At 44.2% G+C, this 144,179-nt stretch overlaps 1 protein-coding gene across 2 annotated transcripts; it reads left to right on the top strand.

The window, feature by feature from the left end:
* The first annotated feature begins 46,683 nt into the window (after positions 1–46,683).
* Positions 46,684–114,872, top strand: LOC139415635 (transmembrane protein 121Ab). Of its 2 annotated transcripts, none has more exons than XM_071163749.1 (2): positions 46,684–46,754; positions 111,968–114,069. In XM_071163749.1, the coding sequence occupies exon 2, from the start codon at positions 112,744–112,746 to the stop codon at positions 113,707–113,709; it is 966 nt and encodes a 321-aa protein (XP_071019850.1). In that variant the 5' UTR covers positions 46,684–46,754; positions 111,968–112,743; the 3' UTR covers positions 113,710–114,069. The 2 variants fall into 2 exon arrangements, with proteins under 2 accessions (XP_071019850.1, XP_071019849.1); XM_071163748.1 differs by lacking the exon at positions 46,684–46,754 and adding an exon at positions 105,739–105,843 and having other exon boundaries at positions 111,968–114,872.
* Positions 114,873–144,179: the final 29,307 nt, after the last annotated feature.

Here is a 144,179-nt window from a genome sequence, read left to right on the forward strand (position 1 = left end):
GCAAGCTCTAATGTCAACCCCCTGTTTTGGTTTGCCTGATGACACCAGACCATTCCATCTTTTTGTCTCTGAGAATCATGGGTTTACGTCTGCTGTGTTGACACAGTACCACAGAGTTGGCTATAGGCCTATTGGGTACAACTCCAAGCATTTAGACACTTATTCAAGGCATGTTTTTTTGCCTCCGCTCTGTTGCTGCGGCAACTGAGGCGGTTTTTGCATGTTCTGATATTGCAACAATGAATGAGCTGACGGTGCATGTTCCCCATGTGGTTCATGCCATTATTACACAGGCTAAAACTGTCCATCTTACACCTGCCAGATTGTTAGATTATGAGAACATTATTTTGAAGATGTCTTATGTTACACCGAGGAGATGTACTGTACTTAACTTCTTAAGGTAATGGGGGCAGCATTTTCACTTTTGGATAAATAGCGTGCCCAATTTCAACTTCCTGCTACTCATGCCAGGAATATAAGATATGCATATTATTAGTAGATTTGGATAGAAAACACTCTGAAGTTTCTAAAACTGTGAATCATGTCTGTGAGTATAACATAACTTATGTAGCAGGCAAAACCCAGAGGACTAACCGTTTTTGGTCTCTGTCTGTTCACTGAGATCTCATTGGCAAATGATATTTCTTAGAAACCTGTTTTCAGTTCCTACCGCTTCCACTGGATGCCACCAGTCTTTGGAATTTGGTTGAGGTTATTAATTTGTGCAATGAAGAAGTAGGCCATCTAGGAACTGGGTAACACTGTTGAGATTTGCGCAAGACGTGAAAAGTAGCATGGTTTGTTATCTTCCTGTATTGAACACAGATAGACCCGTCTTCAATTTGATCGATTATTAACGTTTAAAAATACCTAAAGTTGTATTACAAAAGTAGTTTGAAATATTTTGGCAAAGTTTATAGGCAACTTTTGAAGTATTTGTAGTGACGTTGCGTTTTTTGGAAGCTGTTTTTTTCTGGATCAAACGCATCAAATAAATGGACATTTGGATATATATGGACGGAATTAATCAAACAAAAGGACCAATTGTGATGTTTATGGGACATATTGGAGTGCCAACAAAAGAAGCTCGTCAAAGGTAATGCATGTTTCATATTTTATTTCTGCGTTAATAGATTCTTATGCTTTCGCCGAAAAGCTTTTTTAAATCTGACATGTTGGCTGGATTCACAACGAGTGTAGCTTTAATTGAGTATCTTACATGTGTGATTTAATGAAAGTTTGATTTTTATAGCGTTTTTATTTTTATTTGCCGTGAGGCATTTTCCCTATTTATTTGCCCAAGTGGGAAGCAACCGTCCCCTGTACCATAAGAAGTTAACCTCCTACCTACAACTGATGCCGGTGAAGAACATGACTGTGAATTGACCACTAAGATTGACTGTAGCCCTAGGATTTACCTAAAAGACGTTCCTCTTTTGAATTCGGATGTTGAGTTTTTTGTGGATGACTCTGCCCAGCGAAACGACAGTAGGCTATGCTGATGTCACCACTGTTCAAACTTTGGAAAGTGTAAGACCTCCCCGCCACTGAGCATGTATATTGACTAAGGATTGCTCTGTTAATATCTACACTGATAGTAGATTTGCATTTGGTGTTGTGCACGATTTTGGCACATTGTGGAAGAAGATAATTTTTTACTTTTTCTGGAAAAACTGTTGCTCACAGCGATCTTGTCTCCTCTTTGCTGACGGCCGTTCAGCTCCCCTCATCTATTGCAGTGGTTAAGTGCCAAGCACACTCTTCTGCAAAGGACAGTGTTTCTCAAGGGAATGCTAAAGCTGATTGTTCGGCCAAGCTGGCTGCTTCCTTTTCTGTTTCCCCCCTTCTACAGATGGCAGCAGTTCCTGTTCCCATTAACCCCTTCTCTCCTAATGATGTTGTTGTTTTGCAGGCAGCAGCTGATGCGACTGAGAAATGGCAGTGGGTTGAACACTGTCAAAGGACACATGATTCTGATAGACCTGCCATGCCCTGTTGTACTTTCCAATACCTTGCTAAATTGTCACAGGGTCAAGACCATGTGTCAAAAAGAGGGATGGTGGATCTTGTAAATACATATTGGAGTATTTACTGTGTTTGCCGAATTCTTTTGTAAAAAACGTGTGAACGGTTTAACTAATAATGTTGGACGTAGTTTATGTTGAGGGACTGGAAGAAGACATGGTAGCATACTGTGTCTCACTTAGCAATGTTCTTAAGACTCTCTTCCCACAGATGAAGGCTTCTCTGCCCGACCTGTCAGTAAGAACTGAGGATTGTTTGTGCCCTGGAGACTTTATTGTGGTGAAAGACTACAGAAGGAAGAGCTGGAAGGATCCTCATTGGAGAGGACCATATCAGGTGTTGCTAGTTGGTCTGTCTGGATCTGCACCATTGTATTGATTGGAACAGTGGGTGGCCGTTTAGGTGAAGATGAAAGTCCCGAGCTAAAGGAAACACCGCAGACCCGAAGTAGTGGTCCAGAAGGAGAAGTCAGCCCAAGGAAAAGAGAAGTTAAAAAGTCAAGATGAGGGAGGGAATCTGTTCCACTCTCCAGCTGAAATGGTGGCAAATGGCACCTCATATAAGACTTATTATTGGTATGTGTGTTGGTTCCTGTGGGAGTAGGTTAGGGTCTCCCATATGTAGGGGTTCCCTTGGGGGTGAACTTAACTATTTCACTGTCCCCAATACTGTCATTGGCTACTACCCCCCAAGGAATCCCAACCCTATGACTTATTTAGCAACCTACAATGCTTATTTTAGCCTTGCAAGTCCTAAGCCAGACAATTGCAGTGTCCCACCCATCCCTATAGTAGGATCCCTGGTAGCCCCCTGGTGTATTAGAGGAAATGGGAGTAACCATTTGGGTGAACATTTTTGTAACTTTACTATGTTGGTTAATGGTAGCAATAACTGCTCTCTTGTAATATATGATTCTGTTACAGGAGCACCAGGATATATGAGTTATACAATTTCTGTCTTTAATAAGTCTCTATCACTGAAAGGAGACCCAAATGGTACCTATTGGTTGTGTGATCGATTTGTTTATTAAAAGTTAACCACCTATTTGGGGAGGGACGTGTACTCTTGGGTTTGGGGTGCCGGCCACGAGAGTTCTTGGAAACACTGAAACAGAATTGAGGGTTCTGTTCACTGACTATCATCAGCCGACTCCTATTTTAATAAGCGATCCCTTGCAGATGTCGCTTAGGTGCAGACCTTCTCCCGATTCGCTGGTGTTTTGCTGTCCCAATATGGAGTTGCATATGCCTTTAATGAAATTTGAGATTTGGCTATTAATGTTGAGGAAATGGGATATACTACTAGAGACACCTTGGTTGCTCTGAATGAGAAAGTAAAAGCACTCTGCAAGGTGGCCCTGCAAAACAGGGAGGCACTTGACTACTTATTGGCTAGTCAAGGGGGTACCTTTGCACTCATTGATGACGAATGCTACACGTTTGTCCCAGATGTGTTATCAAATGTGACTGATCTTGCCAACTATATTGCCTATGATGCAAAGTCTCATTCTGGGGAATCAGAGTGGGTGTTTACTGGTTGGCAGAAAGGCCTCTTTGGAGCTTGGGGCTCCCAGATAGCTCATTGGGTGATAGTTGGAATCTTTTGTTTAATGTGTTTGATCATTTTGCTTTCTTGTTTGTACTTCCCTGGCAACTCAAGTCTCAGCAACTATCATGTTCAAGGCTACTAAAGAAGGTGATACTGATAACTTGCTGTCTCTCCAGGAACTCCCCTTTCCCCCTATAATATGCCAGAATGAGTTCGTATCCATGTTTGATTAAGTACCTGAAAGTTTGAAGTTATGTCATTAAACGACAGCAACCGTATAATGGAAAGAGTAATGGAAAAAAAGGTAAAGATGGACTTTTGCCTATTGTTATGCCTCTTGTATGTAACAATCAGTATTTACTAAATGCACTCCTGTTGGTAGACTGAATGTATGTTAAGAAGTCAAATACATCTCTGTTATCACATATGATGATAAAAGGAGGGAGTGTAGTGGACATTTTTTGTCTCCTCTGTGTCTCTGCAAATTAGTGACTACATGTACTGTATTGTTTCTTGTTACTGTGTTAGGATGTCCTGGGGCTTTGCTCTCAGGAAGGGGACTGATAGAAGAAGAAAAGAAAGAAGGGAACACATTGTTACTTTGGCCCAACACCTATAAACTATGTGTGCAAGGTCATGATCAGCCTATTGCACCCTGAGAGCAGAGGTGCCTAGTTTGTGCATGAGTATAAAGAGTGCTGACAGCTTCTGACAGACTTGTACTTTGAGTATGAAGTTTGTTGTAACCTCTCCGGCCGGGATAATAAAGATCTGTTCATTTAACTTGGAGTCCATAGTGGTATTTTCCACGACAATTTGGCGTCAGGAAACAGGATGATAGATTATACCTGTGGGGCTCAGCAGTGAGTGTCTGTGAAGGAACACCGGTGTTGCATTCCATGTGGAGGCATGCAAGGGAAATTCCCGTCTGACCAAAGATGACGAGGACCCGCCCAGATCAGACACTCACTGTGGGCTGCCCGGGAGTCCTTCGTGGTCACTTCCACGACAGTCCTTTAACAGGCAAGAACACCCAGAATACTCTAGAACAGTCAACCTTGTAACTAACTAACTGTTGGTCAGTGGCACAGAGTGAGGAAAGGAAATACGATGGAGGAAAGACAATTGTATTAAAAGGAGATAGTTTAGACTATGATACATCTTGGAAATGAGCACTGTTTTTCTGGACTTTTGCTATATACATTTAAACTAAACAGGTAACAACTAACACACACAGAAATATGCAAACACACAGAAACACACACACATACACACAGAGAAATTGTTTAATTAGGTCTAGATGAAGCCTTTTCAGCTATTTAATCAAAAATCTGTACCAAATAAACAACCATAAAAGGTGGACAGGAGAACACTTGTCCAGAGTAAATCCCCTAGCTATGATTGAGTGTGAAAGGTCGTGTTCAGAACAAAAGGCAGGCTGGCAGAAACCGGTCCTGTTTCTGGGAATGAATCTCTAAAGCTAATGCCAAACAGAGTAAGAGACCAGAGAGAAAGAGTGCCAAAGGAACGAGCAAACGAGTGTGCCCCTCCTTTCTCTACGTTTCTCTCTCTTTTCCCAACACCTGTGCCAGCTCAACAGAATCACAGCAACAGAAAAGCAACATCTGGGCTCTAAAAGGAGCCATCCGTCTACCCCAGTGGCCCAGTATAGAGTGGCTCTACAGAAAACTGTCATTCCCTTCTGATAAAGACAGCTGAGCGACCGTTTGACTTCCTCATTCTACGTTACCCAGCTGGTCGTGCAAAATGGATGGGCCATATCTGGAACTGTTGAGGGAAAATTGGATCAGATAACATGCAACACCAAGAGGCAGAACTGGTTGTCGTTTATGCATATCTGTCTCTCTCTCTCTCGCTCTCTTTCTCTCTCTCTCTCTGTCTCTCTTTCTCCTGTTTTTCTCTTGTTCTGTCCCTTTCTGTCTCTTGTTCTCTCTCACTCTTGTTTGCATTCTCTCTCTCTCGTTCTCTTTCTTGTTCACTCTCTCTCTGTGTCTGTACAAACAGGTAACAACGCACCCATAAATATGTACACACAAACACACAGACACATGCAGACACACAACAACGGGTAAAACAGAAAGAAGTGGAAGTGGTCCATGACCCAGTTAATTTAAACACTGGTGGGGCGGTGCATTATCACTTTGAAGTCACAACAGCCTATACATTCTCTCGTTTTAACACCCTTCTCTTTGCTTTTAAGTAGGCTTAAGTAAGCCACACAGTTAATTGTACACATCATACAGCACAGAGGCAGTATCATATAGCAGCAACAACAATAGTACACAGTATGTCTATTGTCTACTATAGCGTGTGAACCTCAAGTCATAGGGCAGAATAGACATACCCTAGAAAGCTTCATGCCCTTTGGATTACTCAAATGGAAAGGTGGTGATGGTACAAGGTCCTCACTCTCCATCTCCATCTGTAGGTAAGCAGTATCATTCAGTATCGAGTGTGGAAAGGTATAATAATGTGTGAATTGTAAGGACCTCAAGTCATATGCCAGAATTGTCAAAGGCTACCCTAGGAAGTGTTTCTCCTCTGGATAGAAATGGGTGATACAAAGCTCTTTCTGTGACTCTAACTGTTGGTGAGCAATGTCATTCCAAGTCAGTAAAGGTATGCTATGGGAATTGTAAGAAACTCAATTCATAAAGGCAGGATAGTGGTACTATAGGTAGCTCTATTCACCTCTGGAAATAATTGGGCAATGCTGGCACAAGACTCTGTATCTGGAGCAGTATTACCAAGCCAGAAAAGGTATATTATGTGAATTGTAAGGACCTCAAGTCACGGGGCAGGAAAGTGGTACCCCGGAAGGCATTATTCGCCTGTGGAAATAATTGGATGTGGGTAGACTACAAAGCTCCGTATCTCTATCCATCTGTTTTTGAGCAGTATCATTCCAAGTGAGTAAATTAGCAGAGGGGAGAAAGTATCTGCACAGTTTCTGTCTCCCTCTCCGACAGGACTGAGGCTTCTTACTGCAGACAGATTGCAGCCTGACAGACAGAGCCCCACCCAGGCGCTCCAGGCTGCAGCTAGGCTCCTAGCTCACTAATAAATAATAGGAGGGCGCAATGAGCACAGACAGGCAGGCAGGAGGGATTGAGGCTCTCTGCGCCGCTCCTCAAAGAGCCACAGACATTTATCAGTGTCAGAGCAGATGGCCAGCACTACACACATACACAACACACACACACAGGAGCAGGAATAGTACAAGCATGGATGCAGGCACAAACATACACAGGGGTAGTGCAGAAACACACACACACACACACCCACACACACACACACACACACACACACACACACACACACACACACACACACACACGCACACACACACACACACACACACACACGCACACACACATATTAAAACTCACACACACATTCACATAGCAAGTACACCAACAGGTATAAAACATAGAAGCATTTGAATGAATCCATACACCCACATACATTGCCTTCAGAAAATATTCATACTTATTACGACTTATTACACATTTTGTTGTGTTACAGCCAGTGGAGGCTGCTGAGGGGAAGGCGGCTCATAATAACGGCTGGAACGACGCAAATAGAATGGCATCAAAAACATGGAAACCATATGTTTAATGTTGTTGATACTTTCCCACCTATTCCGCTCCAGCCATTACCACCTGCCTGTCCTCCCCAATTAAGGCGCCACCAGCCTCCTGTGGTTACAGCTGAATTCAAAATGGCTTTTCAACATCAACATCTACACACACTACCCAAAGATAACAAAATGATACCAAAGATTAAAAAAAAAAAAATTTTTGCAAATGTATTGAAAATGAAATGCAGATACACACAAACACAGAGACAGATACTGTAAACATTGTCTCATTTTCTCTCAAGATTATGTTCTCTCTATCCAGCCAGGTCGTTCAAGATCCACTGCGAAATTCGACTCCGTCCAGGTAAGCATGACTTGGGAGTTGACTTCAAAACCAGCCTCTAGGGGCAACGGTGAGGCCATCAAGCGGGCCTGGGTTTTGCTCAGGCGTTGTGGACAGATGGACGTAAGCAGCAAGTTTCAGCTCTGAGGGTCGCGTGTTCCATCTCAGGGCTTGGCACTCGTTTATTTTTTCAAATTCATTTTTACTGTATCCCAAAACTTAGCCCTTATCGTAACCATTCGGAATTAATGCCTAAACTTAACCTTTAACATTTGACATTGGATTCTGTAGTGAGACTGTGAGAGCTTGTTGCTCTATCACATCTCTGTCTCTCTCTCTCACACATTCAGGCACACAAGCGCGCGCACACACACGTCATGGAAAGCCTATAGTACACACAGAAATACTCCCCGCACCCTCTATTTCTCCGTCTCGCTGACCTGCTCTGAGCAGCAGCAGTGTGATGACCGAGCAGTTTGCTGTGAATCAGTGACAGCTCAATCCTCTCTGACGCACTCCTGTCCTCCTGTCTCTGTGTCTTCATACGTCTTCCTCCCGCCGTGGGGCTGACAGCTACACAACGCCACAACAAGCCCAATGACTCTCCATTCTGTCACGCCAACACGCACTCCTGAGGAGAGACAACACACACACACATGCAGGAGGAAAGCAACACACACTCCTGTGACACACACACACACAGGAGGAGATAGCAACAGCACACAGTCTTGTCACACACACACATAGGAAAAGAGGAGGAGAAAGAGAGGAAGAGTAATGATGGAGGAAGAGAGAGATAGACAGATACAAGCTGAGAGAAAGAAGTTCTGATTGATTTAAATGTTTGAGAGAGGGACTATGAATGTTGCTGTGGTGCTGGGAGGAGTAATTTGGTTTGGCGGAGTGATTTGGAAGATTTGGTCTGGTGGTGGAAGGATATTATAGGTTCACTGACACCACTAGAAGAGAAAAAGACTAATGATGAGGTGAGGAAAAGAGAGAACTAACAAGGAGGTAACTGTGAAGTCATAGTCCTTGCATTCGTTCTTCTAATTAGGGAGCTGGGACACCTGGGACCATGTTCATAAAGCGTCTCAGAATAGGAGAGCTGATCTTAGATCAGATCCCCTTTGTCGATAAAATCATATTCATTATGATCTGAAAGGAGAGAGAGAGAGAGAGAGAGAGAGAGAGAGAGGTGGAGAGAGAGAGAGAGAGAGAGAGAGATGGAGAGAGAGGGAGGGAGAGAGAGAGAGAGAGGGGTCACCACACATGGACTCAAAGAGAGAGGGAAATCATTGAGAAGGGGATGGAAAGGGGATACCGAGAATGGAAGGGAGCAAAGGTGCAAGGGGTGTCAATAGGATTGATAATACAAGGTTTGAATGGGGTCGGTTCCATTTCCATTAAAGGAAAGGTTCACCCATTTTGAATGTTATATTGTTTTTGTGCATCTCTGAATGGTCTTCTATCGATTCCCTGCGTCATTTCATGTTTTCAGGTGTATTGAGTTATTGGCATTAAAGCAGACAGAAATCCGGCGGGTATGACGTAGTACTGTGATTAAGTCGCTCTCACTACACTGGAAGTTAACCTATTTAATCCCATCAGTCACAATAGTGACCGTAAAAAAAGCGTTTCAAGTTATAATGCTCTTAAAGTTTTACTGAACGATAAATCTATGCATTTCCATCAAATATTGAAATAATAAAGGGTGTCAAGGAAATATGTGCAGTGTCACATGTTTAGTGTAAATTGTCACCTGACCAGAGCTGTTTACTTCCTGGTTGCGCCATGAGAAGACGATGGCTGCATCAAAGCCCCCAAACAAAAGGTTAGTAGGGTATGTTAACATTAAGATAGGACAAAGATTTTTGGTACACATCATTTTTAAGGTGTCTAGTATTGATATATGCATTTGCAATTACTCAACTTTGTTCGGTGTGGCCATAGAATGAGTAAACTCTTGTTGACGGCAACAGGATAATAGGATAACAGTGCATCCAGGTATTCACATACTTATACACATACATAGTTCTTGTTCTACCTAACTTTCTACTCTGTTCTTTCTTTTAGTTTCACTTTGAGTCGAGTTCTGGATATGTTGGATCTCGGTGACTGCCCAGACAAGGCGTGCAACGTTGCAGTTATCCCTCAGAGATTGTGATAGCGATGGGTCAGATATGGACTATGAGGGCGAGACAGGCCATTTGCCAGCCAGGCTCTTGAATGTATATGCTGAACCTATGAAAACTGATCATGACAGGAACAACGTTATCAGTGATGACCTACCCCTCACCACCCCACACTCTCCTCCCTGAGACTGGTTTGGGTCAGGGACCCGGTGTTGTTCTTGGTGTTGCAGAGCAATCTCAGGTGCCTCAAGGTTGCAAGTTCCTTCATGACAACCTCTTCACTGCGTTTGTCGATGAAATTACAAAAAGAGGATATGGGAGTTCTGGAACGATGAGGCAAAATCGTCTGTTTGATGTATCATTCAAGCCACAAAAGGACTTCATGTAGTTACCCCAGGGAACCTCTGAGGTTCTGACCAAAGGAGACAAGTTGCTGGTCCGTTAGAAAGAGAATAACATCGTCACAGTGGCAACAAACATAGAGGAGAAATACAGTGAGACCTCTGTCAAGAGATGGAACAAGGTGCGACGTGCCTTTGGCAAAGTTCCACAACCAAAATGCATCAACCGATACAATGAGTACATGGGTGGTGTTGAACTTCACAACCTACAGGTTTCAAGATTCCATATCTCTAAGAAGTGGTGGTGGCCCATCTTTGCATGGTCTCTCAACAGTGCACTTGTAAACAGACATTTATTTGACAGAGATGTTATGGGAGGGACCATCAACCTGCTCACCTTCTCATGGATAGTGGCACAGTCTCTTATGCAAAAGTTTGGCACAAAACCACTGAGCCACAGTAGGAGATCTCTACTCGCTGCTACTGTTGAAGATCAGGCAAGATATGACAAAGCTTCTCACTGGCCAATCAACACGATGCACCGGTTCCAGAGAAGTCGTCATTGTCACAAACACACTACCTATGCATGTGAGAAATGCAAAGCGCCACTGCACATTGAGTGCTTCAAGATATACCATGGACAGTAGAAAAGGAGATGAGAGCGAATGAAAAGGGGCTGAAAAAGTAGAAAAATAGAAAAGTCAATAAAGGGTGAGGAGAAGCAGTACCACGGCCTCTAGGAAGAAAAGAAAAGTCAAAGGGTGAGGAGAAGCAGTACAACGGACTCTAGGAAGAAAATAAAAGTTAAAGGGTGAGGAGAAGCAGTACAACGGACTCTAGGAAGAAAAGAAAAGTCAAAGGGTGAGGAGAAGCAGTACCACGGCCTCTAGGAAGAAAATAAAAGTTAAAGGGTGAGGAGAATCAGTACAACGGACTCTAGGAAGAAAAGAAAAGTCAAAGGGTGAGGAGAAGCAGTACAACGGACTCTAGGAAGAAAAGAAAAGTCAAAGGGTGAGGAGAAGCAGTACAACGGACTCTAGGAAGAAAAGAAAAGTCAAAGGGTGAGGAGAAGCAGTACAACGGACTCTAGGAAGAAAAGAAAAGTCAAAGGGTGAGGAGAAGCAGTACCACGGCCTCTAGGAAGAAAAGAAAAGTCAAAGGGTGAGGAGAAGCAGTACCACGGACTCTAGGAAGAAAAGAAAAGTCAAAGGGTGAGGAGAAGCAGTACAACGGACTCTAGGAAGAAAAGAAAAGTCAAAGGGTGAGGAGAAGCAGTACCACGGCCTCTAGGAAGAAAAGAAAAGTCAAAGGGTGAGGAGAAGCAGTACCACGGACTCTAGGAAGAAAAGAAAAGTCAAAGGGTGAGGAGAAGCAGTACCACGGACTGAAAAGTTGACGTAAAAGGGAGAGAATCAAAATGACTGAAATGTTTTTGCAAAAGAGGATCACTTGATTCAAGACATACTGTTATGCCAGTAGGTCTGACTGATATTAGTTCAAAATAATGATGCACAAAATAATCGTGCACTTGGTTCTGAAGCCTACCTCTATAATACATATATTTTTGTGTATAATATATATATATTTATTTATTTTGTTCAGTGTAGGCCTCTACTTGAATGCATGTTCTACAGGCTACCTCTATCCTAAATGTTACCTTTATGTTCAGTGTGAATGAATGACACGACTGCTATCCAGTTGTTAGTGAATATTGCACGAAAATGTCACAATGACTATTGCACTAAAATACAGGTTCAAATGTTACAATAAAGTTACAATATCAATGTTTCAATCCATGTTGCACTAAAGTAAAGATATATGTTAATAAAATAAAGTAACAATGTTGAAATACGATGATGGGTGTTTTTTTGTTTTTGCTCTCAGTATTCATATCGATGTTGTATAAGGGTTTTTGCTATGTAAAAAAGTCACACAAGAATGTGATGGGGCATTCTAGTAGCAATGCTGGGGACTGCCAGTGACAGAGTTTTAAATGTGTTAATAACTGGGCTGGGATATAGAAGAATTTTCATGACTGCATAGGAGAAATATGTTAATTCAGTATCCATCACATTATCCCACCGGTCACAATTGTGACCGACCATAAAACACACTTTTTCACTTACTTTTCCATGAAAATGTAAAAAAATAAAAATACGATTGATTATTTCAAAGGCTTACTAATGACACAAGATTTTGAAATGTTCATGTCTGGGAAAAATTTGGGATTAAATGGGTTAATAGGAATACGACTTTTCCATCGCTAAAACGAATATCATACATGTCAGATTTCAATACTGGCCAATGTCATAACTTGGAAGGATGTCTTCTCTCCAATGACACCATTGATCATAGTTTTGCAATATTCCTACCTCAAGAAATTAGTAATTTAACAGAGGGTCTTGCAGATTTTCCCTATTTCTTTTCTCCTTTTAGTCCATGGTTCATTGCATACCTATTTTCCTTGAAGTACAGTACCAGTCAAAGCTGACACACCTAGTCATTCAAGGGTTTTTCTTCCTTTTTACTATTTTCTACATTGTAGAATAATAGTGAATAAATCAAACTATGAAATAACACATTTGGAATCACGTAGTAACCAAAAACAGTGTTAAAGAAATCAAAACATATTTTAGATTTGAGATTCTTCAATGTACCACCCTTTGCTTTGAAGACAGTTTTGTATACTCTTGGGATTCTCTCAACCAGATTCCTGAGGTAGTCACACGTTTAATTTCTTTCCTTTTAAATGTGTTTGAGCAAATCAGTTGTGCCGTGACAAGGTTTTTAATTTAACCAGGCAAGTCAGTGCAGAACAAATTCTTATTTACAATGACGGCCTACCGGGGAACAGTGGGTTAACTACGTGAACTGTTCAGAGGAGACTGCGTGAATCAGGCCTTCATGGTCAAATTGCTGCAAAGAAACCACTACTAAAGGACACCAATAAGAAAAAAGGACTTGCTTGGCCCAAGAAACACGAGCGAAGGACATTAGACTGGTGGAAATCTGTCCTTTGGTCTGATGAGTCCAAATCTGAGATTTTTGGTTCCAACCGCCGTGTCTTTGTGAGATGCAGAGTAGGTGAGCGGATGATCTCCGCATGTGTGGTCTCCACAATGAGGCATGGAGGAGGTGCAATGGTGTGGGGGTGCTTTGCTGGTGACACTGTCAGTGATTTATTTAGAATTCAAGGCACACTTAACCAGCATGGCTACCACAGATTTCTGCAGCGATACGCCATCCCATCTGGTTTGCACTTAGTGGGACTATCAATGACCCAAACAACACCTCCAGGCTGTGTAAGGGCTATTTCACCAAGAAGTAGAGGGATGGAGTGCTGCATCAGATGACCTGGCCTCTACATTCGCCCGACCTCAATCCAATTGTGGTGGTTTGGGATGAGTCGGACCGCAGAGTGAAGGAAAAGCAGCCAACAGGTGCTCAGCATATGTGGGAACTCCTTTGAGACTGTTGGAAAAGCATCCCAGGTGAAGCTGGTTGAGAGAATGCCAAGAATATGCAAATTTGTCATTATGGCAATGGGTGGCTACTTTGAAGAATCTAAAATATTTTTGGGGTTACGAAATGATTCCATATGTTTTATTTCATAGTGTTGATGTCTTCGATATTATTCTACAACAAAGAAAATAGAAAACATAACTTTCACTGGTACTGTATGTAATGTCACGATTCCAAAGCTATACGATATTACAGATAGCAAGTTAATTATCTCACATGTCAGAAAAGATTTGTAAAGTTGTGACAAAATTCGTGCTAATTTTGGGTTTTTGAGCTAGTGCCCAATTCCTTGAAGGAGAGCGCTCTTTGTCCCAGAATTTCCCAGAATCCATCACGCGTGTCATTGATGTAGCATAGGCAACATTTCCCATCTCCTCAATAGTATACCTGTCGCTGCGAATGTCAGACGCCACTCTGTGAGACACACCGATCTGCAGATTGAACATGGTGAGATTGTAGGCCCTTAAATATATAGTGTAGTTTGTGTAGGCGATATTACAGCCAACTAGCTAATTTACATGCTGATATTGTCTTTGTTATTATTGTGTGTAGCTACATTTGCTAGCTAGTCATCTAGGGTTGCATTTAGGATTTTGTGGTCAACTTGAGCTGCAAGAGATTTCCACAATGATTTTCCCTGTTACTACCAACCTTGTTATTATGCCAAAATGAAACGTTTGATCACAAAACATATTGTTCTCACATGTTAGTGTTATTTAACACTGTAAATTAAAAGAATGAGTTGTTTTGGGAGGATTTTTCCAATACAGTCGAGTCAATACAGAAGATTGTCAATTATTTTCGCATTCTCGACTGGGATTTCAAATCCTTTCCCTGAACGGATTGAATTGAAATGGAATGGAGTCAGACTGTATGGAGAGAATTGTCAAGGGGCTGTCAGAAGAGGGAGGGAGGTATGGAGAGAAAGAGGGAGCGTGAGGGAGGGAAGTAGGAAGCGTGATGGTGGCACCCTACCCCCATAACTGCTGGTCAAGCATCTATAGTGCCCCTCCCAAGAGAGGAATATAGTCTGCACTGTTATTAGCCCCGTGTCACTCCTTAGCCTACCATAATGTAGCACTGAGCATCTCCTATCTTTTCAGTCCTTCTTCTACAGTGAATGGCTCTCAGGTCTAGGTGTGTGTGTGTGTGTGTGTGTGTGTGTGTGTGTGTGTGTGTGTGCGTGCGTGCGTGCGTGCGTGCGTGCGTGTGTGTGTGTGTGTGTGTTGCTGTACTCCTCCTCTCTCCTACTGTAGCTCTCCAGTCCTTCTACAGTGAGTGTCTCTCCTGACTCTCAGGTTGTGGTGAGAGGCTGCAGTGTCAGGCTCAAGCACAACGCAGCACTCGGGAAGTGGCTCTCTGCTGTTTAATTTTGGGAACACTTGAGCTTTCGCTCCCACTAATTACAGACTTGTAATTAGCTTTCGGGGAGAATCACGTAAATGTCTAATTGTCTATTGACATCGTGCATTGAACTGAAAATAAAGCCCCTCTACCCCTGTTGCTGTATGGAGTTAAAGAACATAGACTGCAGAGAATTATGCTTGAGTTGTAGGGTGTGCATTTGGGAGTGTGTGTAGACGCACAGACTTGCTCACACACACAAATACACGCACACAAACACACACACTTTCGATATTCCCCCTCACAACTGCTCAAAGTCTGACGGGGATGACAGGCTGAGACTGTGAGAGTGAAATCCTCAACATAACTGTGATATGCCTGGCTCTTCTCTGGAGAAAACTTTTAGTCTTGAAAATTCGATGAGTCGACAAAAACAGTTTGAGTTCTCTCTGTGAGACATGCTTCATAGAGGGTGTTTGTTGGCATTCATCCAAAGCCTCTCCTGTGGTAGGTATAGGTTTTGTATGTGTGGTAGTGCTTACCTGTGTCTTATATTGTACACTGCCATGAGGGGGTGCATACACCTCTAGGGAGGAGGAGGAGGAGGAGGAGGAGGAGGAGGAGGAGGAGAGGGATGAAGGATGGAGGGAGTGAAGGAAGGGAGCATTTTAAGAATCAGCTGCTTGTTAAGTAGATGGCAGAGGTCATAATACGCTTGGGGACATTTGCTTTTCTGGAACGTACACAGATACAGACAGACAGGCACGTGTGTGTGAGTAAACACCTCATACCTCCGAGCAGGGAGTGAGTGACAGGCGGCGTGGCATGAGGAGCACAGTAGCTTCGGTGTGGGTGGAGGCGTGTGAATATGACAGTGTCATTATTTATTCATCTTGGTATTTATGATTCCTATTGAGGCCGGTCACTGATCGCTGTGTGTGTGTGTGTGCATACGTGTGCGTGAGTACCTGCGTACTAGTTTACTGTTCAAAGGCTTTACAGGCAGTACAGGCACTGCAAACTGAAAGGGGCAGAAAACACCACTCCTATTCACTCTGCCCTGCAGGATCCTGAGGAGAATCACTTTGCTGCGGGTGGTGGAGTGCTGCTACGGGAGTCTTGGGGGGTGTGTGTGTGTGTGTGTGTGTGTGTGTGTGTGTGTGTGTGTGTGTGTGTGTGTGTGTGTGTGTGTGTGTGTGTGTGTGTATTATGTATACGTATGTTGTTGTGGTGTGTATATGGTGTGTACATTGATCCGTTTATGTGTCTCTACAAGTGTTTTGTGTGTCTCCACAAGTGTTTTGTGTGTCACAGCGTGGTAGTATCAGTATTATTATTATAGGGTGGCAGGTAGTCAAGCGGTTAGAACTTAGGGCCAGTAACCAAAAGGTAGCTGGTTTGAATACTCAAGCCGATAAGGTGAATAACCTGTCAATGTTCCCTTGAGCAAGGCACTTAACCCTAATTTGCTCCAAGGGCGCCGTACTACTATGGCTGAACCTGTAAAACAACACATTCCACTGCACATATCTGGTGTATGTGACAAACAAAACAAGTTCTCTGCATGTCTGGCTTTGTCTGCTGGCTGTTGATGTTTCTTAAGACTGTGAGTGTTTTGTTCTGTGTTGTAGGCCTGTATTGTCTTAGCCTAGTCTAAGGCAGTACCTGCTGCTCAGGCTCTGTTCCTAATGACAATCTATTCCCTACATAATGCACTATGGGCCCTGGTCAAAAATAGTGCACTATATAGCAGCGTTGTGTTTGAGACCCCCTAAAGCGAGACCGATTCAAGACCAAGACCAGAGCAAATTGAGTCCGAGTCAAGACCAAGTCCGGAGGGAGGTAAGGGGTCCGAGACTGAGTCAAGACTGAGACCAGAAAAATGAGAGTCCAATTCAAGACCACGATTGTAATTGTGTAAAATCGGCACCATAATAAGAGTAAAGAAATGTCCAGTATTTCTGCTTCCTATTTCAGAAGAACATATGGATTCTTCATACATTCACCATGGTGAAAATAAAGAGCCACTCAACAAATGATCACTAACCCAAACAGGTCTATAATAGACTAAAATACAAAATACGTTATAACTTCCCCCGGTCTCCTGACAAGTGCAACAAAAAGAGAGAGAAAGAGAGAGAGATTAAAATCAACATACTTGAAATCAACTCATTTTGGCATGAGGGTCTGCTGTACAAATGTATGGAAAGTGGTGTTGGGGGGGAATATACACCACCATAAAAATGCATGTACACAAACAACAAGTGTGCAGTTAAAATTGGCAATAAACACACATACTGAATATCTTTCCACAGAGCCGTGGGGTGAGGCAGGGATGCAGCTTGAACCCCACCCTCTTCAACATATACTGTGTATCAATGATGGGCGAGGGCACTAGAATAGTCTGCAGCACCCAGCCTGCACTTAGCCTCTGAAGTCAAATGGGTACTGTTTGCAGATGATCTGGTGCTTCTGTCCCCAACCAAAAAGGCCTACAGCATCACCTAGAACTTCTGCACAGATTCTGTCAGACTTGGGTCATGACTGTAAATCTCAGTAAGACAAACATAATGGTGTTCAAAAAAAGGTCCAGTTGCCAGGACAACAAATACTAATTCTATCTAGACACCGTTTGCCCTAGAGCACACAAAGATTTCTACCTACCTCAGCCTAAACATCAACGCCACAGGTAACTTCCACAAGGCTGTGAATGATCTAAGAGACAAGGCAAGAAGGGCCTGCTATGCCATCAAAAGGAACGTAAAACTTGACATCCCAATCACGATCTGGCTAAAAATGCTTTGCTCTGAATGGTTGAAAGTCTGGGGTCCACTCACCAACCAAGAATTCAGAAAATGGGAAAAACACCAAATTGAGAATGCATACAGATTTCTGCAAAAATGTACTTCATGTCCAACGCAAAACATTGCATGCAGAGCAGAATTATGTACTATATGCGCAAATGTTTTAATCCAGAAAAATATAGCTATTTAACGCACTAGAAAGAATCAACCAAGAAACAGAGAAAATTGGAAATGCTATCTGGCACTAAACAGAGTACACAGTAGCAGAATACCTGACCACTGTGACAGACCCAAAACTATGTACAGACTAACCTTGCAATTTAAAAAAGGCCGCCATAGGCAGGCCTGGCTCTCCCGAGAGGGAAGGCTGTGTGCACACTGCCCATAAAATAAGGTGGAAACTGAGAAGCACTTCCTTACCTCCAAAGGTATGGCCATATTAGAAACACATTATTTCCCACAGATCACACAGACCCACAAAGAATTTGAAAACAAATCAAAGATTGACAAACTCCCATGTCTGTTAGTCAAAATACTGCCATGTGAAATCACAGCAGCAAGATTTGTGACCCATTGTCATGAAAACAGGGCAACCAGTGGAACACAAACGACATTGTAAATACAACCAATATTCATCTGTTTACTTGTCTTCCCCTACTATTCATACTACAACTATTTGCACATTGTTAAAACACTGTAGCTGGTAATATAACATTTGAAACCTTAATGAGTGCAATGTTTACGATACTTTTTTTTTTGTATTTTTGTTTACTTCATTTGCTTTGGCAATGTAAACATACACACATACACACCAGTTTATTAGGTACACCCAGGTCGGACCCCCCTTTGCCTTCAGAATATGCTGAATTCTTCAGGGCATGGAAACGTTACTCAATTGGTATCAAGGGACCTAACGTGTGCCAGGAAAACATTCCCCACACCTTCACACCACCACCACCAGCCTGTACCATTGACACCAGGCAGGATGGGGTCATTGACTCATGCTGCTTATGCCAAATCCTGACTCTGTCATCAGCATGACGCAACAGGAACCGGGATTAGTCGGCCCAGGCAATGTTTTTCCACTCTCCTCAGTTCCCCAGTATTGGTGATCGCGTGCCCACTGAAGTCGCTCAAGTCACTCGTTTTGCCCATTCTAACGTTCAATCGAACAGTAACTGAATTCCTCGATGCCTGTCTGCCTTCTTTACATAGCAAGCCACATGTTTGGAGCGAACCACTTTTGTGAACAGGGTGGTGTATACAAAATAAATGTATCCCTGAGTGTATATTTTCCATGCCAATAAAGCCCCTTTAAATTGAATTGGATTCAAGAGAGAGAGAGAGAGAGAGAGAATGAGAGAGAGAGAGCGAGTGAGGATATGGGCAAGGATGTACAGGGATCAGCCAATAAGCTTCAAGCTCTGTCTGTCTTTCCTGCACACCCGATAGAATGACGCAGACAGAAAACACATCGAAATATACCCACGCAGATCATTCTGTACATGCAGAACAATAAAAGCGGCAATCAACACTCACACAACTTAGATAAACGGAAACATACTTTACACAAACTCCCCTATTGGCAGCAGGTATGGTACCTACACTTCAAAGCGTTGCCATGGTGACTGAGTATCAGCTTGTTTGCTAATTTGCATCCACTCTCTCTCTCTCTTTCTCTCTCTCTCTGTCTCTCTCTCTCTCTCTCTCTCTCTCTTTCTCTCTCCCTGGCACTTGCTCTTTTTCTTTCATCTCTTTCCATCTCTCTTGCTCCTTCTCCCCCTTTCCATCACGCCATCTCTCTCACACTTTTCTCTTGCTCAGTCTTTCTTCGCTCTCTCTCTCTCCCTTTCTCTCTCTCTCTCTCTCTCTCTCTCTCTCTCTCTCTCTCTCTCTCTCACACACACACACACACACACACACACACACACACACACACACACATGCACGAACACAACCACACACAAACACGCACACACACACTCATTCAGTGTTTTGGTAATTATCTCTTTATTTCAGCCAGCTGGTTTAAACATGATGAAAACCAGACTGCATCTCCACCCATAATGAGAGGGGGTTACGCAAGAGGCCACCATAATGATGACCTACTGCATGTTCACACTGACGGCACACCGTATGTTTTATACTTACAGTACTGAAACGTTGCACATGTAGTGAAAGTTGTACTTGCATTTGAAAGCATTCACTTTATCCCAAAAAACGATGCATGGGATGATATACTACTGAAAAGCTTACCAGAAATAATCACATTTTGGGATAAACCACCAACCCTGACTTGGTACGTTCACACTGTATCCTTAATGTAGTTTTACATAGTCTTTATCCCACTTGTTAACTCAGTCAATTAACACAGGTTAGATAGGAAGTAGGGTAGAGGATAATGGTTCATGGCTAAATGTCAGCCATATTGCCTCCGCTGTGGCGTAGGCTGGTAATGAGAGCATGGGAGCATGACTGAGAATAGGAGCTCTCTCTTCTAATGGGCACCTAGCAGAATGCTAGAGAGCGCAATGGTTCAATGGGCGCTTTGTCTCGTAAGCAGCTCCCAACTCCAATATGGGGGGAGCACAGCGGGACACACAAACACCATCAGATACGCACACACACGCAGACATTTTCAGATGTGCACATGCCAGCACCTTAAACACACACACACACACACAAATAGACACAGCCACACACACACAAGCACACACTCAGCCATCTCTTCCTCACAACATCAAATTAACCACTCTCTGCATAATCTCTCAATTTCTCTTGTCTCTCTAACAGAAGAAGGGAACAATATGCCAAGAAGGTCTTTCTTCATGTACAAATCAGATTCCCGCTTATGGAAAAGAAGAGAGGAGAAAACAATCCACCAGTCAAACCCCGATTCTCCCTATTTCCATCGTGAATATGTCCTTCCTCTCAGTCGTATTTCCTCCTTTGTGTCGGGTGCCTGTAGTCCACCTCAGTCTTTGATTGGCAGATGGACGGATAACCTCTGGGCCCTATCTGGCTTTATAGACGGATGTCAGGACTGTGGTGGGAAGCCGTGAGGGGCATGAGGAGTAGCTGTGTGAGCCTTCTAAGTCCAGAGGGCTTTAGACTGGTACAGAAACATAGCAGTGGTATATAGGGAGAAAGATGGTCTCGCAAGGTAGAGGAGCAGTATGAGGAGTGGCTGAAGAAGTCCAGAGGGCTTTAGAGTGGTGTTCAACAAGGACAGAAAGGCGGTATACAGGGACAGAAAGGCGATACGCAGGGACAGAAAGGTGGTATACAGGGACAGAAAGAGCTAAATGTGGGCAAAAAAATGGTACACAGGGACAGAGAGACGATATGCAGGGACAGAAAGGTGGCACACAGGGACAGAAAGGTGGTATACAGGGACATAAAGGTGGTACACAGGGACAGAAAGGCAGTATACAGGGACAGAAAGGTGGTATACAGGGACAGAAAGGCGATATGCAGGGACATAAATGCGTTATACAGGGACAGAAAGGCAGTATACAGGGACAGAAAGGTGGTATACAGGGACATAAAGGTGGTATACAGGGACAGAAAGGCGGTATACAGGGACAGAAAGGCGGTATACAGGGACAGAAAGGTGGTATACAGGGACAGAAAGGCGATATACAGAGACAGAAAGATGGTATACAGGGACAGAAAGGCAGTATACAGGGACAGAAAGGCAGTATACAGGGACAGAAAGGTGATATACAGGGACAGAAAGGTGGTATACAGGGACAGAAAGGCGATATGCAGGGACAGAAAGGTGGTATACAGGGACAGAAAGGTGGTATACAGGGACAGAAAGGCAGTATACAGGGACAGAAAGGCGGCATACAGGGACAGAAAGGTGGTACACAGGGACAGAAAGGCAGTATACAGGGACAGAAAGGTGGTATACAGGGGCAGAAAGGTGGTATACAGGGACAGAAAGGTGGTATACAGGGGCAGAAAGGTGGTATACAGGGGCAGAAAGGTGGTATACAGGGACAGAAAGGTGGTATACAGGGGCAGAAAGGTGGTATACAAGGGCAGAAAGGTGGTATACAGGGGCGGAAAGGTGGTATACAGGGGTAGAAAGGTGGTATACCTTTACCCTGAATCTTATTCTAAACCTAACCCTAACCATATCAAGCAATTGCTTATCAGCAGATAGTTTGTTTGATGGCATAACCATCTGTAGAGCATCTACAGATAGAAAATCCACACTATCCAAATAAAGTGTGACCAAAAGGGAATTTTATCACATGACATTAAGTGTCATTGTTGGGTACTTCAGATGATCACAGATCATCGTCTATAATTATCTCTGGCCCTCTGTGTGGCCAGTTGTCTTAATATATAAAACAATCAAATAAGATTTTTATTTTATTTTATTTTTATGACAAAGCTGTAAAACAAAAGTAAAAAAAACATCAACTTTGTAAATACCATTGGTGTTTAATATGAGAGCTTCAGCAAGAAATATCCTTAATAATTTTTTTTGCACAGTTTATTTATTTTATTATGTTAGCATGTCATTGTTGTAAATGTGTTGGTTGCCAAACTGGTGTCAGTTGAGAAAAAAGTCAATAGTTGGAAGAGTTTCACAGTTAATGGAAAAAATGATACCAGAAATTAATACATTTTTTTGGTTTGTTATTCAAGTATAAAATTATCAAAAGTTACCATAGATTTCCATATATTACCTGTTAATTTCCAGAATTACAGAAAGTTTGGATAACTTTGGTAAATGACCAGTAGTTTTGAGACCCTAATTCTTACCCGTAAGACATTATCTCCACAGACAAAGAATGGATAATTCTTCGCTTGTTTCAGCATTTCTCCCCATTAAACTAATGAGCATGATTAGACCCACAATTACATTTACTGACATCTCCCATTTATCAATTAGTGTTTATTGACTCGTCTCGCGGCTGGAAGATCATCATGTTCCCCCATTTCTCCCCATTTGCTAGGCTTCCTCCACTGATCTGACAGATAGGAAAGATATGCTCAGGTTGAGAACGGCTGACGTCACGTCATCACATTGTTATTTTCATGCTCTGTGTGTGTGTGCTCTAAGTGTGTGTGTGTGTGTGTGTGTGTGTGTGTGTGTGTGCGTGCGTGCGTGTGTGTGTGCGTGTGTGTGTGTGTGAGTGTGTGCGTGCGTGCGTACGTACGTGTCTCTGCCTGTCAGTTGTCTATGCATCTCAGCACGGGTGAAATTCAATCTAAGACAGTCTTAGATAAACATTACAAAATTGGTTGCGTGCGTGCGTGTGTGTGCGTGGGTGTGTGTGCGTGTGTGCGTGTGTGTGCGTGAGTGCGTGCGTGCGTGCGTGCGTGCGTGTGTGCATGCGTGGGTGTGTGTGTGTGTGTGTGCGCGCGTGCGTTCGTACGTACGTGTCTCTGCCTGTCGGTTGTCTATGCATCTCAGCACGGGTGAAATTCAATCTAAGACAGTCTTAGATAAACATTACAAAATTGGTTGACATCAAGCACTCTCAATTTGTCACGTTAAATAGATATGCCCTCTGGTAATGAACCTTGTATCACTATGAGAATCTCATTCCTAACCATTAGCACCTATTTTCAGCAGCCACCACTTTTATTACTTTTACAGCAAAACGTAATCTCTGCAAATTAATAGTTACCCACTTGCTGCTATATCAACCTCCTTCATCAAATTATAATGACAAGGTTGTACAACGCAGACAAGATTATGCAAACAAAGACAGGAGGTGTGATGAGATGCCAGCGCTCAGGAAGTAATTGTCTACACGTCAGACTCCACACAACCTGATATCAGGAAAGAGAGGGAGTGTGTGTGTGTGTGTGTGTGTGTGTGTGTGTGTGTGTGTGTGTGTGTGTGTGTGTGTGTGTGCGTGCGTGCGTGCGTGTGTGTGTGTGTCAATGTGACACAGTAATAAAGGGAGGAAGTATGAGGTGTCTGGCCGAGAGAGTGGGCAGAGTGATGGAAAGCTTCTCCGTGGCAGATTTGATCCCCAGGGACAGAGACATCCTACAGGGGTGGGACAACTCTTAGAGTAATTGGGTCACTGCTATTGGGTCTAGATATTTTACCCTACCATGCTTTTGAAAGTAGGAGAGAAAGAAAAAGAGCCTGAGAGGGAGAGAGAAGAAGAGAGAAAGAGAGGGAGAGAGAGAGAGAGCGAGAGAGAGAGAGAAAGTGACATGAGAAAGGGGATAGCGAAAGGGACAGAGAAAGAGAGAGAAAGATGGACAGAGGAGGAGAGCAAAAGAGACAGCAAGCAAAAGCAAGAGTTTGGAAGAAAAGAAAAGAGAGGGAGAGAAGGACAGAGAAAGAGAATGACAAGCACACACTAAGCTGTTATTATGATATACAGTATCTCTGTAAAACGCCATCGTGATTACACAACTGTAGTGTGATTCTGATTCCGTTTCAGAGAAATGAACGGATCCTCGGCCCTCAGTTCCATTCTTTATCTACAATCTCTAAAGAACTGGCATGAATAACCCACACATCCTTTCTCTTTCTCTGTTCTCCTTTCAGCTCTGCTCAGCAGTCAAACCCTGCCCGACTCTCCAATCATCAGCACAAAGAGATGTGGAAAGCGGGTGGGAATTTGGAAGCGGCGGGGATCTCCGGGCTACGGTAGGCCCAAGAAGGGATGCTCAGTCTGGGGAGGATAGTAGAGGGAAAGTGGGCGTCTGGTGGAGCTGCTGAGAGAAAGAGACTGAAAGGTCAGCGTTTGAGGGTTGTATAAATCTATCATTACGCTGCCCCGGAGCTAACACAAATAAGAGCTGAATGGTGCCTACCGCGTGTACTAGTCTAAAGCCAATCCTCTTCCTCTTTGTCTCCTGCTCTCCTATCCTCTTCCACATGTTTACAATCCAGCTCTCCCCTTCCTCCTCTTCTTCTATTGGCCTCTCTCTAATCCTCTTCTCCATTCTCCTCCATGTGTTTCCTCCCCACCCTACCTTTCTCTCTGGAAAACCTTTCATAACATAATGAGACAGGTAGCATCTGGGGATTTGTTAAGGTTCTGCCTGTAAATTAATATTTGAAATAGAACACACGTAGCGTCAGACAATGGAGAGATGAGAATAATGTAACCTGAGTAGAGATCCCAAACAACCTGAGAGGAACACAGTCTTTCTTATGATGTATTTAATCGTGATACATTTCATCATAGTGTGTTATTTCTAGCCAGACGCTACATCTGTATGGGAGGTATTTCACTATGGTTCTCTAGTTACAAACCTATCCTTGATGTTAGTGTCTGATTAGACACAGCCCTCCCTCATTCCTTCCTTGCTCTTCTTCCATCCCTCCCTCATCCTCTCTTCGTGGTTCCTTCCCCTCTCCTGGCGCACAGTGTCGGAACTTGCTGAGCCCAGGGGCTGCTGGGTAATGAGGCAGAAACCTTGATGATGGGGTCACTATGGTGATTGTGGTGTGGGAGACAAATTGACCCCCTTGTGACCAGCTTTGACTCTTGACCCATCAACTTCAGCGCTCAACCTGGCAACACAATTCGGTTCACCTCTCTCTCCCCCTCCCTCGCTCCAATTTGCTTTATTGGCATAACGTAGCAATGTGCATATTGCCAAAGCTTACTTTTGAGATTTACAATATTAAGACAATTAAAATAATCAATATTGTCAACGGGACAATAGTAACAACAATAATTAAGTGTCAAAATAACCATATGTTTAACAACAACAATAAGCATAGAGGACATGTGCAGATTGGTTGGTCAGTCAGACACTGTCCCTCATCTTACGGCAGGCAGCAATGTAGTGTGCTGCCAACCGACAGCTCTCAGCGTTCTCCCCTGTCACGAGAGCGCTGAGAGTCGGGAAGCAAGTTCAGGGAGTGAGTGTTTTAATAAATTAAACAAACAATGACCACAAAACACAAACAACACACAGACATGAAAACAGTCAATAACACCTGAGGAAAGAACCAAGGGGAGTGACAGATATAGGGAAGATAATCAAGGAGGTGATGGAGTCCAGGTTAGTATCATGAGGCACAGGTGCACGAGACAATCATGACAGGTGTGTGGGGTAATCAGCAGCCTGATGATCTAGAGGCCGGAGAGGGACTATACGTGACATCCCCCAACAGGAAGGGTAGCCTCTTCTCATCAGAGAGGTCGTTGAAACCTTGAAAAGTGGTTTCAAATTTGGGGGAATTACACTCTCTAATTGTTTTATATTTTTGACATTTTGTCAGGAAATGCATGTTGTGGTGCAGTGTTTGCTCAGCCTTTACTTGTTTAACCATGGTTCAAATACTTAGCCACAGTGTTCTATCAATTTAAGGCAAGATAGCACTGCATTTTACTTTGTGTTTGTGCTTCCCAATAAACAATGTAGTTTTATTTTGACTGTGTTCTAATTTGGTTTACTCTGAGTGATTGGACGTTCTGAACCTGAGGCTTCATTGTATTAGTAGAACAGGTTTTGTGAACTCAGCCCCAGGACCAGCTGGATTAGAGTACTATTTTCTTTGCTCAGCTCTTGGCATTGCAGGGCTTGGTAATGATATGAGAGGGGGTCACTGCATTTTAGATGTTTCCAAAACTGAATTGCTCATTTTTTTGTTTTTATTATTAGTGGATATTGGCCTAATTCTGCCCTGCATGCATTGTTTGTAGTTTTTCTCAGGACATGAAGGATAATCTTACAGAAATCTGCATACAGGGTTTCAATGTAGTGTTTGTACCATTGGGGGAAATCTTGTTTTGTACACCTCGCTGCCATAAAGTACAATTGGTTCAAAGACACAATGAATTCGTTTTAGCCAAATTTTAATAGGTATTTCAATTTGTTTTTAATGGCGTAGAATGCCCTGCGTTCTATCTCAGTTCATTCACTGCCTCATTAAGGTGTCCAGTTAAGATTATATTTAAACCAAAGCAATAGAAGTGTGTGCAGTACTCTATATATTTTATACCATTTGAGAACTTTGGTCTAATTCCCTGAGATCTGGATCTTCTCTGGAAAATCATTATTTTAGTCTTTTTGGAGTTTACTGACAGGGCCCAGGTCTGGCGGTACTGCTCTAGCAAGTCTACGCTCTGCTGTGGGCCATGTGCAGTTGGTGACAACAGGCACAGGTCATCTGTGAAGAGTAGGCATTTAACCTCTAAATTGTGGAGACTAACACCAGGGGCTGTGTTTTTTTCTAGAATAGTGGCCAATTCGTTGATGTAAATATTGAAGAGTGCAGGGCTATGATTGCAACCCTGGCGAAGGCCCCACCCCTGGATAAAAATATAATTTCAATAACTTTGTAGAGCAGTCCTGTATGCCAAATAGAATCAAATGCTTTTTGGAAGTTGACAAAGCAAGCGTATATTTTGGAATTATTTTGGTGGACATCAGGCATGGTGTGTAGGGTATAAATATGATCGGTCGTGCAATGTTTTGGTATAAATCCAATTTGGCTTTTACTCAAGACATTGTGCTTATTAAGGAAGTTTAGAACTCTTACATTTATAATAATACAGAAAACCTCCCCCAGGGTACTGTTCACACAAATGCCTGTAATTGTTACAGTCAAATTTGTCTCCATTCCTAAAGATTGGGGTTATGAGTCCTGATTCCAGATGTCAGGGAAATAACCTACACTCGGGATCAAATTAAAACGTTTTAATATAGGCAATAGAAATGTTGCACTAGTGAATTAGAGCATCGCATTTAGGATCTCCCTCACTCGTAAATTTCTCATGAATTTGGCATTGTTCTGTGTTTGCATCAATTTGAAAGGAGTTGTAGAGTGTTTTAAAATGGGTTGTCCATATGTCACAATTTTGTAGGTTTTTCCAATTTTGCCAGAAGTTGTTTGTGTTAATGGACTCCTCAATTAATGTCAGCTGCTTGCTGTGCTTTTGTTGATTCTGAGTGCATGTTTACAGTTTTTTTCGATTGCTAAACGACAGTGGGCACAACTGGAGTCACATGTGCAAAACTCTAACTACAGTCTGCACTACCAACAGTCACCTGAGCTAAACAGTTCACATCACCTGCAAAACTCATTCCAAGCAACACAACTCTTAACACATGGCTCAAAACACGCTCAGTGCAGCCAAACACTATGCACAACCCTCACTGAGATAACACACACTGTCACTCAGAACACACTGAGAGTAAAAACACTAGCATCAAACACCAATACAGAAAATACAAACGTTTCATCTTTACAGTTTGAACAATTTCAGTGACTTCATACAAAGTAATATTTTCTTCAAAGAAAAGAGTGACATTCTTTCACATGATTTATTAAAATTTTTAGAACATAACAATTCTTTAAGGTAAATGAAAATTAGCAGTTTGCTTCAATAGTCTGTAGTAATTTACGGAATTAAAGTAATGAGAAAAAAAAGGTAGAAACTAAAAGTACATACTGTAATTCGAACAAATAATTGAGGGCCTAATCCTGGCTCTCTCTAGCATCAGGCCACAGGTTTTCTTCAACATCACATCTAATGTTTTCTCTTGCCATGCACCTGGGGAAGAACCTTCTGGAGTGCCTTATCCATCCCTGGCAGTCCTCTGGACTCGTGTCCTCACATCCGGCACGCATGGCTTCCAAAAGAGACATTTGGTCATGTGGGTGGTGACCAAACACTTTCCACCTCCAGGCAGATAAAAACTCCTCTATTGGGTTGAGGAAGGGTGAATATGCAGGCAGGTACAAAACCATAAATCTGTGATGTGCTGCAAACCAATCTGTGACAGCTGCAGAGTGGTGAAGAGCAACGTTATCGCAAACTATGACAAAAACTTGGGGGTTTCTTACTGGCTCCCCCTGTTCTGCTGGCACTAGCTGAGCATAGAGCTGTTCTAGGAAAGCTATAAGCCTTTCTGTGTTGTATGGGCCAATGAGTGGTGTGTTGAGAAGCAAACCATCATTGGCCATTGCAGCACACATGGTGATATTTCCCCCCCTTTGGCCTGGAACCTCCACAGTGGCCCTTTGACCTATAACATTCCTTCCTCTGCGCCGTGTTTTGGCAAGGTTAAATCCAGCTTCATCGATAAATACAAATGAATGTGGTCTTTCCAGTGCTTCCACCTCCATTACTCTCTGAAAAACAGTAAGTGCACAGTTTTACTGTAGAAATGCTAGTGTTTTTTTTTACTTTAAATATTTTGTATAGCTGTGTACGTAACCTCCGACGTCTTACCTGGACATATTGGTATCTTTGCTCTTTTACCTGTTCACTGTTTCTCTCGAACGGTACAGTGTATAACTGTTTCATTGTAACTTGGTGTTTCTTTAGGACTCGAGCAATAGTTGTTGTGCTGACAGAATTAACATTTTCAAATATATCATTATCAGCCAGCACTCTATCTTGAATCTCCCGCAGTTTTATTGATTGCATTGTTGACAACAACCATGTCAACAATAGCATTTTCCTGCGCATCTGAAAATATTTTTCCTCTTCCCCCTGTTGGGGGCAGCCTTTGGGTCCTGTTGTAAAAATATATTTTACAGTCAAACTTACTGTAATATATATCTGTGTAAATATTCTATAATTGCAATACAAAATAGATTCCTGTAATGTTTTCATTTACTGTAAGGATGTAACTCTCACCTGTTTGCATGATGGAAAATTTGCATTACAGATGCCACTGTGGATCTTTGCAGATTGGGTTGCACCCTCAACCCTGCCTCTCTCAATGAGAGACCATGGTTCACGACATGGTCTATAAGTGTAGCCCTTATTTAATCTGAAATAACAGCTCTTTGTCTTCTTTGTCTTCCTCCACGCATCCGCCCTCTCCCTGCCACTCTTCTCCCTCCACGAACCCATCTTCCTTGTTCCATTTCCAAAATGAGTCTTTCTGAGCTCTACCTATATATACTGTAATATGTGTGTGTGTTCACTAACAAGTCTAAAACAAGACACCTGTTTAGCCTTTCAGCTGAAATTGCAATCAGCAGTGTTTGAAAGGCACAAGGCTGAAATCTATTCCGTTTTGAATGTGTGGTTCACAGTTTTGACAGCAGTGTGTTAGCATTTGAACAAAGTGCTGTAAATCCACAGTGTTGTGTAGGTTGTGGTTAAAGTCATGGGATAAGTGTGTAGAGTTTTGAAAACTGTGTTCAAGCAAGGAAAAACGAACTAGAGTTTGGTCCACATGAACTGCTGCTGTGCAGACTTCTAATTTACTTCCTTATAGTTTTATAATCTGCACTGAACCAGTTGTCATGTGTGTTCCTTTTTGCTTTGTTTTTTATCAATTTCAGTTGTGCTTCTTTTCCAGTTTGCCTGAATATATTGTTGATATTTTTTTACTGCTAGATTGATGAAATCTTTACTGTGATGTGGATGTGGTTTCCAGTGGTGACCCGTCATTCAGGGCAGAGAGACACATTTTTAGCAATTTATTAAAAAAAGATTTACATGCTAAAATCGCCACTGGTTGTATCCAGAAACCTATCTAAGAGTGTTTGGATGTTTTGGTTACTGGTTGCTTGTTGGTATTCTTCTGTGCTGTTTTGGGCCCATCTGTATTAATTTCTGAACATATACAGCTTACTGGGCTGTGAATGTGTGATCATTTCCATGTCTGTTCATTTGGGGAACAAAGTCATTTGGCTGTGATCAGACAGGTGTTAGTGGCTTGATAGTGAATGAGCTGAGAGAGAAAGGGTTCATGTCTGTAATCATATAGTCTACTGTGCTGTGGCCAAGAGGTGAGCAGTAGGTGAATCTCCCCAAAGAGTCCCCCCCGTAACCTACCACTGACAAGGTACAGACCCAGGCTTCTACAGAGCTGCAACAGATCCCTTCCGTTTTTGTTGACGGTGCTGTCACTGTTGTTTCTATGGAGGAGATGAAGACAGTTAGAAACAGTATGGCCTGTAATAAAGCTGTCTCCTCATGTGGTCGTTAGATCAGGTAGTGTCCCTGTGCGCGCATTTGTGTCTCCACAGATGAGCATATTTCCCTGGGCCTGTAAATGGCATGTCTCTTCCTCAAGGGTGGGGAAGATCTCCTCTGGGATTCTGAGGGCAGGTATATATTGCACAAAGGGACACATCCTTTTTCTCTGTCAGAACAAGTTATTTTTTTCAGTTTGAACCAAATTTGATATTTACCAATTAGATGTTGTAGTTCGAATTTGTACCAAATGATCAATCCTCCAGAGTCTCTGCCTGTATTGACAGAGCTGTGTTTCTGTGATGGCCAACATCTCTGTAGCCTGTGGGACAGTGAGTGACAATGTCTGCCTTACACCATGTCTGCTGCAGAATGATGACGTCCAAAGGCTGATGAGTTTAGGCCCTGAATGTTTCAAATGCTAACTGATAGTGATTTCCTGTTGCAAAAAGAAAGAATAGCACAGTCAAAAATACAGTAGCTACTAAGTTGTTAACAGCAAACATTTGTTATCTTTTTCCTTTCTTCCTATTCATTGAACAAGTAAACTGTTAGTACAATAGCTCTGTGTGTGTGTGTGTGTGTGTGTGTGTGTGTGTGTGTGTGTGTGTGTGTGTGTGTGTGTGTGTGTGTGTGTGTGTGTGCGTGTGCGTGTGCGTGTGCGTGTGCGTGCATGCGTGTGCGTATGTGTGCGCGTGTGCGCGCGTGTGTGCGTGTGCGTGTTAAGTGCAGCTGTTTAATCTTGATCAATCCTACAGAGTACTCCTGTCCCAGTCTGTTCTCTGTGCTGCAGCACCCTCTTGATGACAGACAACTCCTTTGCCATCACCTCCTTTACCTGCACTAGCTCTCTCCTCATGGTGGCCTTTACCTCCTCGAGCGCTGTGGTAAGGCTCTCTCTCAGCTCCTGGACAGTTATTCAGCTGGGTCCTGCACTGGTTGATCTGGTCCTGTGTCTGGGCTGGAGGTGGTGTAGCTGGGGGGCTGCTCCTTTAGCTCAGTAACCCATACTTCTAACAGAGCCAGCCTGTTTCTCAGCAGGCTGATGGTGGTGTGGTCTTGGCTCTGGTGGTCGTATGAAGGCAGGGGGAGGATAGACCTGTTGTGTGGATCTGGGCTCCTGCTATTGGAGTGACTGAGGTGAGGGAAGAGGTCGGGGTGCTGTCCTTGTACTTTTTGTTTTCCGCTGTCTTCCTTAGAGTGGGGAAGTCCTGCACAACAGAGCTGAGTGCAGCCTCACTGCCCTGGACCATGACAGTGCCGTTCTGGTACATGTTTACCGTCAGAAACATGTTTTCCTGGTCTTTTTCGTTGTCAAAAATGTGTATTTGCCTTCCCTTGCAGATGCCTTTCTTTGTCGTATAGCTGAAATGCCTGGTTCCAGCTGTGTGCCAGGCAGTAGAGTGGTCTGTGTAAAATAACAGGTTCGTAACAGTCCTGTTGTTTGAGCAGCCAGTAAACAAAGTTATTGGGTTCTCCCTCTGAATTCTGTGTTTAGAATTTATTCTTACCTTCTCTGATTTGATTTCTGATGGATTTTTTTTTTAAAGAGTGGGGTCTCTCAGTCTCTGCTGCTGCTGCCTCAGTGGCCATGTTGCCATTGTTACCACCAGTAAAGAGTTGAAGCTGGCCAGTAAGCTAGCTGACACATTTGAATTTAGCTAGCTAGCACGATTAAGACTGTTTTTTTAACTCACACTATGTCAATATTTTCCTCCTGTGTTGATCTTCAGTTGAACAATTTGATTACCTATATATTTTTTGCTCATTTAACCTTGTAATCTCACTCTAAACAACCAGAAAGTTACAACAAGTCAGGAGCTGTTCGTCTACATGACTGCCTCTCTCTCTCTAATACTTTATTGACAAGGCTCAAAGTAAACATAAAAAAATATGACATATAATATCAAACGCTCTCTCATACTCACTCACCTGCTAACAAAATTCTGTTCACAAATGTATTATTTTCTCTCTCTCACTCTCTTTCTTTCTCGCTCTCACCTATCATTCCTTTCTTTCTCTCGCTTTCAGTCTCCCCATGCCTCTAATACCCCGCTGACCTCCCTCTCCACTTTATAATCTCTCTCCCTCACTCGTTCTCTCTCTCTAGTCTCTATCGCACTCTCACACTTCCATTAAATTCAATCCCGAAATGAAATACAATGTTCTATATTGTCATGGCTTACAAAATGCTTATTGTGCCCAAGTATTTACCTAACAAATAGATGTAACGCGTAAAACAACGTTAAGCAAGTATGAAGGATTAAAGAAAAAACCATTAAATTCTTATAAAACCACAATAAAAATAACTTTTAGAAATAAGGAATAATATTCTTAAAATGAAATATAAATGAACATTTGGGAGAAAAGTCTCCATAGTCTATTAAAGGGGAAGTTCAGCTTTTTACAAGTTAATGTCGAAAGTAGAAACTGTAATCCATGGTTCACCTGGTTCATAGACTGCTTTCAGGGTGAGGAACCATCTAACATTGAGTTATAAAATACTGACCTTTCCCTTTTAACAAGTGCTGTGACAGACAAAAGGAATTGGTTTGATAAGATATGGCTTTAGTGAGGAAATTATTAACGGAGAGGGAGAAAATTTCTTGCAAAAACTCAACATGCTGATCTAAGCCGAGTCCTAGCCTGGAACAGGTCTCTCTCTCTCTCTCTCTCTCTTTCTCTGCCAGCCAACCTTTTAACACACCTCCATGCTCCCACTCACACACCGACAGCACATCTACACACACTCGCGGTGCATTCGCATCCACACACATTTTAACAGTTCACAATGCCTCTTCTATCCCTCGTTCTCCTTCACAGAAACCCATTCAAAAATACACATAACAACGTAATGACGGAGATTCTCTCCAACACTGTCTCTCTTTATTCAACAATTACACCCACACACCATACAGTGTTCTCACATAACTACTGCACTGTTCACATATTGTAGATTTGAAAACAAACATGAACACGGAATACCTTTAGTAAATAGACATACCTATATTTCCACATCCCCAAAAAACATACCTACACCTACCTCCTCCTTTTCCAAATGACCACCACCTGGTTTGCCACATAGCCAGTGGGTGACACAGGCCTGCCCCTCCCCATGGCATGGTGTGATGCAGTGCTGTGGAACTGTATACTGGAGAAAGAGCACGCAGGTGGAATCTTTGAAATGGTAAAGAGGTTTGTTTATAGAGCAGCACAGATGAAAGAGCTGCGAGGAGAAGCACGAGGCTGGAAGGAGGGAGGGAGGTAGGAAGGAGGAGGAAGAGGAGGGGGAGCTGTTTTCTACTCCTTCGGAACACATAGCCTTCTATTTGACACCTCTTCTTGCCAGGGGATAAGAAACACGCACGCTATGAAAGATATACGGATGAAAGGACTGTATGCTGATGTAGTGCCAGGGGGGCACTTAATTAGATACACAGATCACCCTACAGAGCACATCCAAGACCATGGAGGTCATACAGAGAACTAGGTAGAGTAGGGCTATAGACTGTGTTTTGTACTAGTCTAGGGCTAGGGCTGGGCAATATATTGTATTTTAAGGTATACACTCTTAGAAAAAATATTCCAAAAAGGTTATTTTGTCCCCATTGGATAACCTGTTTTTGTTCCATGTAGAACCCCCTACATGGAACCAAAAAGGGTTCTACGTGGAACCAAAAAGGGTTCTTCAAAGGGTTTTCCTATGGGGACAGCCAAAGAACACTTTTAGGTTATATTGCCAACAGCATACCACCCTGCATCCCACTGCTGGCTTGCCTCTGAAGCTATGCAGGGTCGGTCCCTGGATGGGAGACCAGATGATGCTGGAAGTGGTGTTGGAGAGCCAGTTCCCTCTGGTCAAAGGAGAGCCCAATACCCCAAGGAAATGAAGGGGACATTGCCCTGCGTAACGTCTTTAGCTGATGTGTGGTGAGCGTTCTGGCACAAGCAAATGGTTGCTGTGCATCACCCAGGTGGGTGCTACACATTAGTGGTGGATGAGGTGAGTTCCCCCTACTATGTAAAGTGCTTTGAGTACCTCCTTTGGGTGAAAAGCGCTATATGAATTCAATCAATTATGAATTAATAGCGCCTTTTTATCTAAGAGTGTACCGGTATGGATCCACATTCTGGTATGGATTTTTACAATGCTGTCTATAACGATATTTTGATATAGTGCCAAATAAATAAAAAGTTCTACAATTTGGACTACTTCAATGTCAGTTTTGTCCTAGTTTGGTTCGTTATTAAACAATCAGAATGGAGAAAGACCATTGAAACCACCTATAATTAATTTGTTGCCATCCTACAGTCATCAACTATTCATTAAACAAGGGATGTAGTGGAGGGTAAACGCCATTTACGCCCATTGCTATTTGGTTACTTAGCATTTACCCACTTATTATTGCAATTTTTAAGGTCCCACGTCTCCAGACGTTTCTACAGACATCCCCCAAATAAACAAAAACCTGACTCTTGAAGAATGAGTGCACAACTGGCAAATAGTTGCTTATATATACACACTAAGTAATCTGAGGGGAGGGTGTGTGTGCCTCCTTGTCAACAACAGTGGTGCACAATCTCTAATATTAAGGAAGTCTCGAGGCTCTGATCGTCTGAGTTAGAATACCTCATGATAAACCGTATACCACACTATTTACCAATAGAGTTTTCATCTATATCTCTCATAGCTGTCTATGTGCCACCACAAACCGATGCTGGAACTAAGACCACACTTAACAAGCTGTATAAGGACATAAGCAAACAAAACAATGCTCAACCAGATGCGGTGGCCGGGGATTAAATGCAGGGAAACAAATCAATTTTACCTAATTTCTACCAGGATGTCTCCGGCGCAACTAGAAGCAAAAAAAAGCTCTAGATCACACCTACTCTACACACAGAGACACATACAAAGCTCTCCCTCACCCTCCATTTGGCAAATCTGACCATAACTCTATCCTCTTAATTCCTGCTTACAAACAAAAACTCTAACAGGAAGTACTAGTGATGCGCTCAATACGGAAGTGGTCCGATAAAGCGGACGCCAAGCTACTGGACTATTTTGCTAGCAGAGATTTGAATCTGTTCCGGGATTCATCCAATGGCACTGAGGACTTTACCACATCAGTCACTGGCTTCATTAATAAGTTAATCAACGGCATTGTCCCCACAGTGGCCATACATATGTACATATCCTAACCAGAAGCCAAGAATTACAGGCAACATCCGCACTGAGCTAAAGGCTAGAGGCGGTGCTTTCAAAAAAACACTTTTTCCCGGACTATTTAAAAAGAAAAATTACACTATGCCCTCAGATGAACCATCAAACAGGCAAAGCCTCAATACAGGACTAAGATCAAATCCTACTACACCGGCTCGGACACTTGTCGGATGTGGCAGGGCTTGCAAACTATCACGGATTACAAAGGGAAACCCAGCCACAAGCTGCCCAGTGACACAAGCCTACCAGAGAAGGTAAATGCCTTCTATGCTGGCTTCGAGGCAAGCAACACTGAACCATGCATGAGAGCACCAGCTGATCCGGACGACTGTGTGACCACGCTCTCCGTTGCCGATGAAAATAAGACTATTAAAAACAGGTTAAAATTCACAAGGCCACAGGTCCAAATGGACTACCCGGACACTGAGCATGCGGTGACCAGCTAGCAAGTGTCTTCACTGAGATTCTTTTAACCTCTCTCTGACCCAATCTGTAATATCCACATGATTCAAATAGAACACCATAGTTCCTGTGCCCAAGAATGCTAAGGTAACCTGTCTAAATTACTATTGCCCCTTAGCACTCACATCTGTAGCCACGAAAAATGAATCACATCAACACCAAACACCCTGGACCCACTCCAATTCGCATACCACCCCATCAGATCCAAAGATGGCACAATCTCTATTGCGCTCCACACTTCCCTTTTCCACATGGACAAAAGGAACACCTCCGTGAGAATGCTGTTCATTGACTACAGCTCAGAGTTCAACACCATAGTGCCCTCCATGCTCATCACTAAACTTAGGACTAAACGACTCCTGCCACCCAAGTCACAGACTGTTCCCTCTGCTACCACATGACAAGCGGTAGTAGAGGGCAAAGCCTGGGACCAAAAGGCTCCTGAACAGCTTCTACCACAAAGCCATAAGACTGAACAGTTAATTTATTAAACGCCTACACGTACTATCTGCTTTTCACCCCCTACCTACATGTGCATAGTACTTTAATCAGTCATCTAACCAAATCTACATGTAAAGTGCATTGAGAAAGCATTCAGAACCCTTGACTTTTCCACATTTTGTTACATTGCAGCCTTATTCTAAAATGTATTAATGCTTTTTTCTCATGAATATGCGCACAATATCACTTAATGATGAAGTGAAAACAGGTTTTTGGATATTTTTTGATATTTAAAAAAAAATGTAAACTGAAATTTACATAAGTATTCAGACCCTTTGCTATGAGACTCAAAATTGAGCTTAGGTGCATCCTGTTTTCATTGATCATTCTTGAGATGTTTCTACAACTTGATTGGAGTCCACCTGTGGTATATTCAATTGATTGGACATGATTTGGAAAGGCACACACCTATCTATATAAGGTCCCACTGTTGACAGTGCATGTCAGAGCAAAAACCTAGCCATGAGGTCGAAGGAATTGTCCATAGAGCTCTGAGACAGGATTGTGTTGAGGCACAGATCTGGAGAAGGGTACCAAAAAAATTATGCAGCATTGAAGGTCCCCAAGAACATAATGGCCTCCCTCATTCTTAAATGGAAGAAGTTTGGAACCACAAATACTCTTCCTAGAGCTGAGCAATCGGGGGAGAAGGGCCTTGGTCAGGGAGGTGACCAAGAACATGATGGTCACTCTGAGAGTGCTCCTCTGAGGAGATGGGAGAACCTTGCGGAGAACCTTCCAGAAGGACAATCATCTCTGCAGCGCTCCACCAATCAAACCTTTGTGGTAGAGTGGCCAGACGGAAGCCACTCCTCAGTAAAAGGCACGTAAATGACTCTCAGACCATGAGACACAAGATTCTTTGGTCTGATGAAACCAAGTTGGAACTCTTTGGCCTGAATGCCAAGCATCACATCTGGAGGAAACCTGACACCATCCCTACAGTGAAGCATGGTGGTGGCAGCATCATGCTGTGGGGATGTTTTTCAGCGGCGGCAGGTACTGGGAAAATAGTCAAGATCGAGGGAAAGATGAATAGACCAAAGTACAGAGAGATCCTTAATGGAAAACCTGCTCCAGAGCATTCAGGACCTCAGACTGGGGAGAAGGTTCACCTTCCAACAGAACAACAACCCTAAGCACACAGCCAAGAGAACGCAGGAGTGGCTTCGGGACAAGTCTCTGAATGTCCTTGAGTGGCCTAGCCAGAGCGGGCTTGAACTGATTGAACATCTGTGGAGAGACCTGAAAATAGCTGTGCAGCGACGCTCTCCACCTAACCTGACAGAGCTTGAGAGGATCGGCAGAGAAGAATGGGAGAAACTCCCCAAAAATATGTGTGCCAAGCTTGTAGCGTCATACCCAAAAAGACTCAAGGATGTATTCACTGCCAAAAGTGCTTCAACAGGGTACTGAGTAAAAGGTCTGAATACTTATGTAGATGTGATATCAGTGTTTTTTTATATAAATTTGCTTACGTTTCTAAAAACCTGTTTTTGCTTCGTCATTATGGGGTATTGGGTGTAGATTGATGAGGGAAAAAATTATTTAATCCATTTTAGAATACGGCTGTAACGTAACAAAATATGGAAAAAGTCAAGGGGTCTGAATACTTTCCAAATGCACTGTACATATTACCTCAATCAATCATCACAACTACCTCGTACAGACAGTGGCAAGAAATAGTATGTGAACCCTTTTCTGCATAAATTGGTCATACAATTTGATCTGATCTGCATCTAGGTCACAACAATAGACAAGGACAGTCCGCTTAAACTAATAACACAAACAATTATACGTTTTCATGTCTTTATTGAACACACTGTGTATGTGAACCCTTGGATTGAGTAACTGGTTGACCCTCCTATGGCAGCATTAACCTAAACCAAACATTTTCTGTAGTTGTGGATCAGACCTGCACAATGGTCAGGAGGAATTTTGGACCATTCCTCTTTTTCAAAACTGTTTCAGTTCAGCAATATTCTTGGGATGTCTGGTGTGGACTGCTCTATTGATGTCATGCGACAGCATCTCAATCGGGTTGAGGTCAGGACTCTGACTGGGCCACTCAAGAAGGCGTATTTTCTTCAGTTGAAGCCATTCTGTTGTTGATTTCCTTCTGTGTTTTGGGTCGTTGTCCTGTTGCATCACCCAACTTCTGTCAAGCTTCAATTGGCTGACAGATAGCCTAACATTCTCCTGCAAAATGTCTTGATAAACTTGGGAAATAATTTTTCTGTTGATGATAGCAAGCTGTCCAGGCCCTGAGGCAGCAAAGCATCCCCAAACCACGATCCTCCCTCCACCATACATTACAGTTGGGATGAGGTTTTGATGTTGATGTGCTGTGCCTTTTTTCTCCACACATAGTGTTGTGTGTTCCTTCCAAACAACTCAAATGTAGTTTCATCTGTCCACGGAATATTTTGCCAGTAGCGCTGTGGAACATCCAGGTGCACTTTTTCAAACTTCAGACGTGCAGCAACGGGTTTTTTTGGACAGCAGTGGCTTCTTCCGTGGTGCTCTCCACAACGAACATCATTAGCTTTTGGAGAAGTCATTAGCCTTGGGATTCACATACTTTTTCCAACCTACACTGTGAATGTTTAAATGATGCATTCAATATAGACAAGAAAAATACAACACTTTGTGTGTTATTAGTTGAAGCACACTATGTGTGTCTATCGTTGTGACTTCGATGAAGATCAGAACATCTCCCCATTCTATTTCTCTTGACTTTTTCAAATGTCCAGTCTAAATGAAGCATTCTGGGAGGGCTGACCTGATGTGTAACTCAGTTCATATTTGAAATACATTAAAATGACATTAGGCCTTCCCTATAAGACTACATTAAAATGCAATCAAAATGCAAGAAACACACTTCTTAAAATGTCAAAAGTTTTCGTTTATATCCTTTGTTTGACTTATCCACTGGAGCTTATAGTTTATCCACATCTTCTACCATTACATCACTGCATAAAACGTATTTATAACTTACATTTTTCAGAAACCGCCAAGTACCGTCATACCATCAAAAAAAATACTGTGGCATTATATTTTGGCTGTTCACATTGTCCTTTCCAACACAGTTCCAGGAACTATGGTGGCTGCGTAACCAGGCCAGCCAGTAGAGCTTGGCTTGGCATGGTTTGGACATATAGTGCTGCTTCAAAGGGGAGAAAGGCAAGAAAGAGAGTGTAGCATGCAAGAAGAATAAATAATGCAGCTAGGAACCATGCAGATGAGCCCAAATATCAAAAGAGGTAGCTAAATGAGATGCATGCAGGCTTGCATAAACTATACCCCACAAACACACACAATCCCAAACTAGTCTGTGTGTGTACAGTGATAAGACAGAAGCAGGGTTCTTATGGGGCCGAGGAAGGGTACAGAGTCTAATAGGTAGGCAGACAGGCCGAATGTGTCAAATCATACTTTTATGAGGTACAAAAATAATTATGTGACCACACACTCTCTAATCTAGCAAAGGAGGAACAGACAGATATTTGTATTTTGGCACTGGAGGTCAAAGTCTGATGATGAGTTACCAGTACTTTCTGTAGCGCTAACTGCTAACCATACAAAACAGTCTGTGACACATGATCCCGTTAGCTATTTCTTTTGACTGGTGTTCCCCAAGGCTCATTAGCTCAAGTTGCATTTCAAAGCATGAGCAAATTTAGGACACATCTGAAGAGACTGTGTGACTGGCTAGAGCGCTTGGTCACTGGAGGGTCCTTCGCAGCTGCCACTCTGTGTGCATGCAAGCATGAAATGCATATTTGCTGCAGGAGGACTCAAGAATACTAATCATAATTTCAGCCTGTCAGAAGAGGAAAGCAGATTCCTCCTCTGTGTCTCAACAGGAAGGTCTGTGTTCAGTAGGCTACAATCTGAATACAGGAAAAACTTAAATGTAGGGTTCACGCTAGATGGATAGAGGAAGGGGAAAACAAGCGTTCTTACATTAGAGATTTATAAAAAATAAAAAAGGAGACAGGAGAGAAATCCACTTTGCATTTAAAGAGAACTGTGACACTGAAATCAGTATGAAAGAACTTGACACCGCTGTTAAAAGAATATCATTAGGGAAAGCAACAGGGCAAGATGAACTTCAAATGTCTATAAATTCTTAGGTGAAGATATTCAATAACTGTTATTTGATGCTTTGAAATAATGTATAGAGAATAGACACTGGGGGGAAACATGTTTTAATCAATGTTGTTTCCATGTTGCACAGAAGAAGAAAAAAAATCTATGTTTTGACGATGAATCAACGTAGTAAAAAGTCCCCAACGTAAGGGAACGCAAGGATATATAGACAATCTGCGCCCTGTGACATTACGTAAAGGTATAATTCACCCACAGAAATAAAAATCATGAAACTCCGGTCAATTTCAATGAAACTCCTGTCAATTGAGCAAAAGCCTCTCCTGTCAGTGTGTAAAATAAAACAATTCCTTGCGATTTAACTTCTAAGTGGTCAGTCTGTGAAAATCAGAAAAACGTGTAGGAACGTGTCATAGCTACATCATTCTCTTTACTGGAGATAGGGGATAACACACTACCACATTTCATAATGTTTTTAAAACAATTGCCTGCACTCCAGATCGCCTAATCAACCAATAGATGGTATACACATACTAGTCTAGAGAACGCATCCATCCACTCATACCGCCATGACAAAGTATATATTTCGCTTAGATGTGCTCAAGCTAAACAGTATACCAAATTATTCAACTCCATTTCTACTTCAAGTTACCATGTCACAATGTGCCCTGTGTCTGTGGGAAACCGAGATATTACAATAAGAAAGAGATACAAATCCCATTGGGCAATGAATGGAGAAACGACCCACCCAACTGGCTGTCGACCCACTGCATTCACGTTGTCATGCAGCGTCACTCGGTTGCTAAGCTAATTGTCCCTTCTCAAAGTCAGATTATGAGTCGAGAAACATGCCTGTCTTCCTCGAAAGTGCGTAATGTCAAGATTCCAAAGCTATACGACATTACAGACAACACGTTAATTATCTCACATGGAAAATATTTGCAATGTTGTACTTCTTGTTGCAATGTTGTACTTCTTGTTGCAATGTTGTACTTCTTGTTAAGCTAAACACCAAATTGACTCCCATTCAATCCTTTTTTTATTCAGTTTCTTCATGTTCAACTGGGCTCTGGGAGTCTATTGTCAAATGCTCAGGAAAGTTTTAAAAGTACTCTACCGGTCAAAAGTTTTAGAAAACCTACTCCTTCAAGGGTTTTTCTTTATTTAGACTATTATCTACATTGTGGAATAAAAATGAAGACACCAAAACTATGAAATAACACATATGGAATCATGTAGTAACCAAAAAAGTGTTAAATAAATCAAAATACATTTTATATTTGGGATTCTTCAAATTGCCACCGGTTGCCTTGACAGCTTTGCACACTCTTGGCATTCTCTCAACCAGCTTCACCTGGAATGCTTTTCCAACAGTCTTGAAGGAGTTCCCACATATGCTGAGCACTTGTTGACTGATTTTCCTTCACTCTGCAGGCCAACTCATCCCAAACCATCTCAATTGGGTTGAGGTCGGTGGATTGTGGAGGCCAGGTCAACTGATGCAGCACTCCATCATCTCTCACAAGTGGAAATCATCCGTTCACCCACACCACATCTCACAAAGCCACGGTGGTTGGAACCAAAAATCTCCAATTTGGACTCCAGACCAAAGTACAAATTTCCACTGGTCTAATATCCATTGCTCATATTTCTTGGCCCAAGCAAGTCTCTTCTTATTATTGGTGTCCTTTAGTAGTGGTTTATTTGCAGCAATTCGACCATGAAGGCCTGATTCACATGGTCTCCTCTGAACAGTTGATGTTGAGATGTGTCCGTTACTTGAACTCTTGGGCTGGAATTTCTGAGGCTGGTAACTCTAATGAACTTACCCTCTGAGGAGAGGTAACTCTGGGTCTTCCATTCCTGTGGCGGTCCTCGTGAGAGCCAGTTTCATCATAGCACTTGGTTTTTGCGACTGCATTTGAAGAAACTTTCATAGTTCTTAAACGTTCCGTTTTGACTGACCTTCATGTCTTAAAGTAATGATGGACTGTCATTTCTCTTTGCTTACTTGAGCTGTTCTTGCCATAATATGGACTTGGTCTTTTATCAATTGTTATCAATTGTTGTTATATCTTCTGTATACCCCCTACCTTGTCACAACACAACTGACTGGCTCAAATACATTAAGAAAGTACACCTGTTAATTGAAATGGATTCCAGGTGACTACCTCATGAAGCTGGTTGAGAGAATGCCAGTAGTGTGCAAAGTTGTCATCAAGGCAAAGGGTGACTTTTTGAAGAATCTCAAATATGAAATATATTTACATTTGTTTAACACTTTTTTGGTTACTACAGAATTCCATATGTGTTATTTCATAGTTTTGATGTCTTCACTATTTTTCTACAGTGTAGAAAATAGTAACAATAAAGGAAAACCCTTGAATGAGCAGGTGTTCTAAAACTTTTGACCGGTAGTGTATCTCTGTGGTAAAGCAACATTACTCTGGTCTCCCTCTCTCTCTGGGTAGAGACGTTTATAGCTCAGTGGCAGAGACATACCGCAAGTTGAACTCATGAGTAAGACTGCTAAATTGATAGTGCAGCTTGTTTAGGCGACCTCACAGCTAGCTACAACACATGCTGATATTGACCTTTGCATTATTTTGTGTAGCTATGTTTTCTCGCTAGCTAGCAACCTAACTAGCTAGCCAACCTGCCCAGAGAGGCAGAGCATTGGATTGTGGGTTTTGTAGTAGACTTACACTGCAACAGACTTGAGCTGCAACAGCTCCAAAAATGATTTTCACATATTTCTAACAGCCTTGTTATAATTACAAAATGAAACATTTGTTCACAAAAATTGCTTTCACACATTAGTGTGGTTAGGGGGCTATTATTTCATTCAGAAAAATAATATTATTTGCACCAATAAACTACAGCACTTAAAAGGCAATTCCACAAGTAATTATTATTATAGTCAAAGGAACGTTGATTTATTTTGTTGCAGTACCACAGATGTTTTCATAACTTATTGGTAGATATGATATCTTAGATAAAAAAAAATGTAATACATTCTGAAGAAGTACTCTTTGTCACGAATTCCACCGAAGTTGGCTCCCCTGCATGTTCGGGCGGTGCTCGGTGGTCGACGTCACCGGCCTACTAGCCGCCACCGATCCCTTTTTGATTGTCTGTTTGTTTTGTCTTATTAGGTGCCCCTGTCTATTTGTGTGCTTGATTGGCTTCCTTATTTATAGTACGTTTACCTGCCCTTGTTTCGTGCGGGATTACTCATATGTTACGTGTGTATGTTTTTTTGGTGTTCGTGCTCTGGACCTGGTACCCTGTTGTGTTGGGTTGGTCCACATTTTCTGCGCCCTGTTTTGTTGGGCATTATTTTCCGTGCGATATTAAAAGTGCACGTCTTCCTGTGGAACTATATGCTCTCTGCGCCTGATTCTTCCCTCATGCACCAAGTTACCCGTGACATGCTTACTGTAGTGTTTCACCATTGAAAGGAAATACAGTGCCTTCGGAAAGTATTCAGACCCCTTGACATTTTCCACATTTTGTTAGGTTACAGCCTTATTCTAAATGTATTATTAAGATATTGCTCCTCATCAATCTACACACAATACCCCTTAATGACAAAGCAAAAACAGGTTTAAGAAATGTTTGCTAATTTATTACAAATAAAAAAACTGAAATGACATTTACATAAGTATTCAGACCCTTGACTCAGTACTTTGTTGAAGCACCTTTGGCATTGATTACAGCCTTGAGTCTTCTTAGGTATGATGCTGCAAGCTTCGTACACCTGTATTTGTAAACGTTCTCTCATTCTTCTCTGCAGATCCTCTCAAGCTCTGTCAGGTTGGATGGGGAGCATTGCTGCACAGCTATTTTCTCTCCAGAGATATTAGATCGGGTTTAAGTCCCGTCTCTGGCTGGGCCACTCAATAGTATTAAGAGACTTGTCCCGAAGCCACTCCTGCGTTACCTTGGCTGTGTGCTTAGGGTCGTTGTCCTGTTGGAAGGTGAGCCTTCGCCCCAGTCTGAGGTCCTGAGCGCTCTGGAGCAGGTTTTCATCAATGATCTCTCTGTACTTTGCTCCGTTCATCTTTCCCTCAATCCTGACTATTTCCCAGTCCCTGCCTCTGAAAGACATCCCCACAGCATGCATGTATTAAAAATAAAAAACAGAAATACCTTATTTACATAAGTATTAAGTTCCTTTGCTATGACATTTGAAATTGAAATCAGTTGCAGGATTGTGTCAAGGCACAGATCTGGGGACGATACCAAAACATTCTGCATTATTGAAGGTCCCCAAAAACACAGTGGCCTCCATCATACTAAAATGGAAGAAGTTTGGAACCACCAAGACTGTTCCTACAGCTGGCCGCCCGGCCTTAACTGAGCAATCGGGGGAGAATAGAACCCGATGGTCACTCTGACAGAGCTCCAGAGTTCCTCTGTGGAGATGGGAGAACATTCCAGAAGGACAACCATCACTGCAACACTTCATCAATCAGGCCTTTAAGGTAGAGTGGCCAAACGGAAGCCACTCCTCAGTAACAGGCACATGACCGCCCACTTCAAAACTGTTGGAAAAGCATTCCAGGTGAAGTTGGTTGAGAGAATGCCAAGAGTGTGCAAAGCTGTGTCTACTTTGAAGACTCTCAAATATAAAATATATTTTGATTTGTTTAACACTTTTTTGTTTACTACATGCCACCATATGCGTTATTTCATAGTTTTAATGTCCTCACTATTATTATACAATGCAGAAAATAGTAAAAATAAAGAAAAACCCTGGAATGAGTAGGTGTGTCCAAACTTTTGACTAGTACTGTATATAAAATGAAATATTACTCTGATACCAAGAAATGGGTTATAGAACTGTGATACAGTGACCAGAGAAGTGAAATCCTTAGTAGCTTATTTCACACACACACACTGTTAGTAACGTAAGCATTTCGCTGCACCTACTATAGCACCTGCTAAACTGTGTACTCGACCAATAAACTTAGATTTGATATATCTAATAGATAATTCACTTTGATTGAGCCAAGGTAGGCCTATATAACCTTCAGTTCTCCAATCCCACTCATGCATTTACGTCACATCGTGCCAATCATTCTAATTTACACTGATTAGCTAGGCCTAATCAGAGAAAATGAGTCGGTACGCGAGAGGAGCATCAGTGTGTCGGATAAGTGATTCCTGAATAAGTTTAAAAGGACGGTCCTATCCTCAATAAGTTCGTGTAATTACTGTAGCAGTCGGTGCCGTTCACTTCATGTGGTGTTGAAAGCTAATGAGAGAGAGAGAGAGAGCGCGCACAGTACCCCCACCAGGGAAGGAGAAAGATATTCCCTCACCCCCTTCACTGGTTTCGCTAACCGTCATGTAGGAAACTGTTGCTATAATAAAAGCAAACCACGGGACTGTAGAGGAAAAGAGGGGCAAAGGGGGGAAAGAGAGCAGGTGGTGTATAGGCTACGAAACATGTAGGCTTGGGAGACCGCCTAAGTAAATTGACCATAAATCCAATGAGAGAGAGCGAGAGAGAGCGAGAGAGAGAGAGAGAGAGAGAGAGAGAGAGAGAGAGAGAGAGAGAGAGAAAAAAAATCGTGAAAGAAGAAGCAAATAGCAAAGAGACGCCAATTAGACCGGCAAAATCGGCCCGGAGCCGTGGAGAGCATAGCCACTTGGCTACTTCTGCATCGTCGGTTTTATAAATCAGACTTTTGAAGATATTATTTTCACAGTTGGCTTATTCTATCGATGCTGTTGGCTTGAATTGAGGTTTTTTTCAAGGTAATTTACGGCCACAGTAGTTTGACCGCGTTTTACATTGTGTGCTGTGCCTAGCTCTCAGTGGATTAAACGGTCGTCTCCGGAGCCTGCTGCAGAGGAATAGGGGAATTTCAGCACCCTGGACAGCGACTAGCAGTTGAGGTAAGCGGGTCCGCTAAACTTATCAGCTAGTAGTAGATATTCAAATGTCTTTTGCGTAATCTTTTGCGTAATGTTTTACCACAGTTGTAAGGGAGAAAAGTGCATTATTACATTTGAATGTCAAAATATTAGCATACCTTGAATACATTTGAGGAGGGTGAGACCTTCACAAAGGCGATAATTGGGTTTCGGGGGAGTTAGGTCAATGAGGGTGGTTTGTAATATATTCCAAAGGATGCAGACTGTTTGAATATGAACGCTGCTGCGGCTCTATTTCCTTGAGTCCCTGCCTCTGCGCTCTCAAGTTTATTAGGCTAATCAACATAACATTCATAAGAATAAATATGAAGTTAGTACGCCTTATCTATTTCGATACTGGACGTGTGTATGGTCAAGAATATTGTTCACTATGAGAGTGAATTGAGGTTCAAGTGATTGTATACCAACAATTGCGCGTGCAGAATTGTCAAAGGATGGTGTTTCCGTTTGTGGGAGGCGGGTGGGGGAGAAAAACCCTAATTTTCTTTAAAACCAGCTATTTATTCTGAGGAGTCAGCGCGTGTCCACTCAGCAGCAAAAAGCAGCTCATGCCTCCGAGTCTCCACAGAGAAAATCATCTCCTGTTCAGCGCGAGACAGATCTTCCCATTGGCACGGAGCCAAGAGAAGTCCCCCCCCCCCCCCCCCCCCCCCCCCCCACAGAAAAAGAATCAGAAACGGCGCGTGCTGCACTCACACCCCCGAATCCTAATTCAAACCGGCTAATTAACGATGTCTGACAAAGAAAAAAAAACACAGGAATACACTGACATCATAAACTATTTTATTTGCATAGAATACATAGGCCTACAAATGAGCTGGAGATAGCAGCACTAACCAATGGACCTTGTCCTTCAGTGTCCAGTAATCTGGAAACATGCAGGCATCCTGACACCTTGCATTACCTGTGGTTCTGACTCTCCTTTCTAGCACAACCACTTACCTTATCACCCTCTCAAACATTTGAAAAATGACAGGCCTCTCTCTCACTCTCTATTTCTCTATCGCACTCACTCACTCACTGACTGACTCTCACTCTCTCACTCTCTCTCCCACTCTTACTTTCCACTATTCCGATGAGAGGAACTGTTTCAGTTGTAGCTTCAAATACGCCTATTGCGGTTTGACATTTCCCATAACACTGAATATGAAAATAAATCTCCTTCCTAGTAAACGCATAACAACAAAGATATGGTCCTTCACACTGTGTGACACTGACAGAAATGAGAAGAAGCAACCAACAGAAATGACATTATTCCAGAAGACTGCACTCTGGCTTCCTTGAGGACTGAAAACAGTCTGAGCTCTGACTGTAAAGTAGGAGTTGTGGGTTATGAAGTATGTAGTGTTGTTGTCTGTAAACACTTCATTTTATCTTTACTATGTGAAACAATGACAAACAAATATGTCATGCTCAATTTATTGGACAATAAATAGCCAAGGTATTTCAAGTTGAATAGCCACCCCACAAAGACATCAGAGAAAATATGCATCAGTGGAGGCTCCTCAGAGGAGGAAAAGGAGGACTATCCTCCTCAATGATTTTCCAAAAAATGTAAGAAGTAAAACTTTTAGAAAGTTATCCATTCTAGATAAAATTATGCTAAATATCATCACATCACAAAATAATTTATTAAAACACTATTTTGCAAAGAAGGTCTACAGTAGCCTCAATAGCACTACTGTATGGTGCAGCTGGTGTAGCTGGAGAACAGCTAGCTTACGTCCTCCAGACTATCAGAGCTCTTGAAACATGAACTGACATGTTGTCCACCCAATCGAAGGATCAGATAATTAAATTAGTACCAATCGAAATCCACACTTCAAGATTGTTTTGATCACACGGACTGGGAAATGTTCCGGGTAGCCTCAGAGAATAACATCGATCTATACGCTGACTCTGTAAGTGAGTTTATAAGGGAGTGCATAGGAGATGTTGTACCCACTGTGACTATTAAAACCTTCCCGAACCAGAAACCATGGATAGATGGCGGCATTCACGCAAAACCGAAAGTGCGAAAAATCGCATTTAACCATAGAAAAATTACTGGGAATATGGCCGAATCTAAACACTGTAATTATTCCCTCTGCAAGGCAATCAAACAAGCGAAATGTTGGTATAGGGACAAAGTGTTGCAATTCAATTGCTCAGACACGAGATGTTTGTGGCAGTGTCTATAGGCAATTACAGACTAAAAAAAGAAAACCAGCCACTTCACGGACACCGGCATCTTGCTTCCAGACAAACTTAACACCGTCTTTGCCCGCTTTGAGGATAATACAGTGCCCCACTACCAAGGACTGTGGGCCCTCCCTCTCCTTCTCCGTGGCCGAACGTGAGTAAGACATTTAAACGTGTTAACCCTCGCAAGGCTGCCGGCCCAGACGGCATCCCTAGCCGAGTCCTCAGAGCATGCACAGACGAGCTGGCTGGTGTGTTTACGGACATAGTCAATCACTCCCTATCCCAGTCTGCATTCCCCACATGCTTCAAAATGGCCACCATTGTTCCTGTACCCAAGAAGGCAAAGATAACTGAACTAAATGACTATCACCCCGTTGCACTCACGTCTGTCATCATGAAGTGCTTTGAGAGACTAGTCAAGGATCATATCACCTACACCTTATCTGCACAACGCCCCAAAAGGTCCACAGATGATGCAATCGCCATCACAATGCACACTGCCATGTCTCATCTGGACAAGAGGAATACCTACGTAAGAATGCTGTTCATTGACTACAGCTCAGCATTCAAAACCATAGTACCCTCCAAGCTCATCATTAAGCTTGAGGCCCTGGGTCTCAACCCCGCCCTGTGCAATTAGGTCCTGGACTTTGACGGGCCGCCCCTAGGTGGTGAAGGTAGGAAACAACATCTCTACTTTGCTCATCCTCAACACTGGGGCCCCACAAGGGTGCATGCTCAGCCCACTCCTGTACTCCCTGTTCACCCATGACTGCGTGGCCATGCATGCCTCCAACTCAATCATCAAGTTTGCAGATGACACAGCAGTAGTGGGCTTGATTACGAACATCGACGAGAGCCTACAGGGAGGAGGTGAGGGCACTCGGAATGTGGTGTCAGGAAAACAACCTCTCACTCAATGTCAACAAAACAAAGGAGATTATTGTGGACTTTAGGAAACAGCAGAGGAAGCACCCTCTTATCCACACCGATGGGACAGCAGTGGAGAAGGAGGAAAGTTTTAAGTTCCTCGGCCTACACATCACGGACAAACTGAAATGGTCCACCCACACAGACTGTGTGGTGAAGAAGGGGCAACAGCGCCTCTTCAACCTCATGAGACTAAAGAAATTTGTCTTGTCACCTAAAACCCTCACAAACCTTTACAGATATCTTATCCGACACACTGATGCTCCTCTCGCGTTCCGACTCATTTTCTCTGATTGTGCTGTAGGGCAGGTAGTTTGCCCCTGGTGATGCGTTGTGCAGACCTCACCAGATGTTCTCTTGTTGTTCTCATCTTGTCAGGCTGTATCACCGCCTGTCACATACAGCTGATGTGTTGTGCATTGAAGTCCATAAGCTAAAGAAGAGGTGAGAGGAGGAGAGAAGGAATACAACGTGGCTGCTATGAAAGTGAACTGTGTTTATGGTGATCAGTGATAAAATCAAGCCACAGATTCTGTTGAAAAACATTTCTTACACGGTAGCAAACGGAACAAATTGGGGATAAACATTTTTATTTTATTTGACCTTTTTTTATACAGGTTTTTCTCATTGAGATAAAATCTCTTTTCCAAGAGAGACCTGGTCCAATAGCAGCAGGGTGAACTGTCACAAACAGTTCTAGGAACCTATATGACACACACACACACACAAAGTTCTACACATCACATCTCACAAACAGCACTAGGAACCCAATACGACTGGCTGACAGTTTGATAACTGTGTTCACTGGGGTTTTTCCATAATCTAGATTTCAGGTCAGAGCGTTTTCATGAGAGTGCATGCTAACTGTATTCTGGCTTGTGTTCCTATACGCCTCAAATCACATTTATGAGTCTCTTTAAATTCAAACCCTGCTAGACGGATGTCATTATATCTACATACAGTATAGCATAACAGTAAGAACATGCAGAGAGAAGGCTGAAGTAAACACACACCATCCCACACACTCGCATGCACGCACACACAGACACACACACGCAAGCGCACACAAATACTGTACACAGCAGTGGCGGTCGGTGCCGTTTAAGATGAGGGAGGATGTTTTTTATTTATTTTCTATTACAGCATATTGGATGACTGTCCTTCATATTCCATTCACCCAGTTCAATGTAACATCGATAGGTTTAGGCTACTACATGATACTCTAAACATCCCTATACCCATCATGAGGTTGCTACAACCTAGCCTATGAATGAAGGTTTACAACGTAGGTGCACACAGGTTGAGAGAAATTTGAGTGATCAAGGTGACAGACAGTGACACATTCAATAATGCCTTGCACACTCTTGCCTGCATCTAGCTGATCTAGGGTGTACCAGGGGTGAGGAATTCCAGTCCTCGGGGGCCTGATTGGTGTCACACTTTTTATCCATCCCTAGCAAACGCAGCTGATTAATCAACTTTCATTCTAAACTGAAGATCATGATTAGGTGATTATTGGAGTCAGGTGTGTTAGCTGGGCCTGGGACAAAACTGTGACACCAATCAGGCCCTCGAGGACTGGAATTGCCCACCCCGATAACCATTAGTCCAACAGTTGCAAACAAGAGTTTTCTATTGAACAAATTCAAGTATGTTTCTCTATTACGTTCAGTTTGCTTCTGTTTTAGAAACGTGTTTCAACAGAATCGGCAGAATGAATACAACCCTGATCACACGCAAACACAGTTCAATTTCATAGAAGCCACATACAAATAGCATGATCCCTTTGATCGTTGTATAATTCCTTTTCGCCTCTACTCGCTCTCCTCCTCTCACCTTTTCCCTTCGCCTCTGAACTTCAGTGCACAACACGTCAGCTGTCTGTGACCAGGTGGAGAAAAAAAACGTTCCAAGCCCATATCATAACCACTAACCGCTGCACACAGCCTGCAACGTTGTCAACATAGTAACGTCAAAGTCAATGAAGCTACTAGAACTAATGCCTTAGTAAACCTGCTACAATCATGCAGTACAGTCAGCAAGCAGTTCAGCAGTTACACTGGTGGCAAAAAATATATACAACCAAAAGCTTACCTTGACTTGGAAGAGTTCCAGGGTTGGATAGCCTTCGCTAGTAAATTAAGTGAAAGTTTTAAAAAATATAAAAAACTACATATCTCTCTCTCTCTCTCTCTCTCTCTCTCTCTCTCTCTCTCTCTCCTTAATTTTTAAAGAAATTAATTTGTTCAAAACTGTTCAACTATTGTCTTTCTCTCTCTGTCAACTACTCACAACATTTTATGCACTACAGTGCTTGCTAGCTGTAGCTTATGCTTTCAGTACTAGATTCATTTTCTGATCTTTTTATTGGATGGACAACATGTCTGTTCATCCTGTAAGAGCTCTGATTGGTTGGAGGACATCCTCTGGAAGGGGATGAGAACTACAAGCCTCCTGTGTTTTGTATTGAAGCCAATGTACCCAGAGGAGTACGGAAGCTAGCTGTCCTCCGGCTACACCATGGTGCTGCCCTAAAGAGTGTAGTTAAAGCTACTGTTGACCTTCATTGCAAAACGTTGTGTTTTAATCAATTATTTGGTGACGTGAACATATTTCAGTATAGTTTTACCTAAAGAGGATAACTTTAATGTTTCACTTTTTTTTTTAAATGAAATTCAGAAAAGGATGATCTTCCCCTTCCTCAGCTGAGGAGCCTCCACTGACACACAAACAAACCCCTGAACCCTTTCCCTTTCCTCACTTTTAAACAATTGTGGTCGATTTGAATAATCAGAGCAGGCCAAACTCAGTAGCGCTGGATGTGGCTGTCTCAGAGAATATTAGGTTGCAATGAGCCATGCCAATAAGGGATGTGTGTGTTCAGAATACAGGATGCGCTTACTCACTCCGCTGTGCACTTTGTCAGCCTTTTCTACAGAGTACAGAGAGTGAGAAAGGTAGGATGTATTTTGGAGCACTGTGCTCTTTCTGTGCTGTGCTGTGCTTTGCTGTGCTGTGTTGTCCTATGCTGTGCTGTGCTGTGCGTTGGTATCTTGGCTGAAACACACAGCCGCTTTAACAGTCAGCAGTCATCTCATCACTGGTTCTCGTCTCTTCAGAAACAGTGCTGCAGGGCTATAATCTCACTGGCATAATGACATCCACTCCAATCAATAGCCAAATGGCAGCAGGAATCAATAGGCCTAGATACCGTAATGTACAAAACGTGGCAATGCTAGAGACGGTGGAAATGGCAGCTCGAGGCTATTTCAGTTCAGCATCGGGACTAGAGAAAAAAGTAGCTTTTAGTTTTAAAATCAACATAACGTTAATGAGCCATTTATTATTAATGGATGTGTCATCTGTGTTTATTATGTCAATATAATTGCAGCATTAAAAAATGCAATTCCTCTTGTTCCCAGACCATTTTCTACACACACACACACACACACACACACACACACACACACACACACACACACACACACACACACACACACACACACACACACACGCACACACACACACACACACACACACACACACACACACACACACACACACACGGCTGCTGCGCAGGGATGCGGTGCAGGGTGAAACAGTGGAGACCTTGCAGCCCTCTAAGCATGCAGTTATCAGGGATACAGGGCTGATGGGAAATCAGTCAGCTGAAGTGGTGTGCCCTGTCCTGGAAGAGAGGAGAGACCACTCCACTAAAGAGTGCCTGGTCTATGACTGTTCTATGTCTGCTAAAGTACTAATCTATGCTTGCTCTCTCACTACTCCACGATTCATTTATGACTGCTATTTGACCAGTTTATGCATGTACTATATTGCCCTATGCATGCCTATGCAGGGTGAAACCTGCTCAGAAAAATAATTGGTAGCGTAGGGCAGGGATCATCAACTAAATTCAGCGCTGGGACAATTTCTTTCTTTAGCTGACAGTCAGGTGGCCATGCACAAATTATTTGTACACTGCAAATTGACCGCAAGAAGCCCAAACAGATCTAACATTTGACTAAAACATAATCCTTTCAAATCTTGCTTATATTTCTATAGGATCAAATACATCGCTCTATCATGCGTGGGAATACTTTGAAACCGATTTCCAAAATTAAAATCACTTGGAGCTGATTTGCTGGTGTTTTTACAGTCTTTTATATCCAGAAATAAAACAAATATAATTATTATTTTTTGCTCAGAAAACTTGAGGGGCCAAATAATATCACCCACAGGCCAAATTCGTCCGGCGGGCCGCCAATTGGGGAACCCTGGCATAGGGTGATTGTAAAAAGGGATAACACTCAAAGTAGAGGTCATACCTCAAAGGATTAATGGCAAGGAAGCAGGGCAGAGGAAGGAGGACAGAGGAAGAGAGGCAGGGGGACAGAGGCAGGGGGACAGATGCAGTGGCTGGCAAGCTGCTTCGGACTGGCCAGGGGACAGAGCAGGGATGGTGAGTTAGCCAGAGGCAATGGTGGCTGCAGTCCAAGTGGCCATAAACATTAATAAAGCATGTAATCCCAAAGAGATTGTTTCTTTTACAATCCATTAAAGTGATGAATATAAACCCATTTTCACCAGGACATAGAGGGCTATCCTCTTAGTGGAAGTTAGGGTATGAGTAGGTGTGATGCGGATGAAAGACCAGTGCACGAAGGAGTTCACTTCTACTGCAGCGTTCGCTGTAAAATATAACGCTATGTCCTTGTGTGTGTGTGTGTGTGTGTGTGGGTGTGTGTGTGTGTGTGTGTGTGTGTGTGTGTCTCAGGCTCGGGGGTGAATACGAGGCTAGGCCGTCTGGTGCCCCTACCGCCACGGCGTTTAAGACGCAAGTCGAATGGAGATCATCTCAGAGTGTGACGATCTGTAAATCAGGCATCAGGCAAGCCCAGCTCAGCTGCTTTGTGTACATCAACAGATGGTTGTGCTCACATTGATTTGTTTGTACAGCTGTACAGGGTACAGATGGAGGCTAGGTTGTGTTACGGCGCAGCTGTGCAGACCGACAGAGGTGAACCTATTGAAACTGATCGCGAAACGCGGCGCTGTTTGCACTGCATAATGAAAGAGAAAAACAGTCTTGTTTTTGAATATTAGAGGTAAAGTTGATTTATGGTTCATGCTCATGCTGTGTAAGAACAGGAGTCTGGGTGTGAAGAAAAACAACTGTTGGCTATACACTTGCATTTGCACATTTAGCAGGGGGGATTAAATAAGGGGTGAATGCATTGACTCAACACAGCCAGCAAATACTGAGAAACATTATCCTAACTCCGCATGACAAGCTACAATATGTGGAAGATGCATTTGCCTTTTAAGATTATATTGATCATGATATGCCGCAGCCAGTCCAGCTAACAAGCTATGCTCCAATAACGTCGCGGCAATGACTTTGGAATGTCCTCTGTAACTATGTCATGTAAGCAGAAATACAAAATGGCACTATACAAAATGACTTTGGAATGTCCTCTGTAACTATGTCATGTAAGCAGAAATACAAAATGGCACTATACAAAATGACTTTGCAGCTTACCTTGTCAGCTTGGGGATTCGATCTAGCAATCTTTCGGTTACTGGCCCAAAGCTCTAACCACTAGGCTAGACTCTCTGGTGGGGATGTCTCTAGCCTGGTCCCAGATCAGTTTGTGCTGGCAAGACAACACAATCAGTTGTGGGACCAGGCTAGAACGTCCCCAGGCCCAAGCAGTGTTTGCTGTGCAGTTGTAATTACATTCTATACTCTGGGTGTAATTTAGTCAGGTCCACAGTGTCAGCAAACAGGCTGGTGTTCTGTGGTCCCTCTATGCTGTCTCAGAACACTGGGTTATTTAATTACACACACACGCATACACACACGCGCGTGCAAGTACGAGCAGTCACGGTCACGCAAGCAAGCGCACACACAGCCACACGTTTGCTCTCTCTGTCTTTCCCTCTCTCGCTCTCTCTCTCACACACAAACTATGTATGTGTGTGTATGCCCGTGCAAACACACACACTCAGTGCCCGCCCCCCCCCCCCCCCCCCTCATTTGTCCCCTGCTTCCCCCCTGCCCTGCTGCAAGCCCTCACGGCTCAGTGACAGGGGTCACTGCCACAGTGAATTAACCCTGCTGTCTGGGTCTCTGTGACCTGCTTGTCGGACATTATTGCCTGTGTGGTGGTGCATCTCGCCCCATTGAGCATGGAGCTGTATAGCAGCAGTAGCGGGCCTAGGTGGGTGAAATGTACTAGACCAGTGCTTGTCAATTTTTTTGTACCAGGCTGTGGTACAAAAACTGACTGAATTGGTCTCAGTGAACCATCTGACGACCCGGTCAGCAACACCCTCGGGACCGATACTGGTCTGCGAACCACAGGTTGAGCAACACTATATTAGGCTAGCTGGGGTAGAAGGGTAAGCAGTTGGTCTGGCTGGTCTGAACTTGTCATTTCTGGTCTGGACTGGTCTGGCTTGTCTACTGACTGGGGAAAATCAGCCTGCTTGATTTGACTGCGGGCAGTAGCTCTACTAGCTGCAGCAGCTGGCTGCTGTGTCACTGCCTCTGGGCTCTGAGCTGTAGCTCCTTTGACTGCTATGGCTCCTGTGTCACTTGAGACACCGCGGCTCCTCTCCCACGGCTGCAATAAGTTTTTCTGCGCTGCTGAGAGAATGCAAGGACACACACAAGCACAAACACACATACACACACTAACACACACAGGCTGCCACCACTGCCGCTAGTGCTGTGTTTGTGTGTGATGTTTATGCGACATTTGTGCCATGTTGGTGCGCATTGGTGCACATATCTGAGTCTGTGTCTCTGTGTGTCGATCCCAGTTCAGTGATTAGCATGTTCTCTTTAGCTGTTCCATTTTCTTTCTCAAGGCATCCTGAGAGAAGCAGAAGCGCTCTGTAATTAGCCTGGAAAAGCATAGAAAAACATCAACAAACAAAGATGAAACAATCCACGCCTAGCCTTCATTTTGCTACTGAGCACTATCATCATTACAACTAGACATTTTCAGTTTCCACAGGTGTAAGCTTATTCGCTAATTACAAACAACTCACTCTGGCCCTGAACAACATCAAAACATCAGGCATGTTCCAATAAGGAGTAAAACCCATATAGTGTTTTATATAATGGTTTTGGGTGCCAGATTGAGCTTGTTGGTTATTATAGGTGGATAGTTGGACCTTGGGCCCATCCATATCCACAGCTCTCTGTCCAACTGCAGGAGGTACCCAGTATTAGTGCCCATGGTTTCATCTGAAAGCCAGACAGAGGGAGAGGGATGGCTGCAGCAGCCCTGGTTGAAAGCAATAATGGGGGAAAGAATCATCCAGCCAACCCATCCAACTCCAGCCCTCCAATGGCAGACATGTTGGGTAAAAGAGATGGCTATATGTGATAAACAGATACCTCTCACTATATATAGGTGTCTCGTTTTCTCTCCTTCCGCTTTTCACCCTTTATTTTTTTCTCATAACTCTCTTCCCCTATTCTCTCGCTTCCCTCTCACTCGCTACCCTTCCCTCTCACTCTCTACCCTTCCTTCCCTCTCTCTCTCTACCTTTCCCTCTCACTCTCTACCCTTCCCTCTCACTCTCTACCCTTCCCTCTCTCTCTACCCTTCCCTCTCACTCTCTACCCTTCCTTCCCTCTCTCTCTCTACCCTTCCCTCTCACTCTCTACCCTTCCCTCTCACTCTCTACCCTTCCCTCTCTCTCTACCCTTCCCTCTCACTCTCTACCCTTCCCTCTCACTCTCTACCCTTCCCTCTCACTCTCTACCCTTCCCTCTCACTCTCTACCCTTCCCTCTCTCTCTCTACCCTTCCCTCTCACTCTCTACCCTTCCCTCTCTCCCTCTTGTTCTCAATTTTTTTTCTGCCCTGGAAATCTTTTATTTTTGCATGAGTTCACCATGAGAATTAAGAACGAGGATTCATGATGTTTCATCCTGCACCATACAACCTTCTGAAGGTTATGTTCAGACCTGGCAAATTGATAATATTATTTATATGCTATTCTATCTGTCATATAATCATTGTAAAGGGCTGACATTTATTTTGTTGGATTTGGAGACTCAGTAGGAATCATAATGTATCTGTTAGGTATCGGAGCTGTGGAGCTAGGAGATATGGTCTGTTGATCAAAACAGGAGTGTGACTATCACATGTTGAATATAAGTGCAGGGTAGACCTACACAACATCACATCATATCGTTTTTCATATCTAACAATGCAGAAGAACCGAGCGAACTTAGGAATACCAAGAGAAGTCCACAACTAACTGTAAATAGCCAGACAACAAGCTTTCATTTTTAAAAGACATTTTAGAGTATTGGTCTGGTGGCAGACTTGTGTTGCAATAGCTACACTCTAAGAAAAAAGGGTTCCAAAAGGGTTCTTCGGCTGTCGCCATAAGAGAACCCTTTTGGGTTCCATGTAGAACCCTCTGTGGAAAATGTTCTACATGGCACCCAAAAGGGCTTTACCTTTTTTCTAAGAGTGTAGTAATTTAAATCCTCTAAATACTTTGAGCATTTGATTAAGTTTGTCTGGAGGACCAGATTACCTGTGGAACTGTTCCATTGGTTCTATTGCGCCAGGCGAACTCAAACCAATAACAGCTAAAGTACTTGAAAGAAAACAAATAGTATTGGAACGCAGGTCTGTCTGGTGATGGTCTTTTTCCAAACCATGTCAGAAGCCTCTGTGTCAAATCAAATCAAAGTTTATTTGTCACGTGCGCCGAATACAACCTTACAGTGAAATGCTTACTTACAGGCTCTAACCAAAAGTGCAAAAAAAAGGTATGTGTGTGTGTGTGTGTGTGTGTGTGTGTGTAGGTAAGTAAAGAAGTAAAACAACAGTAAAAATACATTTGAAAATAACAGTAGCAAGGCTGTATACAGACACCGGTTAGTCAGGCTTATTGAGGTAGTATGTACATGTAGGTATCGTTAAAGTGACTATGCATATATGATGTACAGAGCGTAGCAGTAGTGTAGAAAGAGAGGTATGCAAATAGTCTGGATAACTGTTTTGTTACCTGTTTAGAAAGCTTATGGGTTGGGGGTAAAAACTGTTGAGAAGCATTTTTGTCCGGGACTTGGCACTCCGGTATGGTAGTAGAGAGAACAGTCTATGACTGGGGTGGCTGGGGTCTTTGACAATTATTAGGGCCTTCCTCTGACACCACCTGGCGTAGCGGTCCTGGATGGCAGGCAGCTTTTCCCCAGCGATGTACTGGGCCGTACGCACTACCCTCTGTAGTGCCTTGCAGTCGGAGGCCGAGCAATTGCCGTACCAGGCAGTGATGCAACCGGTCAGGATGCTCTCGATGTTCAGGCTGTAGAACCTTTTGAGGATCTCAGGACCCATGACAAATCTTTTTAGTTTCCTGGGGGGGAATAGGCTTTGTCGTGCCCTCTTCACGACTATCTTGGTGTGTTTGGACCATTCTTGTTTGTTGTTGATGTGGACACCAAGGAACTTGACGCTCTCCACCTGCTCCACTACAACCCCGTCGATGAGAATGGGGGCGTGCTCGGTGCTCCTTTTCCTGTAGTCCACAATCATCTCCTTAGTCTTGGGGCAGCAGGGTAGCCTAATGGTTAGACTGTTTGGACTTGTAACCGGAAGGTTGCAAGTTCAAACCCCCGGGCTGACAAGGTACAAATCTGTCGTTCTGCCCCTGAACAGGCAGTTAACCCACTGTTCCTAGGCCGTCATTGAAAATAAGAATTTGTTCTTAACTGACTTGCCTAGTTAAATATAGGTAAAATATCCCTATAGGCTGTCTTGTCGGTGATCAGGCTGTTGTGTCGTCTGCAAACTTAATGATGGTGTTGGAGTCGTGGGTGAACAGGGAGTAAAGGAGGGGACTGAGCACGCACCCCTGGGGAGCTCCAGTGTTGAGGATCAGCGTGGCAGATGTGTTGCTACCTACCCTCACCACCTGGGGGGCGGCCCGTCAGGAAGTCCAGGATCCAGTTGCAGAGAGAGGTGTTTAGTCCCAGGTTTCTTAGCTTAGCTTATAGCTTTGAGGGTACTAGGGTGTTGAACGCTGAGCTGTAGTAAATTAATAGCATTCTCACATAGGTATTCCTTTTGTCCAGGTGGGAAAGGGCAGTGTGGATCTGTGGGCTGTATGCAAATTGGAGGGTTTCTGGGATAGTGGTGTTGATGTGATCCATAACCAGCCTTTCAAAGCACTTCATTGCTACGGATGTGAGTGCTACGGGTCTGTAGTCATTTAGGCAGGTTGCCTTTGTGTTCTTGGGCATAGTGACTATGGTGGTCTGCTTGAAACATGTTGGTATTACAGACTCAATCAGGGAGAGCATGATCACAAAGTCGTCCGGAACAGCTGATGCTCTCATGCATGCCTCAGTGTTGCTTGCCTCGAAGCGAGCATAGAAGTGATTTAGCTCGTCTGGTAGGCTCGTGTCACTGGGCAGCTCGCGGCTGTGCTTCCCTTTGTAGTCTATAATAGTTTGCAAGCCCTGCCACGTCCGACGAGTGTCGGAGCCGGTGTAGTATGATTCAATCTTAGCCCTGTATTGAAGCTTTGCCTGTTTGATGGTTCGTCCCAGGGCATAGCGGGATTTCTTATAAGCTTCCGGGTTAGAGTCCCGCACCTTGAAAGAGGCAGCTCTACCCTTTCGCTCAGTGCGAATGTTGCCAGTAATCCATGGCTTCTGGTTGGGGTATGTACGTACAGTCACTGTGGGGACGACGTCCTCGATACTCTTATTGATAAAGCCAGTGACTGATGTGGTGTATTCCTCGATGTCATTGGAAGAATCCCGGAACATGTTCCAGTTTGTGATAGCAAAACAGTCCTGTAGTTTAGCATCTGCTTCATCTGACCACTTTTTTATAGACCGAGTCACTGGTGCTTCCTGCTTTAATTTTTGCTTGTAAGCAGGAATCAGGAGGATAGAGTTGTGGTCGGATTTACCAAATGGACGGCGAGGGAGAGCTTTGTACGCTTCTCTGTGTGTGGAGTTCAGGTGATCTGGAATTTTTTTCCCGCTAGTTGCACATTTAACATGTTGATAGAGATTTGGTAGAACTGATTTAAGTTTCCCTGCATTAAGGTCTCCAGCCACTAGGAGCGCCACCTCTGGGTGAGTGGTTTCCTGTTTGCTTATTTCCTTATACAGCTGACCGAGTGCGGTCCGTGGTGGTAAATAAACAGCCACGATAAGTATAGCTGAGAACTCTCTAGTCAAGTAGTGTGGCCTGCAGTTTATCACAATATACTCTACTTCAGGCAAGCAAAATCTAGAGACTTCCTTAGATTTCGTGCACCAGACCACCCCCCCTCATCTTACCGGAGTGTGCTGTTCTATCCTGCCGGTGCAGCGTGAATCCCGCTAGCTGAACATCCATGTCGTCATTCAGCTACGAGTCCATGAAACATAGGATATTGTAGTTTTTGACATCCCATTGGTAGGATATTCGTGATCGTACCTCGTCTATTTTATTGTCCAATGATTGCACGTTGGCGAGTAATATTGACGGTAACGGCCTTCTGTGGGTCCTGACGAGGCATCCGGCTCTTCGTCCTCTGTACATGCGTCGCTTCCTCTTGCGAATAACTGGGATGTCGTTCCCTGCCGGATGAGAATATCATGTGAGTCTTGCTTGTTGTTGAAAAAATCTTTGTCTAATCCGAGGTGAGTGATCGCTGTCCTGATATCCAGAAGCTCTTTTCTGCCTTAATAAGATACGGTTGCAAAAACATTATGTACAAAATAAGTTACAAATAACGCGAAAAAAACACATAATAGCACAATTGGTTGGGCGCCTGTAAAACTGCTGCCATTACTTCGGCACCATGTAATATAAATGTAGAAATAGCTCTGCTATTTCCTGGTGTCTGAAACGTTTGTCTGATTTCAATTTATGTGATACAACAAGCACTGTAGAGAATCTTTGTGCATTCTAAACCCCCGTGAAATATCTTTTGAATAATCCAAATTATTGTATTTTCAATTGATGTACAAAACAGAACGTTTTTTAAAAAATTCAAAAACATGACCCTTACAGAGGAGAAGCATAGAACATATTGCTAATAGAACAGGGCCCGTATCCGCAATGCAGATCAGAAAAGGTCTTAGGAATCCTGTTAAAACCTATTTTAAGACAACAACAAACAAAACTCCCAGCTCAGAGTAGGTTTTAGGATGATGTTAAGACACTGCTCAGACAAACGCTGAGCCAGGAGTAAAATCAACTGATAAATGTTTCTCAGCGATAATCACAACAGTTTGAGGTACCGCAAAGGAAAAATAGTGATGATGCTCATTGACATTGTTGCAAATTATGGGAATTAACCAATCGTGATGAGGCATTGCCAGCTGTGCACGCTTCAGACAAGCACGGTGAATGTGACTGTCAAATTTTGGTAAAAAATTAGGGACGCACCGATCTGAAATTTTTGGCCGATACAAATATCCAATATTTTCCCTGCCCAAAATTTTTTTTAAACATTTTGCAGCCTTTTAAGCATTTTAGTACAGTTAAATAGTTGAAACACACAAACACACACACACACACACACACACACACACACAGACACACACACACACACACACACACACACACACACACACTGACCAAAAAGTTATTTTGTTAGCATTTACGTATGTCCCCATTACCAGTAAAACATGATCAAAACCTATTTATTTCACTCACTTGCTATACTGTTTCGTTGTTCATTTGTTCAGTCTCAACCAGGATTTCATCATACATGTCAAGCAGTGAAGCCCCTTGTAGAGTACTTTTGCAAGTTCTAACCTCACGGTCATGTTCACAGCCCCTTGTAGAGTACTTTTGCAAGTTCTAACCTCACGGTCATGTTCACAGCCCCTTGTAGAGTACTTTTGCAAGTTCTAACCCCACGGTCATGTTCACAGCCCCTTGTAGAGTACTTTTGTAAGGTCTAACCCCACGGTCATGTTCACAGCCCTTTGTAGAGTACTTTTGTAAGGTCTAACCCCACGGTCATGTTCACAGCACCTTGTAGAGTACTTTTGTAAGGTCTAACCCCACGGTCTGTGTCGGCAGTTTTGTTGAGCAGGCGTTTCAGTGCCATGACAGAGGGTTTCACGTCTGCTACAGACGCAGTTGATGAGCTTATTTCTCGAGTCAGTTGTTCGAATGGAGCTAGGAGTGTGTTCATGTTTCAAACATGTTCTCAAATGCCATTGAAATGGCAGCAGTGGTATGAGAACCAGCACATTCTTGAGCATGCAATATGGCTTTCCTCAGTACGAAATCCTCGTTGACCCACTGTGCTGTCAGACTCAGCATGCTCATGGGGCTTACATCGCTGGTCTAAATGTCAGTTGTAAAGCCAACAGCAGTGACGCCCATAGCAAGAAGCTCAGTTGGCGAAAGCCAACATCATCCACGACAGAGAACGGTTGATTGTCAAGGGCAATGATGACATTATTTTGGCGTTAAAGGATTTTGCCTTGGAGTTTTGCCTTGGCTGCTGGACTTGAACTGGTTTAGTTGTTGGAAGTGTGCTCTTAGTATTTTTCTGCTTTTGTTCTGTGTAGCGCTGTATTTTTCGTGGCGTCGTTACGTCATCTACTTACGTTATATATTTATGCACGTCATCTACCTACGTTATATAGGTATGCACGTCATCTACCTACGTTATACAGGTATGCTCGTCATCTACCTACGTTATATAGGTATGCACGTCATCTACCTATGTTAAATAGGTACGCACGTCATCTACCTACGTTATATAGGTATGCACGTCATCTACCTACGTTATATAGGTACGCACGTCATCTACCTACGTTATATAGGTATGCACGTCATCTACTTACGTTATATAGGTATGCACGTCATCTACTTACTTTATATAGGTATGCACCTCATCTACTTACTTTATATAGGTATGCACCTCATCTACTTACATTATATAGGTATGCACGTCATCTACTTACTTTATATAGGTATGCACGTCATCTACCTACGTTATATAGGTATGCACGTCATCTACCTACGTTATATAGGTACGCACGTCATCTACTTACGTTATATAGGTATGCACGTCATCTACTTACTTTATATAGGTATGCACCTCATCTACTTACTTTATATAGGTATGCACCTCATCTACTTACATTATATAGGTATGCACGTCATCTACTTACTTTATATAGGTATGCACGTCATCTACCTACGTTATATAGGTATGCACGTCATCTACCTACGTTATATAGGTACGCACGTCATCTACTTACGTTATATAGGTATGCACGTCCGGTTTTACATTGGTTTTGCACATCGGCGTTAAACTGGACAATGTTTGCATTTTTAGCTAATATCAGCCGATTCCGATATGCTTACCGATATATCGTGCGTCCCAAGGTAAAATGTTTGATAAAATTTTCGCCTGACACAATCACTTTGCATACTCTTAATTATTTGCTCAAATGGTGACGTGCATATATTTTTTGTGACAATTCTGATAGTTGTTAAAAATCAACACACTAGTCACACTCGTTACCAACACGCTCATCACTCCCATTTAACAACTCTAAATTGCTTTGGCACAGTTGGCATCCAACCACTTGCTGATAATGTTACATAAAACGTTAGAAAGGTCTATAATTCTAATCGAACAAATCCAAAGTTAACATCGGCCCCAGATGCCTTTAATTCCCCAACTTATAAGCATGACCACTTAAGGAATAGTTTTTCACAGCGTGATTTCGCGCTCCAAAGGGACAACTTGAAATAACATGAATTAAATTTTAATCTAAGTTAATTAAATAATTGAAAGAAAAATATGTGATTATTTATTAGCCTATGTGGTTATAAGCATTTAGGCATATCATGTGAAATAGGACTCGTGAAATCATTTTCAAAAGCATGTATGTCTCCATTGTTTATGGATTTATCATATAGAACTATAAAAACATTATTTGAACAAGTCCAAAGCAATTGCATGTGATGTAGGAACCACTGACTACTTTTTCTATTATCAAGACACCTGCTGGTAACTGCTGGTAACATAGGACTTCATGCATAGCTTTAATTTTTATCCATAAGAATAGGAGTAAAATGTTTCCATTCTCAGCACTTACGACCAATTTTCTACTCTGAGACGCTTTGTAAATACCGACCCAGATCTACAGCTTATTAAACTTGATTTCAATGAGAGTGACAGATCTTTAACTCGCATTTCCATCTGAAATCAGTCAGGTGGTACACAACACTACATAATTGTCCTTTAAAGAGATGTAACATGAGGTGAGCTCATCCACCAGCCAGATAAATATAGTGGCAATTCAGCCAGGTCACACCAGATCCACTGCATTATTAGACGTTTGTCCAGGTCCCCAGGACGTCGGGAGATGCCTTCAATACCGTCCACTATGGGCAACATGAATGCCTATTACCATCCAATACCATTGCGGCTTGGATGTTGATAAAGGAAGGGCTTAAACCGCGAGCTACAGCTCCGAGGTTATGGGTTCAATCCCAGTGCAAGGCACTTTTGTTTTGTTTCGTGTTAACCCTGTCCAAAAACCTTAACCCTTAACTCAATCACTCTGAATGAATGCCCAAACGTAACCTGTCAAACCCTTACTTACTTTCACTTCACCCATAGATGTTTATCCCCCCCACACCCCGCCCCCCAGATACACGTTGAGTACTGAAGTGAGACCGCGAGATTGTGTTGGGCAATTAGCCTGGGGATGAGGTTAATCATAAGGTAGACTCTGTTCCGCTGGTCCATGTTTTATTAGGTTGACATCTCTCATTTCACAGCACGCATGTGTCACAAATGGCACCATATTCCCCATAGGGTTCTGGTTAAAAATAGTGCACTATATAGGGAGAAGGCTGCCATTTGTGAAGCAACCTGTGTCTGCACTGTAGCTTACCTGATCAATGTTCCAATTTCCTCATATCTATCCCACACTAATTATGCTATTCCTGTGTATTCTCATCATGGATTTCACACAAAGATCAAAGTGCCCCCGCCATCGCTGATGGACTTAATGACGCTGGGTTTCTATTTCTGTGTAGCTAGCTGTCCCTGTCCGGGTAACAAACCTGCTGTATGAAGGATGAAGTCACACACACACACACACACACACACACACACACACACACACACACACACACACACACACACACACACACACACACACACACACACACACACACACACACACACACACACACACACACACACACACACACACACACACACACACACACACACACACGCACACACACACACACACACACACACAACCATACCCCAACCTAGCTCCCTCTCCAACTTCATCAAATTCACTTCCTCTAATAATCACCTCATGTTTCATTGGTAGCTAGCCTTCCCCAGGAACAAATTATCACTATAAATATACAGGGAAACAAATTAACCAGCAGTGTCAAGATTCTAATGGTCACAATTAGTCAACACTTGGGCTAATGTGAATAATTTATAACTTCTACACACTGGATCTAATTGTAATTGCCCAACAGTTTAAAGGCTGCAAAACAGATGGAGTCCGGTGGTTATTACACGTGTTCTCCGCAGGCCTTTCACAAGTATTATTGGTATTAATCAATAGGTTTGGAAGGAGGTTGGATATCTAATGTGAGACTACTTCCGTACTGAGACACTAACATGCAGAATCCAAGAGCCACATCTTAAGCCTCATTTACACCACTTGTAGTTAGGTCGCTGGTTCCTCTCCGGCTGGAAGGACCTTGAAACAAAATAGTGTCACCCTGTAGTATGTGGAGGATTTTTGTATACCAGGGGATATACCTAGTCATTTAGTAGTAGAAGTTCGGTGTGAATAGGACTTTAGACGGTTGGATATCATATTAGCCAAACATTAGAGTGTAATGGCCACATAAGATTATTCCTAAAAGGCTCTGAGAGTGGATTGCGGAAGCTAGACAGCCACTGGAGTGTCAGCATTGACTCTGAAAGTGGTTTGAATTGCAGGAGCAATCCAGAGACAGCCACTTGAGTCTGCAGCATTTATTGCCTTGACATAACGGCTCCCCCACAGTTGAACTTAAAGCTAAGCCCTTGGTAGTAACGACACAGACCAGGTCAGCTCTCTCAGCCAGACCCAGACCCAGCATGCTTAGTCTCTCTAGACCTAGGCCAAGCCAGCAGCTATGTCATGCAGGGATCTGAAGCTGTGAAGGACGAAGCCTCGCCTCCTCCTCTCCCCTCCCTGCCTTTACTCCCACTGTGATATCTACTAAAGTGCCAGGGGGGAATTAGATAGTAGAGAGTAAGAGAGGAAACAGAGAGAGACGGTGTGCCGTGCTGGGCGATAAGAGTAGTTTGTGTGTGCACGCGTGAGTGTGTACACTGTGTGTATTTGTGCCTGCCGCGGTGTGTGCTTCTGTGTGAACGATAGCATGTGTATCCCTGAATGTGTGTGTGTGCATCAATAATGCACTGTAGGGTGTGTGTCTGTGTTCTTAGATGTATGTGTGTGTGTGTGTTCATCAAAGATAGTGTATGTGTATTCCTAAATGTGTGTGTGCGTCAATGCCTGCTATTGTGTGCACGTGTGTCTGTGTACACTGCTCATTGTGCGTGTGTGTGTGCATGTGCGTGTGTGTGTGTGTGTTGCTCATCGTCTCCCTGCTCACTGCCGTGGTTAATTATTCACTGGGGCTGTGCTGCAGAGATTAACTGAGAGGCCAGGGGATAAAGGCACCGGAGGAGGAAGATGAAATTATTAAATCCTAATGCTGGAACTCTGGCTGCATGGTAATTTCTTCAATTGATTTTAAAGAGGTGCTCAGACAGCGGGAGCAGTGTGCAGGAGATGGACTCCTAAGTTCCCTACCTCCATCGTTCTATCTCTCTATCTCGCTCTCGTTAACTCACTGGCTGTCTCTCGCTCTGTGACTGTCTCTCTCTAGTTATTTCTCCTTCTCAGTATCTCCTTATCCATCTCTCTCCTGCCCTCCTGTCCTGTGTCTTTCCATCTCTCCTCCTTACCGTGCTCCCTCCCTCTCACTCTCTCGCTCTCTGCTCACATCCCACTCTCCTTCTCCACCTCTATCATGTTTTTCACCTTCCTTCCTCCCACTTCCTCTTTAACTGATCCCTCTCCTCACTCTTACTTACCTCATTCATTATCCCATCCCTCAACCCTGCTCTCTCCCAGCTACTCTGCCCCTCTCCATCCAGCACCTCCATCTTCCTCCCCCCGTCCCTCCCATTTCGCTCCTAATCCCTAACTCCATCTTTCCTTCTTCCTCTCCCAGCCAGTCTGCCTAATTTTTACCCCCCTTCAACCTCCCTCCATCTCCCCCTTCACCCCCTCTTCTATTCCATATCACTTCCTCCATCTCCCTCTCTTCCACTCCGTGTCCCTCCCTCCATCTCCCCCTCCTCTTCCACTCCATGTCTCTCCCTCCATCTCCCTCCATCTCCTCCTCCTCTTCCACTCCATGTCCCTCCCTCCATCCATCTCCCTCCTCCTCTTCCACTCCATGTATCTCCCTTCATCTCCTCCTCCTGCACTCCATTTCTCTCCCTCCATCTCCCTCCTCCTCTTCCACTCCATGCCCCTCCCTCCATCTCCCTCCTCCTCTTCCACTCCATGTCACTCCCTCCATCCATCTCCCTCCTCCTCTTCCACTCAATGTCTCTCCCTTCATCTCCTCCTCCTCCACTCCATTTCTCTCCCTCCATCTCCCTCCTTCTCCTCCACTCCATGTCTCGCCCTTCATCTCGTCCTCCTCTAATCCATGTCTCACCCTCCATCTCCTTCTCCTCCACTCCATGTCTCGCCCACCATCTCCCCCTACATCTTCCTCTTCCACTCCATGTCTATCCCTCCATCTTCTCCTCCTCCGCTCCATGTATATCCCTCCATCTCCCTCCTCTTCTACTCCATGTCTCGTCCTCCATCTCCTACTCCTCCACTACATGTCTATCCCTCGATCTCCCTCTTCTTCCACTCCATGTCTCGACCTCCATCACCTCCTCCTCCACTCCATGTCTCTCCCTCCATCTCCCCCTTCACCTTCCTCTCCATATCTATCCCTCCATCTCCCTTCATCTCCTCCTCCTCTTCCACTCCATGTCCCTCCCTCCCTCCATCCATTTCCCTCCGCCTCTTCCACTCCATGTCTCTCCCTCCATCTCCATCCATCTCCTCCTCCTCCACTCCATTTCTCTCCCGCCATCTCCCTCCTCCTCCTCCACTCCATGTCTCTCCCTCCATCTCTTCCTCCTCCACTCCATGTATATCCCTACATCTCTCTCTTCTTCCACTCCATGTCTCGCCCTCCATCTCCTCCTTCTCCACTCCATGTCTCGCCCTCCATCTCTTCCTCCTCCACTCCATGTCTCTCCCTCCATCTCTTCCTCCTCTAATCCATCTCTCCCTCCATCTCTTCCTCCTCCACTCCATGTCTCACCCTCCATCTCCTCCTCCTCCACTCCATGTCTCTTCCTCCATCTCCACCTTCCTCTTCCACTCCATGTCTATCCCTCCATCTTCTCCTCTTCCACTCCATGTGCCTCCCTCCATCTCCCTCCTCCATCCATCTCCATCCATCTCCTCCTCCTCCACTCCATTCCTCTCCCTCCATCTCCCTCCTCCTCCTCCACTCCATTCCTCTCCCGCCATCTCCCTCCTCCTCCTCCTCCACTCCATTTCCCTCCCTCCATCTCCATCCATCTCCTCCTCCTCCATTCCATTTCTCTCCCACCATCTCCCTCCTCCTCCTCCACTCCATGTCTCTCCCTCCATCTCTTCCTCATCCTCTCCATGTATATCCCTCCATCTCCCTCCTCTTCTACTCCATGTCTCGCCCTCCATCTCCTCCTCCTCCACTCCATGTCTATCCCTCTATCTCCCTCTTCTTCCACTCCATGTCTCGACCTCCATCACCTCCACCTCCACGCCATGTCTCTCCCTCCATCTCCCCCTTCACCTTCCTCTTCCACTCCATGTCTATCCCTCCATCTCCCTCCATCTCCTCCTCCTCTTCCACTCCATGTCCCTCCCTGCCTCCATTCATCTCCCTCCTCCTCCACTCCATATCCCTCCCTCCATCTCCATCCATCTCCTTCTCCTCCATTCCATTTCTCTCCCGCCATCTCCCTACTCCTCCTCCACACCATGTCTTGCCCTCCATCTCTTCCTCCTCCACACCATGTCTCTCCCTCCATCTCCCCCTTCACCTTCCTCTTCCACTCCATGTCTATCCCTCCATCTCCCTCCATCTCCCTCCTCCTCTTCCACTCCATGTCCCTCCCTCCATCTCCATCCATCTTCTCCTGCACTCCATTTCTCTCCCTCCATCTCCCTCCTTCTCTTCCACTCCATGTCTCACCCTCCATCTCCTCCTCCTCCACTCCATGTCTCTCCCTCCATCTCCCCCTTCACCTTCCTCTTCCACTTCATGTCTATCCCTCCATCTTCTCCTCCTCTTCCACTCCATGTCCCTCCCTCCATCTCCCTCCATCTCCCTCCTCCATGTCTCTCCCTCCATCTCCCCCTTTACCTTCCTCTTCCATTCCATGTCTCTCCCTCCATCTCCCCCTTTACCTTCCTCTTCCATTCCATGTCTCTCCCTCCATCTTCGCCTTCCTCTTCCACTCCATGTCTCTCCCTCCATCTCCCTCCTCTTCCATTCCATGTCCCTCCCTCCATCTTCGTCTTCCTTTTCCACACCATGTCTCTCCCTCCATCTCCCTCCTCCTCTTCCACTCCATGTCCCTCCCTCCATCTCCATCCATCTTCTCCTGCACTCCATTTCTCTCCCTCCATCTCCCTCCTTCTCTTCCACTCCATGTCTCACCCTCCATCTCCTCCTCCTCCACTCCATGTCTCTCCCTACATCTCCCCCTTCACCTTCCTCTTCCACTTCATGTCTATCCCTCCATCTTCTCCTCCTCTTCCACTCCATGTCCCTCCCTCCATCTCCCTCCATCTCCCTCCTCCATGTCTCTCCCTCCATCTCCCCGTTTACCTTCCTCTTCCATTCCATGTCTCTCCCTCCATCTCCCCCTTTACCTTCCTCTTCCATTCCATGTCTCTCCCTCCATCTTTGCCTTCCTCTTCCACTCCATGTCTCTCCCTCCATCTCCCTCCTCTTCCATTCCATGTCCCTCCCTCCATCTTCGCCTTCCTTTTCCACTCCATGTCTCTCCCTCCATCTCCCTCCTCTTCCAATCCATGTCCCTCCCTCCATGTCCCTCCTCTTCCAATCCATGTCCCTCCCTCCATCTCCCTCCTCTTCCAATCCATGTCTCTCCCTCCATCTCCCTCCTCTTCCAATCCATGTGCCTCCCTCCATGTCCCTCCTCTTCCAATCCATGTCCCTCCCTCCATTTCCCCCTTTACCTTCCTCTTCCACTCCATGTCCCTCCCTCCATGTCCCTCCTTTTCCACTCCATGTCTCTCCCTCCATCTCCCTCCTCTTCCAATCCATGTCCCTCCCTCCATGTCCCTCCTCTTCCACTCCATGTCTCTCCCTCCATCTCCCTCCTCTTCCAATCCATGTCCCTCCCTCCATGTCCCTCCTCTTCCAATCCATGTCCCTCCCTCCATTTCCCCCTTTACCTTCCTCTTCCACTCCATGTCCCTCCCTCCATGTCCCTCCTCTTCCACTCCATGTCTCTCCCTCCATCTCCCTCCTCTTCCAATCCATGTCCCTCCCTCCATGTCCCTCCTCTTCCACTCCATGTCTCTCCCTCCATCTCCCCCTTTACCTTCCTCTTCCATTCCATGTCTCTCCCTCCATCTCCCCCTTTACCCTCCTCTTCCAATCCATGTCCCTCCCTCCATGTCCCTCCTCTTCCACTCCATGTCTCTCCCTCTATCTCCCCCTTTACCTTCCTCTTCCATTCCATGTCTCTCCCTCCATCTCCCCCTTTACCTTCCTCTTCCAATCCATGTCTCTCCCTCCATCTCCTCCTTTACCTTCCTCTTCCATTCCATGTCTCTCCCTCCATCTCCTCCTTTACCTTCCTCTTCCACTCCATGTCTCTCCCTCCATCTCCCTCCTCTTCCAATCCATGTCCCTCCCTCCATGTCCCTCCTCTTCCAATCCATGTCCCTCCCTCCATCTCCCCCTTCACCTTCCTCTTCCACTCCATGTCTCTCCCTCCATCTCCCTCCTCTTCCAATCCATGTCCCTCCCTCCATGTCCCTCCTCTTCCAATCCATGTCTCTCCCTCCATTTCCCCCTTCACCTTCCTCTTCCACTCCATGTCCCTCCCTCCATGTCCCTCCTCTTCCAATCCATGTCTCTCCCTCCATTTCCCCCTTTACCTTCCTCTTCCATTCCATGTGTATCGCTCCATCTCCCCCTTCACCTTCCTCTTCCACTCCATGTCTCTCCCTCCATCTCCCTCCTCTTCCAATCCATGTCCCTCCCTCCATGTCCCTCCTCTTCCAATCCATGTCTCTCCCTCCATTTCCCCCTTCACCTTCCTCTTCCACTCCATGTCCCTCCCTCCATGTCCCTCCTCTTCCAATCCATGTCTCTCCCTCCATTTCCCCCTTCACCTTCCTCTTCCACTCCATGTCCCTCCCTCCATGTCCTTCCTTTTCCACTACATGTCTCTCCCTCCATCTTCACCTTCCTCTTCCACTCCATGTCTCTCCCTCCATCTCCCCCTTTACCTTCCTCTTCCACTCCATGTCTCTCCGTCCATCTTCACCTTCCTCTTCCACTCCATGTCTCTCCCTCCATCTCCCTCCTCTTCCAATCCATGTCCCTCCCTCCATCTCCATCCTCTTCCAATCCATGTCCCTCCCCCATCTCCCCCTTTACCTTCCTCTTCCACTCCATGTCTCTCCCTCCATCTTCACCTTCCTCTTCCACTCCATGTCTCTCCCTCCATCTCCCCCTTTACCTTCCTCTTCCACTCCATGTCTCTCCCTCCATCTTCACCTTCCTCTTCCACTCCATGTCTCTCCCTCCATCTCCCTCCTCTTCCAATCCATGTCCCTCCCTCCATCTCCATCCTCTTCCAATCCATGTCCCTCCCTCCATCTCCCCCTTCACCTTCCTCTTCCACTCCATGTCTCTCCCTCCTCTTCCAATCCATGTCCCTCCCTCCATGTCCCTCCTCTTCCAATCCATGTCTCTCCCTCCATCTCCCTCCTCTTCCAATCCATGTCCCTCCCTCCATCTCCATCCTCTTCCAATCCATGTCCCTCCCTCCATCTCCCCCTTCACCTTCCTCTTCCACTCCATGTCTCTCCCTCCATCTCCCTCCTCTTCCAATCCATGTCCCTCCCTCCATCTCCATCCTCTTCCAATCCATGTCCCTCCCTCCATCTCCCCCTTCACCTTCCTCTTCCACTCCATGTCTCTCCCTCCATCTCCCTCCTCTTCCAATCCATGTCCCTCCCTCCCTGTCCCTCCTCTTCCAATCCATGTCTCTCCCTCCATCTCCCTCCTCTTCCAATCCATGTCCCTCCCTCCATCTCCCTCCTCTTCCAATCCATGTCTCTCCCTCCATCTCCCTCCTCTTCCAATCCATGTCTCTCCCTCCATCTCCCCCTTTACCTTCCTCTTCCACTCCATGTCTATCCCTCCATCTTCACCTTCCTCTTCCACTCCATGTCTCTCCCTCCATCTCCCTCCTCTTCCAATCCATGTCCCTCCCTCCATATCCCCCACTTGCTCGCCATCTCCCCCTCTTCCCTCTCCCTCCATTTCCCCCTTTACCTTCCTCTTCCATTCCATGTGTATCCCTCCATCTCCCCCTTCACCTTCCTCTTCCACTCCATGTCTCTCCCTCCATCTCCCTCCTCTTCCAATCCATGTCCCTCCCTCCATGTCCCTCCTCTTCCAATCCATGTCTCTCCCTCCATTTCCCCCTTCACCTTCCTCTTCCACTCCATGTCCCTCCCTCCATGTCCCTCCTCTTCCAATCCATGTCTCTCCCTCCATTTCCCCCTTCACCTTCCTCTTCCACTCCATGTCCCTCCCTCCATGTCCTTCCTTTTCCACTCCATGTCTCTCCCTCCATCTTCACCTTCCTCTTCCACTCCATGTCTCTCCCTCCATCTCCCCCTTTACCTTCCTCTTCCACTCCATGTCTCTCCCTCCATCTTCACCTTCCTCTTCCACTCCATGTCTCTCCCTCCATCTCCCTCCTCTTCCAATCCATGTCCCTCCCTCCATCTCCATCCTCTTCCAATCCATGTCCCTCCCCCATCTCCCCCTTTACCTTCCTCTTCCACTCCATGTCTCTCCCTCCATCTTCACCTTCCTCTTCCACTCCATGTCTCTCCCTCCATCTCCCCCTTTACCTTCCTCTTCCACTCCATGTCTCTCCCTCCATCTTCACCTTCCTCTTCCACTCCATGTCTCTCCCTCCATCTCCCTCCTCTTCCAATCCATGTCCCTCCCTCCATCTCCATCCTCTTCCAATCCATGTCCCTCCCTCCATCTCCCCCTTCACCTTCCTCTTCCACTCCATGTCTCTCCCTCCTCTTCCAATCCATGTCCCTCCCTCCATGTCCCTCCTCTTCCAATCCATGTCTCTCCCTCCATCTCCCTCCTCTTCCAATCCATGTCCCTCCCTCCATCTCCATCCTCTTCCAATCCATGTCCCTCCCTCCATCTCCCCCTTCACCTTCCTCTTCCACTCCATGTCTCTCCCTCCATCTCCCTCCTCTTCCAATCCATGTCCCTCCCTCCATCTCCATCCTCTTCCAATCCATGTCCCTCCCTCCATCTCCCCCTTCACCTTCCTCTTCCACTCCATGTCTCTCCCTCCATCTCCCTCCTCTTCCAATCCATGTCCCTCCCTCCCTGTCCCTCCTCTTCCAATCCATGTCTCTCCCTCCATCTCCCTCCTCTTCCAATCCATGTCCCTCCCTCCATCTCCCTCCTCTTCCAATCCATGTCTCTCCCTCCATCTCCCTCCTCTTCCAATCCATGTCTCTCCCTCCATCTCCCCCTTTACCTTCCTTTTCCACTCCATGTCTATCCCTCCATCTTCACCTTCCTCTTCCACTCCATGTCTCTCCCTCCATCTCCCTCCTCTTCCAATCCATGTCCCTCCCTCCATATCCCCCACTTGCTCGCCATCTCCCCCTCTCCCCTCTCCCTCCATTTCCCCCTTTACCTTCCTCTTCCATTCCATGTGTATCCCTCCATCTCCCCCTTCACCTTCCTCTTCCACTCCATGTCTCTCCCTCCATCTCCTTCCTCTTCCAATCCATGTCCCTCCCTCCATGTCCCTCCTCTTCCAATCCATGTCTCTCCCTCCATTTCCCCCTTCACCTTCCTCTTCCACTCCATGTCCCTCCCTCCATGTCCCTCCTCTTCCAATCCATGTCTCTCCCTCCATTTCCCCCTTCACCTTCCTCTTCCACTCCATGTCCCTCCCTCCATGTCCTTCCTTTTCCACTCCATGTCTCTCCCTCCATCTTCACCTTCCTCTTCCACTCCATGTCTCTCCCTCCATCTCCCCCTTTACCTTCCTCTTCCACTCCATGTCTCTCCCTCCATCTTCACCTTCCTCTTCCACTCCATGTCTCTCCCTCCATCTCCCTCCTCTTCCAATCCATGTCCCTCCCTCCATCTCCATCCTCTTCCAATCCATGTCCCTCCCCCATCTCCCCCTTTACCTTCCTCTTCCACTCCATGTCTCTCCCTCCATCTTCACCTTCCTCTTCCACTCCATGTCTCTCCCTCCATCTCCCCCTTTACCTTCCTCTTCCACTCCATGTCTCTCCCTCCATCTTCACCTTCCTCTTCCACTCCATGTCTCTCCCTCCATCTCCCTCCTCTTCCAATCCATGTCCCTCCCTCAATCTCCATCCTCTTCCAATCCATGTCCCTCCCTCCATCTCCCCCTTCACCTTCCTCTTCCACTCCATGTCTCTCCCTCCTCTTCCAATCCATGTCCCTCCCTCCATGTCCCTCCTCTTCCAATCCATGTCTCTCCCTCCATCTCCCTCCTCTTCCAATCCATGTCCCTCCCTCCATCTCCATCCTCTTCCAATCCATGTCCCTCCCTCCATCTCCCCCTTCACCTTCCTCTTCCACTCCATGTCTCTCCCTCCATCTCCCTCCTCTTCCAATCCATGTCCCTCCCTCCATCTCCATCCTCTTCCAATCCATGTCCCTCCCTCCATCTCCCCCTTCACCTTCCTCTTCCACTCCATGTCTCTCCCTCCATCTCCCTCCTCTTCCAATCCATGTCCCTCCCTCCCTGTCCCTCCTCTTCCAATCCATGTCTCTCCCTCCATCTCCCTCCTCTTCCAATCCATGTCCCTCCCTCCATCTCCCTCCTCTTCCAATCCATGTCTCTCCCTCCATCTCCCTCCTCTTCCAATCCATGTCTCTCCCTCCATCTCCCCCTTTACCTTCCTCTTCCACTCCATGTCTATCCCTCCATCTTCACCTTCCTCTTCCACTCCATGTCTCTCCCTCCATCTCCCTCCTCTTCCAATCCATGTCCCTCCCTCCATATCCCCCACTTGCTCGCCATCTCCCCCTCTCCCCTGTACCTACCTCCACCCCTATCTCTTCCTCCCACTCTTCGCCCTCCATCTCCCCTCTCCTTGTCCCTCCCTAGTAGTGTGGGGCTGGCTGCAGAGGCATGCTGAAGGTGGGAGATAAGGCCAGTTATGGGCAGATAGCGTGATTGGGGCTCTGGGGTCGTTAGCTTCTGGCAGGGCCAGAAGGAGAGGGATAGAGGGAGAGGAGACAGAGACATGGCCGGAGTTCCCCTCAGCAATTAGAGACATCTGCTATCAGTGATCGGCCTCTGTGTCCCAGGGAGATAGAGAGAGAGAGAGCAATAGGGAGAGAAAGGGAGAGAGAGGGAGAGAGAGAAAAGAACCGAGAGAGAAAGGGAGAGAGAAAGAGAGCGTTAGGGAGAGAAAGGGAGAGAGAGGGAGAGAGTGAGAAGAACAGAGAGAGAAAGTGAGAGGGAGCGAGAGAGAGAGAAAGAGAGAGATAAAGAGAGAGAGGAGGACAGAGAGCGAGATAATGAGTGAGTGATGTACTACAGAACATGTCTGCTGCCGCTTTTCAATGTCATTCATTGTCCCTTCTTTTTCCACTTGATGGATGAGGCACACACACAGATACTCACTGTGCATTACACAGTCATTCTCTCACACACACACACACACACACGTGAACATACACAGATACAGATACCGTCGCACACACACAATGTTTCAACTTCATGCAAATATCTAGTTGACTGTAAACCCTCTTGTTGCTAGCGGCGGATTTACAGTACAGTGTGAAAGAGAGTAGCATCCGAGACCAAGAAGTTTTACTGCTTGGCTGAAATGTCACGTCATTTCCCAGCAAGGTTTTATGACTTTAATCTTGCTGGGTGACACAGACGCAGCTCTCACTGCTCTCACTGGCCTACGTCCCAAATGGCACCGTATTCCCTATTTAGTGTACTACTTTTGACCAGGGTCCATAGTGCTCAGGTCAATAGTAGTGCACTATGTAGGAAATAGGGCACCATTTTGGACGCATCCACCAGCTAGCTCAGAATGAAGTAATAGTGCATTAGGACACACAGGTGTCAGTATATCATAGAGATTCGCTCAGCTAGAATGTGTTATCCGATGAAGCCAATTTATAGGACCATATGTCTACCACTCTAATTCCTTAGATGAGGGACCCATCATTTGAATAATCCATAAGAGAGAGTGTGGATGGAGGGATATTTAACATGAAGGATGAGTAAGGACGGATAACGTAGCGTATGTTGACTGTTACATGGGTAGATCTAGATCCTTGCTCTACACCGAGGGGGGAGTCGTTGTTTACAGTCTCTGGGTCAGTCGGGGTCTTTGTTATTACATTTTCTCTTTCTCGTTTTCTCTCTCTCTCTCTCTCACACACACACACAATCACTCTCTTGCATACACACAGACACACGCACCTATGCACCCCCCTCACCGCCCACACACACAAATACACCTTCTCTCTGTTTCTCTCTCACACACACCTTCTCTCTGTTTCTCTCTCACACACACTCCACACTTCCATATCCCACCACTAAGACCGTTCTACCAAGAGACCGGTTGCCCCAGCAACCAAGGAATATGCACTTTCCCACAGTTGTGTTTGCCCATTTGGACTTTTCAAGCTCAGGTCTGTCCCCTGCAAACCTGTTGGGTCATATTACTAGTTATATCACACCAGAATTGATAAGACATTTATTGTCTGCAAATTAATTACTTAAAAATCATACAATGTGATTTTCTGGATTTTTGTTTTAGATTCTGTCTCTCACAGTTGAAGTGTACCTATGATAAAAATTACAGACCTCTACATGCTTTGTAAGTAGGAAAACCTGCAAAATCAGCAGTGTATCAAAAACTTGTTCTCCCGACAGTACGTTCAATAGAAATATAAAATTAGCAAGTGTTCCCAGTACCAAAACTCTAAAGTCTTCCTTGTTTTGGAAGAAACAAGCCTCGAACCTTGAACAAAGACTATTTGACATCTACTGGAAGCCATAGGAATTGCAATCTGGGAGCTGGAATTGCATAGGACCCATAGCTTTCCATTGTAAGAGCATGGGATCTCAAACAAAAAAATTCTGGTTGGTTTTTCTTTGGATTTTCTCCTACCATATAAATTGTGTTATGGTTCAAACATTATGTTAACATTTATACAAACTTCAAAGTGTTTTCTATCCAATGGTACCAATTATATTCATATCCTGGCTTCTGGGCCTGAGTAACAGGCAGTTTACTTTGGGCACGTCAGTCAGGCGGAAATACTGAAAAAAGGACCCTAGCCCTAAATATTATTAATAATTATAAATGTATAACTTGCACTTCATTATCTGGTAAATGACCTTGAGGCTTGAGCTACATCATATGGACATTCAGTAAACGTTCAGTAAACGTTCAGCAGACAACTTTTGAATGAAAATGAGTGTGAACTCTGAGTTGAAGAGGGCAGATCTGTCTTTTCGAAGAAAAAAAATATTCTCTGATGAGAAGAGAGCCGCGAGGGAGCAGGGAGGAAAGCGGGGGTTCAGTCAAGGGGAGAAATTGGAGAATTTGAGAATTTTTCCCTGGTGGATGCTCATCATTCAAGCTCAGGTATGTGAGAGGTGTGCTCGTGTGTGTGTGCGCGTGTGTGTGTGTGTGTGTGTGTGTGTGTGTGTGTGTGTGTGTGTGTGTGTGTGTGTGTGTGTGTGTGTGTGTGTGTGTGTGTGTGTGTGTGTGTGTGTGTGTGTGTGTGTGCGTGCGTGCGTGCGTGTGTGTATATACATGTGAGCGTGAACGTTTATTGATTCGTTTTATCCATTGCAGCTTTATGGTTTCTTTCTCTACCCCTCCCATTAACGTTACAGCTTTGAAATCCCTCTTTCTCTCTCCAAAGCTCAGCCAGTTCGGGCCTCAACATAGCAGGAGAGGTCTTAGCCTGCCTGGGGAGAGATGACTAGGACTTGGGAGAGACATACAGAACAACACAGCCACACGGCATCGATTAACAGTCATAACCACACACACACGAATGGATGCACGCACATGAACACAGAGACGCACACACACACTTACTGAACCACACGCACACACACACACACACACACACATTACAACAGCCCCGATCATGCTCAATTAACAAAGTTCCACTAACTGTAATAAATAACAATACAAGTGTATCTGGAATAGATTGACAGCTCCTTGTTATCCCATTAGAAACATTAGAGTCTGGTCAAGTGGGTGACACTTTTGCCCTTGGAAACATTTGCTTCCCCCTGCAGCAGAGGGATCCCGGTTCGATCCCTGCATTTCTGCTCCCTCTACATTTCTGCCCCCCCAAAAAAGCATGTGAGGAGTTCAGAATTCCATTCTTAAAATAATAAAACACTAGATTCTAGTCTGTCGTGACGATGCGTTCGTTCACTAACAAGCAACACAATGTGTCACGGAGGATCCATGTCAAGCGTCTCGGTGTTACAGTAATTGGATGTCTCCAGCTGTTCCTACTTCCTCTTGTCGTCTTCTTCTTCTCTTGCTGTTGTTGCGTTGCTTTGTTTCACCTTCACCTTCCTTGCCTATCCTTCAAAAGCAGACATGCAGTTCTTTCAGACTAGAGAGTTGGTTGTCTACTGATTTGAGAAACCAGTACGAATAACATGAAACAGTAGGCTTTGGTATTTGTTTTCAAAGGCATGGGTTGGTAATTGTAATTGTATGTTTCAGAGAGACAGAGAGAGAGAGAGAGACACAGAGAGAGCCACAGACACAGAAACAGAGAGAGCACTAAGGAGCAGGGAATAATGTATGAGTGCCGCAACTTATAGTTGGTAAAAACTAAATTGCGTTTAAGACCCCTTGACCTTTTCCAAACATCCTTATTCTAAAATGGATTAAATCAAAACAAATCCTCAGCAATCTACACACAAAACCCCATAATGAAAAAGAGAAGACAGTTTTTAAAAAATGTATTACAAAAAAACAAACATAAATACAATATTTATAAAAGTATTCAGACCCTTTGCTATGAAACTCGAAATTGAGCTCAGGTGCATCCAGTTTCCATTGATAATCCTTGAGATGTTTCTACAACTTGGAGTCAACCTGTGGTAAATTCAATTAGTTGGACATGATTTGGAAAGGCACACAACTGTCTATATAAGGTCCCACAGTTGACAGTGCATGTCAGAGCAAAAACCAAGCCTTGAGGTTGAAGGAATTGTCCGTAGAGCGCCGAGACAGGATTGTGTCGAGGCACAGATCTGGGGAAAGGTACCAAAACATTTATGCAGCATTGAAGGTCCCAAAGAATACAGTGGCCTCCATTCTTAAATGGAAGAAGTTTGGAACTGTGACGCTCGTCGTTGGAATGAGGTGAGGACTAAAGCGCAGCGTGGTAAATGTTCATCATTTATTTATTAAACCGAGAACACTAAACAAAATAACAAAAGGAGAAATGAAACAGTTCTGAAAGGTGACATACACATAACAGAAAATAATCACCCACGAAAAGGCTACCTAAGTATGATTCTCAATCAGAGACACCTGCCTCTGATTGAGAACCATACCAGTCCAAACAAATCATAGAAAACGCACATAGACTGCCCACCCCAACTCACGCCCTGACCATACTAAAACAAAGACAAAACAAAGGAACTAAGGTCAGAACGTGGCAGGAACTGTTAGCAGTTGATGTTACTCTTCAATGACAGACCCCAAAGCAAATCAGGGGGAGAAAAATAGGTTTATTCAAAGAGAACGAATCATACTGGGGAATAGAGGGTCGATGTTCATTCTCCCCAGTGATTTTATCCATAGCACAAAGTGACAGGATGAAATTTATAACCACCAACTCTAGCCTGTGGTTGACCAATTAGAATTCCTTGCAGTAAAATTGGGCCAATGGCCAAATAACAAGTATCCTGTTTCAGGCTCAATGTACAGACAAATTCCTCCCATGTCTCTGACCCATTGATCATTCATTTAAAAAAAACACTATTTCCATTGATCGTTCATTCCCTCTTGACCTTTAGTCCTCTGCGTTGTGTATTTATCTTCGAAATATTCTTACAGAACCACCAAGACTCTTCCTAGAGCTGGCCGCCCGGGCCAAACTGAGCAATCAGGGGAGAGGGACCTTGGTCAGGGAGGTGACCAAGAACACGATGGTCACTCTGACAGAGCTCCAGAGTTCCTCTGTGGAGATGGGAGAAGCATCAAGAAGGACAACAATCTCTGCAGCACTCCACCAATCAGGCCTTTAATGTAGAGTGGCCAGACGGAATGACAGCCCGCTTGGAGTTTGCCAAAAGCCACCGAAAGACTCTCAGACCATGAGAAACAAGATTCTCTGGTCTGATGAAAGCAAGATTGAACTATTTGGCCTGAATACCAAGCGTCACGTCTGGAGGAAACCTGGCACCATCCCTACGGTGAAGTATGGTGAGGGGATGTCTTCCCAGCGACAGGGACTGGGAAACTAGTCAGGATCGAGACAAAGATGAACGGAGCAAAGTACAGAGAGAGCCTTGACGAAAACATGCTGCAGAGCTCTCAGGACTTCAGACTGGGGTGAAGGTTCACTTTCCAACAGGACAACGACTCTAAGCACCCAGCCAAGACAACGCAGGAGTGGCTTCGGGAGTATCTGAATGTCCTTGAGTAGCCCAGCCAGAGCCCCAAAATGTCTAAAGACCTGTTTTAGCTTTGTCATTATGGAGTATTGTGCGTAGATTGACGAGGGGGGAAAAGCGATTTGATCGATTCTATAATAAGGCTGTAACCTAACAGAATGTGGGAAAAGTCAGGGAGTCTGAATACTTTCTGAAGGCGCCGTATGTGGAAGGCAGTTAAACACAGGCCAGTTTCTGTCAAAGGCCATAGCAAAGACCCAACATGAACTAGCACACTACAGTGTCTTTCTACTGTCTTTCCTTCCAAGATAATGATGAGCGGTCTTCATAATACAGCAGCGAAAATGAGACGACATCTTCAAGAGTGATTTAGTCCCATTTTGGCAGGGCCCGACAGCCAATGCTCTTTTGATGAATTCCTCCTTCTCAATTACACTTTGGCATTTAATCGGTTCATTACACTAGCCCACACCCTACAAATGAACATATTGGGATGAGAGTGGAGACGGTTGAGAATGAATGGTGAACCTTTTGGGATAGTGTAATTGGCATCTCCCTTTCGATGCGTGTGATGAAGGGAGATGACCATTTCATTAGACCTGAATACTCACAGTGGCTCAAGCTAAGGGCCTTTAGCTCAGGGGGCTAACCAAATCTTGAGGTGCACAGGAGACATGGGTTTGAACACCGGTCGTTCACACTTCGCTTCTGTGGGAGGTCTGGTATAGATCAGTACAATGTACTGAAGGAGGAGGAGGAGAGGAAGAGGAGCAGGGGAGAGGAGTAGTGGAGGAAAAGAGGAGGGGAGGAGCAGAGGAGGTTCTCTCTCTGGCTCGTTGAGGTATCCGTCCTCATTCTGGAGAGGCTGTTAGCAGGTGGTTGATTGATCACTTTGGCTTTTAACCGACTACACACCGTCCAGCCTATCAGGCGCAGACATCAATCGATCAGCTGACAAGCACTCTCGTCTGGTGAGGAGGAGGGGTGGGTGGGTTAAAGACTCCTCTGTGATCCTTCCCCAGTTAGGTGCCCTCTAGGGGGGATTGAGACCAGACAGCCTGGCTGGATCTCCCTGGCTGTGGATGGCGCATGGCATCGGTCTGTGTGGGGATTGCTTTGCGAGTCCCTTTAATAACCATCTGTTTGTGTAGTACAGTGGCAGGAGAGGTCTGTTCTTTTCAATGGGGAAAGCTGCCACTGAGCTGTCATTTTGTGTTTGCTGATGCCAAACAAGGCTTCTGTTGTTTTGTTTGGCCTCAGTGGTAGATAACTGCCTCTTAGGGGAATAAGATAGACTGATATGGATGTATTTTACTGAATAGTGTACATAGAGTATCGATTTGTAAGTTGTGTTTACACTCTTAGAAAGAAAGGTGCTAAGTATAACCATATAGGGTTCTTTGGCTTCTTCATAGAACCCTCTATAAATGGTTCTACCAATAACCCTTTCATCGTCTAAAGATTATTCCTATTACCCTCTATGAACGGTTCTGCCAATAACCCTTTAGTTTTGTTATTTAAAAAATGTAACTCTGACAATACATCACATACTGTCACGAGTCCGACCGAGGGTGTTTCCCTTTCCCGGGCAGGTGGCGCTCGGCGGTCGTCGTCACCGGCCTATTAGCTGCCACTGATTGTTTTTCCTTCCCCTCCTTGTATGTTGAGTGGTAGCACCTGTGAATGTTTAATTAGTTTGTCTTTATTAGACAGCCGGCCCGCCTGGTTGTTGTGCGGGATTATTTCTATGTAACCTTCGGCTCTGTGGTATAGGCACGTGTTAGTGTCCGGTCGGGATTGTTTCCCATTGTACATTTTGATTCCCTGTGTTTTGGGAACGTAACGTTTTTGTGAGCACCCTGTGGTGCATTGGTGCGATTAAAAGACGCGCAGCATTGAACTCTCTGTCTCCTGCATTTGACTCCACACCCACGACACCCGGAGCATTACAGAATCCCGCACCTATCAAATTGAATGGAGTCAGCAGGAGCAGCAGCCAACCCTCTCCCATCGATGGAGGAACGGGTTCTCCACCACACCACCGTCCTTCATCGGATCGGATCCGCGATGGATCAAGTGATGGAGAGAATGGACAGATGGGAGAGGAGTGGGCTCCTCTCTCCACCTTCGGCACCCACGGTTCCGGACTCCCCATCTCCCGACTCCAGCACCCTCCGTCTGACGCTACCGAGGGCTTATGATGGAGCGGCGGCGGGTTGCCAGGGGTTTCTGCTCCAGTTGGAGCTATACCTGGCCACCATCAGACCCACTCCCTCAGGAGAAGAGAGGTTGAGTGTCCTCATCTCCTGCCTCACGGGTCGTGCCCTGGAATGGGCGAACGCGGTCTGGAATGGTCCAGACTCAGCGCGGGAGCACTACCCAGAGTTTTCCCGTCGCTTCCGCGCCGTGTTTGATCACCCTCTAGACGGCCGAGCGGCGGGAGAACGACTATTTCACCTCAGGCAGGAGAGGAGGAGCGCCCAGGATTACGCGCTGGAGTTCCGGACCTTGGCAGCCGGATCTGGGTGGAACGACAGGGCCCTCATGGACCACTACAGGTGTAGTCTCCGAGAGGATGTCCGCCGGGAGTTAGCGTGTCGGGACACCACTCTGTCACTGGATCAGCTGATTGACATGTCCATTCGACTGGATAATCTGCTGGCTTCCCGCGGGCGTTCAGAGAGGGTCCTGTGCGTTCCACCACCCAGCCCCTCCGCTCCCATTCCGATGGAGTTGGGAGGGGCTGCGCCGAGGGGTACCGGAGGAGGAGGCCTTCCCTGCACCAACTGTGGTCGGAGAGGACACACGTCTGATCGGTGCTGGGGGGGTCCGTCTGGGAGTAGAGATGGCAGGCGGAACGCTTCTCGGTCACCCCAGGTGAGTCAGCATCAAACTCACCCAGAACCCCCTGTTGGCCACATGTTTGTCTTAACTTTTTTCCTTCGCTTTTTTCCCTCTTCCCAGCATAGGGCGCTAGTCGATTCAGGCGCAGCTGGGAACTTTATGGATCGCGGACTCGCCCTTAAGTTAGGGGTTCCACTGGTGCCGATAGATTCTCCTTTCCCCGTGCACTCCCTAGATAGCCGGCCATTAGGGTCAGGGATGGTCAGGGAGACCACGGTCCCACTGGACATGGTGACGCAGGGGAATCATAGGGAGCGTATCAGTTTCTTTATTATTGACTCGCCTGCGTTTCCAGTGGTGCTGGGGACTCCCTGGCTGGCCCGGCACAATCCTAAAATTTCGTGGAGACAGGGGGTTCTCCAGGGGTGGTCAGAGGAGTGTTCTGGAAGGTGTTTGGGAGTTTCCATCGGTGCCATGTCGGTGGAGAGTCCAGACCAGGGTTCCACGGTGTGCATTCCCTCCGAGTATGCCGATTTGGCAATCGCTTTCAGTAAAGTGAAAGCGACTAAATTACCACCTTATCGACCGGGAAGGGATTGTACGATAGATCTCCAGGTAGACGCTGCGCTTCCCAAGAGTCACGTGTACCCGCTGTCCCAGGAGGAGACGTTGGCAATGGAGACATATGTCACAGAGGCGCTGGGACAGGGGTACATTCGGTCCTCCATTTCACCCGTCTCCTCAAGTTTCTTTTTTGTGAGGAAAAAGGAGGGAGGCTTGCGTCCGTGTATTGATTATAGAGGTCTAAACGCCATCACAGTGGGGTATAGTTACCCTCTACCTCTCATCGCTACGGCGGTGGAATCGTTCCACGGAGCGCAGTTCTTCACAAAACTGGATCTCAGGAGCGCGTATAGTTTGGTGCGTATTCGGAAGGGAGACGAGTGGAAAACCGCATTTAGTACTACATCAGGCCACTATGAGTACCTCGTCATGCCGTATGGGTTAAAGAATGCTCCAGCCGTTTTCCAATCCTTTGTAGACGAGATTTTTTAGGGACCTGTGCGGGCAGGGAGTGGTGGCTTATATCGATGACATTCTGATCTACTCGGCCACTCACACCGCGCATGTGTCTCTGGTGCGCAAGGTGCTTGGTAGACTGCTGGAGCATGACCTATACGTCAAGGCTGAGAAATGCGTGTTCTCTAAACGAGCCGTCTCTTTTCTGGGATATCGCATTTCCACCTCGGGGGTAGTGATGGAGGGTGACCGCATTAGGGCCGTGCGTAATTGGCCGACTCCGACCACGGTAAAGGAGGTGCAGCGGTTTCTGGGTTTTGCCAACTACTACCGGAGGTTTATCCGGGGTTTTGGCCAAGTAGCGGCTCCCATCACCTCACTGCTGAAGGGGGGCCCGGTGCGTTTGCAGTGGTCAGCAGAGGCGGACGGAGCATTCAACAAGTTGAAGGCGCTGTTTACTGATGCGCCCGTGTTGGCGCATCTGGACCACTCTCTAGCATTCATAGTGGAGGTGGACGCGTCCGAGGCTGGGGTGGGTGCCGTGCTATCACAGCGCTCGGGTACGCCACCAAAACTCCGACCCTGCGCTTTCTTCTCAAGGAAGCTCAGCCCAGCGGAGCGTAACTATGATGTGGGGGACCGGGAGTTGCTAGCGGTGGTTAGAGCTCTGAAGGTGTGGAGACACTGGCTTGAGGGGGCTAAACACCCCTTTCTCATCTGGACCGACCACCAGAATCTGGAGTATATTCGGGCAGCTAGGAGACTTAACCCACGTCAGGCAAGGTGGGCCATGTTCTTCACCCGGTTCCGATTTACTTTGTCTTATAGACCGGGCTCCCAGAACGTGAAGGCTGACGCACTGTCCCGCCTTTATGACACGGAGGATGGGTCCACCGAACCTACTCCCATCCTTCCCGCCTCGAAGCTGGTAGCCCCAGTGGTATGGGAGGTGGACTCGGACATCGAGCGGGCGTTACGGGCTGAACCCGCGCCTCCTCAGTGTCCAGCGGGGCGAAGGTACGTGCCGCTTGGTGTTCGGGACAAACTGATTCGGTGGGCTCACGTCCTACCCTCCTCGGGTCACCCTGGGGTGACGAGGACAGTGGGGAGCCTTCAGGGGAGGTATTGGTGGCCTACGTTGGCTAAGGACGTTAAGGGTTATGTCTCCTCCTGTTCAGTGTGCGCTCAGAGTAAGGCTCCTAGGCACCTTCCTAGAGGGAAGCTACAACCCCTCCCTGTTCCACAGAGGCCATGGTCACATCTGTCCATAGATTTCCTAACCGATCTCCCGCCGTCTCAGGGGAACACCACGGTTCTGGTGATTGTGGATCGGTTCTCTAAGTATTGCCGTCTCCTCCCGTTGCCCAGTATCCCTACAGCCCTACAGACTGCGGAGGCGTTATTCACCCATGTCTTCCGGCACTACGGGGTGCCGGAGGACATCGTTTCTGATCGGGGCCCCCAATTCACGTCCCGGGTATGGAGAGCGTTCATGGAACGTTTGGGGGTCTCTGTCAGCCTGACCTCCGGTTATCACCCCGAGAGTAATGGGCAGGTGGAGAGAGTGAACATGGAGGTGGGTAGGTTTCTGCGGTCGTATTGCCAGGATCGGCCAGGGGAGTGGGCACGATACATTCCCTGGGCTGAAATGGCTCAGAACTCACTACGCCACTCCTCTACTAACGTGTCCCCTTTTCAGTGTGTGTTGGGGTACCAGCCGGTCCTGGCACCATGGCATCCGAGCCAGACCGAGGCTCCTGCGGTGGAGGAATGGGTACAGCGCTCCAAGGAGACCTGGAGGGCCGTCCAGGAATCTCTACGACAAGCGAGTGGACGGCAGAAGAGGAGTGCTGACCGCCACCGCAGTGAGGCCCCCGTGTTTGTACCGGGGGACAGGGTCTGGCTCTCGACCCGAAACCTACCTCTCCGCTTGCCCTGCCGGAAGCTGGGTCCGCAGTGTGTAGGGCCCTTTAAAGTCCTGAGGAGGATAAACGAGGTGTGTTATCGATTACAACTCCCTTCCTATTATCGTATTAACCCCTCGTTTCATGTGTCTCTCCTCAGGCCGGTGGTAGCTGGTCCCCTGCAGGACAGTGAGGTACCGGAGGTCCCTCCCCCCCCGCTGGACATCGAGGGGTCCCCGGCGTACACGATCCGGGCCATTCTGGACTCAAGACGCCGGGTGAGGGGCCTGCAGTACCTCGTGGACTGGGAGGGGTACGGTCCGGAGGAGAGGTGCTGGGTACCGATGGGGGACATCTTGGATCCCTCCATGTTGAGGGATTTCCATCGCCTGCATCAGGATCGCCCTGCGCCTCGTCCTCCGGGGCGACCTCGAGGCCGGTGTCGGCGCGCTGCGGGAGCCACGCGTCAGGGGGGGGGTACTGTCACGAGTCCGACCGAGGGTGTTTCCCTTTCCCGGGCAGGTGGCGCTCGGCGGTCGTCGTCACCGGCCTATTAGCTGCCACTGATTGTTTTTCCTTCCCCTCCTTGTATGTTGAGTGGTAGCACCTGTGAATGTTTAATTAGTTTGTCTTTATTAGACAGCCGGCCCGTCTGGTTGTTGTGCGGGATTATTTCTATGTAACCTTCGGCTCTGTGGTATAGGCACGTGTTAGTGTCCGGTCGGGATTGTTTCGCATTGTACATTTTGATTCCCTGTGTTTTGGGAACGTAACGTTTTTGTGAGCACCCTGTGGTGCATTGGTGCGATTAAAAGACGCGCAGCATTGAACTCTCTGTCTCCTGCATTTGACTCCACACCCACGACACCCGGAGCATTACACATACTGTATATCATAAGTCCTTTCTTTGAGGGCCTAGTTACACCCAAACACAGTGGTCTAAACTCCTGGTTTAGGCCAAATCAGGCCTGCAAGTCTCATTATACTGACTTGCAAAATTATGTGTAATTCCTATTGGAATCCAGCTAAAGTGAAGATATTCAACAATTGTATCTTTGAATCAGCCACAACCACCATTTAGAATGACTGCCAGGGTATGAAGACTACCTCGATCATCTAAACTGGAACAACCATCTCAGTAACTGGTGCAATAAATCCAACTATTAACAGATGTAAAAAATGTATGTTATTTATCTTTGTGCAGCATAAGATTAATAAACCAATCAATGTACATGCAAAAACACAGATATTAAAACAAGCAATTCTGAAAATCAACCTACAATCGAGGATGCTGGGAAATACGATAATGATGGATATGGTTTTGAGTATTCAGAGTAAAAGCGCCATAATGTAATCACACTCAACGCTGGGGTTCTTTAACACCACTGAGTCACAAAAAACCCTAGGTAGCACTTGCCAATTTGCTGCGTATCATACAAAACGCTGCTTGTTCACTCTGATTCCCTTCTCTTCTCCTACTATCTGTTCAATAAAATCACAGAGAAAAAAAAAACACATTTTAAAGACAGAGATCATGGCAAAGATAACTGTGTCAGTACTGGATATGTAAAATGATTAAGACACACCAGACACATGCACAACAATTCCTATACTCTAGGTACCGATAAATATTCTCACAGCTATCTTTTTAGCAGTTTCAGATTACTCAAACTCTTGATGTTAAAGTTTAAACTCTGAGGTAAACAATCATGCTCAGGCACTACCAACTTTGGCAGCGATTACAGCCTTGAATCTTCTTGGGTATGACGCTACAAGCCAGAGAGAGAAATTTGAGTCCAAGTCAAGTTGCAAGTCATTTTCTGAGACTCGGACTCGAATTTCTATCTCTGGCATGTAGTGATCGATTGACTTGAAACTTGACTTGGACCTTAGATGAGACTCGTGAACAATGCAAGTCAGTACTGGGATACGTTTTTGTTGTGCATTTTCTGTCAGATAACATGGAAGAGGCGGTGTTGTAACACAGAGAAAGTAGTTTAATACAGAAGGCTGAAAAACGTTCTAGAACGTCTGCCTCATTCACACGTCACTGTAGTACTACAGCGAAACAATCGTACATCAGCAACAATGTCATCAGGTGGTGAGGCTTTCGTTATTACATTTGGTTACAAGAACCTGCAGTTTAATGCCAGTGGCAAAAAAAAACAAAATGCTGTTTTTCAAAACTTGTGGAATTAACATTAAAGATGCTGGCGCAACTCCATCGAACTTCACCCAACGTATGAAAACGCACCGTGAGAGGTCAGTTAGGCTAGCTAGCTAACAACATTACAATGTGGTTAGACTAATAGCAGTCTGTTAAGCAGATGCCAGCTAGATATATAGCTAGCTTTCTTGTGTGTCGTCTTCTAGCTAACTGGAAATGTCTACTTTTTAGCAGAAATTATTAAGTTATATCTCGGGGTCATGCATACCACTCTGAGATGTAATGTACTTTCTGTTGTAGCCTGGTCCTAGGAAGTAGCTTAGTATGAAACTAGAGTTCAAAGCATGCAACCTCTTGGACATTTCTGCTGGAAAATATATATTTGGTTGTGTCCTTGTACTTCCATCTCCAATCAGCAACAACTATCCATCATATTGTTCATCTGCAGTTTCACTAAATTCTGCAAAGCAACGGTGGCCAGCGCAGGGACAGAAGGACAGAGCAGCATTGACTCATTCTTGGCCACCACAGGTGTCCATGTGTACAGCCCCCCCCCCCCCCCCAGGCAGAAGGCCATAACAGAGGCTACCACTGCAAGACCTGATCATTTCCTGCAACCTGCCTATGTCCTTAGTGGACAACCCTCACTTTAGGCATTTCATGTCAGTGGTAGATGACAAATATAGACCAGTAAATAGGCCCACGTTGACCAGGCGCCTGCATGACTTAACACTGAACATAGAGGCTACAATCAAAAGTGCCCTAGAACAGACAGAATCAGTGTCTGTCACTGTAGATATATGGACTGACAGGACCATGAGGGGCTTCATGAGAGTAACGGCCCATTACATGGCCCATGGAAGAGAAAAAAAACACCCCGACTGGAGTCAGTTCTGTTGAGCTGTGATAGATTCACCGGGTCACACACTGGGGAAAGAATCAGTGACACATTTGAAATAATCTGCGATAATTTTGCCATAAAACATCAATTAGATGATATCATATGTGATAACGCTGCAAACATGAAAAGGGCCTTCACAGTTTGTTTCCCCAAAGCAAGCGATGATGATGATGGGAAGATGGGAAGCCTATGGGAAGAATTTGGTGAAGAGTACATTGCTGATGTAGAAGCTATCTAAACCAACTGCGGGCAACAGTGCTTAAAGTGCTTTGCCCTGTTCATTACAACTGTGATTTAGAGATGGACTAAAGGAAACAAAAAACATAAACTGTGTGATGGCTAAGGTAACTAAACTTTGCAGCTTACTACATACTACCTGTGGTCTGAAAGAAGCATGTGAAGCTGAGTTCGGAGCCAATCGTAGTATCCCTGCTGTTGTGTCTACCAGATGGAATTCCATCCTCCAGCTTGTTAAAGCAGTCACCAATCTGAATCAACAAAGCCTCAATACTCTACTTGAGGCCCAAGGACACAAGGAGCTCTGCTTATCACCAAGGGTATGGAGACAGCTATTGGATCTAGTGGACATTTTGGACCCTTTTTGTCCAGGCCACCGACTTTACTCGGGGGGAGAAAGTGGTGACTCCGTGCTGCCCTTCCTTGTGTACTGTCACTCAACTATCATCTGCAAAGTATACTAAGCACAAGTCGTCACCTAGTCAGTCAAGTAAAAGCACTGCAGTAGTCACTCAAACGCCGATTCCAGGGGGTGTTTGTGAATGTCAGAATGGAGCACTCGGATGAACAGGCAACAAAACGTCCATTTGATGACAATGTAATACATAATGGCTGCACTTCTGGACCCGTCCCTCTGCCTGTTCTGGCTTGATCATGATGTCCTCAAACCACATGAAGATAAAGCTCAATTGAAGGAGAGTCTGATTGTTAGGTACAATACATTGTAATTGTTTTCTAAGCCACTTGCATTCAAATAATGAAGACTTATTTTCATGTACAATGTATACTGTTATATTCTTCATCAAATACATCAAGTCACTGTTTCGGAGAGCATTAGTGGAGAAGAAGAACAACAACCTGCCAAAACCAGAATATTCTCTGTCTACAGCAACTAGATCAGCAAGAAGAAAGGAGACATAAAGTCATCAGTCAGAGCAGAGATTATTTGCTACATTTTTATTTTTATATCCTTATTTAACTAGGCAAAACAGTTAAGAACAAATTCTTATTTTCAATGACAGCCTAAGAACAGTGGGTTAACTGCCTGTTCAGGGATTTGTACCTGAGCTTCCGGTTGCTAGTCCACCACTCTAACCACTAGGCTACCCTGCCACCCCACATTGAAGTATATTTTTGTAGAATGCATGCAAAAGACTGTTCAAGGCTCAAGCAGGTAGCAATGACAGTGTTGGCTGTACCTGCCACCAGTGCCCCAGTGGAGAGAGTGTTTAGTCATGGAGGCCTCATCATGCACCCTCATCGTGCCAGGCTCAGTGCAAGAACGATGACAAAACTTGATCTTTCTGAAATGTAACCTGTCGGCAACAGAAATGTTCTCTGTCTTAGGGCACAAGAAGTAATTTGCTACTTGTTACAGAAAATTGTATTCCTGTTAAGTGTCCAGGTCAGTAAGTATATTTTAGGGATAAAGGTCATATATAGGACACTTTAGTGGTGCAGTAATTGAACAGCTGTTAGTCATTTTGGTTTACATTCATACTTGTCATTTATCTTCATGTATCTTCCCTCACCTACAGATGTTCTGTTTGTGTGACAGAATGAAGTTAAACAGACTGTCTGACACAAAATACCATGCACTTTTAAAATGTTATGTTAGCTATTTTTCTTATCCAGTTTAATTACTTTTATTCATGTAAACTGTCTACATTTTAAAAGGAAATGTATTTTGATTTAAATAGTGCCTGATGTGCTTTATTTCATTCAAGTGTGAACCAATGAACAAGGGAGACTCTTCAAATAATTTACAAGGTTTATAGACCTAACCCACAGCAGGAAGAAAGCCATTGCCAAAAGGGACTTGACTTAGACTTGGCACTAAAATACTTGAGACTTGACTTGGACTTTACCTCAAAGACTTGTGAATATCTCTGCTACAAGCTTGGCACATCTGTATTTGGGGAGTTTCTCCCATTCTTCACTGCAGATCCTCTCAAGCTCTGTCAGGTTGGATGGGGAGTGTCGATGCACAGCTATTTTGGGGTTTCTCCAGAGATGATCGATCGGGTTCAAGTCCGGGCTCTGGATGGGCCACTCAAGGACATTCAGAGACTAATCCCGAAGCCACTCCTGCATTGTCTTGGCTGTGTGCTTAGGGTTGTTGTCCTGTTGAAAGGTGTATGTTCGCCACAGTTTGAGGTCCTGAGCGCTCTGGAGCAGATTTTAATCAAGGTTCTCTGTACTTTGCTCTGTTCATCTTTGCCTCGATCCTGACTGGTCTCCCAGTCCCTGCTGCTGAAAAACAGCCCCACAGCATGATGCTGCCACCACCATGCTTCACCGTAGGGATGGTGCCAGGTTTCCTCCAGACGTGACGCTTGGCATTCAGGCCAAAGAGTTCAATCTTGGCTTCATCAGACCAGAGAATCTTATTTTTCATGGTCTGAGAGTCTTCAGGTGCCTTTTGGCAAACTCCTAGCGGGCTGTCGTGCATTTTACTGAGGAGTGGCTTCTGTCTGCAGAGATGGTTGTCCTTCTGGAAGGTTCTCCCATCTCCACGGATGAACTCTGGAGCTCTATCAGAGTGATCATCGGGTTCTTGGCCACCTCCCTAACCAAGGCCTTTCTCCCCCAATTCCTCAGTTTGGCCAGCTCTAGGAAGAGTCTTGGTGGTTCCACATTTCTTCCATTTAAGAATAATGGAAGACACTGTGTTCTTGGGGACCTTCAATGCTGCAAAAATGTTTTGGTACCCTTCCCCAGATCTGTGCCTCGACACAATCCTGTCTCTGCGCTCTACGGAAAAGGCTTGATTTTTGCTCTGACATGCACTGTCAACTGTGGGACCTTATATAGACCGGTGTGTGCCTTTCCAAATCATGTCTAATCAATTGAATTTACCACAGGTGGACTAAAATCAAGTTGTAGAAACATCTCAAGAATGATCAATGGAAACAGGACGCACCTGAGCTCAATATCGAGTCTCAAAGCAAAAGGTCTGAAAACGTATATAAATACAGCATTTTATTGTTTTTACTTATAAATTTGCAAGCATTTATGAAAAACCTGTTCCGTCATTATAAGGTATTGTCTGTAGATTGATGAGGAAAACTTTTAATTTAATCCATTTTAGAATATGTCTGTAACGTAACAAAATGGGGAAAAGTCAAGGGGTCGAAATACTTTCAGAATACACTGTATGTCAAATATATTGGTCATATGAGGTTATAAATATACAAAATACCCAAAAAGTTTATTCAGATGCAGAAGGGCTCTATGTAGATTCCTTCTTGGCTTTCAAAGAATCATCAACTGTTCTTAGAATGATTAATGGTCTAGGTAGAACCCTCAAATAGAAAAACCCTCAAATAACCCCTTTTTCTAAGAGTGTAGCTATATTTGCATTGTCTTAAAATAACATGTTTGGGGATGCAGTTCCCATGGGTACATATGAATTGTATGACACACATACAGCACACCTTCACAAACTTTTACTTCATTCTTTCTTTCGCTCATTCCTCGCCGGAAACCGGTTGCTATGGAAGTCAACGTGTGGTGGTGTCTTGTCGTCGTGTGAACAGGAATCTCTAAACCTGAGTGAAATATTGCTTTCCATTTCATTATCGTACAGAGCAGGTGTCGCTGTGGGGAGCGAGAGAGCGACAGTTGAGTGTCATTTCATCAAAACTCCTGTTTTGGAGTTATTCGCAAGACAACATCCAAAATATTATTATGAATCACACAAAAGGGGTTGGAAGACCTGTCTGACATATCCACACTGCCTCATTTGTGGGTCTCTGCGGAAGTCTCTAAAAAATTAAAGTTAATTCATTATGTTCTCCTTTAGAACGCTTCCTGGGACTGCTACATAGTCTGGTTTATTATACCTGTGCTTTAGATGATTCTCCCTGTGTGTCTGGCTGGCACTCAATCAGTTTGAGAGATTTCCTCGCTCGTTTTCTCTGTATTGGCGCCTCTCCCCTTTCATGGTAGTTCCCTCCTTTCTCTGTATGGTTCTCCCTCCCCCCTCTGTTTCGCTCTCCCTCTCTTTCCCTCATCTCTCCCTCTCTTTCCCTCTCCCTCATCTCTCCCCCTCTTTCCCTCATCTCTCCCTCTCTTTCCTTCTCCCTCATCTCTCCCTCTCTTTCCCTCTCCCTCATCTCTCCCTCTCTTTCCCTCTCCCTCATCTCTCCCTCTCGTTCCCTCTCCCTCATCTCTCCCTCCCTCCTTCTCGTTCTCCCTCATCTCTCCCTCTCTTTCCCTCATCTCTCCCTACCTCCTTCTCGTTCTCCCTCATCTCTCCCTCTCTTTCCCTCTCCCTCATCTCTCCCTCCCTCCTTCTCATTCTCCCTCATCTCTCCCTCTCCCTCATCTCTCCCTCTCTTTCCCTCTCCCTCATCTCTCCCTCTCTTTCCCTCTCCCTCATCTCTCCCTCTCGTTCCCTCTCCCTCATCTCTCCCTCCCTCCTTCTCGTTCTCCCTCATCTCTCCCTCTCTTTCCCTCATCTCTCCCTACCTCCTTCTCGTTCTCCCTCATCTCTCCCTCTCTTTCCCTCTCCCTCATCTCTCCCTCCCTCCTTCTCATTCTCCCTCATCTCTCCCTCTCTTTCCCTCTCCCTCATCTCTCCCTCATCTCTCCCTCTCTCTCATCTCTCCCTCATCTCTTTCCCTCTCCCTCATCTCTCCCTCTCTTTCCCTCTCCCTCATCTCTCCCTCTCTTTCCCTCTCCCTCATCTCTCCCTCTCGTTCCCTCTCCCTCATCTCTCCCTCCCTCCTTCTCGTTCTCCCTCATCTCTCCCTCCCTTTCCCTCATCTCTCCCTCTCTTTCCCTCTCCCTCATCTCTCCCTACCTCCTTCTCGTTCTCCCTCATCTCTCCCTCTCTTTCCCTCATCTCTCCCTCATCTCTCACTCCCTCCTCGTTCTCCCTCATGTCTCCCTCTTTTTCCCTCATCTCTCCCTCTCTTTCCCTCTCCCTCATCTCTCCCTCCCTCCTTCTCATTCTCCCTCATCTCTCCCTCTCTTTCCCTCATCTCTCCCTCTCTTTCCCTCATCTCTCCCTCTCTTTCCCTCATCTCTCCCTCTCTTTCCCTCATCTCTCCCTCTCTCTCTCATCTCTCCCTCCCTCCTTCTCGTTCTCCTTCATCTCTCCCTCTCTTTCCCTCATCTCTCCCTCTCTTTCCCTCTCCCTCATCTCTCTCCCTCCCTCCTTCTCCCTCATCTCCCTCTCTCTTTCCCTCATCTCTCCCTCTCTTTCCCTCTCCTCATCTCTCCCTCCCTCCTTCTCATTCTCCCTCATCTCTCCCTCTCTTTCCCTCTCCCTCATCTCTCCCTCCCTCCTCGTTCTCCCTCATCTCTCCCTCTCTTTCCCTCATCTCTCCCTCTCTTTCCCTCTCCCTCATCTCTCCCTCTCTTTCCCTCATCTCTCCCTCTCTTTCCCTCTCCCTCATCTCTCCCTCCCTCCTTCTCATTCTCCCTCATCTCTCCCTCATCTCTCCCTCTCTTTCCCTCATCTCTCCCTCTTTCCCTCTCCCTCATCTCTCCCTCATCTCTCCCTCTCTCTCTCATCTCTCCCTCATCTCTTTCCCTCTCCCTCATCTCTCCCTCTCGTTCCCTCTCACTCATCTCTCCCTCCTTCTCGTTCTCCCTCATCTCTCCCTCCCTTTCCCTCATCTCTCCCTCTCTTTCCCTCTCCCTCATCTCTCCCTACCTCCTTCTCATTCTCCCTCATCTCTCCCTCTCTTTCCCTCATCTCTCCCTCTCCCTCATCTCTCCCTCTTTTTCCCTCATCTCTCCCTCTCTTTCCCTCTCCCTCATCTCTCCCTCCCTCCTTCTCGTTCTCCCTCATCTCTCCCTCTCTTTCCCTCATCTCTCCCTCTCTTTCCCTCATCTCTCCCTCTCTTTCCCTCTCCCTCATCTCTCCCTCCCTCCTTCTCGTTCTCCTTCATCTCTCCCTCTCTTTCCCTCATCTCTCCCTCTCCCTCATCTCTCTCTCCCTCCCTCCTTCTCCTTCTCCCTCATCTCTCCCTCTCTTTCCATCTCCCTCATCTCTCCCTCCCTCCTCGTTCTCCCTCATCTCTCCCCCTCTTTCCCTCATCTCTCCCTCTCTTTCCCTCTCCCTCATCTCTCCCTCCCTCCTTCTCATTCTCCCTCATCTCTCCCTCTTTCCCTCATCTCTCCCTCATCTCTCCCTCATCTCTCCCTCTCTTTCCCTCATCTCTCCCTCTCTTTCCCTCTCCCTCATCTCTCCCTCATCTTTCCCTCTCCCTCATCTCTCCCTCATCTCTCCCTCTCTTTCCCTCTCCCTCATCTCTCCCCCATCTCTCCCTCTCTTTCCCTCTCCCTCATCTCTCCTTCTCTTTCCCTCATCTCTCCCTCTCTTTCCTTCTCCCTCATCTCTCCCTCCCTCCTTCTTGCTCTCCCTCAGTATCTTCTTCTCCACGCCTTTATTTCCACTCCTCTACACCGTTGCGCCGGTGCATGAAAGTGACTGCTCTCTCCCCTTCACTACACGTTGGTCTTAAGCACGCCATAGGGGCGAAGGGAGACTGTGTGTTTGTGGTGTGTGTTTACCTGGGATAGGAACTACAGCGAGTCGTCTGGCCTGGGGGCAACAACAAAACTCACAACTTTTAAAAGGACATTTTTTAAACAGATAATAATTACAGCATTTAAATCCATTACTGCTTTATTTTATATCGTGCTAGGTCTCTGGGATTGTGTCCGTCTTTTGAGAGTCATTTTCGTCGATATCGTGAGGCAGTGATGATACCAAGAATGCCATGCAACATCAATACAATGAAGTTAGACGCCACTCCCGTAGTGCGGCAAGAGCAGAAATGGCAACTGTCTGAAAGAAAGAGAGAGAACGAGAGGTGAGAGAGAAAGGGGTGAGGGAGAGGGGGGAAAAGAGAGAGAGAGAAAGAGAGAGAAATGGGATGGGAAAGAGAAAGAGAGAGAAATGGGGAGGGAAAGAGAAATAGAGAGAAAGGGGAGGGAGAGAGAGAGAGAAAGAGAGAGAGGAGAGAGAGAGCGAGAGAAATGGCAAGGCACATCCAAAGAGGAAGTTGGGGGGAAGTATCGACACAAAGATTAAGTGGATCTCCCCTGCATAACCAGTGGATAAAAATCACTACTAGCCTGAGGTGATCAGAGCACCAAATCATCATTAGAGAACTGTGCCATGTTTTGCACAGGCAAAATCGATATGTTTCTAACTCTCACTGAGGGAGAATTCCACTTAAGCGGTTGGCTGCTTTATTACATACAGTAGCTTGTTACCAGTTTAAGACACGAAGGATGGATGTGAATCATTACAAGACATTTCCAAGAACTGGAATAACTACAGTATTTTTCTAACCACTATAACCACAGTATATTTATTCGCTGTTGCTGTGTGAAGCACCGATCCTTAATTTCTTCGTCCTTTTTTGCTGCTATGCTGAGGGGTGCAGGTTCCCCCTCTATAAACACGTGGCAAAAAATGGCCCAATGTTAGCTAACCAGTAAAACTAAAAGATACCATGTGATACTTCAATAGAAAGGCATTTTCAAATAATTTTTTTGTGTTTTTTGGGGGGCTATTTGGACTATTTATTTAACACGGGTTCTGGTGGTAGCTCTGCCAACACTGGAATATGTATCTACCCTGGGTTACGTGGGTTCACATGTTGATGTAAAGCTTTTTCAAGTATCCTCCTCTTCTCTCCTTTCCAACCAGACTGTCACAAAAGTACCAAAGGAGAGTGAAATCCCCCTCTCCTTTGAAGGACTTTATGAATACTCCCACACAGTGACAGTGTCACTCTCTGCACGTATGAGGACCTTGGCCCTTACAAGTACTGTTTGTTCCTCCCCTGCATTAGTGACTTATACTGTCAGGAGGAATGTGATGTCAGAGGTCTGTGGCTTTCCGTCTGATGATGACTCTTAATGTCGTGTTTCGCCGTGATTCTTTCCCCTCGCTTCGTGAGTAGAGAATGTGCCACGTGTGACGTTTTTTCACACATTTCTAGTATTTTAATGAAAAATACACGTCTGTCAAGTTGAAAAGCACCCGGTTTTTACTGTTGAGATTGAGTTGGAGTGAGAGATTTCTGAGGGGCTTTAAACAGAAATGTAACCTAGGGGAGTGAGAGAGAGAGAAGTATTTTTTAGCACGTCCAACGCATGTCATGTTCGATATATTCGATTGGGCGATTACGTTTGATCCTATTTCAACAATCGTTGAAGGAAAGCTCTTGAATACGCTTCAGGAATCCTGATCACAGGAGAGTGCATTGAAACACTCAAGCTCTTTGAACATACAATATGACAGAGTGCTTTAGAGAGGGAACATCAACCTTAATCATCCGTAATGGATGGTAAAATAATCTCAGCCACAGCTACAAACACCACGAGCCTCTTTACTCAAAAGGTTGTCCTACTCAGTATTCCGCCCCACCGCAACCTCACAAGCAATTATAGCCAAATTATACCGCAGTACCACACTAATAATGTAAAGCAACCGAGAGAAGAATGGGGTTTTAAGGTGTGCCTAAATAGCTGAGCACGGTGTTGTGTTCGCGCAAAATGCCCAAGCCTCAAATTAAACTGCATTAAACTGCATTTTTTCAGAAAACAACTGACACAAACACGCCTGAAATAATGATAACAAAAGAGAGTAGGCAATTTCCACACCTACTTCAAGCCAATAAATACATATGCCATTGGAATGATTATGCATTAGGAGCAAGGCTTAGGCCCGTGAGGGCCCTAAGTCCTGCAGTTTGCATATGTGAAGTAAATAGATTGCCACACATACAGTAATGCAATATGGGTAATCCCATTGTATTTGCTTTCTCTGATGTCATTGAACTGTGTTCCACTGAGCTTGCCTGAGCTTGTCTGGTGCAATGGAACCCATGGAATAGTCCCAAAAGGGCAAACCCCCGCCCGATATGGCACTACAGACAGGCTCAATCAAATCCTCACATACTATTTGAACCCAGGTCTCTTACTCAGGCCTATTATGACTAGCCCCAGTAGGCGGTATAACAAACATACTAAGGTGGTTGGACTATGATGCTTTACTGCTGTAAAAAAAACATGTGGTTCCAGCATGTGATCGGAAGTGATGGACGTGAATGTGAGAGAGACATGATCCAATGATAACCACCCTGTCAGCATCCTCCTTCCCTTCAATAAGACATTAAAAGGGAAGAGAGAGAGCTGTGTGCAAAGTTCCTCTGTGTTCCACTGGGAGGGTCTGAGGCAATCTGCCACCTATCAGCAAAACTGGCAGTGTTCACTGCTCAGCCCAAACACGAAAGGACGTCAGAATCAGAAAGCACTTGCTGGGAGGGATAGCGATGGGGAGAGCCAGGCCGACATATGGATCTCATTTTGCAGACTAATGAAAACAGCGAGACATAAATACAGTTGAAGTTGGAAGTTTACATACACTGAGGTTGGCGTCATTAACACTAGTTTTATAACACTCCACTATTTTCTTGTTAACAAACTATAGTTTTGGCAAGTCTGTTAGGACATCTACTTTGTGCATGACACAAGTCATTTTTCCAACAACTGTTTACAGACAATTATTTCACTTATAATTCTCTGTATCACAATTCCAGTGGGTCAGAAGTTCACATACACTAAGTTGACTGTTTCTTTAAACAGCTTGGAAAATTCCTGAAAATGATGTCATGGCTTTAGAAGCTTCTGATAGGCTAATTGACATAATTTGAGTTAATTGGAGGTGTACCTGTGGATGGATTTCAAGGCCTACCTTCAAACTCAGTGCTTCTTTGCTTGAAATGATGGGAAAGTCAAAAGAAATCAGCCAAAAATGTTTAGACCTCTACAAGTCTGGTTCATTTTTGGGAGCAATTTCCAAACACCTGAAGGTACCACGCTCATCTGTACAAACAATAATATGCAAGTATAAACACCATGGGACCACACAGCTGTCATACCGCTCAGGAAGTAAACGCGTTCTGTCTCCTAGAGATTAATGTAGTTTGGTGCAAAAAGTGCAAATCAATCCCAGAACAACAGCAAAGGACCTTGTGAAGATGCTGGAGAAAACAGGCACAAAATTATCATTATCCACAAACGTGTCCTATGTCGAAATAAGTTTAAAGGCCGCTTAGCAAGGAAGAAGCCACTGCTCCAAAACCGCCATAAATAAAAGCCAGACTACGGTTTGCAACTGCACATAGGGACAAAGATTGTACTTTTTGGATAAATGTCCTCTGGTCTGATGAAACAAAAATAGAATTATTTGGCCGTAATGACCATCGTTATGTTTGGAGGAAAAAGGGGGAGGCTTGCAAGCCAAAGAACAGCTCCTCAGTCACTGCAGATCCAAGCTGTCCCCCCCACTGCAGTGTTTTTGACATGGAAGCAAGTAAAGTAGTAAAACACAGAATTAAATCAAACACTGAAACAAACACTCTGTATATTCGACCTGGGGTATTTTGAGTTTGAGGAGGAAGCTGGTTTGTGGTTGTAGCCAAGCTGCATACTATGATAGTTATTTAATGCATAACCATACATCTTCCCAACAGCATAAACATCACGACTCCGATAAATGAGTACGCCGTTTTTGAAGACACCGAGCCACAGGTAAAGAGGCAGATGCTCAAAGCTTTGACATGAGGGAGGGAGTTTCTAAGGTGCTGGCGCCACAAACGCACGTCTATCTCAAGGCAACAGTTCACCAAACAAACTTCACGAAAGAAAACATTTACTTCTGTGGAAACTACTCCTAGTAGTTTTCAAAGACTTGAATGCCCTTGGGCACAAAGCTAACATACGGTATACGCCAAACAATCAAGTGTAATGAAAAGTGCAAACGGAAAACAAACTCATCCAACAACAAAGCAAAAACCTGAAATGAAAATGTAAAAATACCTCAAATAAGCTACCTGTAAATCCTTTTCTAAACCCCTGAAGTCCCGTGTTCGATAAAGCTAGATAGCTAACTATTAAAGCTCTGCAACCTTTCTGTCGTCTTCTTCTCCCTCATCACCTGTTACACCTGTCCTGTCTTCCCTTCTCCAGGCAGTGGTGTTTTAGAGCAGTTGGCAAAGAAACAAATTGGTGCTTTACTCCCACTGTCTGCCCCGACCTCTGTCACTGGTGTGATACATAGCTGGGCCTGAGGAAGTGTCTAGATAGGACCCTGGATGTCCAGAACGACAACAAGATAACAAGGCTGTGGCTGCCATGTACACTGACTGTACAAAACATTAGGGACACCTGCTCTTGCAATGACAGACTGACCAGGTGAATCCAGGTGAAAGCTATGGTCACTTATTGATGTCACTTGTTAATAAATCCACTTCAATTCGTGTAGATGAGGAGACAGGTTATAGAAGGATGTTTACGCCTTAAGAGAACTGAGACATGGATTGTGTATGTGTGCCATTCAGAGGGTGAATGGCTAAGACAAAAGATTTAGGTGAACAGTACTATATAGTACTAGGTGCCAGGCGTGCCGGTTTGAATGTGTCCAGAACTGCAACGCTGCTGGATTTCACACGCTCAACAGTTTTCTGTGTGTATCAAGAATAGTCCACCACCCAAACACAACTGTGGAAAGCATTGGCCTCAACATGGGCCAGCATCGCGGAACGTTTTCCTCAGTGTAAATAGAATGGGTAAAATAGATATTGTGTTCCATAGTATTGTTGTTGCATGAAGTACAAAGCATTCTGAGAGATGTGATAAGCATAGAGATACAGTGCCCTCAAAGTATTCATACCCGTTGACTTATTCCACATTTTGTTGTGTTACAGCCTGAATTCAACATGGATTGCATTGTTTTTTCTCACCCATCAACACATAATTCCCCATTCATTGAAAATGAAACAGAGTTTACACCCCGAAGTCAATACTTTGTAGAAGGGCCTCCCGAGTGCTGCAGTGGTCTAATTCACTGCATCGCAGTGCTAGCTGTGCCACTAGAGATCCTGGTTTGAGTCCAGGCTCTGTCTTAGCTGGCCGTGACCGGGAGACCAATGGGGCGGTGCATAATTGGCCGAGCGTCGTCCGGGTTAGAGGAGGGTTTGGCCGGCAGGGATGTTCCTGTCCAATCGCGCACTAGCGACTCCTGTGGCGGGCCGGGCACAATTCTCGCAGACATGGTTGCCAGGTGTACGTTTCCTCCAACACATTGGTGAAGCTGGGTTCCAGGTTAAGCGGGCGTTGTGTCAAGAAGCAGTGTGGCTTGGCTGGGTTGTGTTTCGGAGGATGCGCGGCTCTCGACCTTCTCCTCTCCCGAGTCCGTACGGGAGTTGCAGCGATGGGACAGGACTGTAACTACCAATTAGATAGTATTAAAATGAACTATTTTTTTTATTGCAAAAATGCTTAACTTTGGCAGTGATTACAGCTCTGTCTTTCTCTGTAATTTGGAAATCAGACTGAAACAGGTTCTCCTCTAGGATTTTGCCTTTCCTAAGCCCCATTCTGTTTCTTTTCCATCCTGAAAAACCTCTGAGTCCTTAATGATTACAAGCATACCCATCACATGATGCAGCCACCCCTTTGCTTGAAAATATGGAGAGTGGTACCGAGTAATATGTTGTATTGGATTTGCCCCCAAACATAACACTTTGTATTCAGGACAAAAAGTTTATTGCTTTTCCACATTTTTTGCAGTATTTCTTTAATGCCTTGTTGCAAACAGTATGCATGTTTTGGAATATGTTTATTCTGTACAGGCTCCCTTCTTTTCACTCCGTCAATTGTGTTAGTATTGTGGAGTAACTACAATGTTGTTGATCCATCCTCAGCGTTCTCCTATCACAGCCATTGAACTCCGGCCACTGAGTTAGGAAGGATGCCTGTATCTTTGTAGTAACTGGGCGTATTGATACACCATCCAACATGTAATTAATAACTTCAGCATGCTCAAAGGGATATTTTTTTTACCCATCTACCAAAGGGTGACCTTCTTTGGAAGGCATAAGGAAACGCTCCCTTGTCTTTGTGGTTGAATCTGTTTGAAATTCACTGCTCGACTGAGGAACCTTACATATGTGTGGGGTACAGAGATGAGGTAGTCATTTAAAAACAATGTTAAATTATTGCACACACAGTGAGTCCATGCAACTTATTATGTGACTTGTTAAGCAAATGTTTACTGTTGAACTTATTTAGGCTTAACAAAGGGGTTGAATACCTGACTCAAGATATTTAAGCTTTTCATTTGTAATTAATTTGTAACACAACAAAATGTGGAAAAAGTCAAGGGGTGTGAATACTTTCTGAAGGCACTGTAATTGATTGCATATCAATTCCTCAGGTGATAGTTGTTAATTAATCAAACGCTTTAAATAATACACCCAATATGGCTGCCAATCCACATAATGTATCATTGTCCTGGAATGTCCTTTCTACTTATTCTAGCTCTATGCTAAACCCCAAGATGGATCTACAGTGGATGAGAGCAACACATTACGGATGTGCTAATAGAATTGATATGCAAAGCGCTGCCACACACACCTCACTCAACGTTTCTGCAGACTACAGCGGTTTAGCAGACAATGTGACAGAGTAGATTAACAATCATCCATTACTGCCAAAATGTATCACAATTTCCGGTTCTCGCTTCACTACGTAGGACTGAAACATTGATGACATCTCACGGTTCTCCCCATTTCATTCCTGAAGAGGTCCAAACCGTCCAGCCGGGCTCATGTTATCACGAGCATTTAGACGCTAATCCGTTCATTAGGAAAACAAATCTCTGACAAAGTTTATAATTAATGCCAGTTAAACTATTATGTGATATATATATATATATATATGGGCGCACTGTCCCTTATAGCATGAGAATGACACACAGGCTTCAGCTAATCAGTCAATTAAATCAACATTTTATGAATTTAATCTCTCACTTTGGCCCTGTTCTACATAATAGGTATTAAACATTCAAACACTCGATAGGATTACAAACGAGGTGCACAGTGCCCTTACAAGGCTTCTTCTATCCACGGTGTTGTCCAAAACCTACCACATTCCTTTCATTCTCTTACCATGTGTATCTAGCGATTTCTTCCAAACAAAAAGAACTAACAAGAAATAGGGCTCGACACAAGGCAAAGTTACTTTCATAAACCACAAACTTGTCAGAAATGAAAGATTAGGGAACTTGGTCTTTGCAATATCAGTCTATCGATTGGAAAATCATAGGGGTTCAACAAATGAATAGTCCTGTCAGAGCCAACTGTCCGAAGATGTAAATCAAAACCTGAGCCCTACGTGAACCTCTGGTTGAGGCTTTGGGTCTTCGGTCCAATTAAAAACCATAAACAAAACGAAGATATAAAGTCAATTAGCCAACAGAAATCCAATAGGTCTAATGGAATGGATAGCTCTGTCTATTTTCCACTAAAGCAGTCTGGAATATGAGCGAAAAGTGGCCTAAAATCACGATTTTTAGCAAACAATGCTAGGCTCACCTTTGCCCCAAAAAATCTGACTTTGATACATATACAGTCTGAAACAAAGCACTGCAAAATAGAGGACATTTTCCTTACAAGCCAGAATGTTTAATAAAATTACATTTGAACTACCTCTACCGGTTGGTCCTTCAGCTGCTCAACATTTTTAGAGTGCCAGTTGGCTCAGGTGCAAAACCATGTAAGCGCCTGTTAGTATGCATGCATCGCGTGCATGTACTTTGGTCATGAGCAAACATTTTGATTGCCACACACACAAAGTCAGTTTAATAATACTGAGGATATTGTGTCTACAATTTCGACCAGCTGAAGAATCAACACCACAGACAATCGGCAGAGTAAGTTCAAATACCTGTGTTCAACATTCGTGACAGAGAAGGGACATTTAGTTGGGGGGTTTTCTATGTGAATGTGCTTGGCGTTGCCAAGACAATGGAGGCATCGTGACAAGGCTCTCCTCAAACAATTGGTTGTTACTAGTAATCACAACCTATTAATACAATTTATCTTCTTAAAATATGAATTTTAACCTAACCCTTACCACTGCTAACCATATGCCTTACCCTAACCTTAAATTAAGACCAAAAGGAAATGTTTGTTTTCATACATTTTTACTATATAACCAATTTTGACATTGTGGCTGTGGAAACTACTGACCACCCAAACATTGGGCTTGCAGCCCAATTCAAGATGGCACCTGTGAGTTGGACACACCTCCAACCACACCTATCGCTTCAGCCTTGAAGGCCTACTATTCAACATGCAATTATCATCACAATACAGTGTGTTAACATATTCTTGGCCAGGTACATACACTAACAAAATTATTTTCATAGTTTCATAATTCCATTTCTTTTAGGGGCAATGTCTCCTTTAAAATGTTCACTTTATCCTTTCATGCCAATGCATGTTACACAGTCAGCTTCAGGATGCACACATTTGTCTGACTGAATGTGTCCCTAATGATTTGTAGATCAATGTTGGTTAGTACTGCTTGTTGATCATCCCTCCAGCACTAACACATTCGGATTTTCAAAAGCACATAGCAGCGTGGCCTTGTGTTTCTCCTGAACAGAAGTGAAACTACAGTACTGTCTGTATCACCAGATGGTCTTTGCTTGAAGCTTCCTCTCACAAGTGGCAATCTACGTTTGTGTCCAACGCAGCTCTGAGTCTCAACATATAGTGCTGAGATATTCTGTCTTGCAGTTTCAAACAAAGAGGGTATGTTATCGGAAGAGTATTTTATTTATTTATTTATTTATTTTATTTCACCTTTATTTAACCAGGTAGGCTAGTTGAGAACAAGTTCTCATTTGCAACTGCGACCTGGCCAAGATAAAGCATGGCAATTCGACACATACAACAACACAGAGTTACACATGGAATAAACAAAGCATACAGTCAATAATACAGTAGAACAAAAGAAAACAAAAAGTCTAGATACAGTGAGTGCAAATGAGGTAAGTTAAGGAAATAAATAGGCCATGGTGGTGAAGTAATTACAATATAGCAATTAAACACTGGAATGGTAGATCGGAAGAAGATGAATGTGCAGGTAGAGATACTGGGGTGCAAAGGAGCAAAATAAATACCAGTATGGGGATGAGGTAGGTAGATAGATGGGCTGTTTACAGATAGGCTAAGAACAGGTGCAGTGATCTGTAAACTGCTCTGACAGCTGGTGCTTAAAGCTAGTGAGGGAGATGTGAGTCTCCAGCTTCAGAGATTTTTTACAATTCGTTCCAGTCATGGGCAGCAGAGAACTGGAAGGAAAGACGACCAAAGGAGGAATTGGCTTTGGGGGTGAAGAGTGAGATATACCTGCTGGAGCGCGTTCTACGAGTGGGTGCTGCTATGGTGACCAGTGAGCTGAGATAAGGTGGGGCTTTACCTAGCAGAGACTTGTAGATAACCTGTAGCCAGTGGGTTTGGCGACGAGTATGAAGCGAGGGCCAACCAACGAGAGTGTACAGGTTCGCAATGGTGGGTAGTGTATGGGGCTTTGGTGACAAAACAGATGGCACTGTGATATACTGCATCCAGTTTGTTGAGTAGAGTGTTGGAGGCTATTTTATAGATGACATCACCGAAGTTGAGGATCGGTAGGATGGTAAGTTTTACGAGGGTATGTTTGGCAACATGAGTAAAGGATGCTTTGTTGCGATATAGGAAGCCGTAATGTAGGATATGTACAGTATATGTACTTCTATTCATTTTCTTGACCAAATCATTTCAATGTTGAACAACTTTGTTAAAGAGTAGTTCAGGTATATATTTTTAAATGCTGCACTGTACATGAAATTGAAATGCTACATACAATACATGACTAAAAGTATATGGACACCTGCTCGTCGAGCATCTCATATCATTAATATGGAGTTGGTCCCCCCTTTGCTGCTATAACAGCCTCCACTCTTCTGGGAAGGCTTTCCACTAGATATTAGAACATTGCTGCAGGGACTTAATTCCATTCAGGCACAAGAACATTACTGAGGTTTCGGGACTGATGCTGGGCGATTAGGCCTGGCTCGCAGTCAGCGTTCCAATTCATCCCAAGGGTGTTCAATGGGGTTGAGGTCAGGGCTCTGTGCAAGCCAGTCAAGTTCTTCCACACTGAACTCAACAAACCATTTCTTTATGAACCTCGCCTTGTGCACGGGGGCATTGTCATGCTGAAACAGGAAAGGGCAGAATCGTCTAGAATGTTATTGTATACTGTAGCGTTAAGATTCCCCTTCACTGGAATTAAGGGGCCTAGCCCGAACCATGAAAAACAGCCCCAGACCATTATTCCTCCTCCACCAAACTTTGCAGTTGACACTATACGTTCGGGCAGGTAGAGTTCTCCTGGTATCCGCCAAACCCAGATTCATCCGTCGGACTTCAAGATGGTGAAGCGTGATTCATCACTCCAGAGAACGTGTTTCCACTGCTCCAGAGTCCAATGGCAGCGTGCTTTACACCCCTCCAACCGACGCTTGGCGTTGCGCATGATGATCTTAAGCTTGTGTGCAGCTGCTCAGCCATGAAAACCCATTTCATGAAGCTCCCAACGAACAGTTCATGTGCTGATGTTGCTTCCAGGGGCAGTTTGGAACTCGGTAGTGAGTGTTGCAACCGAGGACAGATTATTTTTACGCGCTAAGTGTTTCAGCATTCGGCGGTCCCATTCTGTAAGATTGTGTGGCTTACCACTTCGCGGCTGAGCCGTTGTTGCTCCTAGACATTTCCACTTCACAACAACAGCACTTACAGTTGACTGGGACAGCTGTAGCAGGGCAGAAATTTGACGAACTGACTTGTTGGAAAGGTGGCATCTTATGACGGTGCCACGTTGAAAGTCACTGAGCTCTTCAGTAAGGCCATTCTACTGCCAATGCTTGTCTATGGAGATTGCATGGCTGTGTGCTCGATTTTGTATACCTGTCACGGCTGTCGGACGTAACCGTGTGACGACTGACGCTCCAATTAAAATTGAAGAAGACACTTCTGCTCGATTAACCCGTTCTGTTTCTTCTTCCTTCTAACATTTATAAGCTGGTGTGTTATTTATGGATAAAGCGAGCAAGATCGAGTGGCTGGCGTATTCTGGTAATGTTTGGGCGCCCAGCATCATTTTTGTTTTACAAAGTGCAGTAAATTTCGGAGCAGACGGTTGACGAGTGCACCTGTGACCTCACCTGTCATAGCGCTCAACGTGCACGTCAATATGAATACTAAGCAGGTCAAACCACACGCACCTTCAAACATCATTCAACAGAATCAGAGGGAAAGCTTGATGCATTATTGATATATTAAGTAACACTCTGCAGGACGGCTGAATGTTCTAACGTTATTGACTGGCATTGAGACGTCTGTTTTTATTGAGAAAATACGTTCTCTCCTTTCTATGGAGGCCTATTGGACAGAGACATATCCTGTCTATTTAACTTGTGAAAGTGTGCATTGAGAAGTCTATTCTATGATATTGTGTACCCACTTCTGATCACTTGGGATTAATGCAGATCCTGTGAATGATCTAGGAGTAAATGGGGCAAAGGTCCAAACAGTGATGAAGTTATTGTAGTACGAGCTATCATCTTTTATCACAATATGATAGGGGCGACTGAGGGCAATTTTGAGCGTTTTTGTATTTTACTCTTTTGCTCAGAGACCACTTGAACAAGTCTAGTAACTTTTTTATATATATATAAATAAACTTACATCTGTCTCCTAATCATTCATACCATTTCTATGTCTATACATAAGACGGTCAGCTCACAGTATTGATTTGAATCAGAAAAGTCCGGAAGTCTGCTACATTTGCCCTGGTGCCAGGGGTAGCTGCAGTAGCTGGGTTCAAATGTAGCAACTAAAAAATATTGAATTGTCTATTATCATAGACACGTAATGATTTTGTAAGAAATATGAGTATGTCTTTGTACGAAACCAATATTTATAGTAACACCCATTATTTTGCATGGTCATTCAGTTCCTCTGAAAACATCTGAATTCTCTGATGGTGCCCAGATGATATGTGTTTACAACTTCTTTGTCACTCTACAGGACCCCAAGGCTATTTAAAGTTATTATTTGGATAATTCATGTACAGTGCCTTCAGAACGTATTCAGACCCCTTGACTTTTTCCACATATGCTAGCCTTATTTAAAATGTTATTTAAAAAAAAATGTTTTCCCTCAATCTACACACAGTATCCCATAATGACAAAGCAAAAAACAGTTTTTAGAATTTATTGCAAATGTTTTAATAAAAAGCCAACTGAAATATTACATTTACATAAGTATTCAGACCCTTTACTCAGTACTTTGTGGAAGCACCTTTGGCAGCGATTTCAGCCTTGAGTCTTATTGGGTATGATGCTACAAGCCTGGCACACCTGTATTTGGGGAAGCCTCTCATTCTTCTCTGCAGATCCTCTCAAGCTCTGTCAGATTAGATGGGGAGCGTTGCGACACAGCTATTTTCAGGTCTCTCCAGAGAGGTTTGATCGGGCTCTGGCTGGGCCACTCAGGGACATTCAGAGACTTGTCCCGAAGCCACTCCTGCGTTGACTTGGCCGTGTGCTTAGGGTTGTTGTCCTGTTGGAAGGTATATGTTCACCCTAGTCTGAGATCCTGAGTGCTCTGTAGCAGGTTTTCATCAAGGATCTCTCTGTACTTTGCTCCGTTCATCTTTGCATATATCCTGACATCCCCACAGCATGATGCTGCCACCACCATGCTTCGCCGTAGGGATGGATGGTGCCAGGTTTCCTCCAGACGTGACACTTGGCATTCAGGCCAAAGAGTTCAATCGTGGTTTCATCAGACCAGAGAATCTTGTTTCTCATGGTCTGAGAGTCTTTGGGTGCCTTTTGCCAAACTCCAAGCGGGCTGTCACGCGCCTTTCACTGGAATGTTCTCCCATCTCCACAGAGAAACTCTAGAGTTCTGTCGGAATGACCATCGGGTTCTTGGTCATCTCCCTGACCAAGGCCCTTCTCCCCCGATTGTTTGGATGCTCTAAGAGTCTTGGTAGTTCCAAACTTTTTAATTTAAGAATGATGGAGGCCACTGTGTTCTTGGGGACCTTCAATACTGCAGATATGTTTTCGTACCCTTCTCCAGATCTGTGCCTCAACACAATCCTGTCTCGGTGCTGTACGGACAATTCCTTTGACCTCATGGCTTGGTTTTTGCTCTGACATGCACTGTCAACTGTTGGACCTTATATAGAAAGGTGTGTGCCTTTCCAAATCATGTCCAATCAATTGAATTTACCACAGGTGTACTCCAATCAAGTTGTAGAAACATCTTGAGGATGAGCAATGGAAACAGGACGCACCTGAGCTTATTTTCGAGTCTCATGGCAAAGGGTCTGAATACTTCCATAAATAATGTCTTTCTTTTATCAATTTTAGAACAAGGCTGTAACGTAACAAAATGTGGAAAAAGTCAAGGGGTCTGAATACTTTCCGAAGGCACTGTATAATTGCCCCCAACCCAACAGCCATGACAAAACCTCATATGCCTAGCAAGAGACAACAAAATTGACACCTGTCTCATTCATGTCAATGTTTGGCCAACAGAGTGATGAAAATTCTGTGTATGTACCGTGTGAGTTTTATCACTCTAGCTTGTGTTACACTTGCCCCCTGTTACAATTTCCCCCAGTCTCCCCTACCTGCCATTCTTAAGTTATTTTAACATGGTCTTCAGGCACTCCCTATTACACAGTGAGATAGCAATGACATACGGTCTAAAATTATCCTGAGTGGTGCAGCATCTTCCTCCCTCCCTACACTGTAACAAACAAGACCACATCTTAACCATACTGACACACTTCCTGGCTTCTAGCTTGTGGACAGCCTGCTGTCTTTGGTAATGAGCGCTGCATTATATAGCCCAGTTACACTGACAGTTTTCTTTCTTTCTCCCTTTCCCCATCCCCCTCTCTACCTTTCACTCTCTCTCCCCCAGGCAGTGGCGAAGCCGGCACGTGGCGTTAGGCGAGAGGATGTTGTGTCTCTGGCCCAGTGTGAGAGCCTCCCTCCGGGAAAGTTGGCGTTGGACGCGGGGCCCAACGGGCCACTGACCTCCCCCTCCCTTGTCTCTGTGATTTATGGCTACTGGGGATCTGGCCACTGCAGAATCCTCTTTCACTTTCACATTCACAAACACATACACTGCACCACTGGACAGAGCCACACACACTGCACCAGCTTCGCCAGTGCTGCCCCACAGGGTGATTCCGCCACACACTGAATAACAGAATCTCTCTCAGCCTCCACACGCACTGAGGGACTGAGCTGCACAAACACACTGCTTTTCTCTACCCCATAGAACCTCACATTGCACTCTGTGTGCTATACATGCCCCTCACACACCCCTCTGTGTATATTCCACTCCCCCTCAGTGTGTGGATTAGCATTCCAGTATCAGTCATGGACCGTCAGCCATATAGCACCTCACAGTGGCGCCTGCTTTACTAGCAGGGGGGGATCAATGGAACTGCGCTGAGTGATGAGATGATGTTCCTGTGTTCGCATGGCCTGAGAAATGACCTACCAGCAGCCCTGCAAAGACTGACACACCCCCTCTCCCCCACGACTTCACTGTTTTTACTCACTGGACTGACACTCAATAGATTAACTGTATGACTCACTGGTGTTCCCACAGGAACCCATTATTTTTCTAAACTCGGACACCGTGAACTGGAGGTGAGGGCCAGCAGGCGGTCGGGTCCAGTCCTCGCCATGGTGTTGCCACCTCCGGACAAACGCCACGTGTGCCTGACCACCATCGTCATCATGACCAGCATGGCCTTCATGGACGCCTACCTGGTGGAGCAGAACCAGGGGCCCAGGAAGATCGGCGTGTGCATCATTGTGCTGGTTGGGGACATCTGCTTCCTCATCGTGCTGCGCTACGTGGCCGTGTGGGTGGGCGCCGAGGTACGCACGGCCCGCCGCGGCTACGCCATGATCCTCTGGTTTCTCTACATATTTGTGCTGGAGATCAAGCTCTACTTCGTCTTCCAGAACTGCAAGGCAGATAGGAAGTCTCTGGAGACTGTGGCCCGGAAAGCTTTGACTCTGTTACTGTCCGTGTGCGTCCCAGGGCTTTACTTGGTTCTAGTGGCTCTGGACAACATGGAGTATGTGAGGACCTTCAGGAAGAAGGAGGACATGCGGGGGAGGCTCTTCTGGGTGGCTCTAGATCTTCTGGATCTTCTGGACATCCAGGCCAACCTGTGGGAGCCTCAGCGGACCGGCCTGCCAATCTGGGCCGAGGGACTGATGTTTTTCTACTGCTACATCCTCCTCCTCATCCTGCCCTGCGTCTCGCTCAGTGAGATCTCCATGCAAGGGGAGCACGTGTCGCCCCAGAAGATGATGCTCTATCCCATCCTCAGCCTAGTCACCATCAACGTGGTCACCATCCTGATCCGTGGGGTCAACATGGTCCTGTTCCAGGACAGTAGAGTCTCGACCATCTTCGTGGGCAAGAACGTGGTGGCGATCGCTACGAAGGCGTCCACGTTCCTGGAGTACCGGCGTCAAGTGAAGGAGTTCCCCCATCCGCAGAACACCATGGCGTTGGAGCTGCAGCAGAACTCGGTGTGCCATGGACATGCGCCCCACACATCGCACTCGCAGACCCTGCCCAACTCCACCAACCTGCCCCACGAACCCTCGCCAGCTCGCGACATAGACACATGACCGCCAGACACATGAGTCACTCCACCGTTGTGATCAGCGACTAACCAAAACCCTAAGTTCTGGCTGGACTTGTTCTATCTATCCAGCCGTGGAGATGTTGGTGTTAAGAGAGAAATGGGTTTCAAGACAGGATTGTATTGTTCTTCCTGTCATACAACTGTGAACAACTGTGGATATAACAACTAGAGGGATATTTATAGCCTAGACTGTCTGTTGGAGAAGGAGAAAGATTCACCTTCTTGATTCTAACAAGAAGGAACTGACATGGTTTTTATTGAATTGTGTATCGAATTGTTTTTAAATTAACTGTTTTAAAACTTTATTAATAATATCGGACAATCTCCATATTCTGCAGCTCAGTGATGTTGTGTAACAGTAAATTGGAAAATGTGTTCCTCCCTGAATATATATGGGATTTTTTTCAAATGCCCCTTTTCGACCGTCCATTGCGTGGCTTTTATTCTTTGTTGTCCTTAGAAACGGAGGTACACCCCTCGCTCTGAAGAAGCACTTCAGTTGAAGTGGAGAAAGAGAGGATGGAGAGAACGGGAAGGAGAAAGGGTCAATAAGAAGGTTTGTTTGAGCCGCGGTGGGGGGGATGGGTGGCAATAGAAGAGTGAAATTCAGCCTCTGCTTAGTTCTGCTGAGAAAGGAGCCTGCTGCCTCTGTCAGTGTGATGTTTTATGACCAAATGTCTGATAAAAGCACCAGAGCTCAGCACTATACACTCCACTCAAGGCAGCCAACTCTCTGTGTGTGTGTGTGGGCGGATGGGGGGGGGGGGGGGGGGGATGCGTGTGAAACTGTATTTTCATGTACTGTAAGCGTGTGGCTTAACAAAAGTGGGTGTGAAAGAAACAACAAAGGGGAGAAGAGATGTGTTCATGTCAGAAAAACAGAAGGGAGAAAGATCGTGCTGATTTCCCTTACTGTACAGCCTTGAAGTCAAATAATGCAGAGAAGTGCAGACCTGGCCTCGTTGACAAACGTTGAAATATAAATGTACAATCCAACCTGAGAACTGCAAACTATTTCTACTTAACTGATGAAGTGAGTGTTAAAGTATTATTCATATGATTAATAGTATTATTATGTACATTCTTTACAAAAAACGTTATGTTGGAGGCAAGTAATGTTTTAATAAAAGTGTCCAAAGAATGTGAGAGATTTGTCTTTCTCTTAACCCACAGTCTCTGACTTGGAGGCTACATAACCGAGGACGTGCTGTAGTACTCAGCATTATACAGAAGAGGAATGTAACCTTTTAAAGAGCCAGGTTAAAAAGGATCCAAAATGTACTTTTGTCTACAAGAAAATTGATTCATTCTCTTTTCAGTTTTTCTAAAGAAAACCGATGTAAAAAAAAAATACGACAAATTAACAATTCCATTGAATGCACTTTTTCCAAATAGCACTTTCATATTTTTCTATTTTCTCCTATTGTCTGAACTCTTCCATGGCCCTTGTCAAATCACACTTCAAACGCTATGTGAACTCTGATGTTGCCATGGAAACATTGTTACATGGGCCAACCCTGGCATTACAGAGAGAGTTCAGCCACGTGAACAATGTACTATTATGTAACCGGAATGATCCATGCACAGGTCAACCACAGGTAACAGCACTCCAAGACACAATGGAGAATCCTCAGGGCCCTTTGACCCCATCAACAATAACTGACTGGAACTCAGTGACTGTGCCCTTTAACCTACGGAAAGGAAAGAAAGGCAGCACCTGACGACAGCAAATGGAAGAATGACAATTCTATTTTTTCCATTCTTTGAAAATGAGCAGTGCCCTTTCAACTTTACACTATTGCTTTAAGATTAAAGAGGATACGTGAACAGAAATACTGTTGTGAAGATCATTCAGCTTACTAGTGGGTTTGTTACATCTTCGCCTTGCTCTCAGTGTGTCTCCAGCTCAGGGCACAGTTGTTCCAATAACACACAACACCACGTTAACACCACCACAGATTGCCATTATTGTTTGAATAAATCTTGTCAGAGGGGAGAGAACGTAAATGGCAAACTTGGAAATAGGAATAAATTACCTGTAGACGCCTCAGCAGGAGCTCACCTTAGCGAGAACTCTTGCAGGGCGAGACTCATTCACAAATCAACCAGAGCCTGTGCATCTGGAAATTAACTGTGTTCCCTCCATATGTAATAAGGTTTGTGAAGCACTTTCTATCTCTACCTACCTGTGATTTATTTTGCATCCATAACTTTGTGAAATATTCAATTTCGAGAACATTAATTCAGGACGGCGTGCATAGAGGCGATAAGGGGACTCAGGCGAGCTACTGTAGTGCGGGTGTTGTGGGTGTTGACCAACCTTGCTGACTCGACTGTTTCTCCAATCTCCATGCGGCTGGTCTATCCTCTGCTCTACTACGCCCCAAACCCTTGAATCACTTAGCCAGCCACGCTAGCTGCCCTGAGCCCAATACCACTTCCCACTGTGTGAGAAGGAGCCCCATCTATATGGAAATACAGGTACTGGAGCTCTGCCTCTGGTGGGTACATGTCATTCACACTTTTGCCACTAGAGACCTCATCAACAAATTGAGAGAAAGGGAGGGTTATTCCAAATGACGCCTTGTTCTTTTTATAGTGCACATATTTTGACCAGGGCAATAACACACGCACAAGGGAAATAAACAACACTGTCCCCGAAAAGTTTTCAAAATACATCAAGACTTTACCACCTCACCCAACACACCTTTTCCTGTAGGCCTGGTCAGAAGCCATTTCTCATTTTCAATGCCTTTCTCTGGAGCCTAAACCAATCAAAAAATGCTTGAATCCCCGTGAGCGACACAACACATAACTTTAACATTAATGAAATGTATACTGAAGCAAACATTTCACCCACCTTTCAGATCAAATATCTGCATACCTTTCAGTTATGTCCATCCCAATGAAATAATTCCATGCGCCCGCTTGGCTTTTGTCTTCATAAACTTTCACTCAAAATGCAAAGCACACTACTAAAATTCTGCCCAGACATTCCGTCTAACCTTGCAGAAACCGCTGGAGTTCATCACTCAAGATTAGTTCCTTTCTCGAGGTCGGGTTGTCAGATTAGCTCAATCGCCAATTTCTCAGCCTCTGGGTTTCGCAGAAACACAACACTTTTAAATGAATGATGTGACAAATGTTCCTAACAAGTGGCTATGGATGAAATGCATCAAAATATATTTTCAAAACATGGAAAAATAAACTAAAATGTATATATTTCTTTAACTGCAACAGAGGGTGCCCTAGCAGTGGAAATATTTTATGCAGTGGAGCATTTTTTCTTGCCCAGAGTGAGGCTTTTATTTGCAAGTGGAGATACTAGCCAGTGACTGTACAATACTTACAAATAAAAATAGAACACGGGAGTATACTACAAAGCAGGTTCAATGACTTAGCCAGCTAACATCAATAGACAGCCAGAAATAACTCTAGATTTTCTGGTTCATTAAGAAAGCTAAACTTGGTTGTTCAGATAACTAGACCTTGCCCATTTAATTCGTATCTTTCTGTATCAGTCGTCCGTTCTTATCCCTTGCTTGCTAGCTAGCCATCTACGGCTAATTTACAGTCACGTCAAACAGTGCAGACAGAATAACAGTTTAAGCTGTTTTCTAGTGACATTTGGATACATCCATAACAATGAGCTAATAAGTAGCGATTTCTCCTGGCATATACAAAGTTCTCTCTCGTCAGGAAGGAGCTAGCCAACTTCAAACTGAAGCTGGAAAGACTGCAAACTAACTGCACTTTGTTTCATTTGTACCTTTTTATTCCAATTCCATTTCTTTGTATATCCATAAAAAGGATGCCAGCTGATTCATGATTTCGACTGGCTGAAATACGATGCCTGTCTGTCTGTCTTGTCTACACTACCGACCCCGACACGTTCATTACTATGGGACAGCTGGAGATCGAATTTGAATATGTCAGAGAAACAGACAGCAAGGTTTATACAAATCTCTTCGTTGTTGAAAACAAAATGTTAGTCTAAAAGAAATGTGAGCTAATGTCTAAATGCTTTTTAAAGTGGAGATCAAGTTTATAACTTGCCTGGCTGGGCTGATGAGACAGTGGATTGCGCTGTCAGATGGAACAGAGTAAATAGGCATTTTAACGTCATAGATTTAGCCTGTGGTAACTTGTGGAATAGACACCAGCTGGAATGCGATTTTAACAAATCCACATTCAGGATTAGACCCGCCCGTTGTATAAACAATGATTAATTAACAAACAAAGGCAATAATTGTTTTATCAGTAAGAAGTGGTCTTTTGATTCGTATAGCTATTGTAGCTATTATATTTTCTCACAAGCCTTAGATTAGATTTGTATTGGGAGTACAATTGTAACATTTGTTACAATGAACCCCTTACCTAAAATGCAATGGTATTTAGACACATTCACATAATGATATAAACTGTCACTTCTTTACATCAAGTTTGCCAATACAGCTAAGATAATACCCTAGAAAAAGTATATTCATATTCAAGTCATACTCATACTTTTGAATTGTAAAAGTATATTTGACTACTCTGTTTTAGGGCAATATTACATGACTAAAAGATCAAAGGAAAATATTTTTCTATCAGATTCAAATCAGAGAAGATTTCAATTACCTCTCATTTTTGCCATTGAAGACCGTGTAATAATTAACCCTGCAGCCTGTTACAATTAGCCATGTGAGAAATACATGGGGGGCATTTTACCACCACTTTTGGTTGAATTGTAAACGACTGGTATGTCCTAGAAATGTTGTTACAGTGTGTAATGGTGGCTAACACCATACTCAAACCGGCCGCGCGCAAATAGATTTTGTCCCCCCACACCAAACATGATCACGACACGCAGGTTGAAATATGACTTCTATTTAAGCACTCGGCAACACAGATGCTCATTTTCGCACGCAAGCAGTGTGGGTGCAATAATTGAATACATGTATGTTTACATTTATTTTGTAACGCACACGACGCGAGCAGTGTGGTCAGCATGTTAGATATGTTGTATGTTGTTTGTATACAAATATTACGAATCTACCTCAAATAATATTTTCTAAATAAGCAAAACCTATAAGTGTTACTTTGTGCCCCGGTCTCATGAAGAACAAACAAGGTAAACATTTGCATTTCTTTAGATTTGCCTTCAAGTTGTAATTGGTAAACATATACCCTGTGAAACAAAACCTCTGGATAGTGAAACGCATGGTACATAAACAATTATATTAGTGGGAGACGCACAAGGTGCGGGTAGGTAACAACAACTCCACCCCGCTGATCCTCAACACTGGGTCCCTACAAGGGTGCGTTCTCAGCCCTCTCCTGTACTCCCTGTTCACCCACGACTGCGTGGCCACGCACGCCTCCAACTCAATCACCAAGTTTGCAGAGGCTTGATTACCAACAACGATGAGGCGGCCGACAGGGATGAGGTGAGGGCCCTCAGAGTGTGGTGTCAGGAAAATAACCTCACATTCAATGTCAACAAAAGAAAGTAGATGATCGTGGACTTCAGGAAACAGCAGAGGGAGCAGCCCCCTATCTACATTGACGGGACAGTAGTGGAGAGGGTGGAGAGTTTTAAGTTCCTCGGCGTACACATCATGGACAAACTGAAATGGTCCACCCACACAGACAGCGTGGTGAAGAAGGCGCAGCAGCGCCTCTTCAATCTCAGGAGGCTGAAGAAATTCAGCTTGTCACCAAAAACACTCACAAACTTTTACAGGTGCACAATCGAGAGCATCCTGTCGGGCTGTATCACCGCCTGGTACAGTTGCTCCGCCCATAACCGGAAGGCTCTCCAGAGGGTAGTGAGGTCTGCACAACGCATCACCGGGTGCAAACTACCTGCCCTCCAGGACACCTACACCACCCGATGTCACAGGAAGAACATAAAGATCATCAAGGACAACAACCACCCGAGCCACTGCCTGTTCACCCCGCTATCATCCAGAAGGCGAGGTCAGTACAGGTGCATCAAAGCGGGGACCGAGAGACTGAAAAACAGCTTCTATCTCAAGGCCATCAGACTGTTAAACAGCCATCACTAACATTGAGTGGCTGCTGCCAACATACTGACTCAAATCTCTAGCCACTTTAACAATTTAACAATTTATCACTAGCCACTTTATATGTTTACATACCCTACATTACTCATCTCATATGTATATACTGTACTCTATACCATATACTGCATCTTGCCATCTTGATGTAATTAAATGTATCACTAGCCACTTTAAACAATGCCACTTTATATAATGTTCTCATACCCTACATTACTCATCTCATATGTATATACTGTACGCTATACCATCTACTGCATCTTGATGTAATGTATCACTAGCCACTTTCAACAATGCCGCTTCATATAATGTTTTCATACCCTACATTACTCATCTCATATGTATATACTGTACTCTATCCCATCTACTGCATCTTGCTTATGCCGTTCGGCCATCACTCATTCATATATTTGTATGTACATATTCGTATTCATTCCTTTACACTTGTGTGTATAAGGTGGTTGTTGTGAAATTGTTAGGTTATATTACTTGTTAGATCTTACTGCATGGTCGGAACTAGAAGCATAAGCATTTCGCTACACTCGCATTAACATCTGCTAACCATGTGTATGTGACAAATAAATTTGATTTGACAACCAAAGCTTTCGGTGCCAAACACATTGCCGATGCTCCCAACTCAAACTCTAATACATGTCTCTTCTTGTTCACAGGGGATCAACAATCAAAAGACATGGCCTTACACATAATATTTAATGAAATACTCATAATCCAATAAACCACGTCAGATGTCGGTTATTTAGAGTTTATTGGTACACCCGTTAGTCAATCTATTTAACATAGTAAAAACATCCACATCAAAATCCATCAGTTTAAACTAGAGATATCCGTTTTTTGCATGGGCTGTGTCTCAATCCACCACATCCGCCTGTTAGCCTTTCGTATCTGTGTTGAAAAGTGGCTGGGTAAGTTACAGCCATGTTTGTCAGACCAGGAGACATTCGAAAAATCGGTCTTCTAACAAAAATGTCTGTAGCGTCCATACGGTTTGGCCGACTAACTAATATGATATTCAGTATTCTCCGTTTTGGGACTTGTCTGGTGTTAACCCAGTACCCGTTAAAACAATTTGTGGAATATGGAGGTAGTTTAGTTCCAACAAAAAAAGGGTTAAATACGTGTCCCTAAAAATATCAGAGATATAAAACAGACACTTCACATACTTCCTCCTTATGATTTTTTGTTGACTCTTTTTTTCCATTGAGGAATGTGCTATCCATTGCATTTTTATGGTCTATAGTAATAAAGCCCAAATTCAATATTTAATCAGATAATTTGTAAATATGCAGTACCAGTCAAAAGTATAATGAGTAGGTGGACACACCTACTCATTCAAGGGTTTTTCTTTATTTGGACTATTTCCTACATTGTAGAATAATACTGATGACATCAAAACTAAAAAAATACACATATGGAATCATGTAGTAACCAAAAACCTGTTAACTTCACTAGGGTAGAGGGCAGCATTCAGAATTTTGGATGAAAAGCGTGCCCAAATTAAACTGCCTGCTACTCAGGCCCAGAAGCTAGGATATGCATATAGGTAGATTTGGATAGATTGGATTTGGATAGAAAACACTCTAAAGGTTCCAAAACTGTTAAGATAATGTCTGTGAGTATAACAGAACTGATATGGCAGGCGAAAACCTGAGGAAAATCCATTCAGGAAGTACTATTATTTTGAAAGGCTGTTTTTCCATTGAAAGCCTATCCATCATACAAAGACTTAGGACCCAGTTGACAATCTCTATAGTTCTTCTACATGTGGCCAGTCTTTAGGCATTGTTTCAGGCTTTTACTCTGGAAAATGAGGGAGCTACAGCACTTTCAATGAGTGGACAGTGGAAATTTCACCGTAAAGCCTTTTAGAAATCGGACACTGTGGTTGGATTTACAAAACGTTTATCTTTAAAATGGTGTATACTTTTAATTATGAGATTTCTGTTGTTTTGAATTTGGCTCCCTGCAATTTCACTGTCTGTTGTCGAGGTGGGACGCTAACATCCCACTGGTACCAGAGAGGTTAAACAAATCAAAATATATTTTATATTTGTCAGGTCTACTCCCGCTTCTCCCATCCAGTGTTCGACATCGCCGGTTTACTAACCACCGGTACTGGCAGCCATCATTACGCACACCTGGCATAAATCATTATGCACACCTGCACTTCATCATGAGGCCCACCTAGACTCCATTACCTCACTCATTACCTCCCTTTATCTGGCACTCCCTTAGGTTCATTTCCCATTGTCGTTCATGTCAAGATGCTACTCCTACGTTGTGCTGATCCATGCTCTTTGTTGTATTAAAATTTTATCAACTCCCAGCATTAAGGTTACAGAATACTACCACAACAAATGGAAGCAGCAGCAAATCAGAACATCTCCCAGATGGTTGACAAGCAGGGATACGTACTTCATCAACACCACGACCAGCTGGCGCAACTGAGGACGGCTATGGAAGAGGTTCTTCGCAGTGTTCAACGTCTCGAACATACCCGAGAGGCATTCCCTTCAACTAGCGGAGGATACTCTACCACCAGTCGGACAGCGAGCCAGCACACCAGCCCATTCAGCAACCCAGCCAGGTCAGCGATGCCCGTTTGTCTGGATTCGTATGAGGGGTTCATGACTCAGTTCAAAGGTATCTTTGATCATCCACCGGAGGGCAGAGAGGGGGGTGAGGGCCTACTCCAACTATGGCAGGAGGATCAGACTGCTGCCGAGTACGCACTCACCTTCCAGACAGTAGCAGCATCCCAAATGAGCCGGCGCTTCGTACTCTATTCAGAAGAGGACTGTGCGAGGAGGTCCAGACGGAATTGACCTGTCGAGATGACAACCTCTCCTCGCGATGGCCATCTGTCAGGATAACCTACTTTGGGAGCATTGGTACTCTCATTGCTTCTTTCCCTCCCTCAGTGAAAACTTTGGATCAGAGCCTGAACCCATGGAGGTAGTGGTCAGGCAGCTGGGTCCAGCAGTGTCCGAAACGTCCCAAATCGCGATCCACGAGAGCAGAGGGACAGCCAAGTGATCTTCCACCTCCTGGGCCAAGTGTGAGTATCCCTTCATCACTTTCTGACAAATTCTTTTGGTGTCAATCACCAAAAAGAGTGTCCCTCATACTGTTTTTACAGCGTTAGTGGATTCCGGTGCCGTGGGGAACTTTCCTCCTCTCTTAAGATCACCTCATACCTGCTCTCCTCTCCTTTCCCGGTTCAAGCCTTTGATAATCCACTAGGCTCCGGGACCCTTACACACATCACCAAACCACTCGCCCTCACCATGGAGTCCATCCATCAGGAGAACGTTCCCTTCTTCAAGCCACCCTTGGCTTCAACACTCTAACCCCACCATCTCATGTTCAAGGATAAAAATCACAGCCTGGGCACCCGAATGCCTGAGGACCTGCATTCCCATCCCCTGTGGTTCCACGTCAGTTGAGTGTCCTGTGGTTGCCCTTCAGCCCAACATCCCGGAGGTATACCATGCCCTGCTGGAGGTATTTTCCAAAACCCGCGCCACCTGTCTCCCTCCTTACCGTCCATGGGACTGTGCCATCGACCTGCTTGCAGGCTCTGCGCCCCAGTGCAGAGGCATCTACATTCTGTCGATGGCTGAAACCAAGGTCATGGAGGAGTACATCCATGAGGCGCTCCAACAAGGTTGTCTGCAAGTCCACTTCTCCTGCGTCTGCAGGCTTCTTCTTCGTGGCCAAGAAGGATGGAGGGTTATGCCCGTGTATTGAATACAGAGGACTCAATAAGATCACCAAGTAACGTTACCCTCTCCCATAGGTGACGGCAGCCATCGAACAGCTCCGCGGGCCCGGTATACAATCTCACTCATCCACATCCGGGAGGGGGATGAATGGAATACAGTTTTTAGCATGATGTCTGATCACTATGAGCACTTGGTGATACCATTTGACTTAGCCAATGCTTCGTCAGTGTTCCAGGTATTCGTCAATGAGGTGTTCTGGTATATGCTCAGACGCCAGGTGGCCGTGTATGTCGACAAACTCCTGGTCTACTTGGCTACCTTTGAGGATCACGTCACTCACATCCGAGTATACCTGGAACGCCTCCTGGCTAACCAACTGTTTGTCAAGGCAGAGAAGTGGCAGTTTCATCAGGAGGCTGTAGCCTTCCTAGGCTACCAAATCAGCCCGCAAGGAGTGAAGATGGATATCAAGAAGGTAGACGTGGTAAGAACATGGCCAGTCCCAACCACCATAAAGGGGTTACAATGTTTTTGAGGGTTTGCCAACTTCTACCTCTATTTCATTAGGAACTGTAGCTACATCGATGCTCCTCACACCTCTCTCCTCAAAGGTGGTCCCTATAGGTTGGTGTGGAGTCCAGCAGCTGACTTAGCCTTCTGCCAACTGAAGGGATGCTTAATAACCTCCGCCCCATTTCTCAAACACCCAGATCCCACGATACCCTTTGTGGTGGAGGTGGACGCTTCAGAGTTGGGCGTGGGGCCAGTTCTGTCTCAACGACAAGGTAATGCACAAAAACTGCATCCGTGTGCATATTATTCTAAGAAACGGTGTCCGTGGGGCGACGCACAATTGGCCTAGCGTCGTCCGGGTTAGGGAGGGCTTGGCCGGTAGGGATATCCTTGTCTCATCGCGCACCAGCGACTCCTGTGGCGGGCCAGGCGCAGTGCGCGCTAACCAAGGTTGCCAGGTGCACGGTGTTTCCTCCGACACATTGGTGCGGCTGTCTTCCGGGTTGGATGCGCGCTGTGTTAAGAAGCAGTGCTGCTTGGTTGGGTTGTGTATCGGAGGACACATGACTTTCAACCTTCGTCTCTCCCGAGCCCATACGGGAGTTGTAGCGATGAGACAAGATAGTAGCTACTAACAATTGGATACCACGAAATTGGGGAGAAAAAGGGGTCAAATTCAAAAAACACAAAAAAAGTAGCCACCCTTTGCCTTGACATCTTTGCACACGCTTGGCATTCTCTCAACCAGCTTCATTAGGTAGTCACCTGGAATGCATTTCAATTAACAGGTGTGGCTTGTTAAATTCATTTGTGGAATTTCTTTCCTCCTTAATACATTTGAGCCAATCAGTTGTGTTGTGAAAAGATAGGGGGGTATACAGAATATAGCCCTATTTGGTAATAGACCAGGTCCAAATTATGGCTCAAATAAGCAAAGAGAAACAGTCCATCATTACCTTAAGACATGAAGGTCAGTCAATCTGGAAACCATCAAGCGCTATGATGAAACTGGCTCTCGTGAGGACCGCCACAGGAAAGGAAGACCCAGGTTGTGGTTTGGAGAAAGCTTTCAGCATGCCATTTGAATACGTTAATCATTGCTTTAAGCCACACCCCGCCACACCAGACGGTGCAAACGTACCTCAGTCTGTTCAAGAACATTGGTGAAAATGTGCAAAGTTGTGTAAAGGTTCGAACTGAGCGACACTTTCCCCCAAAACGTTCTTCAAACTGAACGAACAGGTAGTGATGGCTTCCAGATTGGTTTCCAGATGAATCTGTATTATTAATCTGTGTTATAGGTGTGGCTAAGAAGTGACATGGGCGAAGCCCAAAGCCTATACACATCTCAAGGAACCATGGAACACGTTTTCTGTTGCAGGACGGTTTAAAAACGTTTTTATAAATCGAGCTCGGAGAGTCACACACTGCAGCATCATGTATTAGCCTATTAATTCAGTGTCATGGTAATTTCTCCCTGCATGTGGAATCTAAATACCTAAATTGGAATGTCATAAACACAAATAAGGAATTAATATGGCATGTGTCTCTGTTAATCTATCTTTAATAAATCAACTTTTCAAAATGGGTGCCACAATCACTGACCTCAACTTTTTTGCTATTTCTTTTTAATGTAATCTAAATGCAAGGTTCCCAGGCAGTTTTAGAAGGCGCTTAAAGGTCAAATTGGAATTTTAAATGGAACAGTATTCAGACCCAGAGACACTTAGGAATTTTTGGAGGTAGTCGAGAGACCTTGAAGGTGCCAGAAAGAGCACTGTTCAGAATACTGAGTGAGATATTGGAAGAACGGTTAAGTCCCTGAGAGAAAATGTACCCTTCTGTCCTTATTTGAACATCAAAGAAAAAAATGTATAGTTCAAAGTCTGCTCTGTAAAACAATTATTTGGGTTGACATTTATATCAGTAGTTGTAGTAGTATCAATCAATCAAATGTATTTATAAAGCCCTTCTTACATCAGCTGATGTCACAAAGTGATGTACAGATACCCAGCCTAAAACCCCAAATAGCAAGCAATGCAGGTGTAGAAGCACAGTGGCTAGGAAAAACTCCCTTGAAAGGCCAAAACCTAGGAAGAAACCTAGTGAGGAACCAGGCTCTGAGGGGTGGCCAGTCCTCTTCAGGCTGTGCCGGGTGGAGATTATAAAAGAACATGGCCAAGATGTTCACATTTTCATAGATGACCAGCAGGGTCAAATAATTATAATCACAGTGGTTGTCGAGGGTGCAACAGGTCAGCATCTCAGGAGTAAATGTCAGTTGGCTTTTCATAGCAGATCATTTGGAGTATCTCTACCGCTCCTGCGGTCTCTAGAGAGTTGAAAACAGCAGGTCTGGGCCAGGTAGTAGTAGTAGTAGTAGGTTTCATTGGTTTCTCGTGGTCATAGACTGAATGGTAAACCGATTTACAATCATAGAATTATCAAATAGTAAAATCCTAAACTATCAAAACGCTTAATATAATACAACATTAAATATGCAATATACTGTACGCAAAACAACAGTACTACAACAACAAGGTTTGGGGTGGAATTTTAGAAAATACATATTCAAAGTTCTTAGGGAGGCATTTCTAAGGCCCCTGGGCTATATGGTGTGCATTGATCAGTTTAGTAAAGTATGGAATGGAATTTACAATCTGTTACGGATTAATCTGTATTAATGTAAAGATTTATATAAAACAAAACGTATATCTAATTTTTTTTAAACAGGTTTGAGGAAAGTTTAAAATATATCCTCTGCAAAAAAACTATATACAGTATTGTTGTTAAACAGATACCTGGAGATATCCATTCCTTTTCTCTAACTCTGACGAGGTTTTCAATACACTACCAGTCAAAAGCTTTAGAATACATACTCATTCAAGGGTTATTTATTTATTTTGACTATTTATTCATTTAAATATTTATTAATTAAGTATATTTAACATTTTGGTGTACTGCCCCTGTAGATGGCTGTCGTTTTTCGACATAGTACCAGTCAAAAGTTTGGACACACCTACTCATTTCAGCATTTGTCTTTATTTTTACTATTTTCTACATTGCAAAATAATAGTGAAGACATCAAAACTATGAAATAACACATATGGAATCACATAGTAACCAAAAAAGTGTTAAACAAATTAAAATATATTTTATATTTGAGATTCTTCAAAGTAGCCACCCTCTGTCTTGATGACAGCTTTGCACATTGTTGGCATTCTCTCAACCAGCTTCAGGTGCATTGTTAAAAGTTAATTTGTGGAATTTCTTTCCTCCTTAATGCATTTGAGCCAACCAGTTGTGTTGTGACAAGGTAGGGGTGGTATACAGAAGATAGCCCTATTTTGTAAAAGACCAAGTCCATATTATGCCAAGGACAGCTCAAATAAGCAAAGAGAAACGAGAGTCCATCATTACTTTAAGACATGAAGGTCAATCAATATGGAACATTTCAAGAACTTTGAAAGTTGCTTCAAGTGCAGTCGCAAAAATCATCAAAGGCTATTATGAAACAGGCTCTCATTAGGACCGCCACAGGAATGGAAGAGTTACCTCTGCTGCAGAGGATAAGTTAATTAGAGTTACCAGCCTCAGAAATTGCAGCCCAAATAAATGCTTCACAAAATCGAATCAAAATGTATTGATCATTTACACATGTTTAGCAGATATTGTGATTGTAGCGAAATGCTTGTGTTCTAAAGAACCTTCTTCTGAAACTCGTCAGCCAATTCTTGTACTGAGAAATGAAGGCTATTCTATGCGAGAAATTGCCAAGAAACTGAAGATCTCGTACACCGCTGTGTACTACTCCCTTCACAGAACAGCGCAAACTGGCTCTAGCCAGAATAGAAAGAGGAGTGGGAGGCCCCAGTGCACAACTGAGCAAGAGGACAAGTATATTAGAGTGTCTAATTTTAGAAACAGACACCTCACAATTCCACAACTGGCAGCTTCATTAAATAGTACCCGCAAAACACCAGTCTCAACGTCAACAGTGAAGAGGCGACTCCGGGATGCTGGCCTTCTAGGCAGAGTTCCTCTGTCCAGTGTCTGTGTTCTTTTGCCTATCTTAGTCTTTTCTTTTTATTGGTCAGTCTGAGATATGGCTTTTTCTTTGCAACTCTGCCTAGAAGGCCAGCATCCCAGAGTCGCCTCTTCACTGTGGACATTGAGACTGGTGTTTTGCAGGTACTATTTAATCTCAAATACATTTTGATTCCATTTGTTTTACACTTTTATGTGTTATTTTATGTGTTATTTCAAATGTTTGTTTTTTGTATTTGCTACTTTGAGTGTAGTTTCCCTCAACATCAGCCCAGTATGCCTACCTACCTACCTACCACCCACCATCCATCCATCACTGTGAGCAGATTAATTAGCAGAAACAGTGGGAATGAGTCAGAAATAGCAGGGAACAAACACGAAACAAAATGCTCCAAAATACTAACACAGATGGCTGGAAGAACATAGTTTTTCCTCCAGAACTCTAAAATGGCAGTTGGACTACTAGCTAGATATGTAGGCCAAAACCTGTATAGGCCATTATTTCATGAGTGATATATTCATGAGGTAAAGCAGTCTGAATGGAACACTTGTTAGGGGCATTAACAAGAAGAGGCTCATCAGAGCACAAGATAATGGTTGAGGGAGAAGAGAGGACATTTGGTTCATTTGAATTTTCTCTATCATTTAAAACATCTTATACACAGTGCATTCGGAAAGTATTCAGACCCCTTCCCTTTTTCCACATGTTATGTTACAGCCTAATTCTAAAATCGATTAAATGAATGCATTTCCTCATCAATCTACACACAATACCACTTATTTACATAAGTATTCAGACCCTTTGCTATGAGACCCGAAATTGAGCTCGTGCATCCTGTCTCTGTAATGTAACTGTCACGTCTACTCCCGCTCCTCCCCTCCGGAGTTCGACGTCGCTGGTATACTAACCCCAGGTCCTGGCATCTATCACTATGCGCACGTGCACTTCATCATGAGGCACACCTGGACTCCATTACGTCAGTTATTACCTACCCGATATCTGGCACTCTCTTAGGTTCTTTCCCGTGTCAGAATTTCTTGTGTGTTTATGTGAAGACGCCACTGCTATGTTGTCTCGTTCCATGTTTGTTGTTTTATTCACCTGCTTCTCGACTGTCTTCATTACAGTATCAAAATGTGGGAAAGGTCAAGGGGTCTGAAAACTTTCCAAATGCATTCAACATATTTTTTATTTATGAGTGGGACATACAGACTAACAACATGGAAAATGTAGATAAAACTGAGAGTATACATTTATTTTGCTTGTTTTCCCACCAAATAAATTATGACACTTCCTGAATGTGGTGTCATTGTAGGAAGGGGTTGTTTTCTTAAATGGACAGGGTTGAAAGTGAAATCAGGGACACACAGAACATTTGAAATAAAATATGGTCAATACAATAGTCATGATGTTGTGTTATTGATGAGAGAGAATTTAACTATTTAACTGTAAAATCATGAAGAAATATTTTGAATAATAAAAGTTGGATTTCCTGTGGACAGAAAAGCCACAGCATTGTAGGAATGACTCAACTGGCATTTGCCCCGGCACTTTTCAATCAGGTTAATTTCGTTTTCAAAATATTGAAGCGTTGAAAAGAGGGACAATGTAGGCTAGTGTTTTTTACTTGCCTCGTGATTTGTCAACTTGTGCACCATCTTTCTGTCCTTCACATTGAAGTCCTGCAGAGTCTGTGTGTGTTTGACCAATCAGATTCACGGAAATCACAGGTCTTGCTAGGCTACCTAGATCTTCAATCCAAAATCATTAACTGGGATGAATCAATCAACACAATATTGGTGACATCCCTACATAGGCTGTGTGAGTAGGCTAACTTTTTAATTATAGTTGCATAGACCTGCCTACACGATACAAACCTGCATAAAGCATGATCAGCCCTGCATGGTTTATATTGTCGAATCGCAGTTGTTGTTTCTGTGTCTGTAGTCTGTGTACAAAGAAAGCCCAGCTGTTAGTCTGGTTTTAAAATATAATTCATATGAACAAGTTTGAGGTTGCTGACAGGGTTTTCATCCTCCCTAACCTGATTAGAAAACTCTAGTCCCATCATAGTCCATATAAAACCTTTTTACAACTGATTAATCAGTCCAAATAAAAAAAATCACCACACAACTTAAGACCTGTGGTGCCACCTCTAAACAGAAGGGGGAGAGGGAGAGAAGCTTGTTAACAGTAAGGTGACTTGGGGGAAAACAGCCCTGTATTAAACGGGAAATGTATATTTTATGACAGAAAAAAAGCTACGTTTGGTCATTTTTACTCAATAAAAATAGAAACTTTAGAAAGGAGTAGTTTTGCCCTGTATTCGTGGTAAACCTGAAGATTAGTCTGCTAAAATCTATTTTATATGTTTTATTTCAGCTTTTGTGGGGGGGGGGGGGGGGGGGCTTCGGAAGCAAACCTCCCATTCTACACTGAACAAAATATAAACACAACATGTAACAATTTCAAATATGTTACTGAGTTACAGTTCATAGAAGGAAATCAGTCAATTGAAGTAAATGAATTAGGCCCTACTAAATGGATTTCACATGACTGTGAATATAGGTATGCCTCTGTTGGTCACAGATATGTAAAAAATGTAGGGCCGTGGATCAGAAAACCAGTCAGTATCTGATGTGACCATCATTTGCCTCATGCAGTGTGACACATCTCCTTCGCATAGAGTTGGTCAGGCTGTTGATTGTGCCCTGTGAAATATTATCCCACTCCTCTTCAATGGCTGTGCGAAAATGTTGGATATTAGTGGGAACTGGAACACGCTGCCGTACACGTCGATCCACAGAATCCCAAACGTGGTCAACGGGTGACATGTCTGATGAGTATGCAGGCCATGGAAGAACATGAGGTGATGGTGGCAGATGAATGGCACGACAATAAGCCTCAGGATCTCGTCACGTTATTTCGGTGCATTCAAATTGCAATCAATAAAATGGAATTGTGTTTGCTGTCCGTAGCTTATGCCTACTGTTCTGGACCTGTTTTAGCACCCCCTAGTGGTAGTTTAAGCGCAGCAGTGCAGAATTGACCTGTTTGTGTCATGTGACAGGAAGCAGTTCCAGAAGTGAAGCAATTTGAAAGATGTGCAAGTCTGACAGAGTAGTTACAATCCTTCTTTATAAACTTTGTAAGACAATGTCTGTACGTACATTTGTTTATTAACACAAGATTAATGTTTATCAACCATTGTTTTGAAGGTTCTGGCAGTATTATGAATTTAGTTAGCTACTTAGCATCAGCTTCTGCTGCTTCTCCATAGGGGGGACACCTAGCTAAGGAATATCAAGCATACATTTGCATTTAATAACTTTATTTCATACATTTAGTACAGTTATTGTGTAAGATATTCCGTGCATTATGTCCTTCTGCTTTTGTTGCAGTTTCACACTTATTTAAGTAGACTTCCAAAACGGCACCCTGCTTCTCGTGGAGTTATCGGAATGAGTGTTAAGCTAACTGGATACCTGGGTAAGAGCTACTGTACATTTAGCGAGTCCAGTATACCTGCCCATACCATAACCCCACCACGACCGCGGGGCACTCTGTTCACAACATTGACATCAGCAAACTGCTCACCCACACAATGTACACGCTATCTGCCCGGTACAGTTGAAACCGGGATTCATCTGAAGAGCACACTTTTCCAGCGTATCCAGTGGCCATCAAAAGTGAGCATTTGCCTACTGAAGTAAGTTACGTTGCTGAACTGCAGTCAGGTCAAGACCCTGGTGAGGACAACAAGCACGCAGATGAGCTTACCTGAGAACGTTTCTGACAGTTTGTGGAGAAATTATTTGGTTGTGCAAACCCACGGTTCAATCTGCTGCCCAGGTGGCTGGTCTGACAACATCCGGTGAAGAAGCCAGATATGACGGTCCTGGGCTGTTGTGGTTACATGTGGTCTGCGGTTGTGAAGTCGGTTGGACGTGCTGCCAAATTCCCTAAAATGATGTTGGAGGCAGCTTATGGTAGAGAAATGTACATACAATTATCTTGCAACAGCTCTGGTGGACATTCCTGCAGTCAGCATGCCCATTTCATGCTCCCTCAAAACTTGACACATCTGTGGCATTGTGTTTTGTGACAAAACTGCACATTTTAGAGTGGCATTTTATTGTCCCCAGCACAAGATGCACATGTGTAATGATCATGCTGTTTAATCAGCTTCTTTACACACCTCTCAGCTGGATGGATTATCTTGAGTAAGGAGAAATGCTCACTAACAAGGATGTAAACAAATGTGTGCACAATTTGAGAGAAATAAGCTTTTTGTGCATTTGGAAAATTTCTGGGATCTTTTATACCAACTCATGACTAAAATTAATAGTGTGCTTGTATACATTTTGATATATTTTATACTTTTTAAACTATTAAACTTTGTCCTTTTTTTTGTCCATCTTAATTTACTTTCATGGCATTTCCTCAAGGTTGTAAGGGGCCCCATTGTGACATCATCACTTCCAACATTCCATTCACTGTAAATGCAACAATCCAACTTGACGCAAATCAGCTACTTTGACCACTTTGCCAACAACTTTTAAAAGGGTTAATGTATGAAATCTGTTATTCAAATGTGACGTTTGAACAAAAATATCTTATTCCGATAAAAAGTTACAGCTGTTTTAGTAACCGTATCAACAACATTTTCTGTAACTTTCTATAAACATACATTTTGACCATTTCCCCAACCAGTTAGACAAAAAACTGTAGGGTATGACGTCTTCGTCTACTTATCTGCTATTGAAATCTGATCGCAGAACAAAAATACTGTATATCCTACGGGTCTAACGTTACAGCTGTTTTAGTAACTGCATTAACACATTTTCCCCAAACTGCCGCCATTTTGACCACTCCCCCAACAAGTCAGCTACTTACTACAACTACTGACCACACAACCACAACTACTGACCACAACTACTAACCACACAACCACAACTACTGACCACAACTACTAACCACACAACCACAACTACTGACCACACAACCACAACTACTAAACTACTGACTTTTTTATTTTACCTTTATTTAACTAGGCAAGTCAGTTAAGAACAAATTATTATTTACAATGATGGCCTACCGGGGAACAGTGGGCTAACTACCTTGTTCAGGGGCAAAATTACAGATTTTTACCTTCTCAGTTCAGGGATTCAATCCAGCAACCTTTCAGTTACTGGCCCAACACTCTAACGACTAGGCAACCTGCCTCCCCAAATGACCACAACTGCTGACCACAACCACAGCTACTGATCACAACCACACAACTACTGACCACAACTACTAAACCACACAGCTACTTACCAAACTACTGACCAAGACTACTGACCACAACCACACAACTACTGACCAAACTACTGACCACAACCACACAACTACTGACCAAACTACTGACCAACACTACTGACCACAACCACACAACTACTGACCAAACTACTGACCAACACTACGGACCACAACCACACAACTACTGACCAAACTACTGACCAACACTACTGACCACAACCACACAACTACTGACCAACACTACTGACCACAACCACACAACTACTGACCAAACTACTGACCAACACTACTGACCACAACCACACAACTACTGACCAAACTACTGACCAACACTACGGACCACAACCACACAACTACTGAACCACACACCTACTTACCAAACGGCTGACCACTACTGACCAAGACTACTGACCACAACCACACAACTACTGACTACTCACTATTAAACAAGAAAGACTGACCAAACCTACTTTTTCAACTATAACCAGTCACCACCATTGCTACTGCAGACACTACCACTACCATAACTTATTTCAATACCATACATACTTTAAAACAAGTTAGAAAGCACACCACATTTTCTTCAGGAAATGTACTTTTGATCACTGTTCGCCTAAGAGTTTATTTATTAGATAGACCTACTGATAGATAGGTGTAGGTCTACATTCAAACCTATTATTTAACTACCAGAAAAATATTTTTAAAGAACTGTCATCACTAGATGCACCATCATATTTCTCTCCCCAAATAATAGCATCACTTTCTAATCAGTATTATATTAAGCTAAAATCATACTTAATTTACACTGAAGGTTTTACAAAAGTAAATTGTGCATGTACTCTATTTATCTGTAATGGGTGTCGTCGTCTGATGAGCAGGAATCGGACCAAAGCGCAGCGTGGTAAGTGTTCAGGACTTTTATTTAACTGAACACTGAAACAAAAAGACCAAAGTGCAAACCGAAACAGTCCTGTCAGGTGCAGAAAACACTAAACAGAAAACAACTACCCACAAAACATAGGTGGGAAAAAGCTACCTAAGTATGGTTCCCAATCAGAGACAGCGATAGTCAGCTGTCCCTGATTGAGAACCATACCTGGCCAAAACAAAGAAATACAAAACATAGAAAAAGGAACATAGAATGCCCACCCAAATCACACCCTGACCAAACCAAAATAGCGACATAAAAAGCTCTCTAAGGTCAGGGCGTGACATTATCTGAAACCCACAGCATGCATGAGTCAGAGTTTATTTGCTTTCCTAAGAGTGTTGTATACTTGATCATGATCCTTCTGACAGAAGATTGCTTTATCCAATGACTGTCTTCATCCAGTTTTCACACGCAACAACTGCCCCATAATCCAAAGTAATAAGGTTGATATAGTAGTCTATAAAGTAATCAGACCAATTATTTTAGCAAATTTAACTTTGACTATACAGAATAACTGCTTTTAAAACATCTACCACAAAGATAATTTGAAAGAGTTGAAGCAAGTCCCACCAATTGTACTACATGTACAATTACCATCTAGTTGACTCTTTAAAAGCTCAAGTCTAGGTATTTTATTTGAATTAAATATGTAAAGTATCGGAAACAAAATGACATTGTACATTACTATTAATATCCTCGCCCTTCCTGTCCAAATCATCCTAAAGTATCTCAAAATTACTTCTAGATGATTTGGTCATTGTTTGGAAAATGCTAATATAGTTACCATTAACTTGCACTGATTATTTTGCCCCAATTGTACTACTTTATTAAAAACTGATTACACATTTTTTTTGTGGAACACCACTAGTGTTATCCAGGGAATGTGTTGATTTTTTTTTTGTTTTACAGTGGTTTCTGATAGAATTACAGGAGGGCTTTTAACCCCAAGCCACCCAAACATATTAGCCTAGTGGGTATCTGAATAGCGGAAGAAGCACCACTAGCTACATGGGCCCATGCTGTTAGATCCAGATGACTGGATCCTGGAGGTGATGTGCGTGGATGGACGGGGAGATGGTCACCCATCATGGAGGAATCTCTAGAGGGCTTTATTTTCCACGACACCAGATTTAAGAAGTTTGGAATTGAAATCGAAATGCAGTTGTGATGGAAATGGAACCATGGTTTGGCATTACAGTTTCACTTAAAGGGATAGTAACCCAAATTACAAAATGAGATATTGGCTTCCTTACTCTATTAGCAGTCTATGGGAAAGATAAGATAAGATAAGCAAGCCATAGGTTGGTGTCTTATCTTGGCCATAGACTGCTTACAGGGTAAGGAAGCCTATATGTCATTTTGTAATTTAGGTGAACTATCCGTTTAACCAATACTGCTATTCTGCCAAAATTAGAAAAGTTGTACTTTTTTTTATAGTGTAAATAATTTAAGTATTTAAGTAGTTATATAGAAAATGGACATCTTCTGTGACGGTAAGGAGGCTCTTGCATTCTCACACTTGTGCCACCTCCTAGACATGACTGTAAAAACACATCTCTTCACTGGCTGAACCCAGGTACTGTAACAGTGAAATCAAAAGGGTTGCTGGCTGCTGGTACATATTCAGTGGGAAATTAACATGCTGTGATCAAATGCTGGTCTATGGACTTTGAATTTGCATTTCTCCCCTCATAACTGATCTAGACACACTGCAGCTGATACATTCAAGTATAAGCACAGTACAGTTGTCAAAATACGTTTAAAAAGTTATTTTTTTTTATACAACCGGTATAGGTCGTTATCAATAAAACGTCACAAGGTGCAGAGCGTTCGATTTCCCTGCTGGGGGGGCAAGTAGACCTCCAGCTCCGCTAAAACCATTGACAACTGCGTGCCGTTTTCAATTCAAATTGTATTTGTCATATGCGCTGAATACAACTGGTGTAGACTTTACCGTGAAATGCTTGCTTACGAGCCCTTCCCATTGATGTAGTTTGAAAATCATTTAAATCAAATAGTAACATAGGGATAAAATAAAACACAATAATGACGTTCTATACAGTCCCAGTACCAGAGCAATGTGCAGCGGTATGAGGTGGATGTGTATATGAAGGCAGGGTAAAGAGAATTAGCATCAGGATAGATAATAATTTGTCAAATAGAGAACAGAAAAGTGTGTGTGTTTGTGTTGTGTAAGTATGCATGTGTATTATGTGTGTGGTGCATGCGTATGTAGTGCGTATGTAGTATACCTGTATGTGGGTTTTGTGTGGGAGTGTCAATATAGTGTATGTGAGTGAGTGTGTATATACAGTGCCTTCGGAAAGTATTCATACCCCTTGACTTTTTCCACATTTTGTTACATTACAGCCTTATTCTATAATTGATTTTTTTTAAATGTCCCTTATCAATCTACACACAATACACCATAATGACAAATCAAAAACAGTTTTTTTTTTGTGTGCAAATGTATCACTAATAAAAAAAATGTTATATTTACATAAGTATTCAGACCCTTTACTCAGGACTTTGTTGAAGCATCTTTGGCAGCGATTACAGCATCGAGTCTTCTTGGGGATGACGCTACAAGCTTGGAACACCTGTATTTGGTGAGTTTCTCCCATTCTTCTCTGCCGATCCTCACAAGCTCTGTCAGATTGGATGGGGAGCGTTGCTGCACAGCTATTTTCAGGTCTCTCCCTGGATGTTCGATCAGGTTCAAGTCTGGGCAGTGGCTGGGCTACTCAAGGACATTCAGAGGCTTGTCCCGAAGCCATTCCTGCATTGTCTTGGCTGTGTGCTTAGGGTCGTTGTCCTGTTGGAAGGTGAACCTTCGCCCCAGTCTGAGGTCCTGAGCGATCTGGGGCAGGTTTTCATCAAGGATCTCAAAGTACTTTGCTCCGTTCATCAGTGCCTCGATCCTGACTAGTCTCCCAGTCCCTCCCACTGAAAAACATCCCCACAGCATGATGCCACCACCATGCTTCACCGTGGGGATGGTGCCAGGTTTCCTCCAGACGTGACACTCGGCATTCAAGCCAAAGAGTTCAACCTTGGTTTCATCAGACCAGAGAATATTGTTTCTCATGTCTGACAGTCATTAGGTGCCTTTTGGCAAACTCCAAGTGGACTGTCATGTGCCTTTTACTGAGGAGTGGCTGATTGGTGGAGTGCTGCAGAGAAGGTTGTCCTTCTGGAAGATTCTCCCATCTACACATTGCTGAGTATTTTATTTATTTAATCCATTTTAGAATAAGGCCATAACATAACAAAATGTGTTAAAAGTCAAGGGGGTCTGAATACTTTCCAAAGGCACTGAACAAAAACATAAACACAACATGTAAAGGTTTGGTTTCAAGAGCTGAAATAAAAGATCCCAGAATTTTTCCACATGCACATAAAGCTTATTTCTCTAAAATGTTGTGCACAAATTTGTTTACATCCCTGTTAGTGAACATTTATCCTTTGCCAAGATAACCCATCCACCTGACAGGTGTGGCATATCAAAAAGCTGATGAAACAGCATGATCATTACACATGATCATTATTATTGCTGAGGACAATAAAAGGACACTCTAAAATGTGCAGTTTTGTCATGCAACACAATGCCACAAATGTCACATGTTGAGGGAGTGTGTATGGGGGGGGGGGGGGGGGGGGGGGGGGGTTCTGTCTGTAATAAAGCCCTTTTGTGTGTAAAAACACATTTTGATTGGCTGGGCCTATGCCCTCCCAGGCCTACCCATAGCTGCGCCCCTGTCCAGTCATGTGAAACTGTAGATTAGGGCCTAATTAATTCCTTTCAATTGACTGATTTCCTTATTTTAACTAACTCTGTGAAATTGTTGCATTTATACAGTATTTTTGTTCAGTATAGCAGTCTTATGACTATTTAGTGGTCTTATAGCTTGGGGGTAGAAGCTGTCTCAGAGCCTGTTGGTCAGAGAGCCGATGTGCCGGTACCGTTTCCTGGACGAAAACAGAGTGAACAGTCTATGGCTTGGGTGGCTGGAGTCTTTGGCAATTTTTCAGGCCTTCTTCTGAAACTGCCTGATATAGAGTAGAGGTCCTGGATGGCAGGGAGCTGGGCACCAGTGATGTACTGGGGCTGTCCACACCTCCCTCTGTAGCGCTTCGCGGTCGAGGGCGGTGTATTTGCTATACCAATCGGTGATGTAGCCAGTCAAGATCCTGTAGATGGTGCAGCTGTAGAACTTTTTGTGGATCCGAAGGCCCATGCCAAATCTTTTCAGCCTCCTGGGGGGGGGGGGAAGAGGCACTATCGTGCAGTCTTCATAACTGTGCAGGTGTTTTTCCAAGGGATTGTAAAATACATTTTTACTATTCGGTTGTAATATCAAATTGCTGTAGCTAATTATCCTCTTCCTCTGTTTCTGAATATATTTGAGGCTGGTTTTTCTAGCTGGCAAAATAAGTGAGCTAGATTCCGTTTGTGTACTGCCATATGTCGATAAAAACTCTAGATCAACTTTACTCCACACACAGAGATGCATACTCTACAAAGCTCTCCCCTGCCATCCATTTGGCAAGTCGGACCATAACGATCTTCCTGATTCCTGCTTACAGGCAACATTTTCACTGAGCTAAAGGCTAGAGCTGCAGCTTTTAAGGAGCAGGACACTAATCCGGACACTTATAAGAAATCCCGCTACACCCGCCGACGAACCATCAAACAGGCAAAGCATCAATACAGGACTAAGATCGAATCCTACTACACTCCCGAGAGTTGCCCAGTGACGCAAGCCTACCAGATAAGCTAAATGCTTTCTATGCTCGGTTCAAGGCAAGCAACACTGAACCATGAGTGAGAGCACCAGCTGTTCCGGACGACTGTATGACCACGCTCTCCATCGCCGATGTGAGCAAGACCTTTAAATAGGTTAACATTCACAAAGCCACAGCGCCAGATGGATTACCATGGCGTGTCTGTAACCCAGTCTGTAATACCTACATGTTTCAAACAAACAACCATAGTCTGTGTTTAATAACACCAAGGTAACCTGTCTAAATTACTACCACCCTGTAGCATACACATCTGTATCCATGAAGTGCTTTGAAAGGTTGGTCATGGCTCACATCAACACCATCATCCCAGAAACTCTGGAACCACTCCAATTCGCATACTGCCCCAACAGATCCACAGATGACGCAATCTCTATTGCACTCCACACGGCCCTTTCCCATCTGGACAAAAAGAACACCTACGTGAGAATGCTTTTCATTGACTACAGCTCAGCGTTCAACACCATTGTGATCTCCAAACTCATCGCTAAGCTAAGGACACTGGGACTAAACACCTCCCTCTGTAACTGGATCCTGGACTTCCTGGCAGGCCGCTTCCATGGGGGTGAGGGTAGGCAACAACACATCCACCCTGCTGACCCTCAACACAAGGGCCCCTCACAACTGCGTGGCCGCTCACTACTCCAACAGAGGAGAAAATAATTAACTTTGTTTCATCTACTGTTAGTTTGATAATGTTCACTCAAATATGTTTTTCCACATATAATTGATGAAATTAGATTTTTATTCTATAAAGATTGTAATTGTGTCAATATGTTGTGAATATTGTAGAAAAATCCTCAACGTGAAGTACAACCTGGTGCGCACCAGCTTACCATCTACCATAGGCCAACTTTTGATGTGAGTCATCAAAATGACGATCTTGCGTTCGGGCCTTTCCGGCAGTTTTCGTGGTTTTCATATTTCAGGGAATATAAATTGTACATTTGTAAACAAAAAAATGTTTGTTCAAGTTAGAACCGATGTATATTAGTTAATATACAGCACCAACAACACAAATGTGTGATAGGGTCCATTATCTGCAACCTGGACTATAACAATCCCTTGAATACGGCATTAGCTAGTTGTCAATCATTTCAGCGGAGCTGGGGGTCTCCTTTCCCCCCAGCAGCCAAATCAAACGCTCTGCACCATATTCTGATGTTTAATTCATAACCTATATTCAAGGACTTTGAGACAAATGTAGAGGAATTATTTTGCCATTTAATTTTTTTCACATTATTGCTTTACAGTAAAATGCATCGGTTGGATATGTCCAGTACAGCAAGACAATACATTCATATAAGTTATACAGATGTCCTCGATAATGTTTTATAGTAACTAACTTTACATTAAATATACACTACATGACCAAAAGTATGTGGACACCTGCTAGTCGAATATCATGGACATTAATATGGAACTGGTCCCCGCTTTGCTGCTATAACAGTCTCCACTCTTCTGGGACGGCTTGCCACTCGATGTTTGAACATTGTTGCAGGGACTTGCTTCCATTCAGACACAAGAGCATTCGTGAGGTCGGGCACCGATGTTGGGCAAATAGACCTGGCTCGTAGTTGGCGTTCCAATTCATCCCAAAGGTGTTCGATGGGGATGAGGTCAGGGCTCTGTGCAGGCCAGTCAAGTTCTTCCACACTGATCTCGACAAACCATTTCTGTATGAACCTTGCTTTGTGCATGTGGGCATTGTCATGCTGAAACAGGAAAGAGCCTTCCCCAAACTGTTGCCACAAAGTTGGAAGTACAGAATCGTCTAGAATGTTATTGTATGCTGTAGCATTAAGATTTCCCTGCACTGGAACTAAGGGCTTAGCCCGAACCATGAAAAACAGCCCAATACCATTATTTCTCCTCCACCAAACTTTACAGTTGGCACTATGCATTGGGGCAGATAGCTTTTTTTCCTGTCATCCACCAAACCCAGAATCGTCTGTCGGACTGCCAGATGGTGAAGCATGATTAATCACTCCAGGGATTGTGTTTCCACTGCTCCAATGGCGGAAAGCTTTACACCACTCCTGTCGTCGCTTGGCATTGCTCATAGTAATCTCAGGGTTGTGTGCAGCTGCTCGGTCATGGAAATCCATTTTATGAAGCTCCTGACGAAAAGTTATTGTGCTGTCATTGCTTCCTGAGGCAGCTTGGAACTCGGTAGTGAGTGGGGCAGCTCAGTTGACCGGGGCAGCTCTAGCAGGGCAGAAATTTGATGAACTGTTGGAAAGGTGGCATCCTATGACGGTGTCACGTTGAAAGTCACTGAGCTCTTCAGTAAGGGCATTCTACTGCCAAAGTTTGTCTATGGAGATTGCATGGCGGTGTACTCGATTTTATACACCTGTCACCAACGGGTGTGGCTGAAACAGCCGAATCCACAAATTTGAAGGGGTGTCCACAGACTTTTGTGTGTGCGTGTGTATAATATATATATATATATATATATATATATATATATAAATAATAGTGTATTATCATAATAATAATAATAATTAATATGATTATTATTATTATGTTCTCCCATTTTTATTGGTTGACAAATGACTCCCACATCACATTGAGCTCACAGTGCATCTGGTCGCATTCATTCAAGATAATTACATATGGTTCCACTCCGATGTTCAGTACTTATAGTTATTAAACGTTTGTGCGTGTGTGTGTGTGGGCAACATTTTCATAGCGCAAACAAATTGTGCAAAGAGCAAAAAATACCGTAAACCTCAATCTAACAGCGTGACAAAGTGAAAAGTGAAACTTCTTCACCATCAAGTGACATTTTGACCCTAATAAGAAATTATTCATTAACAATCACAGCAAAATATCACCTTATTTATTATCAAAACATCATTAGACATGTCATTAATGTTATCTGGACTATTATTTTAGAAATATTACAGTTAATTTACATATTTTGCAAAAAGAAAATGTATTTTTCCTTCATATAATGTGCAGCTTCTTTCCAAAGTACAATTAGTACTGAAAAGCTCATTTACCATTTTACTATAGTATCATTTAGTTTTCAGTTTCTTGAAGAAAATATTAATTTGTGGTAAAATTCACTGCCATTTAAAGGGGGCAGTACACCAACATTTGAAATAATTTAACCCTGAGAGACATTGACCAAAACTATGGCTTAGTTTTCTTTATCTACTTACCCCGCAGCCAGCGTTAGCATCTATGTTAGTGAAACAATGGGAGTGGTAGGGGCTATGGCCGCATGCATCAAAAAGCATGCCCCAATCCTTTAAGTTACTTTAAACCAAAGGGTATAGCATCTAGAATATCATAACAACTTGCACATAAAGTATATTGGTTATCATAGGAATTCTGGTATTTATCATATTTTCAGTAAAATATTTTTTGGGGGAGAATACACACCAATAGGTCATTATTAATAAAACTTCACAATAAGATGCAGAGCATTCAATTTGCCTGCTGGGGAGGCAAGGAGACCCCCAGCTCCGCTCAAACCATTGACAAATGCGCACCGTTTCAAAGGGATTGTTAAATACATGTTAACTATTTGGTTGTAATATCATCACCTTTTGAAGAGCATAGTCAGAACTACACATTTCAGATTATTCCATGCAAAACAATTGAGGACATTTTAGCTCTATCATCAGAGCTATACAGCAAGTAGCTGCCTGCTTTTCATGATCAGTAAACATCAATTGATCATGTCATTTCAGTTACATGAGGTTAGCCTCACAATATAGGCCACCATTAATTAGATATAACTGATATAAAATATAAGTGAACTATACCTGACAAGTATGAGTGGTTAAGGTTCATCCTATGTCTGCCTGTCAAGCAGCAGAAGGGTACATTTGCCAATGTACTGTCAGTTAGCTGATAATGTTTACTTTGCAAGCTACCGGTAGAAACTTAGCACTGTTTAGCCAACTGTACAAAGTATGTACTTTTTTCTCCAACCAACATAGCGAAGTTGGCTAGCATTATCCCCTTTTCAACATTGTTTTTAAGTGTTTAATCACGATTGCTGCTGACAGACAGGATAGGCTATATTAATGGATGGACCACGTCAGATTGGCTACCTAGCTAAGAATAGATCACGTCAATATGGCTAGTTAACAAGCTAACTTTCAGGGGATAAACTAGATGGCTGTGTATTCAAATATGTGACTTGTTTCAGGAAACTAGGCATATGTCGTGCGTCACTGCTTCCCAGGAGAAGCATTTGAACATAAACCTAAAAAGAAAAATCAAAACCTGTTTTTTGGTAGAAATGCCTTCTGGAACATACAAACTTTAATGTGCCTTAATAGCAAACTTGTATGCTATCTGTAAACACAAATAAAATTGTTAAATTACGAGCCTAGTTGGTTTAGCCACAGAAAAAGGCAAGAACCTTCCCGCTAGCCATGATTGGCTGAGAGAATGGATGGGCTGGACATGCTGAGAGATGAGTTTGGATTGGTCTGCCATCTAGCACCCTTCTGTCTATAACAAGAGCTGGTCAGTATGTGTAGGTAATCCTTTCCAACGCGTCTTTAAAATATATATATCACGTAGTAGAATTGCAAAAGTATGTGTTTAGCAGAAACAGTAATGTGAAGAACATGAGCTGCAAATTAGTATTTAACGTTAGGCCAAAGAGACAGTGTCCAAGTTCAAAAATTATCTGGTAGAAAGATATTTTTTTGTAATTGGCTCACCATTAACTTAAAAATATTGATATTGTTGCGAGTTTATTTTCCTGTAATAATGAAGACAAATGAGCTAAAGTGAAGACATTGTCAGCTATATAATACGGTCATTATTTGAACTGTTTAATTGTTTAGAAAGTTGCTTTAAGTTGCCTGGTTTGCTAGTTTGACATATACTAAATAGATATTTTTAAACGGGTGGGTTTATTGGTGTTAAACTACCAGGCTGCTGATGTCATGCAGCTTGTAGTTTTTGTGCTCATACTTTTTCACAATGACAACAAGTTTGATGTTAAACAATAGAATGTTCATGATGTCACTGTGACCGCTGTCGACAGACGTCGTATAAACCAGCCTTTAGTCTTGAACT

Source organism: Oncorhynchus clarkii, chromosome 8, assembly GCF_045791955.1.
Source record: "Oncorhynchus clarkii lewisi isolate Uvic-CL-2024 chromosome 8, UVic_Ocla_1.0, whole genome shotgun sequence".
Taxonomy (NCBI): domain Eukaryota; kingdom Metazoa; phylum Chordata; class Actinopteri; order Salmoniformes; family Salmonidae; genus Oncorhynchus; species Oncorhynchus clarkii.

What these genes read in the sequence shown, in the direction of transcription:
- LOC139415635 (XM_071163749.1), top strand. Translation starts at nt 112,744, where the DNA reads ATGGTGTTGCCACCTCCGGACAAACGCCACGTGTGCCTGACCACCATC.